Source organism: Xyrauchen texanus, chromosome 48 (genome assembly GCF_025860055.1).
Source record: "Xyrauchen texanus isolate HMW12.3.18 chromosome 48, RBS_HiC_50CHRs, whole genome shotgun sequence".
In the NCBI taxonomy this organism is placed as follows: Eukaryota; Metazoa; Chordata; class Actinopteri; order Cypriniformes; family Catostomidae; genus Xyrauchen; species Xyrauchen texanus.
In genome coordinates, this window is record NC_068323.1 from 11,291,154 (window position 1) to 11,413,049 (window position 121,896).

The 121,896-nt window shown below is 37.8% G+C and overlaps 3 protein-coding genes across 6 annotated transcripts; 2 read left to right on the forward strand and 1 right to left on the reverse strand.

The window, feature by feature from the left end:
• Positions 1-15,467: 15,467 nt before the first annotated feature.
• On the reverse strand, positions 15,468-17,998 carry LOC127639945 (ribonuclease P protein subunit p21-like). 2 transcript variants are annotated; one of them, XM_052122292.1, is made up of 5 exons: positions 17,844-17,998; positions 17,658-17,758; positions 17,440-17,522; positions 16,428-16,562; positions 15,468-16,225 (listed from the first exon to the last, which is right to left on the reverse strand). In XM_052122292.1, exons 1-5 carry the CDS (start codon positions 17,898-17,900, stop codon positions 16,041-16,043), a joined length of 561 nt encoding a protein of 186 aa, XP_051978252.1. In that variant the 5' UTR covers positions 17,901-17,998; the 3' UTR covers positions 15,468-16,040. The 2 variants fall into 2 exon arrangements, with proteins under 2 accessions (XP_051978252.1, XP_051978253.1); XM_052122293.1 differs by lacking the exon at positions 16,428-16,562.
• Positions 17,999-20,841: 2,843 nt separating this feature from the next.
• LOC127639965 (glypican-5-like) lies at positions 20,842-79,238 on the forward strand. Of its 2 annotated transcripts, none has more exons than XM_052122324.1 (9): positions 20,842-21,199; positions 22,744-22,905; positions 29,419-30,128; positions 36,666-36,847; positions 37,084-37,143; positions 38,028-38,150; positions 50,854-50,974; positions 60,007-60,145; positions 75,615-79,238. In XM_052122324.1, the coding sequence occupies exons 1-9, from the start codon at positions 21,028-21,030 to the stop codon at positions 75,794-75,796; spliced, it is 1,851 nt and encodes a 616-aa protein (XP_051978284.1). In that variant the 5' UTR covers positions 20,842-21,027; the 3' UTR covers positions 75,797-79,238. The 2 variants fall into 2 exon arrangements, with proteins under 2 accessions (XP_051978284.1, XP_051978285.1); XM_052122325.1 differs by having other exon boundaries at positions 60,007-60,136.
• A 1,711-nt stretch (positions 79,239-80,949) lies between these two features.
• Positions 80,950-121,163, forward strand: LOC127639966 (glypican-1-like). 2 transcript variants are annotated; one of them, XM_052122326.1, is made up of 9 exons: positions 80,950-81,492; positions 111,052-111,210; positions 113,353-113,750; positions 116,031-116,196; positions 116,779-116,909; positions 117,697-117,834; positions 118,256-118,386; positions 119,277-119,452; positions 120,257-121,163. In XM_052122326.1, the coding sequence occupies exons 1-9, from the start codon at positions 81,336-81,338 to the stop codon at positions 120,463-120,465; spliced, it is 1,665 nt and encodes a 554-aa protein (XP_051978286.1). In that variant the 5' UTR covers positions 80,950-81,335; the 3' UTR covers positions 120,466-121,163. The 2 variants fall into 2 exon arrangements, with proteins under 2 accessions (XP_051978286.1, XP_051978287.1); XM_052122327.1 differs by having other exon boundaries at positions 117,697-117,828.
• Positions 121,164-121,896: the final 733 nt, after the last annotated feature.

Below are 121,896 nucleotides of genomic sequence, written 5' to 3' on the forward strand. Positions count from 1 at the left end.
GTGAAGAATTGTCCCCGGGCATAAGACCTGTTCCTCGTACCTCTCTCCCTCCATCTCTCTCTCTCTCTCTCTCTCTCTCTCTCTCTCTCTCTCTCTCTCTCTCTCTCTCTCTCTCTCTCTCTCTCTCTCTCTCACTCACTCTCTCACTTTACAATTTTTCTCCTTCTTTCCATGTGGTTTAATTTTCACCCAAATCCACAGACATATTCACCAGATGCTTGTAAAAGCATAAACGTTCTACTTTCAAAAAGTGTTTTAAAGGGCTCATGTTGTTTCAAACCTGTATGACTTTCTTTCTATCAAAATAAATTCTGTTATGAATTTAAATTTTTGGGTAAACTGTCCCTTTATGTAAGTCCAAGTCAAGCTATGTCATAAAAGTAAAAAAAAAACAAAATCATTATGTAAACATGTGACCCTAATCCATAACCCCTATATGCATGTGTTTCTGCATTATTTATCATATAACTTGATTTTGTGTGCATGTGTGTGCATGTGTGTGCTGGGAGTTCAAGGTCTCTCGTTGTTCTGCCTGGGCAACTGCAGCTAGAGATTGCAGACTTTATCGCCCTCAGGCAAATTGATTTTCATTTGAAACGGCTCACCCATGGTGGCAGCATACTGTACCTCTCCTCGATAATAACGCGCCAGCACATTCTGGCAGATTTATGGGCAGCGACTGCAAGTTAACATGTTGGTTCCACTCGTAAATTTCCAGTATATTTATGGTGACATTGTTGGTTCATACAAAATATGAACAGGTCCATTTGCTGATGAGTATCAAAAACCAAATGAACACTGAGGGGGATTTCACCAAGAGCAATTGTGCCCTCCAATAGCACTTTCTATTTCTGCGTGTCACTGTTGTTTTAGCACCCGATCAATAAAGGAATTGCAGTTATGAATTAGCTCTTTAAAATGCTGAGGACTGAAATGCTTTAACAGGACTGAAAAAAAAGTTGTCTGAGTCATAATGACTGACAACATAAAGGTTAAATCAAGTTTTATTTTCCATAATTTGATCATTATATGATGAATTACTGAACCCACAATTACTAGAAAATATTAAAAATATATCTCTTTAGATACAATCAAGACAAATTTGTGTTAAAAAGTGGCGGGTTTGCGCTGAAAAATAATGATAATTCATATACCTGTAAATACTCATGGCAATTTCAGGACCTGGTTGGATTGCAGATGGTTAGCGAATAAGGTGTGCCACCCTCAAATTTGCATTAATTGCATAAACAACCACCGCATGTCAGCAAAAATATCAGCTATGATTATTTCTGCGCAATTAAATAAAATGAAATCATGTAGGTGTTTAAAACCGTCACGTCACAGGCAGTTGATTTTTAATGAGCCTCCTTGATTAATAACAGTAAGATTGTTCAGGAAGGCTACCTCTGACCCACAAAATTCCAACCCCCATCTTTTTTGGTGTTTTATGGTGCTCGTATTAAAAAGTCATCAGAAGACGTGCTAAAAAATGCATTCAGTTGCATCAAATTAGCCCAATTAATGCTGGAAGTTCAGGAGCATGCACATGTCCAAGCATGCTTGGCAACGTTCTGCTTTGCTCGAGTTCTCCCTTCCTCCCAACCCTGATCTAATTTGTTGTCATGAGTCGTCCAGTGCAGTCCACACACTAGGATTTGGGAGCATCAACTCCCATCTCTCTCATTGTGCAAAAAAACATATTTCAAACTGCTGCCGAAAACTGCCACGAGCATGACATCAGTGTTCAAGACAGATTTTTTATTAAATCCTGTTTACCCAGCAGAACAGAAAACATTGAAAGGCTTTGATCGATATTGCCTGTCTTTTTCGTCTTCCTCATTTTGATAGACATGGTGTGCTACGATGTTTTGCTCAGTAACGTGTTATTTCAGCTATGATCTGAAAAAAAATTGAGAACTTTTGCAGGCAGCACAGGAAATGTGACTTGTATGCAGATAGGCTGACATATATATATATACAATGATCTGTAATGGGCTGTACAAAGTAAAAGTAGCAGTGCTACCAGCTAAAAGGAATAGTTAACCCCGAAATGAATGTTATCATAATGTACTCTCTTTGATGTCATTTCAAAGCTGTTTGGCTTTTTCTCCTGCAGAACACAAAAGAAAAGTGTTTTATCTCTTATGTTGTATTTTTTCTTTCAATTTATATATATATATATATATATATATATATATATATATATATATATATATATATATATATATATATATATATATATATATATTTTTTTTTTTTTTTTTATTTTATTTTTTTACTTAATCCAATTGGGATAAGAATTCCTTGACTTTGTGCACATATGGTACCTGAAACACACCCACACAAAAAATTGAACCATTTTCTTTCATTTTATTTCACTTTGTTACACTTGTTGTGTTCCCAGTCAAAAATGACCGGCCATTGGAAATGAATGGATTAGACTACAAAATACAGATATACTAAGTGTTCAGGAGCATCCCAATCCTTAGGTGAGCACATATGTGGATGTGACACAAAGTCTTCAGACATGTACACACACACACACACACACACACACACACACACACACTTAATATGTGTTGAGCGACCTTTGTGCATCATCTTTCCATGTACACTCTTTGAGGAATGTTTCAAAATTGACGTATCAATTTATGTTGAATTTGGACTCGTTTGAATCGGGATAGTCTGCTGTAAGTTATGTTATGTCATAGTTATAATTGATGTCACTAGATGGTATATTTTACAGTTGCATGTTCAGGAGGACTAGAGGGAAGCACATTCAGAGTGGCTCTCATGTTCAAGAGAGAACTTGCTTTGTTTAGCTCTAAAAACAATGCATGTTCTCGCATAATAATAAATCATATAATCGGGTGAAATATATTTACCATTGTTCATTCGTGAGGGCTATGATAGAACCATGTTCTCAGTGGCTAGCATATGTGATGAGAAGCTAAAAGGAATGCAGGTTGTCACGCAATTATATAATTGGATGGTATATATTTACCATTGCACTTTCAAGAGGGCTAGAGAGCAGCTTATTCACAGTGGCTCACATATTCACAATGCAAGTTCTCACATAAATAATATCATAAGATGGCATCTTCTGCAAATTCCCATGTAACCATCTCATGACCTGTGCAACATTTACACTTTTTGTTCTGGCTGTAGAGCCCCCGCAGTAGGGCGTTTGGGTGATGTCTCAGCAGCATATTCAGCAACACCCCTCTCCCATTCCTGTTAGGGTTTCCAATCGATTCTCCCTAATCAGTGATGCACCCACTGATAGTAATGTTGAAAGATCCCTTGTTATTGGTGATTCTATTATAAGGAATTTGGAAATAGAGACTCCAGCCACTATTGTTAAATGCATTTCGGGTGCCAGAGTGACTGACATCAAATCAAATTTACAAGTGCTGGCTAATGCTAAATGTAGATTTTCTAAAATTGTTATTCATGTTGGCACTAATGATGTCCGGCTTCACAAGTTTGAAATCACTAAAGATAATGTTAAAGAGGTGTGTGAATTTTCAGAACCAATGTCAGACACTGTAATATGCTCTAGCCCCCTCCCTGCTCGTCGTGGTGACAAGGTTTATAGTAGATAAGTGGCTGGATGTCTGAGTGGTGTCTGGTGATTAAAATAGGATTTATAGACAATTGGAAGAGTTTTTGGGGTAGACCTGACCTGCTAAAGAGAGACGAACTCCATCCCTCCAGGAAAGGTGCCGCTCTCTTCTAATTTGGCTCATAGTCTTAATAATGATAACTGGGGCTCAGGTCAAGAAGTAGACAAACTGGTTAATCCAAACATCTGCTAGATGCCTTGAGACGTCACACAGGTCACATAAACTACAACACATCACCTAGGTGATACAGACTGTATCACCTAGATATCTCATAGAGACATAGTTTTGATAACACAAAACCCTCACTGAATCATTTAGAAAATAAAATATTAAGGTCCAACTTGAACAAAACAAACAATTTAAAGATAAACATCATATAAAGATAGGGCAGCTAAATATTAGATCTCTTTCAACCAAAGCAGTAATTGTAAATTAAATTATTACAGATCATAGTTTGGATGTGCTCTGTTTGACTGAAACCTGGCTTAAACCGGATGAATATATTAGTTTAAATGAATCTACTCCCCCAGGTTATTGTTATAAACATGAGCCTCATCTGAGGGGTCGAGGAGGAAGTTTTGCTTCAATTTAAATTTCTGGTGTTACTCAGATGACAGGATATGAATTTAAGTCTTTTAAAGTAACAATGCTTAATGTGACATCATCAGATATAAAAATAAATTCTCTCATCTTTTACCCTTGCTACAGTTTATAAATCACCCGGGCCTTATTCTGATTTCCTTGGTGAAATTGCAAATGTTTTATCAGATATTTTATTACTGTAGATAGAGCTTTAATTGTTGATAACTTCAACATTCACATAGATAATGAAAATGAAACATTGGGATTAGCATTTATCGATATTCTCAACTCTTGGAGTCAGTCAAAATGTAACAGGACCAACTCATCACCATAATCATATGCTAGATTGAATTCTGTCATATGGAGTTGATGTTGATAATATAGAAATTCTGCAGCAGAGCGATGACATCTCGGATCATTACCTCGTCTCTTGTATGCTGCAATCAGCTAATGTTACTCAATCTACACCACACTATCGTTCAGGTAGAACTGTTCTTTCGACCACTAAAGATAGCTTCACTAATAATCATCCAGATCTATCTCATACACTCAGTAAACCCAAAGCAGAAAATATAACAGAAAATATAAATAGTCATCTCTAGCACTCTTAACAGTGTCGCCCCCTTAGAATAAATACAATTAAAGAAAAAAGCCCTGCATCATGGTACAATGATCACACTAATGCTCTCAAGAGAGAAGCTCGGAAAATGGAGCACAATTGGAAGAATACAAAATTGGAAGTATTTCACGGTGCATGGAAGGATAGTGTCTGTAGTGTTGTGTCAGCCAGGCTGGAATCGGGCAGATTCCTCTTTGTGAAGGACGCATGAATCAAGCTACGTACAAGGTTATCCTGGAAGAAAACTTGCTTTCTTCTGGTCTGTCAATGTTTCCCAACTCTGAGGATTGGTGGGTTTTCCAGCAGGACAATGCTCCATGCCACACAGCCAGGTTAATCAAGGTGTGGATGGAGGACCACCAAATCTATTCTAGTTACAATGTGTCTTACTTATTCATCAACAGTGAATAAAATTCAAACAAAATCATAAATAGTTAAAACACATTTCAAAATGATATGTTTGTAAAACTGTTAATTAAATGTGAAAATATAAATCTAAAACCTACTAAACAAATTACAGGTATGGGGGGTTCTTATTACATTAATCACACATACATAATCATTGATTACATTTGCTCTAGATGAATCTGGCTCATTTACTCCCTAGGGACAGTGAGCGCAGAGCCCCAAACAGATGTTTACAAAAGCACACTATCCAAACTCTTCAACCATTTTTTTTCTTTGTACTTCAACATCAAAGCTTAAAGGGGGCAATCACCCACACATTTGCATATATTTGCATTCCCACAGAAGCACGTTAATTTGAGGCAGCTGTTGGCATAAGTAAGTATAATTAAGAAAAGAGGGAGTTTAGGACCTGCTGCGACAGACTAATGTTTGTCAGTCCCCTATCAAGTAACATGAGACCACTTTGGTCAAAAAGTAGTAGAATTATTGGCCACGATTTAGTCACAGCTCGCAGAAGTACTGTATGGGCACTTTCAATGAATAGGCCACAGCTGACACACTTTGGTGTACTGTTAAGAATACTATGTTTTGTTGTTGTGAGAACTATTAAATATGTTAGAATAACTATTATCTAACATAAAATTAACAATGCCTGAAAAGTAGGTACATTGCATATATATATATATTATTATTAACTTCTCATAATTACCAAAAATCTAATGTTTAGCTGAGTCTCATATTTTGCATGCATGTTACCACACAGTTTTCTATACCGAAATTAACACTCTTTCAGATTTTGACCCAGGAAGTAAAATTATTTAGACTCTATCTACATTATGGCAGGAAGAAAAGTACTGTAAATAATGTCAAAACATCTTAATTTTTGCACAAATTGTTGTGTTGATGATATTTTTAGAAACATGATCAAACAAATATTTTTTTCCTCTAATTTTTGGGAACTGTATGTTTATCAATAACTACTAACAAACTTTTGGTTTCAAACTAGCAAGCCCTTACTGAGTGATAGCTTAATTTAGGCTAAATTTGCAAACCTGTTATTTATTTATTTATTATTTATTTATTTGATTTCTTTGGCATTTTACAAATTTTTATTTAATTTTAATGCTTATTTTTAATGTTTACTGCTAGAAACTAACAAATTCAAGGTTTTAAGCAATATTTAAAATTACCTGAATTTTAGTAACATTTGCAAAATTGCAAATCCACGTAAATTAAAAGATTTGGACCCTTTTTACAGTATGGCATGAAGATGTGAACTGTATGGCAGTAAGTAATGTAATTAAATGTAAAAAATTTTACAAAAACATTTGTGTTGACTGCATTTGTCAAGCTCAACCATTCAACCCTGATAGCAAAGCTATTGTAAGAAAAATGCTCAAACTATTATGTTTCATTGTTTTATGGGAAATGTAAGTTTATCAAACATGCATTGTGGAGGCTCATGCTACTCTCTGCGATCCACGCACAACTTGCCACATGCCTCATTGAGAGCGAGAACCGCTAATCGCAACCACGAGGAGGTTACCCCATGTGACTCTACCCTCCCTAGCAACCGGGCCAATTTGGTTGCTTAGGAAGCCTGGCTGGAGTCACTCAGCACGCCCTGGATTCGAACTCGCAGCTGCAGGGGTGGTAGTCAGTGTCAATACTTGTTGAGTTACCCAGACCCCAACAAATTAAAATATTATATTATGTGGTCATTATTAAACAGACAAAGAAAATATTACTCCATAAACTCACCAGAACAGCTTGCTCTTTCTTTAATTGCATCTCATAAACTAAAAAGGCTTTAAAACATCTGTGTAGTCTCGTAAAAAAAGCCATAATTATGCTTGTGAAAATGGCAGATTTCCTGCAAGCCTTTCCTCATTGTCCAGTGCCCATCTTCAGGCAATAGAATCGATTTTCCTCACTTCTATATTTAAAGGGTTTTAAACATAAAGAGATTAGTGTCTGGTGCTTTCGCATCTGCAGTTTGCCACATTTTCCTATCTTTTTTCTTGGGACTATTACTGCTTGCCAAGAGTACTTATGGATAATCACAGTTGGCAGCCTTGGCCGTGTAGCAGCTAATCTTTTTAGCTCTTCTCTTGTTCTTGTTCAATTTGTAGGAGTGCTGTGTATTCAAACAACAGTCAATAAGCCGGCTGGCAGTGTTAAACATTTGCAGGCTTGTTTTGTTTCTGGTGGACACTTGGGTGAGTCGTTTATCAAGTAAATCATCTGCAACGAGAGAAAGCTCACACACAATGTCCGTTGTTAAAAAACAAATCCTAGGAAGAATTTATTAAGGAAGCAAAAATGTGCCTAAGTGCTCAGTGCAACAACAACATTTTTCAAATTACATCGTCATCATTGTCAATCGAAAATCTGTTTTTGCACTGAGCATTTTTTTGGACCTGTTCATAAATACTTCTTAAGATTTTTTCTATGGACACTTTTTTTTTTTACAAGCCTTTTATCTCATTGCATTTTACTTTTTGAGCCTAGTTACCTAGGCAACTTATACAGTAGACCTTATTCATAGTAGCTCCATCTTTGATTTAACGGAAATGAAAACGAAGCTGTGAGGGATGGACTTACCTTATCTCTTCAATGGCATGCACCATAAAAATTTTTAGAAAAACTTGCACACTTACTTAATGCTCCAAAAAATTTGACTTTAATAAATATCCATATTGTTAATGTTTCGACCCATGAGTCTTCCTCAGAACATTAAGACAAACTTAGTGATGTCAGTTTCAACAGAACATCCCACAGTTCCCAAAGGTGCTCGCAATTTGACATTAATGATTCCACCCATTCAGAAATCTTCGGGTGGATATATATTACATACATATAATTAAATACAAATGGATCTATTTTACATACAGTTACACAATAAACTGCACCCATAAACTCTAAATATATATCCATATACATACATATCCACATACATATATATAGATATACACATAACTGTGCATCTGCACATACATACAGCTTGAACATGTATCAAAAAGCACCAGAGATGCAAACATCAAGAACATTTAAAGACAAAAACACTTGAAGAAATGGTTTGCTATTAAAATCCTCATTCAGACCATTTGGAGATAATGTACTTTCTGGAGAAGTAGATTTTCTATATCACCACACCTCCATGGGATATTGACTCAATACCCCAATATCTAAGGGTAGACATTGATTGGTTCTGATTTCAGAGAGTGCATCACCACCGGACTATTAATGTTACCAATGCGTATATGGCAGCAATGTTCACCTATTCTAATCTTCAAAGGTCTCCTAGTCCTACCAACATATCCCAAACCACATGGACATTTTATAGATAAATTACACCGTTCATATTACAACTAATCACGACCTTGATTGTATTTTTTTTCTGTGCTAGGATGGTCGAAAAATCAACATTTCTATGTAAAATGACATTGGGCACCAGGTACATCAGGTATATTATCTAAGAACGTTCCAATAGTTTGAGGAGGCATGTCAGCTCTAACCAACATATCTCTTAGATTATGTTTTTTAAAAATCAATCTCTGTGGCTCTTTAAAAATGCTTTTAAGATATGGGTCAGTGTCAATAATGTGCCAATGTTCTTTTATAATAGTCTTAAAAACGTCACCTAGTGGGGAATAACTGGTGATGCATAATACTGCAGAAGAGAGTTTTTTAGTCCAAGTTATCTTATCATCATTTTGTATATTTTACTCTCTATGCTTTGCTCATTTAATCCAATCCTCTATATATCCCCTCTCTCTAAACCTTTGAAATAAAGTATCAGCCTTTTGGTCATAACTTTCTTTGTTTTACATATCCTATGGATTCTATGAAACTGACTAACAGGTAAGTTTTTATTTAGAGGTGTAAGATGAAAACTGTCAGCTCTTAAAAGAGAATTTCGATCTGTAGGTTTACGGTATAGATCAGTGATCAATCTCCTTTTATCAGCAGGATATCCAGAAATCAATTAAATTCCAAAGTAAATTTTAAATCATGATTATTGTCATTGAGATCAATGTAAAAATCAATCAATTTTAATATATTGAAAAAAAAAACAACAAAAAAAACTACATATAAATTGGCAAAATTCAGGCCATAGTTGATCCCATGGTTGTCCCAGATATTTGAAGGATATATTCATTTCTGTACATAAAGTAATAATATTTTAAAACTATTTCTGCCAGTGCTCTCAAATAATTAACACTAGGTACATTTTCCTGCCGTTTCATGCATACAAAGCCGCTTCATGTGGTATATTGGTCTACAAACACTCTATATCTAATGTGGCAAGGATACACTCTGCCTCTACCCCTTCCCATTAGTCAAGTAATAGAAGCATATCACTTGTGTAACGTGTGTACACAAAATTTTAGGAAAAAATCCAAAATGTTTGAAATATTTTCATTTAACAAACTAATTGAGGATACAGTAGGTCTTCCCAGAATACACAAAAATGATTTGTGTATCTTCGGTAAAGTATAGATGACCAGCTTAACAGGGTGATCAAACTTCATAAAATCGAACTCTTTCTTAGTAATTTCACCATGATCAAGAATATTTTTTAACATATCATGTATTTACATTAAATTAAACCATAGGGTCTGTAGAAATGTTTTATAACATTTTTCATCATTTAATCGTCTGTATATTTCATATGCATAATCGGTTAGAGCCTGTAAAATCACTGCCCGTCCTTCATCTGCAGGGCGAATCACAACATCTTTATTTTTTTGAAATTCAATAACACCATATTTAACTGCCATATTTTTCCAAATTCTAAAATCTCCATATTTGTGTTTATTCATGGCCAAATTAAAGTCCCATTCCTCCAGTCTGCAATAGCCCAGCAAACACAGAACGTTCCCCTAACGTTCCCGTATGGTTCCCATGTGGTTATTTTTTTGGGAACCAAACAAGAACGTTCTAGGAACGTTCCCTGTAGGTTATTTTTAGGTTTAATTTTATAACCTAAGGAGAATGTTCTGGGATTGTTCCCTGTAGGTTATTTTTAGGTTTAATTTTATAACCTAAGGAGAACGTTCTGGGAATGTTCCCTGTAGGTTATTTCTAGGTTCTATTTGTATAACCTAAAGGGAACGTTCCCAGAACATTTCATGTAGGTTATTTTTAGGTTTAATTTTATAATTAAAATAACGTTCCCGCAACGTTCCCATAAAGTTCCTACAACGTTCTTGCAACATGCTTAGGTTAGGGGAACGTTCTGGAAACTTTATGGGAACGTTTTCGTAACGTTCCCAGAACGTTGCAAGAACGTTGCGGGAACGTTCCGAGTAGGTTCCCGGAACGTTCCCCTAACCTTAAGGGAACGTTCTATTTATGTTAAGAAAACTTTCCTGGATCACCAATAGGGAACGTTCTTGAGAACATTCTGGGAACCAAAAACTAACGTTCCCAGAACGTAAAATTGTTAGCTGGGAGGTCTCTAATGAGGCATTCCTTCTCTTAGCTGAAATAAACAAGGATTTACCTTGGAAAGGAGTATCAATCCTCAAAGATGGTGTTCTCTGGAAAGTGGGAACGGTATATTTTGCAGATTGCAGATTTTCCGTTGTCGATGGGATTAACCCCATATCTCCAGGTTTGGTCACTGTTGCTGACGTAGAAGACCCAAAGAATTCCTTTAGACGGAGATTTCGATTTTTGAAAAAAGATTTCAAAGTCTCGACAATGTGAGGTGGGAACAAATGAAAGGCCTTTTTGTAGAGCTGTGCTTTGTGCCTCAAATCAAATATTTTGGGAGAGGTTGATTATGTTTTCTTGGGACAGGCTGCACGTGGCGGGCCTTTTCTTACCTCTCCGACATTTCTTCTTCTTTCTCTTTGTCATATCTGACCCGATCGCTGCAATGGAGGAAATTTGTTTTCGCTGTGAATTCACTTACTGCTGTTCTCCGATGTATTATCCATATTTCTTTGGAGCAGTAAGTAAGTGTGTGAGTTTTTCATAGTACTTTTTTGACTTAGCATCTAATGAAATTGCTGTGGTGTGCTTGTGCTTTTATGAACGTTATTATGCACTGTAAAAAAAAAGCTGTATAAAGCTCCTAAATCCCATCTGATTTTCCACAACTTTTGTTTTCTGGAGTATTTTGTCTACTGAATGTTTCTGGGAAGATATTCTTTCATTGTTTTGATCGCGGAGCGACTCAAAACACTTAACACTTTCACAGCCCATTGAAGAGACCGTAGGTCCATCCCTCACAGCCTCTTTGTCATTCCCGTCAAAAATCAAAGATGGCGCCAAATCTGTTACAAGCTTTTCAGTGTTTGGCACAGAAGATTGAACTATTTTTTTCAAGTAAATCATTAAATATTTATGGACCATTGAACACAGTGCACAAACACACAAAAAATGTGATTATTAAACTTCTAAACGCTTTAGTGGATCCGGCCCAGAATATGTTTTATTGATGTCATTATGATAGTATTTATTTATTCCAGCTGATACGCAACATGCGATCATTTAAAAAACAGGTGATCCAGCACAGCGCTTTTGGAAAGAGCCATGAAATATTACATCGAGGAAAGTAAATATTTTCTGTAATTACCTATCAGCTTTGAAAAATTGGCTTCTTCATGCATCGGTGAGTTATTCTAATACCTCCCCACATATGCCTGAGTGATCTACAGTAAATCATGTGGGCACATGTCAACGATACATCTTTTCTAATGCGATATGGGCTAAAAAAAAATGTAGGTAGGAATGCATTAAAGGAATATTCGGGGTTCAATAAAAGTTAAGATGAAACGACAGCATTTGTGACAATATTGATTACCACAAACATTTATTTTGATTTGCCCCTCCACTTCTGTAAAAAACAAAATCTGGGTTACAGTGAGGCAACTAACAATGGAAGAGAATGGGGCCAATTTATCACTTATCAACCTTTTCTGTCTGAAGTTATAGCCAATTTTACAACTTCTTTGGCATGACCATGGTTGTATCACTGCAAGGGTTTACTTGGGCTTAAGCCCCGGGGCTGCAGGGGGGCCCCGAACTCCCAGCCACGGCACCCTCCACCATATTCTCCCCCGTCTACATTCTCAGGAAGGTACGTATGTAAACGTTTTCAGCGGAAGATGCTGATGTAAACACAGAGAGGGTACGCAACGGCTAAAACTGTCTGTGTAGCGTATGGTCATCGCGTGATAACGTGTATGTGATAAATGTACGTGATTGTGCATTGGTGACATTTTTGCAAAATGATTTTGGTTAATTGCACATATCGTGGCAGTTCCAAAGTGAAATGTCCGCTGAAGTTTTTAGTGGTGCTAAAAACAAGTTACTGTAAATGTTCTCCCAAACAGATGAGGTTCTTAAAGTTAATGCTTTAGATTTGAAATAATAAAAAAAAACTACTTCCCTACCCTAAACCTTAAAACTAACTGATAGTGTTATCAAATGTAATTGTGAGATGAAAAATACAATTGCTGAAACAGTCACGTAATTTTATGGTGCTTCTATGACACTTTTGCTTCATGTGTCAACTTGCATGCTCTTCAGGACTCGAACCTTGGTCGTTTGTAACAAGTGCAATGCTCTATTCCAGCTAATAAGCTGAAATATGCTTCCTTGCTTTTAGGTAGCAAGCAAGGTAGCTTATTCAAGCATGGTCAAATTGTGTAACTGATAGAGCGTTTCATATGCGTTGCAATTAGACATGCATAGTCCTGAAGTCCAAGTTGACATGAACTCCTCGTGTTTCGTCCATGAGGCCCAATGAGGAAGAACTTGTCACTAAATTTGCCATGTTATCAAGGTTTGTGGCACTGAATCTTTGAAAAATATTCAGGTGTTTTGTTAGCTGCAAGATTAGGCAAGCAAACCAGATGTCCTAACATTTACATTTATGCATTTGCAGACATCCCAAGTCTCCCGGAAGTTCCGGGAGTCTCCCGCGTATTGATAGCGGCTCCCTGATGCCCGCAAATTAGTTAAAATCTCCCGGAATCAAGAGCGAGCGAGCAAGAGCTGCTAGACTGTGCTCCAAACCGTGTAGCGCGCACAGCAGAGAGGGAGAGAGCGAGAGACCTTGCGTGTGTTTGTGTGCGTGCGTGCATCAAGAAGTGAAGACAGAGAGCATCCTGATTGGCCTGTTTCGGTAAGTCAACCAATCAATTGTCAGTGTGGGCGGGCTTTTATCTCTTCTCCCGAACCTAATTAATCAGGACACTGTATCTAGACACAGGAGCGCCATGGCAGAGGGAGAGTGCCCCAAAAAGCGAAAATATAAGACACATTTTACGCCAGACTACACGAAAGTGTACCCCTGTCTAATAAGAGTGAAACATAATGACAGTCTTGCACGCTGTACAGTTTGTAACAGCGACTTCAGCATTGCCCATGGCGGGTTAAATGATTGTAAAAGACATGTTGAGGTGAGTTAAACAAGTTTCATTTCATGTGCATATTATTCAGGCCGGCTAGTTACCTAGGCTACATGAAAACAATACCTCCCTGAAATGACTTTTTGCAGGTTGGGATGCCTGCATTTGGCAGATGCTTTTATCTAAAGCGATTTACAGTGCCCTTATTACAGGGACAATCCCCCCGGAGCAACCTGGAGTTAAGTGCCTTGCTCAAGGACACAATGGTGGTGACTGTTGGGATCGAACCAGCAACCTTCTGCTTACCAGTTCAGTGCTTTAGCCCACTATGCCACTACTTTCTGAGTTATGTTGGTGAAGAAATCCAGACCCCGAATCACACATTTTCCCACTTATGGACTGCACATTTTGATAACTTTGTTGCATGCCAGTATATTATTGTGTTAGCATTGATTTCAAATTTACTCCCCTTTTTATGACATAAAACAGTGAAATGTTGGTTGTTTTTAATAACAACCCCTTTTGGTAAGAAAACACCATGTGATATTTGAAGACTAATATTTTGTGGTTCGATATTCCTTCCTTTCTTCAATATCCCTGCACTGCCAAAAACAGTATCAAGAAAAGAGATATTGGGCATGCTAAATATTTCTGACAATACATAAATGGTTTTGTTCTCTCTCAGATGGAACAGGGGAGACTAAAATATAGTCACAGAAATGGCATAGCACTAAGGAATAGCGAGTACGTTTTAGGTCATTTCATGGAGAGCATTTTTCATAGCATATCAAAAATTTATACCAATTGGCAATATGCACCCTGCAGAGTGTTTCAGTGACTTCCTACTGGTTTTGATGTAAATTCACCAGATATTTGTAGTCAATGTAGTATCTCTAGACACAGAAGACTGAATATCGAAACATTCTGCCATATAAATGCTGTTTAAGGTGTTTGTTAATATTAGCCTAACATTCATTCCAAATTTCCCCTCTGGAATCAATAAATTTACATTTTTTAAATAGATTTTAAAATCGGAATGGATGAGGCATGCAAAGTCAATGTGGAACCAATAAGGATTCTAATGTGCCAAGTTGTTACAAACCAAATAACACAGTTTACACCCTTCGAGTAAATTAAAAAACGAAAACACAGTCATTTCACCCCGAATTATTTTTTTTATAATTTATTTTGAATATTGTTACATATTTGACCAATTTAGTTGTTTATTTAAATATTTTAAAACTAATTTTTTGTCTATTTATAATAATTAAAAATAGTACTGTATGTTTTTTTATATAAAAATAGTAAGAAATATAATCTGAACATGTTCTTGACAGGTGTCTTGAAATTCATAGGTAAATCACTATAATGCACAGCCTATCTGTCTACCAGTAATAACAAGAAAAAGCTATTTCTGCCATTGTTGCTTCTTTCTCCTATAAATCAATAAATGCACTGGGTTCATGTAGTAATTCATCTAGATATTCCTTCAACCTTCCCTTTACCTCTAAATTCTCCTTAATACATAAATTCTTCCAATACACATGGAAATCTCCATTTAGCACTCTTCCTGTGTTTGCCATATTGACAGCGCATAGAAGCATATCCTTGGGACCACAGTGTTGTAATGTGCTTAGACAAGATCCATATCCCATCCAATTAACTACATCAGCACAGGCTGAATTACACACATGCATGTGCAAATGTCTTAATATCACTTATAAATTATTGCCAAGGTACAGAATATTATGAATATGTAATGCACTGAGCATACACGCTTTTACATGTGATATGCACTACACGTTGTATCAGCAGGAGTGGTGAACGCACATTTTAATAATTCATGAACATGCATAGATATGAGGAGAGATGCTTTTAGTTATCACAAACATCAAAGGTAGGAATATTAAAACCTTTACGCCCACCATATAGTGATCTAACACACAACCATAAGTTAAAGAGACAGTATCAGCACTTAACTGAGTGGAACAACCGTAAGCCAAATCCTACACATATTGCTTCTGAAAAAACATCCTAAAGTTAAAGAATAAGCTCAAATGTGTTGCTCATATGCAAGCTACAATTTGCAAATGATAGTTTTGATGAAGATGTAATTTAGCAACAATCAATCAATTTTTCATGCTGGCACTGGTATCCCACCAGGATTCCTTTAACCTGGGGTGATAAAAGATAAAAGCTTTCAAAAAATAAGCCATGCAGAAATCAATGCTAATAAAGCATGCATAAAATAGGAGTCTTTAAAATAATAAAAGTCATCATCGATGTAAAATGACTACTCACTGTATTTGACTTTTATTTTATATTGCAATTCAAAACACTTAATCAGATCATGTACAGAGAAAAACAAAATTGCACTTCATTTCTGGAAAATAAAAATAGCATTTTAATAATAAAAAAGACCATCTACAAAGGCATTCACATTGTGATGTGTTGAATATCTCTTCTCTGAAACAAATAAATTGGCATCAAAGAGGAACCGCAACCAATGGCCTCAGTTTTCACAAGCCTGATTTTTCTGATCTTCTGTGATGTGGGAGCTGGACCACTAGAAAAATCTGATTTCTTCTCTTGGATTGTGTATTTAGATGAATGACCAGCATCTGTAGACAGCAGAATTAAGACACATGAACATGGGCGTAACATCCGTTTTATTATAGGTAAAGTGTACAGCTAGAGTCTCTTTAAATTCACATTCTATGTGGTTTGAAACCAGACTAATGTTACTGGCAATTCCTGCTTGACAAAACAAGATTTACATTAGGGTCAGAGTACAGATAAATGCTTTTTAATGATCATCTTTACCTGGAAGAGTCTGGTTTTCTAGTTGAGCCTCTGGTTGGTTCACCCACAGTTTATGCTTTGGGTTGTTTGGGAAACGTTTGGTCAGACCACAACTTAAACATCGCACAATGGTCCTACGCTGTCGTCTAGGTCCCCCTTAATTATACGGTTTAATATTGATACATTGTAACAGGCAGGCAGACAGTCAGACACATAGATAGGTGGAAGAACAAACGTACAGACAGTCAGTCAGTCAGACAGATAGAAGACATGTGGACAGACAGACAGAACAATAGATGGATGGACAGATGGAAAGTGATAGACAGACAGAGACAAACGGATAGAAGACATGTGGAAAGACAGACAGACAGATGACAGATAGAAAGACAGACAGACAGAAATATAGATAGACAAATGACAGACATGTGGACAGACAGACAGACAGATAGAAAGACAGACAGATAGACAGAACAATGAATGGATGGAAGGACAGAAAGAGTGTTAGAAAGACAGACAAATAGATAGATGACAGACAGACAGAAATATAGATAGATAGACAAATGACAGACAGAAATATAGATAGATAGACAAATGACAGACATGTGGACAGACAGACAGATGGAACAATGGACGGATGGAAGGACAGAAAATACAGAATGAGTGTTAGAAAGACAGACATGTGGACAGACAGACAGATGGAACAATGGAAGGACAGAAAATACAGAGTGTCAGACAGACAGATATATATGACAGACAGAAGATAGACAAATGACAGACATGTGGAAAGACAGACAGATGGAACGATGGATGGATGGAAGGACAGAATATACAGAAAGAGTGTTAGACAGACAAACAGACAGATATATATGACAGACAGACAGACAAATATATGACAGGCAGACAGATGACAGAACAATGGAAGGACAGGAAAGACAGAAAGAGTGTTAGACAGACAGACAGAAAGATAGACAGGCAGATGACAGACATGTGGACAGACAGACAGGAGCAAGCAAGCAAGAAAGAAAAATCTTACTTTTTTGTCGAACAGTTGATGTGACACCTGGTACCAATAAAGTGCAACATTTCTTGCAAATGGTTCTTTTCACTGAAGGATCTCTGTCGAGAGAAATAATCATGTTTTAATGAAGCACAAATGTTTTTGTGTATTCAAGCAATCACAACAATCATTATATATCATCATTAACCTACTGCATTATTCTGAGAATGACTGACAATAGTGAGAGTACTCACTGTCGGAGCACCAGTCGTTTGGAGATGGTCTTTTGAGTGAAGCAGTAAAATCTTGCCAGTTCAATATTTTCTGAATTTTGGGCCAAAACACAACGAGCCGCCTGAGAACCACAAATACAGTATGAGATGTTTTGGAGATATTAAAATAAATGGATCTGACAAGACAACAAAGCTTCACAAACTTACTTGATAGAGGAAGTTTAAGCGTTGAAATGCTTCTTTATCTTTAATATTTCCCGCCATGTGTCTTTATTGACGTCATATCTGGAAAACAATAATATTAACGATAATTAATGCTGTAAAACAGTCTAATGCAACTCAAGCTGCAAACAGCATGTTATTTTCTCTTCTTCTCAGCGACAGTGTCATGTTGAGTCATGTTGATATGTTTGCCGCATATCGCCATCTAGTGGAACAGCGGTGTAATGAGAAGTACTTCAGATTCATCCGGTAGCTGCAGTGCAAACAAACTCAAATAGTATAAAGAATCCCAAATTGCGTGTCAAAGAGACGAGAAGGTCAGTTTAAGTACTTTGCAAATAACAATTCACCCAGACTAATGGCTGTTGTTGACTGGCAATTTTGTATTCTAAAGTAAGGTGCATTTTAAATAAAGCTATTTCTGAAGGGTGATCTCATTTCCATCAGCCCAGAGTTCGATGTATGCTTAAAGATTTAACACAGAGGAGGCGAGATTATGGCATTTAAAGGGATAGTTCACCCAAAAAATGAAAATTCTCTCATCGTTTACTTTTCTTCATGCCATCCCAGATGTGTATGACTTTCTTTCTTCTCTTGAACACTTAGTGGTTCTAAATGTGAACGCACCCAAAATTGTTGCCCGGGTTGGGGTGGTGCCGCAAGATATACACATATCATTATATATATATATATATATATATATATATATATATATATATATATATATATATATATATATATATATATATATACTATATATATACACTCACCTAAAGGATTATTAGGAACACCATACTAATACTGTGTTTGACCCCCTTTAGCCTTCAGAACTGCCTTAATTCTACGTGGCATTGATTCAACAAGGTGCTGAAAGCATTCTTTAGAAATGTTGGCCCATATTGATAGGATAGCATCTTGCAGTTGATGGAGATTTGTGGGATGCACATCCAGGGCACGAAGCTCCGTTCCACTACATCCCAAAGATGCTCTATTGGGTTGAGATCTGGTGACTGTGGGGGCCATTTTAGTACAGTGAACTCATTGTCATGTTCAAGAAACCAATTTGAAATGATTCGAGCTTTGTGACATGGTGCATTATCCTGCTGGAAGTAGCCATCAGAGGATGGGTACATGGTGGCCATAAAGGGATGGACATGGTCAGAAACAATGCTCAGGTAGGCCGTGGCATTTAAACGATGCCCAATTGTTACTAAGGGGCCTAAAGTGTGCCAAGAAAACATCCCACACCATTACACCACCACCACCAGCCTGCACAGTGGTAACAAGGCATGATGGATCCATGTTCTCATTCTGTTTACGCCAAATTCTGACTCTACCATCTGAATGTCTCAACAGAAATCGAGACTCATCAGACCAACTGTCCAACTGTCTTCAACTGTCCAATTTTGGTGAGCTCTTGCAAATTGTAGCCTCTTTTTCCTATTTGTAGTGGAGATGAGTGGTACCCGGTGGGGTCTTCTGCTGTTGTAGCCCATCCGCCTCAAGGTTGTGCATGTTGTGGCTTCACAAATGCTTTGCTGCATACCTCGGTTGTAACGAGTGGTTATTTCAGGCAAAGTTGCTCTTCTATCAGCTTGAATCAGTCGGCCCATTCTCCTCTGACCTCTAGCATCAACAAGGCATTTTTAGCCCACAGGACTGCCGCATACTGGATGTTTTTCCTTTTCACACCATTCTTTGTAAACCCTAGAAATGGTTGTGCGTGAAAATCCCAGTAACTGAGCAGATTGTGAAATACTCAGACCGGCCCGTCTGGCACCATCAACCATGCCACACTCAAAATTGCTTAAATCACCTTTCTTTCCCATTCTGACATTCAGTTTGGAGTTCAGGAGATTGTCTTGACCAGGACCACACCCCTAAATGCATTGAAGCAACTGCCATGTGATTGGTTGATTAGATAATTGCATTAATGAGAAATTGAACAGGTGTTCCTAATAATCCTTTAGGTGAGTGTATATATAGCGTATAAAGCGTTCACTACTTTTGCTAGTTAAAATTATTATAATAAATTACATCTATCTCTATCTGTCAAGGTGTCTGTCTTCTTTCTTTCATCTATCTGTCTGTCTGTCTAATTATCTGTCTGTCTGTCTGTCCTCTTTTCTTTCTTTTATCTATATATCTGTCTGTCTGTCTGTCTGTCCTCTTTTCTTTCTTTTATCTATATATCTGTCTGTCTGTCTGTCTGTTCTCTTTTCTTTCTTTTATCTATATATCTGTCTGTCTGTCTGTCTGTTCTCTTTTCTTTCTTTCTTTCATCTGTATGTCTGTCTGTCTGTTTATCTGTCTGTCTGTCCTCTTTTCTTTCTTTCATCTGTCCGTCTCTCTGTCTATCTATCTGTCTGTCTGTTCTCTTTTCTTTCTTTCATCTGTCTGTCTAATTATCTGTCTGTCTGTCTGTTTATCTGTCTGTCTGTCTGTCTTCTTTTCTTTCTTTCATCTGTCTGTCTGTCTGTTCTCTTTTCTTTCATTCATCTGTCTGTCTGTCTGTCTATTCTCTTTTCTTTCTTTCATCTGTATGTCTGTTTATCTGTCTGTCTGTCCTCTTTCTTTCTTTCATCTGTCTGTCTCTCTGTCTATCTGTCTGTCTGTCTGTTCTCTTTTCTTTCTTTCATCTGTCTGTCTGTCTGTCTGTCTGTTTATCTGTCTGTCTTCTTTCTTTCTATCTATCTATCTATCTATCTGTCTGTCTGTCTGTCTGTCTGTTTATCTGTCTGTCTTCTTTCTTTCATCTATCTATCTATCTATCTATCTGTCTGTCTGTCTGTCTGTCTGTCTAATTATCCTGGAAACATGAGCAGATATAGTTTTGGTCCTGCGTCTCGGGCAAAGGGAAGGGGAGTAACTGGAGTGGGCGTTCAAAACTGAAAGCCAGCGATCTCTCTCTCTCTCTCTCTCTCACACACACACACACACACACACGCACACACACAGTGGACACACTTTCCCACACATGGCCCTTCCTCGCATGTCTCCAAACCAGCCTGTCAAATCACGGCAGCATGTGAAACCCTTTCTCTAGATACTTCAATCACCGGCTTTTAAATGTGTATTTCTTCTGGATAATATTTTGTACTTGTCTTTGATTGTTTTTCTCTTTCCAATACATTGGCTCACAGGGCTTTATTTGGACTGAAATGGTGCAATGCTCCCTAGGACAGTGCCGCGTTTATTTTGGATGTGTTGGATACTGCTTTTCTGTCCGTTAATATGGGGCATTGAATGTGCCAGTGCACAAAGTTGTCATGAAGTTAAAACTGCTTTCCAGCTGCGCCAAGTCGGTTCATTAAAATGGGTTCCAGAGACAGCAGCAACAGGTTTGTTCATATAAAGTATTATTATTATAGTCATAGTAATTTACAAAATATGTGTTCACATTCTGACAAAGACTTTGATTACTTCCAAATGTCTTTTATTCAGCCATTTGACTGGGCAGTCCAGAGACTCGCAGAATAGAATTCAATTCCACTTAATTCTGTATTAACATATAAGAAATGAACACACACACATACAAAAGATTTACACATTTCAATTGTATTTTAAACTTCTATCAAACTGAACTTAGTCATCTTTAAATAGTGTACTTTGTGACATATTTAATTGAAATGAATGAGGAGTTTCAAACAGTACAATTTGGTAAAATGGCAAAGCAACTTCATTTGATTTGTCATTAACTGAACTAATTTTATACTTTGCAAAGTAATGCATATTTAAATAAATGTAGTTAATAAACGATTTGTTTAAATCTTGCTCTTGCCACGATTTGCTTTATTTATTTGCTTATTTATACTTTTTTGTGTATGTGTGTGCATGGAAAAGTTATTTTATTCAAAGTAGCAATAACAATGTGCATATAAAATACACATTTTCAACTACTTGTTATTTAAAGTTTTTTCTTTTGCATTTTTAGAAGTACAGATATTCCATAAAGTCTCGCAATGTGAATGTGATCTCATAAAAACTGAATGTATAATAATTATACAAACCTTGACCTGTCAAGTAACCAATTTTAAGGTGATCCACAATATATTTACATTTTATTTATTAGTATTATTGTGTTTTATTTATGTTAAATGTAGCTGAAAGACTCATCTAACGTTGTGTCATTGTGATGACAAACCATAAATCAGAAATGTCAGGTGTTGACTGACTTTACTGGATTGCCATTCCTGTTGGACAAATGGTGAATGTTTTCCATGATCCACATTTAGTATTAAATCAAAAAGTCATTCATGTGTATAAGCCAGCTCAAAAATGTTGGAACTTGTCATGAAGTTGTGAGCATATCAAACTCTCGCTTGGAAAGGACACATTGGACACCTAGTTAAATATGAGCAAAACAAACTTTCATTATTTTACATAAAATTCTGTCATCATTTACTTTCTTTTATGTTGTTCCAAACCTGTATGACTTTTTATGCAAAAGTAGATATTAGGCAGAATATTATCCACAGTGACCAATTACAGTCATTGTATCTAAAAAAAAAATGTGGGTAAGTTAATGGTGACCGACATTTTATTTTTGGGTGAACTATCCATTCAAGTTTCGAGGCAGCCTGAAAGGGAGGCATCACTTCCTGTGTACCGAGAGCAGGGGGTGAGAGAGTTCAGGAGTATCACTGTGATTGTCAGCTGTTCTAATGCATGGCTTATGAGGTCCCATCGGTGTAAAACTGGTCTTATAGAGCAGGGTGACTAACGCAGCAGATATCATCTGTCTTGATCTATATAAGGTATCTCTCAGACTCACACACACTCTTGCTCATGTGTGCTTCCTTTACATGCACCTTATCTTCTACTTACATTAACTTATGAGGGTGCATCAACTTAAGGTAATAAATAACATGTTATTCCTCCATAGATGCAGATCTTTCTATCTGCAAGCACCAGGGTCCCACTTGCTGCACCCGGAAGATGGAAGTGAGCTACTATGCAGCTGCCCAGAGAGACACACTCCAAAACATTCTCTCCTATAGCTTCGAACTCAAATTTCTCATCCTAGGCCATGTCTCTTCCTTCCAGGGTACGTATGTGGTATGAAGTAAAGCTTAATGGGAAGGCTGTTGTGGGCAATGTACTTTTTGCATTTGCACCACAGCTAGGTCACCGTAAAAAGTACATGCACTCCCCTGTTAAACATAGTATACATAGTATATTTTTACCATTAATTAAACAGGAAAATCAAACTTTTTACATCGAAAATTTTTTCTTTTTAAATATATGAAAACATTTTTTCTCCCTAATTTGGAATGCCCAATTCCAATACACTCTTAAGTCCTCGTGGTGGCGTAGTGACTCGCCTCATTCCATGGTGAGAGTGTGGCGGAGGATGAATCCCAGTTGCCTCTGCGTCTGAGACCGTCCATCCACCGCAGCATCCACACACAACTCACCATGCGCCCCACCTATTGCGAACCACATTATAGCGACCATGAGGAGGTTACCCCATGTGACTCTACCGGGCCAAGTTGGTTGCTTAGGACACCTGGCTGGAGACACTCAGCACGCCCTGTATTCAAACTGACGACTCCAGGGGTGGTAGTCAGCGTCAATACTTGCTGAGGCCCCCAAATAGATGATAACTTTTTACCATATATTTCAAGCTAACTACCTATTAACCATTTACATTTACATTTATGCATTTGGCAGACGCTTTTATCCAAAGCGACTTACAGTGCACTTAATACAGGGACAATCCCCCCGGAACAACCTGGAGTTAAGTGCCTTGCTCAAGGACTAGAAAGGTGTTAGAACCTGTGACCTTCTGATTAACAGCCCTGTGCTTTAGCCACTACGCCACCACTTTAGCATTTTTACAGTCTTTTACCGTTAAAGGTAAGCCTCTAAGCCAAGCATCACTATTAGTTTTGCTACTTCTATTTGCTCACCGTTGCAATTAAAAGTTGTTATACGCAACTGAAGAAGTAATCCAAAGTATTTAGAATACGTTACAGACATTGAGTAATCTAACGGAATATGTTACAAATAACATTTTACAGCATGTATTCTGTAATCTGTAGTGGAATACATTTCAAAAGTAACCCTCCCAACCCTGTTTATATATAAATGAACGATTTTTCCCTTCCATTCTATACGATTCTGAAATCAAGAGTTATGCATTTACAGTCTGCGTGTGTAACCTGTTCTGCTCGAGCTGCTCGGAGCGAGATTCGGACCGGTGTCAGCAGGTATGGGAAACAGTCACACTAACGATGAGGCTCAAGGCTAGAGCCCCTAGCATCAGTTGCTAGTCCGCCGCGTAAACTGATGCAATCAATAAAAACGTGAGATATTATTCTTTTTTCCCTCTCATTAAAACTGATTTGTAAAACTTTTTTTACCAGGCCCTCATCAATTCTTTTTGGAACGTTTTTAGCCTTGTTGCTGACCAAGACTCCTAATATTAAACTACGAAAATCCATTATAAAAATACAAATTATTACACATTTAAAACTGTGATAATCTAAACAATGAGTGAAAAAAATGCAATATTTTTGTGAACATCATCTCTATCAATTGAAAAAAAAAATATGACTGTCCCATAATTCAAGCTGTAATTTTACTAAATTACAGAAAAACTGTGAAAATATCATTTAATTGTGTGTATTTAGGATACATAAAATGTTAACTATGAAGTTAGCCTTAGCAAGACAAAGAAGTGATAGTAAGAGTGCGGAAAATGTTTTTATCAAGACTTTACTTTCTAGAAGTGCTAAAAGTGGCAGAATTTGAAGAAACATCAACATACAAATACCTTTAAGTCATGTATTGAGTTGCTTCGTTACTTTATTTAAGCGATCAGAATTATTTTCATCCTAAGATAGGTGAACAAAAACTCATAGCTTTCGAAGCAGGGACTTAGGGACCCCTAGTCATATCTAGGGAACAGAATATCATAGAGACTTGCTTGTTCGACCAATAAGCATCCACCTATCAACCCCTCAGAACACCCTAACAACAACCAAGCAATGCCTTAGAAACCAATCAGGACACATGTGCACACCAACTGCACAGCAATGCCCAGATGCAACCTGGGCTGCATTTCCCCAAATGCATCGAAAGCCTAAGTAGATTGTAGAAACAATTGGCACCAATGGGCACTAAGATCAACTTAAGCTTGCAATGCTTTTGGGAAATGCAGCCCTGAACACTTTAGCAGTGTGGCATTGACTCTATGGGCAAGCATCACTCTCATATTCTTAAGAACATTTTCAAATCTGCTCTCTCTTTAGCTTGTTCCATTATTAGGGATTATATGTTTAGCCATGTCTCTTATTCATATCAGAAGAATGCCAGCCTAAGAAACTGTGGTGCAACCTAGAAAAAGGAGTCTACAAAAAGCAGTCACACACCATGAATGTCTGAATGTTATTTCGAGATTTTCTTTTTGTCTGCTGTGTCAAGCTCACAAAATGATCCTTTATCTGACTGCGTTCTCCTCTGAAGCAGTACATGTGCCTCTTTGGGGTTGATTGGCGCTTGAGGATAAGAACAAGTCCTTTCAGAATCAGTGTTTGAATAAAACAAAAAGAACCAATCAGATTCTTTTGCACACACACACACACACACACATTTACAAACACACAGGCTCTGTGCATGTTATTATCTCACTCCATTGTGTTTTAAGTTAAACATATGGCTTTATCAACCTTGTTTAAACCATGTCAGCTTCAAATATATGACACTAAAACCCCCTAACCCAACCTAACTAAATATTTAAGTTCTTCCAATTTGTCCGCTCATACTTCACAAAAACCCATTCAGGTTCACAGGAAAAGGGCACGGTCGCAGTCCCCAGTCTTTTCTACCAGCCGAGTGACTATTTAATGAGTTTGAAGCAAACCAAGAGAGAAATGTTGAAATTCCTTTGGTATCCTTGGCGATCCGTCTCAGTGAACTTCAATGTATTCCTATATAATGAGAGCTTCTGAAAAGATCGGTTGTCTTTTTCGGCTACTTTTCACATTGTTGTAGCTGGTGTCCTGTTTAAAAAAGAAAACAGGTTCGTAAAGTGTTTTTCATTCCCATGTGAAAGAGGATTTTTAATGTAGACAGCTTTGGTTTAAATACCCCTGTGTGTTTAAGGGTAAAGTGATTATTCAAATATGAAAAAAAACCTAGTTGACTCTCTCTAGAATCTGTCAAAGGGTTTGTTCACCTAGCATGGAAAATTCCATCATTCTGGTTGCACCACAGGGGAAGGTAAATACCTTGGAGTCAATGCAAATATGTCTAATAGGAGTTGCCGCTTGTTGGTGATTCTGCTATGTGGCCAGACCTAGGGTACTGGAACTCAATCAGTGTTATCATGTTGTTAAATCTGTTTGTAACAATACAGTTACTTCAATTGTATTTGTTAATACCAGTCTGGGATCTCTCTACCCTTCTTAGCAAAGTAATTTGACTTAAAAGCAAACCCAAAACTTGTTACTCACATACTTGCTAACCAACAGAGCTCAACTATCCTCACCAACCTAAAAGGCACTAAAAATACTGTGCGCTACCTCACCTTCTCTTGATCTAATTTCAGTCCTGGACTGAGTACAACATGTGAGCGAAAACTTTCGGACACTGATCTGCTCTAAAGAAGGACCCAGACCAAATCCAACAGGCACTGATCATTATAGAGTTAATAGAGTGATCTGAGGTACAGTCATCCAAGTTTACCCTTCAATCCGCCTGTCCCAATGGTCAGATGTTAGTTGTGGTGATCCCGGGCACCCTCGATGACCCATACAATCTGTGTGACCTCAACCCACATACCTGCATGGCCCAGACCCATGTGAGAAGAGCCCTGTCACAAGATCCAGGCATAATACCCAGCAATGTAACACGATATCAAGGTGTTTGGGTGTAGTTGCCAGGATACACACCAGAAGGGATTTTTAGACATTCAGCAGTTTAAAGGTTTAATTTGGGATGTTTTATAGATTTATATATTAAGAATTTACATATACAGCTAATTTACAATTGCCATCGGACTGAAAAGGCCACCTCTGAATAGCGACTTACATTTTGGGTCTGTTCCTAAAAGCTATGGTACTGTATGGCTTGGAATAATTTGGGGTGGTCCAATGAGTTATGATTCCAATTAGTTAATGTTTGCAGCTGGTACAACTTACCAGTGACTCACTTATATATCTCAAAGTGTCATTCTACATCCAGAACTTTAAAATGTTCTCCACTAGCCAGCACCAACCACCTGTTATGCTTCCTAAACATTCATCTGACACCCCTACCTTAGCTATGTGGTTTTGGGTTTGTGAGTGGGAAGCCAGATGCCCATTCCTGACCTGAGAAGGTCAGTCACATAATGTTGTTAGAATTACGGGATGGTTTGAATGCCATCAGGAGATTAGTGAAAGTAGGAATGCTGACCTCGGTTGCAAGACCAGTGATGCTGCATTTCAGGAACCCACTGATTTTCTTGCAAAACCTTAAAGGCTTGTTACAGATAGCCTCTTTCCTGTTGAAAAACAAATGAAAACAGATTAAAAACCTGCCAGTTGGTTGGTCTTACCTGGTTTACAAGCCTGGTCAGTCTGGTCAGTTTGCTGGTTTTGGGCACTTATCAACTGATCAGGATAAAACCAGCTAAGGACCAGTTTGGATATACAGTGAGACCAGCTTAAACCACTTAAGACCATCTTAAACCAGAAAAACAGCTGAGAACCAGTATGGCTAAGCTGGGAGACCAGCAAAGACCATATTGAAACCAGTTAAAACCTGCTGAGGACCAGCTTGGCTAAGCAGGGAAACCATCTTCAATAAGGTAACACCAGCAAAGAACCAGCTTGGCTAAGATGATAAAACAGCTTTAACCAGCTACAACCATCTTAAACAAGCTAAAACCAGCGGAGTACCAGCTTGGTTATGCTGGGAGACCTTCTTAAGCCAGTTTATACAATCTTAAACCAGCTGAGGACCGACTTTGCTAAGCTAGGAAACCACATTAAACCATCTACAACCATCATCAACTGGATCAAACCAGCTGAGGACCAGCTTGGCTAAAATGGGAAACCAGCTTAAACCAGCCAAAACCATATTAAACCAGGTAAAACCAGCTGAGGACAAGCTTGGCTAAGATTGGAAACCAATTTAAAATAACAATGATCATCTTAAACCAGTTAAAACCATCTGAATACTGGATTGGCTAAGATTGGAAACCAACTTAATCCAGCAAAGGCCATCTTAAACCAGCTCAGAACCATCTTGGATAAGCTGAAAGACCTGCTTAAATCTTCTATTATACCAGGCAAGACCAGCAAACAAAAAGGTTTTCTTTTGTTCTTCCATCAATAAAGAACGAGCATGTTTGGCTCATTCATAGCATGCTAATCATTCATTTAGAAACATGACTGAATTGGAATGCTTTGGTTTTTATGAATAAGATGACACTAAAACAAACTGCACCCCTACCAGCTGTCTACATAAATACCTGTCTGTCACGTTACACAAAAGTTTATATGCCATTGTAAAAAATGTGTATGGTAAGATTTTCAATTTCCATTTGTCACATATAAGCATTGTATGGTATAGTATGACACCCCTGGCTGCTAAAATTGGTTATAAGATAGTTGCACGTGTCACATATCTCCAACAAAACCTTCATCCCAACAGCGCCAACCCAGAAGATCCATGGATTAAACATTGTCAGCTCCCATTAACCTAATGGAAAGAGAGAATAGATGTGTAAAAAAGTGTCATAAACATTGTGAAACCAGGCCGAGGTATACCGAGACTTGCTGGTACATCTGACCCGCTAGTAAATGTCAAACAAAATGACCACAATTTTGTTGCTCCTCTTATGTTACGAATGTTTGTACATCTGTGTTGACTTTACAAAATAGCTGTTCACAGACGCAAACATGTGGTATATTTTTGTGTTTCCTAGCTTTAGGGCCATTAACGTTGCACTTTAAGGAATAGTTTGTACAGTCACAGAAACGTTTATGTACTGTGCTATTATTTGTTTTTGCTTTTGTATATTTGAGGTGACTTAACAGATAGAGCTGACTTATATGGTGATATTTTCACAGATGGACATCTTGGTGGCTGTTCACAACAAACATTTGTTTCACATGTTTTTCAATAATATTCTATGTAAATGTGCTAGACAGATGTCTTTGACTGTTGCAATGTGCCTTGCCATTTTTTTAGCATCTCGTGCAAGAGCTGCACATTTTAAGATGGCGTGTCAAGTTATAAACATTGATCTTTTAAAAACGCATCTTGAGACACTTGTGTTCGGGTTCATTTGTCAAGAACATGTTCGGTCTGCACAATTATCTAAAGTGTTTACATGACATTTTAACTACCACGAAAAAGTATTAAGCCTAATTATTGTTTTAGTCCAACTGAATTCTAACTTTAAAAGCCCATATAAAGGTACTGAGTGTGAAACGTAGAAAATACAGGTTTCCATTTTCCCGGGGTTAAGAATGACCCTGGTTTAACAACTTAAAGTGTGAAAAGTCCATTTGAATTTTTCTAGTGTTCAGTCTTGCATTTCTATTTTTGTTTCTCTTTCCCACAGATTCCTTCCATTCTCTACTCTCCTTTACATTAAATCACACCTACTCCCTATTCGACAGTGCCTACGAGCCAATATCTCAAGACGCAAGGCCGATAGTGTCTACCCTCTTCTTTGAGCTTGGTGCCTACCTCCGTGGCAGCGCGAACATCTCCGTGGAACGCTCTGTCAATAGTTTCTTTGACAAACTCTTCCCGTTGGTCTATCAACACCTAGTCAATCCTGGTTTGGGTTCCCCCGTATCTATCTGGTCTTTCGATGGAAGTGAGTGCTTGCGTGCCACGCGGCACGATGTCAACCCCTTCGGCTCTCATCCACAAGACCTTTTTCAGGAGCTGTTTAGGGCACTAGCTGCTGGACGTGCCCTAAGTCGGGCTCTGGCGGTGGGTGGTGAGTTGCTGAATGCCACAGAGATGGTAGGGTTGGCACGCCAATGTGGACACGCACTTGTGCGGATGCAGTTTTGCCCACATTGCCGTGGCTTGACGTTGATCCGACCATGTAGAGGACTATGTCTCAATGTGATGCGGGGCTGTCTGGCAGATCTTGCCGAGTTGGATGGACCCTGGCGACGCTATGTAGCATTGCTGGAGGGGCTGAGTGGGGCACTGGCAGGAGGTAACGAGCTGGAGCTGGCCCTTCTACGCATCCGGGAGAGGATAAATGATGCCATACTTACAGCCCAACTGAAAGGGCCACATCTCAGTGCTGTGGTGAGTCATGCTACACACTGATTCAAAGAACAAATAAATTTTTTATGGGATATAGGAGATGCAACATGTGCTGAACTAATTAAGGTCAGGCGTGCATGCAATTGCAGCAACATATTTTGTGTATTTCACAGCCAATCAAAGGCTAGTCTGTTGCAAATCTGTGACAATGGTTCAGTCAGGTCTAGAATGGAACCGTTGGGCCAGGAAAGACATGCTAGAGTCGTGTTTGCTGTTAAGGTTAAAGGAAGGGTTAGGGGTAGGGTTAAGGTTAGGGTTAGGGGTAGCTGTAGGGTTTCTGTGGGTCTACACTACAGTGAATTAATGTCACATGCGACTCATGCAAGAGTTTCCCCAGCCAGACGGTTCCCTTTTAGACACAGTGGTGTGGTGTTGTATATTCTAAAGACTGTTTGTGGAATAATTCTCACTTGTACAGAATATTTAAACTTGAAAGTTATTTCTTATTTCATGTAACTAATTGCGATATACAGTACATTTATGATGATTTTAGATTTACTTATGTTTATATTCTTAATTCTCTATCAAAAAAGACAGGTGTCAGAAATTAACATCCAGTAAAATTAATTTAGAATTTTTTTATGTTATATTTATAAGTACTAAAAATGTGTTGCTATATCGATTTGTAGTTAAACAGCAGTTATTTATGCCATCCACAACAATTATTTTGCTACATGCACTTAAATCTTATAGGGATAGGTCACAAAATAAGTTTTTTTAAACCTGCATGACTTTCTATCTTCCGTGGATCACAAAAGAAGATATTTGTCAGAATGTTCACCACTTTAATTGCTTTTTTTTGTGAATGGTGACTGAGGCTGTCAAACTACCTAATATATTTTGTCATAAAGGTTTGGAACAACTGCAGATGGAGTAAATGATGATAGTATAAAAAATGTTGGGGTAATTACAATTCTTTTAATTTAGCTCTTCCCCTAAAAAAAGATCGACCTGCTCTCAATGCCGTTATGAAACTTTGCAATAATTACATCTGCAGAGGGTTTATTATTAGCACAGTGATTAGTAGTTATGTGGTAATATGACACATAGTGTAAAAAATGTGTCGGTCATGCCAGCGTGACTATGGCTGTCTGTAAATTTATACCCAGCCTTCCACCCTGTGGCTATTCATACCATTAATGCCAGGGTCTGTGTGCATGGCTCAGGACGACTGTCTGCCGGTCTCTATCACTCAAACGTTTCACTGGAAACATGGCTGTAAGGTCAACACAGATCAGGGCTTCCGTGACAGCATGTCTTTCACCCATCAGGACATGGTGCTGACAGCTGTATGTGGGTAGGTCAAGTTTAAGAAGCATTCTCATACACCTGCCTGAAAAAGCTTAGAATTGCCAGCCAAAATGCAATTACGCATTGCATTCTCAACTTTGCCATAAAGGGCGCTATAGCCGGCAATCTTCTACAGTAATTTTTTTTGTTCAGGTCAACAACTGTCATGGCAGAGCTGTCTTCATAGAAGCTGAGAGAATATATTTAGTAGAATATGTTTTTAGACATAGGCTTTATCGGTTGATTGGCAACAAAAGGGAATTGGTTTGTTTAACATATGTGCTAATTGTAAAGCCATTCTTAGACACTGCAGAATATGTCAAAGAATGCAGGAGGCAGGACCCAAGCCCAAAGTTAAAAATAAAGAAATGTATTAATACATACAAAGGGCAAAAATCAAACCAAAACTCCCACAAGGGGGAAAACAAACATAAACAACCCCATAGGGGAAAACGAACAATCCATAGCTGGGTCGGAGGGAAACGGAGAACCAGGACCAACCGAACCAGACAGGGATGGGATGAAGAACAGCACCAACAAACAGGCAAGACCGACTAACTAGACCGACTGGAGACACAAGACCGACTGAATAACATAAGACACACAAGACTGGAAATAAGACGAACTAGGACTGGACAGCAAACAAATAAAATGGGTTAACGGGACAGGTGAGGCAAATTAACTAATAATAAGCAAACAAGGAGATGCTGTATGACGTAAGACAGAAAGACACACAGCGATACAGAAACAAAATAAAGCCACATGCTCTCACAAGACAACAAAACATGAATGGCATGAGTGCACATCACCAAGACAATAAGGCAATATACACCCATTCCAACTGACAAACAAGACAAAAGAATGTGTAGCAATGCCAAACAAAGCGATGCCACGTGTTCTCACACTAAACAAAACAGAAGCGTACATCGTGAGGCAAATGCCATGCGATGCAAGCAACAGGTGTCAAAAACAAGACAGGACACTTTTGCAAAGTGTGCGCAACACACATCCACGGTCACGACACCAAACCTGAAACCTAACCATACAGAAGGGTCAGGATACAGACACCATGCTCCAGTCATGAAACAAGACGGACCGAAGAGCAAACGGCATGGAATACAACCGAAACCGCAAGGAGGTCTCAGGGCGGAGGTAGGGTCTAGCGACCTTGGAGGAGGCCTCAGGGCGGAGGCAGGTTCTGGCAGTCTGGGAGAAGGCCTCAGGGCAGAGACGACAGAGTACTGGGTGACGGCCACTGGACAGGGGTCAGAGGACTGGGCGGTGACTGCTAGATAGGAGGCAGTGAACTGAAGGGAGGCTGCTAGCCGTGGACGGCTCTGGCACTGGCCATGACAGGGGAACAGCCTCCATGGCCTTGAACACCGGCAGAGTATGGGGAATGGTCTCCTTGCTCGTGAACACTGGTAGTGACAGGGGAACGACCTCCTTGGTCGTGAGCACTGGCAGGGACAGGGGAACATTCTCAGTGGCTGTGAGCACAGGAAGTGACAGGGAAATGATCTCCGTGGTTGTGGGCACTGGTAGTGGCAGGGGAACAGACTTCATGGCTTTGAGCACAGTCAGTAACTGGAATGGCCTCCGGGGGCACTGGCATTGACATGGGAACATCCTTCGTGGCTGTGAGCACAGGCAGTGACAGGGGAATGACCTCCATGGTCGAGGGAACTGGCAGTGACAGGGAAACAGCCTCCATGGCTGTGAGCACTGGCAGAGACTGGGGAATAACCTCCCCCTTTTCCGGGCAGTGAGGGGCACTGCTGCTGTACCAGCCTCTGCCTCCTGGTGGTCAGCAGCAGTGGGCTTGGCTGAGCTGTCCACTTCCGTGTGGGGGGTGCCCTCGTCCTCGGGTTGGCTGATACATGGACTTGTCCTCCTGCCGTACCCTGCACAGTCTCCTTAAGTGCTCTGCATGCTGGCAGGCAGGAGAAACAGTTTGAAAATGAAAACTCTGCTGGGTCCATTCTAGCCAGTTCATTCTGTCAGAGAATGCAGGAGGCGGGACCCAAGTGCAGAGTTAAAAATAAAGGAATTTATTAATACAAACAATAGGGCAAAAAATAAACCAAACTCCAAAAGGGGGAAAGCAAATATAAACAACCCCGTAGGGGAAAACGCACTCACGCCAATACAGTACATGACATGGAACATGAGTGTCCGGATCCCGACACTAAAACCGAAACCGAACCAGACAGAAGACTTGAGATATTGACATTGTGAAATATCTAATGATATCTTCAGAAGACATATTATGATAATGCCCGCTATAGCGCCCCTTGTGGGAATGCTAAAAATGCAATGAATACTTGTATTGTGTTATGAATAGCATTCATACACATTTGGGAACACACCTATTTTTTGAGCTTGTGTAGTTAAGTATGTTTTGAGCTTTAGAAGAACGCCTTATTGTAGGGCTTAATGATAAATTGGAATAAAATAAAAATTGCAATAGTGCGATTGTCAAACCACATGTGTTTTCTATATTTTGTATTTATTTGTATTTAATCTGGTTCTTTTTAAGATTACATAAATGTGAACACCCTTTCTTGAACAGTATTTCTATTGTCAGAAGAGCATGTTTCCCCATGAATTTTGGTTAAAAGTAAACACTTACTAGTTTTTTTTTTATGTTAATTTCATATCATAGTTCAAATCGCAATCACAATATTTTTCAAAATAATCACAATAAGATTTTTTTTGTCCAAATCGTTCAGACCTACTTTATTGGTTGATGCACTAAAAATGGGAATCAATTATCTGTATTGTGCATGCTAATTGTAACACCATTCATGAATTAGGCTGTGCAGAATATTTTATGATATCTCCTTCATTGTTTATAAGATGTCTATTTGTGGCACCCAACATTGGCATGGACATGGAGGACAATGGGGCCCTCACACTGCATGTGGTCTGGCGCTATCTTGGTGCTTCTTGAGTTGTTTGGGTGTTGTCTACTCCCAATCAGCCTGATGTCCTGCATGCAAATTCACCTCTGGACAAAGAGGGCTCTTGCGAACCGGACAGCCCCTTCCCGAAATGCAATGCAGCTAGCAAGGGGCCAGAGCAGGGGAATGAGAAAGTTCGACTAATCCTTAGATAAACAAGATACTGTTGATGATAAAAACAAATACAAAATGTTTCACACTCTCACATAGACAAATAATTTATTCCTCATTCCATATTATACTTTCCACAAAAAAGTTACAATTTGGATTATTTATTTTCCCTAATAAATAAACTTTATGATAAGGTTCATGAACTAACAATGAACAATACTTTTTTTTTCTACAACAGAATTATTCTTGAGTAATATTAATTTATCAAAATGAATTGTTTGTTCTTCTTAGTTCAAATTGTATTAACTAATGATAACGTTTACAACTTTTACTGCAAAAATGTATTAGTATATGTAGAAATTAACATTAACCAAGCTAAATAAATGTTGTCAAATTATTGATCATTGTTGGTTCATGTGAACCCTTGCATACAACCTTATTGTATAGTGTTACCATTTTTCAGTCCCCTACCAATTTTTTTTTATTTTTAGATGCATTATCAATTTTTAGATATTTATTATTTTTAAATATATTTAATAATAATAATTATTATTAGTATTATTAAGACAGTGACGGTGAATCATTAAATGAAATTTTGATTGGAATATGGATTGACAGTGCATCAAAATTGCAAAAAAAAAATGTGCATACAGTAAAGTTTGTACAAACTTTAAAAATTCAGTATTGTTAAATACAGTAAGAGCTTAATCTTACTGTGCAAAGGGGAAGTGTGTACATTTTTGCATGTTAAATGCAAATTTCTCTAAACCCAGTTTAAGGAGACCTATTATGCCCCTTTTTGCAAGATGTAATATAAGTCTCAGGTGTCCCCAGAATGTGTCTGTGAAGTTTCATCTCAAAATACTGGTTACTCATTAATCATACCATGTTATTAATGCATCTTTTTGGGTGGAATCAAAAACACGCTGATTTTGTGTGTCTCTTTAAATGCAAATGAGCTGCTTCTTCCCGCCCCCTTTTCAGAATAGGGCTGTAGCTCGTGCTTCGGAATTCGGATACTACAGCAACAACAAGTCAGAACCAATATGACTGACAGCGTAAATTCAGCTATATATGTATGAATATATTATGTATATCTGGTCTCCGTGAATACAATCAGAGACAATGGTAACTTTAGCTGCATTAGCCGTGGAATCAGCTAACAAGCACATTCGGAAAGGCGAGTTGCATCTTCAGGATTTAAAGCTGGAACACAAACAGTTGGTATTGATCCATGCTTGAGAATAAAAAAAAAATAAAATCCTGATTTATATTGACACTCATTCACAAAGAAGTCCGGTGTAAAATGATTTGCACAAACATACACACATTTTTGTATGTTTTGCAACACATTTCCTTCAAAAACAAAACTTGTCCACTGTGTCTTCAGTGGCTCTGTTGCCGGGAGTACATGACTCTTATGTTCACTTTTACAGGCAACAACAGAACACTTATGATGCTACCGAAGCTGAGACATTTTTCTTCTCACTGTATCTGCTCCAGCACGGGAAAAATGGCGGACTGTGTGTAGGTCACTCAGGGGAGGAGGGTGGAGTCTGTCACCAGTCGTGGGCGAGGCCTGCTCAAATGTGACATCACTTTAGAGCAGAAACAAAAACCACACTGACACACTGTTTTTGATTAATAGAAATATAAGAAAGAGGAGTGGGTGGACTTTTAACATTGTAGGGTGGTTGTGTACACACACTGCCGACTCAGGTTTATGTACAAACGCCATGTAAATGTAAATTTTGCATAATAGGTCCCTTTAATAAGCCGAGAACATATGCAGGTTATATGGTGTTATCAAAACATTACTCTGTTTATGCTGCCCATAGAGCCCGACACAGCAACATTGACTCAACCAATGGCTTACATTTAGGGGAGGACTATCTGTTTGAATGACCAATGGAAATTACACACTTCATCTTTAAAAAAACATTTTGTAAATATTGCTAGAATTTGTGTGCTGTTTAGCGGTGGCCACTAGATGGAGTCATCTCTTTAAATTGAGTGTTGCTAGTCAGTTCAAATCAGCCTATTACTGTGTGCCATGATTTTCCTTCTGTGTTACTGTGGCCAGTGCATTCTTTTTCCTTTCAACGTGAAACAATAACAATCCAGTTGATATATATTGCTTCTCTTTCTCTCTCAGGTTGGTAAGGTTTGTGGATCCTTGACTGAGCCAGTTTCCTCCACTCCAGTCATTTCCACCTCGAGGAGTCTGGATCTTACAGTGAACTCCACCATAGAACCCCAAACCTCAGTCTCGTCCTCAAGTCCCACAACACTACCTGATACAGGCAACCAACTCAAGCTCATTACACTCAAAAGAAGGTGAGGAAATAACGTGTGTCCATCGTGTATTTAAAGGGATAGTTTCCCTAAAAATGTCCAATTTACCTTGAGAATGTTGGCTTCACTTTATGTAAAATGTAAACATTGCTTCAGATTATATTCAGTATTTACTACTAAATAAGGTCTCACATAATAACTACCCTGCTCCCCTTCTTTCCTTGTTTTTTCAATCTTTGTTGTTTCCTTTCATCTCTGCATCTGTCTGATGACTACAGGTCTCTGCCTCTAAAGCCATCCAGAAATGACAAACCCAGAAACCTGAAAAAGATTTCAAAGTAAGTGTTTATTGGTGGATACCTAAAACTGAAAGGCATAGTTCACCCAAAAATGAAAAAGGTCATAATTTACTCACCCTCTTATTTTTTTATGTATGACTTTCTTTCTTTCATGGAAAACAAAAAGAGAAAAGGCATATATCCAGTTTTAGCATTTAAAATTATCAAGACATTTTGTCAAGAAAACTCTAAAGAAATGTAGTATTCACAGTCACTCATGATTACTTTAATCAATGAGTAAAAGAGTCAAATAATAGAACAGTTACTGAGATTAAGCGAGTAGTATTCGGCTGTTTAATCCCCCATGTGCGGACCCTATCCATGTTGAATAACAGTTTTTATAAGGTTACTGATATGACTGGAGTCTTCATTTTAATGTGAATGGTCATGATTTCCTACATAAATTGCAAAATTATAATACACATCTTTAGGAGGAGAAAAAAAATACTGAGAGCACCTTTAACTTCCAAAAAAAAGTCAATATAAGTGTAGAGTCCCTTAAAAATGTATGATGCCGACAGGTTATGTTGTTTCAGCAATTTCCAAATTATAAATTTTTAGAGTTTTGTTTTATTTTTTTATTATTCTGCTGTAATGTTGACTGTCAGCCTGAGAATGTTTCAACAATTAAATCACACACCAAATTAACTTGTATGAAAAAGAACAAACACTGTCAGCATTAATAATAACCACCACAACAAGTAGAGGAGATCAATCCAGCGTTCACCTCTACCAGTGTTTGGGCATATTTGTTTAGAGTACTGTGATACTCTTCATGAATGATACTTATTCATGGATGTCTGGGCCAGAATAGGTTGTACTGTATAATTAGGCCTGATTTGATGTTTTTTGATAACTTCCTAAATAGCCTGTGCTTCCTACAGGGAATTTACGGGCTATATCCAGCGGTACAAATCGTTCTTCTCCACCCTGCCGGAGATGCTGTGCGAGGGGGAAGTGGTAATGGAAGAACACACCTGCTGGAGTGGAGAGGATGTGGTGGAGAGGTGGGTGTCTCAACTGAGCCAATCAATGTTATCGTAATGCTGAAGTATGTAATTCCTGCGACACTAGCGGCACCAAATGGAATTGCAAAAATATTCTTTTAATTGCTTTCTGAATACACCCCCAGTCTGCAGTTGGTCAAACAAAGAGATAGTCTCCCCCCCAACTCACACCATTGGTTGAGTAACATTATTGGGGTGAGACTAAGCAGGTGAGAAAATGTTCCTATTAATGGCTTACTTATAATCGTCTCTGCATATTACAATTGGATAGAAGAAAGTATTTTAACACAGAAAAACTTTAAGGACTATTAGCTTAATTCAGGCCACGTCCAGCTTGAAGATTTTCATTAGAGAATGATTTTGGTATGTTTACGCTTCTCATCCACACTGGAACGGTGTATTTCTCTATCGAAAAATTAAGACTTTGAAAAAAGCTCTCTAATACCACATACTTTGAAAAACATATGACGTTCGGAAACTGAAAAAGAGTTTCAAACAAAAACGGATTAGTGTGGATGTGGCATAAGACTGTCAACATTTTTTACAAATTGAAAGCGTTCTTTAGAACCCTCTTGCAAATGAACTTAATAGGAGCCAATAAAATCATAAATCTCTCTAAAATATGAGGTCATTAAGTTCATAAGATAGGCCTAAGAGCTTACTGGTTGCCATGGATTTGAAGGAACTTTCCCTGGTCCTCGTCCCAACAGAAGCTTCATTCAGAAAGTGCTGGAACTCTATTGAAATACAAATGAGATACTCAAAACAAACATTTGCATATAGGCGGTTTTACTCTCTGTGAGTATATAGCGAAGATCTTTTGCGACACTGTCCCTCCTGTTGACATTTGTCCACATTCTTGACATGACCACTTTATTTGGATGGATAAAGTTTAAAATCCCTGATATAAACCCCAACCAGGCAGTATTTGTTCCTAATTCCAGCTTTGGCCAGAAGGTTAGAGATGGACAAATCTTCTGGACAAATTGCCCCTTCGTCCCCACAGAATGGCACTTGTGCATGGCTGGCACCATCTAAACTGAGGGCCTCTCAATGGCACAGACACATGGTAGTCTTGGAGACAGCTCACTATTACCATGGAGAAACAGGCTAGCATGCTAATCTTGCTAAATTTGTTTACAATGGAATACTAGCGCACTGGCGACCTGTCCAGGGTGTCCCCCGCCTTTCGCCCTATGTTAGCTGGGATAGGCTCCAGCCCCCCGCGACCCTGTACACAGGATAAGCGGTTGACGATGGATGGATGGATGGATGGAATACTAGCGCAGTGCTAACTGTATACGCTAAAGCTTGAAACAATTAATGTTTTTAACATTATTATATAACAGTTAGTTCTGGTTCTTGAATCTGATTGGATGAGAGGGATTCCAAGACTGCTGATAAAGGAGTCATAAGACTACTAGGATGCTTAACTGTTTGTATCACTCTGTTTGTGTACTTAATACTCTAAACCAGAGTAATGACAGAGGTTGTGATTCATCCCTGTGAAATAACACATTTACACCAAGAGATGGCAACAAATGAACGTGCTTTGTGTTATGAGTGCTACTGGGTGAGAAAGAGAATCACCCATGTTCACCCACGCTCTCGAGTTGATTTACTCTTTTAACTTAAAGGTGGTAGGCCATTCATTTTAATAGGAGTGGCCCATCTCTGCTAAATAGTCTCTGGACAGATCCAGGTAATTACACATGCTCAGTCACTTTCTCTCGCACACACTCTTCCTTGTTACTCCAATAACTTACTAGAAACAGCTCAAGCAGTTTAGTATCACAGGCTAGGGCAAGTAAGATAGTTTCAAACACAAGGGTTTTGTGATGCTTCTTGCTTCTTCCTTAATTATTTATTTACTTGTCTGTTGAACTGTTATGTAAAAGTAATATGACACATGCAATCATGCTGTTTTGTCCACATATCAGCACAGCAGTGATTACCTGTGGCACTCGGCCACCGAATCACTGATGGCTTTAGTTAGCTACCTTGCTTTAGTTAGCTACCTTGCTGTCTAGCCCTTGCAAAAAAATAGGAGTTCTGACAAATATGCTGCAAACTCTTCATTATCGACAAAGGTTTGCATCAGGTTCACCAATACCGGGGAAGAGCTGTAAACTTCTGGTAAACATTTGCGACGATTTACAAGCTCATTTGTATGTAAAAATTATGATTAGGAAATTAGCAGAAGGTTTGCGGCAAGTTTATCAGAGCTCTGTATTTTTTGTAAGGAAGGCTACATGCTAGGCTAGCTTGCAAATATTGTATTATTTTTATCAAAATGAAATGCTAGTGTACGGCTTACTGTATACTATACAGTATACACTAAAGTGCTTCAAATGTCTCAAATGTTTCAATAGTAGCCTATGCTACATTGTGTCAATGATAGCTAGGCTAGCTTGCTAATCTTTTTTTTTTATTTGTTCAACATGGAATACTTGCTAACTGCTTATATTGCACAGAATACAGTAAATACTTGAAACTTATTACAGTAGTGTGCTACATTGTGTCTAGGATACATACTAGGCTAGCTTGCTAATCTGTTTTTGTATTTCTTAATTTTTAGAATGGAATACCAGTGTACTGCTTACTGTTTATCACACAGTGTAAACTAAATACTTGAAACAATAAATGCTGCATTGTGTCTAGGCTATAGGCTAGCTCTACCTTTATATTGCATAGTATACGCTAAATACTTGAAACAAAAAAGGATTCAAACAGTAGTAAGCTATATTGAATACTGACAAACTGCTTACTGTATACTGCACATAATACACTAAATATCTGAAACAGTGTTTCAAACAATAGTATGCCTCATTGCTGTCTAGGGTATATACAAGTTAGCTTGTTAATCTTTTTTTTTTTTTTTCTTCCAGAATGTAATACTAGCATACTACTTACTGTATACTGCATAGTACACAACAAATTCTTGAAACAATAAATGTTTCAAACAGTATTACGCTACATTGCTCTCTAGGCTAAATGCTAGGTTAGCTTGCTAATCTGTCCCCCCGAATGGAATACTACCATACTGCTTACTGTATACTGCACAGTACACACAAAAACAATGGTATACAACATTGCAGTCACATGACCTTTTATCATGTAGCAATTCATCATGGAAACTGGCAGTTTTCATGTTAGCGCAATCTCTTCAAGAGAGTCAACACTGCCCTCTTCTGGCTAAAGTGATTTGCCCCATTTAATTGTTCAATTTTCAATATTAATTAGGTGTGTTTTCTAAGGCAACAAGACAAAGTATTGTGTATTTTTAGCATGCCACAATTAGCATGCACCATGGCAGAAAAAACTGCAAGACCAACATGCATTAGATGTTTAAAAATATTTTGCCACCAGTGGTCATTATGAGCATGAGGTCAAAAAGACACATTGAGCAGAAGGTGTTCACAATATGGCCCGACTTTCACTCCGAGGTTCAGTCTAAAATAAAAAAATTTGGCCTTGAATTTTCAGGTCCATTAAGATAGCTAATGAAACATTTCAAATTGAGCGAACAAGGTCTTTTAAGAAAATGCTTAGCTGAAGCTGTGGTTCACCTCCCATTGCACAGTGAAGTGAATAAATTGATGTTTTGAGGGATGTAAGGAAATGTTAGCATGACTTGTAATGTGGTCTCAGCCGGACTCAGTAAGCGAAGTCAGTCAAAAGCAATTTAATGTGTGAGGTTACAGTAGAAAAAGTTAGCTTATTGACATTTTAGGCGAGTGCCATCCATGGTCACAATCCTACAGTAGGATGTTCGTAGTTTCTCTCTCTTTCTCTCTCACCTCTTGTCCAATGGAAATGCCAAACCCATGGTAAACGGATTGGAAAAGTGTGGCTACTGCTCATTGTGAGCTAACATTAACTGATACAATCTCGTATTCAATGTTGTGTCCATGACTAATTTGCCCTCACCAGCAACACTTCAACACTCGTAGTTTGTTTTTTGTTTTTGTGTTTTCCTTCTGTGGTCTTGGGCTGACCCTGTCCTCCATTACAGCTCTATTAGATTATGTGTTTACAATGAAGACTCGCCTTTATGCTTGCAGAGTCGCAATTAAACTCCTTTGGGTCTTTTAGAGTGTAGCTTAAGACCGAATATGCCATTTTCCTGCTGATCTTAAACCATCCTATTGTGGTTTGCTGGTCTTAGCTGGTTTAGGATGGTTGCCCAGCTCAAAAAAAAAAAAAAGAGCTGGCCTCCCAGCATGATCAGATAGTTTATCTGATCTTGCTCTAAAACCAACCAACAGACCAGTATTTTTTGTATTTATTTTTTGTATGTTTTATTTTATCCCCCTTTTTTTTCTCCCAATTTGGAATACCAAATTCTAACTACTGCCTCCACTTCTGAGACAGTCAATCCGTGCATCTTCTCACGTGGCTCGCTGTTCAGGACACTGCGGTGACTCACAGCATGTGGAGGCTCATGTTTCTCTCTGTGATCCACACACAACTTACCACGCGCCCCATTGAGAGCGAGAACCTCTAATCGCGACCATGAGTAGGTAACCCCATGAGACTCCACCCTCCCTAGCAACCGGGCCAATTTGCTTGCTTAGGAGACCTGGCTGGAGTCACTCATCATGCCCTGGATTCAAACTTGCAAAGCTACCCAGACACCCTGTTTCATTCCATTTTGTTTTGTGTTTTCTATTCTATTCTGTTGTGTTCTGTTCTGTTTTTGCATCGTTAGCTGGTTTCCTAACCTGACTAGCTGGATAGAGCCCAAAACCTATGTAAGCCCATTAAACTAGACCATCCTGACCAGTGGAAACCAGCATAGTGGCCAACTAAGAGTAGAGAACCAGCTTATTTTCTGTTGTGTTGTGTTGTGTTGTGTTGTGTTGTGTTGTGTTGTGTTGTGTTGTGTTCTGTTCTGTTATGTACTGCATGGTTAGCTGGTTTCCTAGACTTACTAGCTGATGAGTGCCCAAAAAACCCTGTAAAACCATTAAATTAGACCACCTTGACCTGTGGAAACCAGCATAGTGGCCAGCTAAGCTAAGCAAACCAGAGACAGGTTTAAGGCTTCTTCTTTTTTCAACATGGTTTGTGTAGCTAATACGTTTTCTTGAGCCACACATCTTAGCTCAGGGTTAAAAAAAAGACTACATTACTTGCATAGTTTATCTGTTTCTAATGAGATTTTTCTCCTATGCATATAAAATGGTATTCTGTGTAGCATATTCAATTTAACTTCAATGTAGGCATTCTTAATAGGTGCAGTAGGCCTATGCGCTGTAATAATGACAATGCTATGACACTGTGGCTGTGCTTCAGAGCATAGTGAGCTGCCTACCTAGACAGCATTTTCAGCCATCATAAGTGGGCCTATGATGGCAGAAAATGTTCTCTAAGAAGGCAGCTCGCTAGATTTTAAGACACAGCCTACAAATGCTACATGATACATGAATAGTTGCTGTATTTATAGTGACTGTTTGACCTGAAATGCTGTAACAGATACAGTAAAAGTGTAACTGAATGCAGGATATCCAGTGCTTGTATTACAACTTATTATTCAAGTCCCCTGTAATTTCAAACAGCTGCTTCAATTCGGGACTGTTAGCTTTGTGCAGTTCAAAGCTGACTATATACATTACAGCTGTCCTACATTAGCATGGGCCCTTCCCTACTTCATAGACCACAGACAATAAATAGGACGGAAAACTAGCAACCAGAAGGTCTCCTTTAACCGGTTATTACACACATGAGATGGCACACGGCTCAACGTAAGATAGAATAGCACAGAAGTGCACCCTGAAACAGATTTTTAATTCGTTTTTTGGTTTATTTCAATCATTTGTGTAGAGTAAAAATGAACACAAATTTTTAAGTAAGCAATAGTGGTAATATGTTTTTATCCAGATGTATATTTTGGCCATTGTTGTGTATTTTATAATCTAAATATATTAAAAAGATTTTAAAACTAAAATATAAAGTGGTTTAATAAAATATTTGTCAGACACTAAAGCAACTTACAGTGTTTTTAAGCTATGAATATTAGCTAAGTATATTTATTCCCTGAATGGAGCCCATGATTTTGTGTTACTAGTTTTCTTGTCCCAGTAGTACATTTTGTAATGCAGTATATTTTAAAATCTGCAGGTTTATGCAAATTATGATTATTTAAACTGTAGGGTTTACAACATCTATTACAATATGTTTCAATATATTTTTGGTCAGACAGCTGGCCAAAACAATTAAATAAATTATAATAATATAAATAGGCCATAGAAAATAACTTGGCCTTCTGGGTTCAACACATAGTTTAGACCAAAGTTGAGTGTTCAGAAGAAAAATACTTATTTAAATATTAAAGCATGACATCTGTGTTTCTTTACCAAAAGCAATAGCTTTTGTTGGAGCCTTTCTGAGGAAATTTTAATGTACAGCTCAAGAACGGATATTGCTTGCTCATTAGGTGCTGAGTTTTATAACCTTCTGAGCAAACAAATGAGCTAATCCAATATAGCACATGAATTTCATTGAAGCTTTGTTCCTTACCAGAGGATGTATCTGAATGTGTGTGCGTGCATGTGTGTGGCTTCCATGGGAAAATCAGCAGCGTTTCGTCAAAGGGGAACTCCAAACTCTTTGGTCTTGAGCTGGATAAATATATTTCTCCAACCTTTTTTCTGGTTTGGATTTATTTGGCCACTAATTATTGTGAGAAATGTGGGTGACTGCAGTGACAAGCCCACCACATTGGCCCCTGTTCTCTCTGCTGCATCTGTTTAAAGAGCCTGAAACATTCTTTATTGCTTATTTGAAACCGTTTGACTACTGCTTTATTTGTTGTGGTGTTTCTTTAATTTTTTGTAGGAACATTCAGTTGGAGCTGACAGCCACGAAAGCTAAAATTTTGTTCAGTGAAGAGTGTTATTTAGTTAGTTGGTTGGTTGGTTTGTTAGTTAGTTGTTTAGTACTTTATTTTGTTAGTTGGTTCGTTAGTTAATTTGTTAATTTATTCATTAGTTAGTTTGTTCATTTTTTTAGTTTGTTGTTTAGTTAGTTCCTCAGTTTTTTGTTTATTTGTTTGTTAGTTAGTTGTTTAGTACTTTATTTTGTTAGTTGGTTCGTTAGTTAATTGATAAATTAGTTTGTTAATTTTTTTAGTTTGTTTAGTTAGTTCCTCAGTTATTTGTTTATGTGTTTGTTTATTAATTTATTAATTTGCAGGTAGTTTATTTGTTAGTTATTTAGTTGCTTAGTTTGTTCGCTTATTCGGTAGTTCATAGGTAGGTCGTTAATTAGTTTGGTAGTTGGTTTGTTTGTTTATTATTAGTTTGTTGTTCATTTAATACTTAATTCATTTGTTTGTTAGTTTGCTTATTCATGTATTAGTTAGTTTATTTATTTCATTTGTTTGTTAACTATTTATTTAGTTCCTTAGTTTGTTCATTACACTTTTTATTCATTAGTTAGTTTGTAGGTTTTTTATTAGTTTTTTATTTCATTTAGTACTGTAGTTAGTATGTTAGTTATTTATTATGTTAGTTTGTTCATATGTTAGTTATTTAGTTAGTTCCTTAGTTTGTTAGTTATTTAGTATATTATAATTTTTTTGTTTGTTTTTGTTTATTACTAAGTCAGTTTGTTTGTTAGGATGCTACATTCTTGTCACATGACCTCACATTGTTGCATGTTTATTTCATAGAATGTTATCTAGTTATTTAAGAAATAAATATGCTTGTTGAATTTTTATTTTGTTGTATTGCAATGTTGTTTAAAAATGCAAAAAGCATTTGGCAGTCTGATCAAATAATGAATCAAGAAAGATTTCAGAATCATGATTGACAGTGGCGGATTTAGCAAATTGGGGGCCCAAGGCGAAGGTATGTATGGGCCCCCCCCGCCAAAAAAAATTACAAACTGAATGGTGGATAGGCAGGTAAAGCTAATCTACGGCCCGTAGCAAGCCTACAGTGCTTTGGTCGGTGGCTGCAGGATTAGCACAACTAGGGCTTGGGCTATTACTACACTGTAAAAAAAAAAAAAAAAAAAAAAAGGAAAAAATAACTTTTAGATTTTCTCTGGCTGATTATAAAACACATTCGTTATGGCATGAAAATCCGAGAGAAAATGTGATCAGGTGTTGTTGGCTATTTATTGATGATGACATAATCATTATGTAGTGGCCTGATTCACTGATCTACAGAGAGGAATGCTTAATACGAATTAATATTTCACGTTTTTGAGTATTAAAGCTCTGTGAACCTACCGCATGCGAGCTAGCAGTGACAAACAGGTAATCTGAAGAACTTTAAAAACACATGGTGTACAATAACGGTTGATACAGTATGATGTAGACCAACACAGACATCAAGAATCAGCATATGAATCTCAACAACGGTGACAATCAACAAAATAATCAGATAAAACTCTGAACATCACAAAACAAGCTACTAAAAAGTTGCAACAATAACAACAGCAAAAATAAAAGCAGATAATAATAATAATAAAAGAAAATACTAAAGGTGATGATACACAGGGCAACTTTTTGAGCAATGTTGCCGTCAACAGGCAACCAGATGAGACACAGGGCCTACGACCGATCTAAAATATCCAGATAGAAATGTATTGCCCATTTTCAATGGGAAAGGGCCCAAGCAACATTGCTCAAAAAGTTGCCCTGTGTATCATCACCTTTAGGCAATTCAGCATAATTTATTCATGCTGCAATGTATGCTGGGAGATATTGATGAGTTTTGATTGATGGCTCCCATCATGCACTGCACTTATATCATCACAGTTGTTGATAATGATTCATTATGCTGAATCTTGATGTCTGTGTGTGTGTCTGAAAGTTCAAACCTTCATTGTGCACAATGTTTTACAAATTATTCAGGTTAACGTTATCACAACATATGATGGATCACATGCTGTAGAATCATAGGGCTACTACAATTACGTTAGTAAAAAAATGTTTTACCGTAAATTTCACAGGTTGACTCACCAGAGCCTCCTCATCGCTGTCAAAATGGCCATCACTGGACATCTCTTCCTCAGTGTCAACCTCGATAACACTATCGGTGACTGTGGGCGGCAACAACGCGATGTCCTCTTCAATTTCTTGGTTGACGTTATCCTCACCTAGCACCATCACAGCTAGCTGCTGCTGTAGCGGCATGTTCAACTTGTTGGACGTTTTTATTCCTGTCTGTATCAGTAACGTTAGCCGTAAAAAAGTGTGTCATCTTTGGCAGCGTTGCCAAATACTTATCAGCGGCTTTTTTCTTTTAATTGAGCCGCTTGGGTAACTTCTTTTCATTTTCGCGTTTAGACTCGTCTTGTTTCGTCTCTGTTTGTGTACATCCCTGTCCTCCTGTCACTGTGTGTTTATCTTTCGCGGCGCGCACCGTTACGGACTAGTCCATTTCATTGTGAAAATAGGGGGTGTATGTGTAGGGTATACGTTTCAACGTATTTCTTAAGAATATTAATAAAATGTGCTATGCTTTTGAAGCGTTCATGATGATAATGGGCCTTTTATTTGATTATTTCTTATTATTTGTTTTAGGTTGGTTGGGGCCCCCCTAATTCGACCGCTGGTAGGGGGCCCCAAGCAGCCGCCTACCTATGCCTCTATGTTAAGGCCGCCTCTGATGATTGATAGAAATTGTACTTCACTCTCGAAATTGCAGTCAAGTGCACAGGCTCTGTTACATGTCTTTACATTGCTGAGTATATGAGATTATTTTTTTGCCAAATAAATTGCATATAGACAATTTGCATACTGTGCACAGCATGCATACTACATACTTCAAAAATAGCATACACTCTTGCTGATTGCATTATCTCGTTCAGGAGAAGAATGTTATTTAAACAATGAGGCTGAATGAGGTTAAAAGAACACCAACATTTAGCATCTTGTGGCACCTGCATTCAGTTCTATTCATGGGCTGCATCTAGTTTTTTTAGCGCAATTACATGTTTGGTCTAAATGACCCATTAGTCTCCATTCATTTTCATTTCCGGTTAAAAGAATAGCGTCAGCATTCTTCAAAATTTCTACTCTTGTTTCTCACAGAAGAAAGTCATACCGGATTGAAACAACTAAAGATTGAGTAAATGACAACAGATTTACACTTTTGTGAGGACTAGATCTTTAAGGTGGCCTAAATTATTATTAAAGCATATCAAGCAGATTGCTCCATCTTTAATTATGTGCATATGAATAAAACCATTGGCTACACATGAGGAGCCAGTAAATTGACAGTATCCACAGATAGCTCATTCTTCATGTAAATATGCCAAATAATACACTCTTCACATATACTGAATACTTGCATATCTCAAATCTACCAAGCCTGCAACCTTTGTTATGTGACCAGCCGAGCTGCCAAAATGCATTTACATAAGGCAGCCAAAAAGCACAAACCAACAAATTAGTCCATTGCATATCTTCTCCTGACAAAGTGCTTCCATTTCTAAGGCAGCTGTGTATTCTGATGCTGTACGAATGCAGAATGCAGAATGAAGGTGTCTGGGGTAATTATCTATTCGCTCAGATTAACTGTGGTGAAAGCAGCGGGCGATTTCTCCCGTAAGCATTCATTTATTGATGCCCAGGCACACAGCTACATTATTCTATCCCCCCTGCCAAGCTTTATATGCCCCCCCCCCCAATGCTCACCCTTTGATCCATCTGTCTGTCCAATGTCTGTCAGTCTCAAGGACGTCTGGAAATATCTTCTGCATGATAGCATAGCAATTTCATTGATAAGCTTTTTTGCATTATTTTATGGCTATTTGACGTTTAATCTTGATGTGGAAATTGTTAACAAAGACTGAAAGGTTATCCCTGTTTGCTGTATGATTTTTAATTTGTAGTCGTGCTAAGATAAGCATCACTGTAGACACTATAGTTAAAATCCCATTCATTTTTCCATAGGGGAATTGATTATTAACAATAACTTCTAAACATTTAAAGACCGACTTACTGTGAGCTCTGAGGTTGTTAATGGATATGCTTCTGTTGAAGCCATTAGTCTGTGTTACTTAAACCTTTTTTTTTTAAATCATGTTTAATAGTAGAATTATTATTGAAGAACTATACTACCCATGATCCTGAAGGGAAACAATCATACAGTCAGAAAATCGCTGCCAACAAAGTGCAGGAAAAGAGCTATGCAGCGATCGCCTACTCCCATGATGCACTGCGAATGATGCAATCTCGCAATGTCTGTTTATAGTAGAATATTTTGCATTGGATTTTAAATATATTGATTCTATACTTATAATCAGCTATTTTTATATTTCTCCATTGTTTTTAATTCGATTATATCATACGCAGTGTTTCATGGGATTGTAGTTAATTCCCTCATTAGGTACATGTCTCGTACTTTTGTCTTTGTGCCTGATTTTGAAATCCTTTTTTTGGTTTAAATCAAACCTGTATCTATAGTAGGGACCAGAATATAAAACTTGGGCCTAGCAACCACCCAAAACACCCTAGCAACTGCCTAGCAATGTGCCAATTTGTTTAAATTACTGTTTATAATTTGTTTAAAAGGTTATTGTGCAATAAACACAATATAATATTCTCCTCTTGATATTTTTAATAATGAAACTGCACTTGGATTAGGACAAACACTTTGTTGTTTAACTGAGTGACACATAATGATGGTCGCCAATATAGGACAATCAAAGTCGTAATCTAACTGACCTGCCTGTGCTTGACACATTGATCTCAAAGGCTACTGATTATGGCACTCTGAATGTCGCCATGGTGACCAATATTAGGACCAGATAATGAGATTAAATAATACTAATATTAAGACTTTAAGACTAGATTTGCTCAAGAAAATGGATAAGTGGTGCTCACTCATGCGAAAGTCAGACATTGGTGGTTGTCAGGGCATTGCTGTGTGGTTGCTGAGGTGTTTGTAATCATTTCAGCGCATTGCCATGTGGTTGCAAGGGTGTTATGGGTATTTGCTAGGTGGTTGCTTACTGACCCAAGTCATAAGAGCCAACCCCATTGTCTATAACATATATGTCTCTATGGATCGACTCCCTCTTTCAATGGAAGTCTACAGGATTTATTGACCGATTTATTTTACCGTCCGAAAAATGTCCACATTTTTATTTCTGCAAAAATGTTAGCATCGAAAATTGTACATCTGATCCCTTAGAACACAGTATAGACATCTCCTGTGCTGTTCTCCTGGGCCATTTTGTGTCCCTCTGCACCATTTTTCAATTGGTTTTTCAGTATAAATATGCACAAGAGGACATCTTTGACAGTTGTGCAGAATCTTGCACAGGAATGCTGACTTTGTCAAATGGCCCCTTATGTGGCTCATACAAAGTGTCCTAAAGAAGCAGGAAATGTGTTAGAATATCTTGTCTGGGTTTTACCAGCTTGGCCTTTGCAGAACGCCCTCCTATCACCTTCTCGACCAACATCTCTTATAAAGGGCGCAGGGTCAATATCTAGATTTTCTGCACAGTTGTGTCTTCAGGCTTCTCTGCGGGTTTCCTAATGAATCATTTATGTGAGTGAAAAGGCTATCTGAATGTCCGATGTATCGCAAGGGCCTGCTTATGATACGAGAGATTTGAGCATTCTTTGCATATTTAGGCATCAGAAAAGATGGAATTAGATCTTTTCAGTCCAAAGTCCAATCGAGCGCTCGATTTCCTGAATGGTAACACAGTTTTTGTTCTGTATCCGCTGCAGTTATACAGGTCATGTGGTGGGGAATGGACTGCAAGCCCAGAGACATAACCCAGAGATAAAATTCAAAAGTCCTGATCCAGTTCTGGTCACTGTGAAGGAAAGATTAGAACACTTTAACCAGGTAAGCTCATCAACATCTCAGACTGGAACGTCAATAATATATAGAACAATTCTGATCTATCTGAAATTAACTGCACATTTGACTAAATCAATATTTGTGTTATGAATGTTAAGTTCTAGTGTGGTATAAATGTGGAAAATTATGTGGTTTCTTCATTTGTTACAATTGAAATGTATCATTTGATTCCATGATAAAAAATATTCGCAACTAATTAGACATTTCATTTTCAAGTCAAAATAATTATGGAGGCCATTAGCGCAGAATGCGTTTTGCTTTAATTTGTTGCTCTGCATCTAGCTTTTAAATGGCAAGAATTTGTTTGGTTTTAACAGCCTATAAAACTGCAATAATTTTTGCGTCAGTCTACGCTGTTTTTCTATTGTTTTTCTATGTGAACATAATGGACGTACTTGATCATCGCAGCACAATGCATTTTTTTTGCACAGGATTGTTGCATTTTTAGACACAATGTCAAATTAAACAGTCCATCAACTTTTAAACTTTGCGTTCGGTTTCCTTCGTTGTGCTGTGTCTAGCTTTTATACCGCAAGAATGCGTTTGGTCTGAAAGGTCCTAAAACTGCAGTCAGTTTTGCTTCAGTCTGCGCTCTTTTTTTAATTGTTTTTCTATGTAAACATGATGGATGTCTTTGAACGTTGCACAACCTGTCTCTGTTTTTCAGTAGTTTGCGCAATAGTGTTGTATTTTTTATGTCAAGTTAAAAAGGCCAACATTTAAAAATGTGTCTCGAGACACATGCTTTTGTTTTCATTCATTACGCTGTGTCTAGCTTTTTCACCGCAAGAATGCCTTTGGTCTGAATGGCCCCTAGCACTGCAGTCGTTTTTTTTTTTTTTCATCAGTCTGTGCTGTTTTTCAATGTTTTTTTCTGTTTAAACATGATTGACGTCTTTGACTGATGCACCGGCCATCAGTTGTTCAGTGGTAGTACTTTTAACTTCCTTAATTTATAATTTTTTATTTTAATTATATTTTTTCATCCTGTTTGCTTCCTAAAGTCAAATATGAGAATTATATTTGAGGATTAAAGGTGGACTCCACCTTTTTCCTCACTAAAAAAGTTTATCACCTAAAGACATGAATATGCAATTTACGTTGCAAATCATGACCACTCACATTAAAATGAAGACTCCAGTCATGGGGGCCTGGGTAGCTCAGCGAGTATTGACGCTGGCAACCACCCCTGGAGTCACATGTTCGGATCCAGGGCATGCTGAGTGACTCCAGCCAGGTCTCCTAAGCAACCAAATTGGCCCGGTTGCTAGGGAGGGTACAATCACATGGGGTAACCTCCTCGTGGTTGCTATAATTATATAAAATATTGACCTCAAGGCTCTTCATAGCCTAGCACCTTCCTATCTTCTCGAACTTCTTCATGTATATTCTCCTACCCGCAATCTTAGATCCTGTTCCCCTCTCTCTCTCTCTCTTGTGATACCTTCGGTTCGTCTAACTTCTATGGGGTCCAGATTCTTTTATAGTGCTGCTCCACGACTCTGGAACTCTTTACCGCCAGATATCCATAATTGTGATTGTCTTTCCACTTTCAGGTCCCTCCTCAAAACCCACCTTTTTAAATTGTCTTTGCAGTAACGCACTCAACAAGCCACGTGATAAGTGAATTGACGGTCTCAGATGCAGAGGCAACTGAGATTCGTCCTCCGCCACACGGATTGAGGCGAGTCACTACGCCACCACGAGGACCTAGAGCATATTGGGAATTGGGCATTCCAAATTGGGGAGAAAAGGGGGAGGGGAAAAAAAGACTCATATCAGTAACCTTATAAAAGCTATTCAACATGAAGAGGGTTTGCACATGGGGGCTGCCACGTTAAAATCACATGACCAGTCAAATACTACTCACTTAATCTCAGTAACCATCCTCATGTTTGAAACTTTCACTTATTGATTAAAGTAATCATGGATGATTGTGAATAATACTACATTTCTACAATGGCATCTGAAACTGAAAACTGTTGATTTTAAATGAAGCTGCATCCACACCACTAGGTGTCACTGTAAGTCCAAGATGGCACAAAGACAAAAGTTACTGAGTGCACCTTTAAAATGGAATAAAAAAGGCCTTCTAAATTCAGATTTTTAATGGTGCCCAACCCTTCTTTTCAGATGTACTCTAACCCTAAGCCCAACAAAATCTGAATGTTTGCTTTGTGAGCCAAGAAGAAGACATTAAAAACCACCAGAAATGCATACTTTCAAGTTTGCCCACTAAACAAAAATAGGCCAGGCCTACCAGAAATGGTCTGCCAAGCAAGCGCAAGTGATGAGAGCGGTGAGACGTGATCATTAGTCCTGGGTTTGCTCTGTGATCAGTCTGCAGCAAGATCAGACCGATCATCCCCAATGGGAGTGTTGAAGACCTCCTTGGCATGACGACAAAGTCTGTCGCTGCTGCAGCTGCTTTTGGGAGGGGATGGAGAGCAGTTCAATTGGCCCTTTGGAAGCCATTTTGTAACGTCTTTCATTGCTCAATTAAAACCAGACGGTCTGGTTCTACATTATGCTCTAAACCCGACCCATCCCTGGCCCAAAGCGCTGCCGAGTTTGTGTGGAGGACTTGCGTCACTGGCAGGCAACAAAGAAGGGAAAGTACAGTTGTGTTAGGGGTTGAGGAAAAGGTCACTTTGATGAAACTCTTGTGAAAGTAATTCCATTATTTCTTTAGGTTGTCAAGTCCATGTTGAGGTTCTCACACTATTTTTCACTGACCAGTCACCTGCTAATTTTTAAGGGCTAACTAGAATAATTCACCAATCCTAAATAAAAACAACTAAACTAAATGATCACCAACAAGCACCGTCTCCTCCCAGACATTTTTGCATCATTTCCAACATGTTTACCTTTTCCTGTGGCACTGTTGAGCGTGTTGCATGAGCAGCCTCTGAGATACGGGTTTTGATCCAGTTGAAAGTAGGAAGAAATTGCATTCATATAATCATTGATGATCGCGATTCGGAATATTTGTTTTCCATATAAAATCAAATTTTTACTCCACCGATGGTTAGGGTTGGGGTTTGCGTTAGGTAATAGAGTTAATCGAATCTTCATTACTGTTGACTATACTACATCATTTACCACTAAAAGCTCACTTTTGGCACCACTCTGAAACCGAAGCTCACATGTGCCCATACGTTCAAAAACACTTCCAGCTTCGACCACTGGGGCAGTGATTCAAATATCAGTAAGCACATACCGATTTCAGCTGAAGAAGTTTCGACAAACTTTCGTTGAATTCACCATGAGATCAGTTCAAGCTAATTTCTACATTGGGAACCTAATTATTATGGTGTACAGATCCATTTCAGAAGTCTTTGTTTCAGAAGTGTTATACAGCCCATATTAAGTGTCCTGAAAATGTAGGACGTGTGTTAGACACTGAACAGTACAGAAAGTGTGACAGAGGATATTATGACATTGTACCTTGTGTCTTAAGTTACACAATTGTCCCCAGAGCTGTATGAGAACTTTAACCTGATGAGCTCTGATGCCTTTTCAAGTAAAAAACTGAACCGTGGGGCTTTATGATAAATCTTACACTGAGAATGAGAGGACATTTAAAATATTTCAGCAAATGAAAGGGTGATAAGCAGGCCAACACAAAATCTGTGCCAGAAGAACTCGGTAGGAACTTTGATTACATTTATTTTCCATTTGACACGAATCAAGAGTAAAACTGCAGATTGTCAGTTCATGAACACTTCATAAAAACCCTGTTCCTCACACAATTCTATCTTGTGACACAGGGCTGTATCTAGAGTGGTGAAAGGTGGGAATGATTCTAGGGGCCCACAGGTCCAGGGTGGCCCGACAACATATTCTAAACAGTATTTTTTAAAAGGAAAGGGGCCCAAAGTAATATACAGTGCATCCAGAAAGTATTCACAGCGCTTCACTTTTTCCACATTTTGTTATGTTACAGTCTTATTCCAAAATTTATTGAATTCATTAATTTCCTCAAAACTCTGCAAACAATACCCCATAATTACAACATGAAAGAATTTTGTTTGAAATCTTTGCAAATTTATTAACAATAAAAAAATGAAAAGATAAAAAAAAAATCACATGTACATTAGTATTCACAGCCTTTGCCATGACACTCAAAATTGAGCTCAGGTGCATCTTGTTTCCACTGATCATCCTTGAGATGTTTCTACAACTTGATTGGAGTACACCTGTGGTAAATTCAGTTGATTGGACATGATTTGGAAAGGCGCACACACACCTGTCTATATAAGGTCCCACAATTAAAAGTGCATGTCAGAGCACAAACCAAGCCATGAAGTCCAAGGAATGGTCTGTAGACCTCCGAGACAGGATTGTATCGAGGCACAGATCTGGGGAAGGGTACAGAAAACATTCTGCTGCATTGAAGGTCCCAATGAGCACAGTGGCCTCCATCATCCGTAAATGAAAGAAGTTTGGAACCACCAGGACTCTTCCTAGAGCTGGCCGCCTGGCCAAACTGAGCGATCGGGGGAGAAGGGCCTTAATCAGGGAGGTGACCAAGAACCCGATGGTCTCTCGGACAGTGCTCCAGAGTTTCTCTGTAGAGAGAGGGGAACCTTCCAGAAGAACAACCATCTCTGCAGCACTCCACCAATCAGGCCTGTATGGTAGAGTGTCCAGACGGAAGCCACTCCTCAGTAAAAGGCACATGACACTGGACCTCAGACTGGGGCGAAGGTTCATCTTCCAACAGGACAACGAGCCTAAGCACACAGCCAAGATAACAAAGGATTGGCTACGGGACAACTCTGTGAATGTCCTTGAGTGGCCCAGACAGAGTCCAGACTTGAACCCAAGTGAACATCTCTGGAGAGATCTGAAAATGGCTGTGCACTGACGCTCCCATCCAACCTGATGGAGCTTGAGAGGTCCTGCTAAGAAGAATGGGAGAAACTGCCAAAAAATAGGTGTGCCAAGCTTGTAGCATCATACACAAAAAGACTTGAGGCTGTAATTGGTGCCAAAGGTGCTTCAACAAAATATTGAGCAAAGGATGTGAATACTTATGTACATGTGATTTTGCTTCTAGCGCCACAGAGTGGACATTTGCTACTGCCATGTGTAATACAATTTTGTTAAAACGTCAACAGGAAAGTCTGCAGATTCTGTCAGGGCCTGGTGATTAGCAAGAGACACTCAAGCTTGATTCAATGTGCATTAATAGTTATTGAGAAATTAATATTACAGCACTGTGTCCCAAGAGTGAGTCATCTAAACCTTATGGGAAAGATTAATGGCTTTCCAGGATAAGTTTGCATCAAAGAGAGAAACATGAGATCTTTTTTTTTTCTTTAAATCTTCCATGCATCCTTTAGCTTTGAGCGGACAGTGTGACGTCATACTCTTTTGCATAAAGCTAAGTTATTTATGAGCCCTCTAAGCGAAAACAGCGAATGAAGAAATCCGTGGCTCGACTTACACAGCTTTATGATCCAGGATGTGTCAAGGAGGGCTGCTAATGTGTATGAATGCTTTCATAACCTGCTACCTAATGTATACATACATCACGCAAACTCATATGCATACGTATGACACATGCAAGTGGATGTATTTCAATGCAAACTAAAGACAGCGAAGTCCAGGTTAAAGGGATAGTTACCCAAAAATGAAAATTCAGTCATCAGTGATTCAGTGTATGACCTCAGAAGACTTGTATGTGCTACTTTTATGGACTAATTTTACTTGTATGGACTACTTTCATGTTTTGCTTGTCCTTTTGGAGCTGAACAAAGATATACTGCATATGCATGTGTTTGAAACGACATTAGGGTTTGTGAATATTGACAGAATTTTAATTCCTTGGGTGAATTATTCCTTTGAATGGCAGCAAATGCTCTGTTTCATTGCAAAACAGTTTGGCAGTGTGCAAAATACAGATGTATCATCTGTCCCCTGCCAGACTTTGCATCGCTTTCCTTTGACCATTAGAGATGAGTCTCAGTCCAGTTGATGAGGTTACGGCACTGGATGAGGCTTGTTGTCAAGGAGACGTGGTTTGGCAACAAAGACCTCCCTCAACCAAAGCATCTTATCGATCTGTATACATGAATAGTGTCTAAAAACACTTGCGATCGTACATCTGAGCCCTGCAAGAGGTAGAAGGGAATTTGTTTTCCAGTTGACTTGCTTTTCTATTTGTAGAATGTTTTTCTAGCTGAAAAGCAATCATAGGCCAAACTTTTTGAGATATATGGAAGGTAGATGGATGAGTCTTGGGCATAAGCTGTATCAGACACTACTGTATGTTTGATCTACCACATAGACATTTTAGTATGTGGCATATTTTGCAAAGTAGTTGATTGTATAAGTAGTGTATGTTCTTTTCACTGCAAAATTTAGCCAAATTTAATAATACAATAAAATAATATATTCTTGTTTTATAAAACAAGGCCTTGCAGGCTATTGGTTAATGTCAACCTGCCCTTTTGTTAAGTCCCACCCTACATTTTTTATTTTTTAAATTTCCTGTTTTTCACTTCGAATTGTCACATTATAGAAGTAAAAAGGGTTGTTAATGCCACTTAATGACTTTTTTTTATCTAGCTAGGTTTAAAAAGCATCAAGAAAGAAACATATGACTTAACACACTCATGACTTTAATACTGACAATATTGGCTAGATATGTTTATGAGCACAATGACTCAGGAAAGAGGGCGAGAGATCCTTGTATTAATTGTTTCTTCTCTTATCACAAACAGTACAATTAAAATGTAATGTGTTGTTAAATTGAACAATGAAGCAGGCAGGGAGTAAAGAAAGCGCTAATAAGTATGTCCCTGCTATTTTATCTAAATTGATCGGAGGGGTAGCCGCTTTGGCTGAGAGGACAGCCTGTTCCAGCTGTGTTGCCATGGCTTTCGCCTGATGCATGGCATAATTCATTATACAGGAGTTAATTAACAGTTCCCTGGGGGACGTTCTCCACAAAGTCAGTATGGAATTTAATTGTCTGGAGTTCCTTGTGAAATGCTGTCAAGAAGGAACGAAATGCGACAGAATGGAATTCACACTGATGCTTGAATGTAGCGCAGTACAACAAAAGATTTTAACACTGTGTCCTTATAAGGCGCAGCACAATAAAAAATGTTGAGCAGTACAAGCTTTATTTTCCAAGTGAAAGATTTTTTTGTTCAAACCAACTGAAATCGCACCAAACGATGGTTGCATGGTTTCTATTTTTAATTTATTTTGCCATGACAAAAATCACTGTAGTAGCGGACAGTTTAGTGTAATGTACTCCGTAACGCCCCTTGTGGCAACATTGGGAATGCTCTCAATTATTATTTTTTGTTCTAACCAGCTGCGATCACAAGAAACATTGGTTGCATGATTTCTGTTTTTGTCATGCTCCATAGTCCTGTTCACATAGCTGTATAATAAACATCAAATATGTTGTAATTGGCTGTGATTTTGTGGCGTAGTGCAGCATTTTGGATTTTATGTGTAGACCGACAAATTTGACATCAAAATGATGTTAAAAAAACATTTCCGACGTAACTCACGTTTTTAATCCTAACTGACTGCGACAAAAAACAGTACATTTTGTATGTTGCTTTTATTGATTTTTGTAACAACAAACTTGCATGGTTACGACAGGGTTTTACGACACTGTAATACCTGGTTATGGGATAATTTCCACCTGGTCACAACATGTTATATTATCCCAACGCGACAAGCTAGAACGTTGCTATTATTATAAACAACGTTATTGTCTGAAACATACTCACTGTAAACTCTTCCAACTATGCAAGCTCGTTTTCATGCGTTACATATCCAAATGTATCTGAAACCAATTTATAACCCATACTTGTAATGGAAGTACTCATTGCATTCTAAGCGTTGCCACAAGAGGCGCTATAGGGGACATTAAAGATTCTTTATTTACGTTTCTTTTGCATAGTCACGCCCAGTCAAGTGCTCAGCCTTTCGAAGTTTAATCTTTTGACTGCGAACATATACAGATGCATTCAACACATAAACAATAAATAGTGTCTTTAGTACAGTCAATGGCAGGCACATGCGCTAATGACGCACACAGACGAGGACTACGCTGATGATAAAATATGTGTCACGAACACTGTACATGAGGCGTTTCGGTTGCAGAACAATACTTTGAAAAGAATCTTGCTAAGCAAGTTAGTAAAATGTGTTAAATAGTCAACAAATTTATAGCAAGACACCTAAATACCAACACACGCTGCTGAACAGCCCAGAAATTGAAGGTAACTCTATCGCCCCCTTGTGTTATGAGTTTACACATTACGTCTGTGTTTGGATACTTGCGCAGATTGTTACTGGCCTTAATCATGCAGCAGACATGTAAACAGCTTTGTTGATTAGAACAATGTTGCTTTTGTGCTTTTCTGGTTAAAAATAAATTTGAAAGCTATACTGAATCTGAAAATAGAAACAATGGGATGCCAGAAAAATAACCCAGTTAAGATGTTTTGAATTATGCACTTGTACAATCCCTGAGCTTTTTCACAGTTCTGAAATCCCCCACAACTGCACATGTTTAATAATCTTGCGCTATAGAAATTGAATTTGCACTTGAGCGAGTTCATGTTTAGTGGGCTGGAATGCTTCTCTTATGAGCCCTGACGTCTTGCCTGGAAGCCTTTGTTGGAAAACTTGATAAGTGATTTTGACTCACTCACTTGCTTCAGAGGGACTCATTTCTATAAAATTCCCCCAATTACAGCTTGTGAATTTGAGAGCAGAGCTGCAGTAGTTGTTGTGGTGCACCAACTGCAGTGTATTTCAGACTATGAACAAAGATTAATGGGTTTGTTATAATTTAGAAAGTATGAAAGTAAGGAATAATATAGTAGTAAAATTGTACTTTGTAACATTTTTCATTAAAGCTAAAGTATGTCATTTTTTGAGTGACAATTAAACTTTAGGATCTCCTGATAATGTGTGTCTGATGTCAAAGTGCACTTCTGCTTCAGCAGACAGGTGCTGAGATTTCTGTTGTGTTACAGGAGCTGTGGGGTGAGGCGGGTTTGGCAACAGATGGCCACGAAGAAGCTGACACGGGCAGCGGCGATGCGGCAGAAGGCAGCGGTGATTGTGACGATGAAGATGGCTGTCAAGGATCGGGACACAGCAAAGGTGAGACAGGTGAGTTTGCTCCTATTCGTCCTGTGCGTCAGCCAACCTCTCTTTGCATTTACTTGATATAGAGCTCCCATGAGGGGACATTGTTCACATGTTACTTGGAAACCATGGCCATTTACTGTCTTGTGTTTGTTTTAGGATGTCATACTCTTCCCACTTTGTACAGTGTTGACAACAACATGGCATTTTGGACTGATTTTGTTCCTTTCTGCTTAACATCTTCTTTTTCAGGCAGGCAAAGGAAGTAAGTACAAGAAAGAAAATATGGTAGAATGGAAAGGAAAAAATAAGTAATAGGAAAGAAAGAAAGAACGGACAAGGAAGGAAGGTAGAATGGAAAGGAAAGAACATACATAATAAGGAAAGAAAGAAAGAAAGAACAAAAGAAAAGAAGGAAGGGAGGGAGAGAGGAAGGAAGGAAAGAAGAAGGGAAGATAGATAAAGAAGGAAGGAAAGAGAAGGAAGGAAGGAAGGAAAGAGAAGAAAGGAAGGGAGAGGAAGGAAAGAAGGGAAGAAGGAAGGAAAAGAAAGAAAGTAAAAAGATAGAGATAGGAAGAAAGAAAGAAAGAAAGAAAAAAAAGAAAGAGATAGGAAGGGAGGAAGAAAGAAAGAAAGTAAGAAAGAAAGAAAAAAGATAGAGATAGGAAGGGAAGAAAGAAAGAGATAGATAGGGAGGAAGAAAGAAAGAAAGGGAGGGAGGAAGGAATGAAGAAGGGAAGATAGAGAAAGAAGGAAGGAAAGAGAAGGAAGGAAGGGGAAGGAAGGACAAGAAAGAAAGAAAGTAAAAAGATAGAGATGGGAAGGAAGGGAGGGAGGAAGAGAAGAAAGAAAGAAAGAGATAGATAGATAGGGAGGAAGAAAGAAAGAAAGAATGAAAGGGAGGGAGGGAGGGAGGAAGGAATGAAGAAGGGAAGATAGAGAAAGAAGGAAGGAAAGACAAGGAAGGAAGGGGGAGGAAGGACAAGAAAGAAACAAAGAAAGAAAGAAAGTAAAAGATAGATATAGGAAGGGAAGAAAGAAAGAAAGAAAGAAAGAAAGTAAAAGATAGATATAGGAAGGGAAGAAAGAAAGAGATAGGAAGGGAGGGAGGGAGGAAAGAGAAAGAAGGAAGGGGGAGGAAGGAAGGATAGAAGGGAAGATAGAGAAAGAAAGAAAGAAAGAAAGAAAGAAAGAAAGAAAGAAAGAAAGAATGAATGAAGAAAGATAGAGATAGGAAGGAGGAAAGAACGAAAAAAGGGAGAGATAGGAAGGAAGGAAGGAAGGAAGGAAAGGAAAGAGAGTCCAGGCTCAGTGCTGCTTTTATGAGGTCATGCATTTTTGTCCATTGGTTTCAGATACAAAACATTTCCATGTAGAAATTTTGCTTCAACCATTGACCTCTTTGCTAATGTTTGGTTCACAGAATGTGGCCATTTATTTGTATTTATTTATTTTTTGCTTGTGAAACTATGGCATTTTTTAATTATAAACAGTAGACCTACTCTAAACACATGTAATAAAATACAAAATATAAATGTTTATAAGTTGTAACAAAAATGTATTTTATTCCCTCACTCCCCTAATGTAGCCTCTGATGAATATAATAGAGCTGAAGTAGTGATATGATAATATTTAGGTTGAGGTTGTGCCTCCACTTAACTGATACTTGAGATGTGTTGCTAGACTTCAAAATCAGATGAACCGCAGTACAAATGTGGTATACCAATGATACCAGCCCGAATAATTGAGAACCAACTGATATACTCCAACTCTAGATAAACATTTTAATGCAAATATTATGTTATCATATTATGGATGATAAACGCCCTCCATTTGTAACCTTACTAATTTGCTCTCAGCGCCCCCTGGCATCCTTTGAATGCCCCCGTTTTGAACCCCTGCTTTATAGCAATACAGTGGCCACACACTTTTCAGCCATCTTGTTTTTCCCATTCATTTTTCTCAGTAAAATAGCACACTTCGTGGCAGTTCAATTATGTACAGTACAAAATTGTGCACATACTCCCACAGATGCAAACACTCCCACCTGTGCCCACTTGCACTTTGCGCTAGCACGAAAATTACACTTAGAATTAGCACTCTCATGAAAATTGAAGAAGACGTAGCATGAGGTTGTTGTGCATAGAGCTGCTCTTAGCCGCTCATGAAAATAGAGCCCTTAAAGCACAGCTTTTTAAAATGGACTAAGCCACCAAAAAAAGGTGTAAAACCATTGATCTTTAATATTTTCAACTTCAAGCAAAAACAAAGAAGCTGTTCATCTATCTCTTGACAACCTCGCCCACAATTTTTCAACAAGTGCTGTCATGGTGCTGTCATGTTGACAGAAGTTACAGTTCCACTTTTATCCTTGACAAATTGCCTTACTTTTTCCATAGCAATATTTTATCTATTTTTATTTTCCTAATACCAAATACTCACCTCAAATTAATTCCTGTAAAAATGAATTGTTGAATGACAGCCAGTTTCATCTGGGGTCACAGTGGTCCAGTGATTGATTATCACAAGCTCAGCGACCACAGAGCTGGTGATAATCAATAAATTATTAATTTAGCTGGAAGCGGTTCATTACCGGAGACCAGAGCATCATGATACCCACTCTCTCTCTCTCTCTCTCTCTCTCTCTCTCTCTCTCTCTCTCTCTCTCTCTCTCTCTCTCTCTTTCTCATCTAGCTTTCCATTCTCTGTGTCTCTCATCAATGATGCTGAGATAAGCACTGAGATAAGACGTGTAATTTGCATTGTTTGTTTTCATCTAGTCTACCTTGTTATTATTGGCCATGACCGATCATCTCTTTACAATAAATATATATATAAACAGTATTTATTCTAGCCCACAGTGTCAAAAGAAATATATATATATATATATATATATATATATATATATATATATATATATATATATATATATATATATATATATATATTATTATTATTATTATATAATGTGTCATTGAGTGACGTGCTGATAAACTTAACCCTGAAAATGAAAAGGAAAAAATGTTAATTCAACCCAAATATACGGCTAAAATGAAAACGAATGCAAACTAGTTCTACAATTAAATGTAAGCGACATTTGTTGAATTATCAAGTAATTTAATGATTCATTTATTGGTTTTATAGTTTTTGTAATTATTTCATTATGAGAGATTTTGTTTTTTAATATTTCAATATTTATTGTAATTATTTAATTTGGAGTAATTTGGCCCTCCATATTATATTATATTCAGGGTTGGGGAGTAACGAAATACAAGTAACAGGATTACGTATTTAAAATACAAAATATTAGTAACTGTATTCCACTACAGTTACAATTTAAATCATTGGTAATTAAAATACAGTTATATTTATAAAGTATTTTGATTACTGAAGAGATTACTTTGCATTTTATTGTCATTTGATTTATTTAATATTTAGTCCTTTCAGATGGAAAACATTTCTACATATAAATGATGCGATCCAAAGTGCATTTGAACAGCACTGAAACACTTTCTTATGATGTGTTACAGTCATACGAGCAGACAGAGAAGTGAGTTTGAAGGAAGTTTGGAGCAGAAGACATGGAAATAAACTGCTATTTCTAGCCATTTTACACCCACATGTTACCAGACACGATCATATTTTTATATCAAGAAAATTCATGTTGGATCATAATTTCTTTTTTCTAGTAAAACCTTTGATATTAGGGCAAAAATCTGATTTTTTTTCTTCTTTTTCATCCCAATTTGGAATGCCCAATTCCCAATGCACTCTAAGTCCTCGTTGTAGCATAGTGACTCAATCCGGGTGGCGGAGGATGAATCTCAGTTGCCTCTGCTTCTGAGACCGTCAATCTGTGCATCTTATCACGTGGCTTGTTGAGCGCATTACCGCAGAGATGGCTTTGTTGTTTTAGAAACAACGCTGCATAAGAGTTTTTATAGTCAAAACAAGTGAATAAATCTCCCAGTGCTGAAGAAGTAATCCAAAGTATTTAGATTACGTTACTGACCTTGAGTAATGAAATGGAAAATGTTACAAATTACATTTTACAGCATGTATTCTGTAATCTGTAGTGGAATGCATTTAAAAGTAACCCTTCCTGATTATATTCTATTAAATTATACTATGTTATATTATATTAAGTACTGTATAAAATAATGTATTTTAATAATAACTGTAATAATTAATAATTAATTTGTAATATTGGCTGGAAATTTTACAACTATAATATAACATCATGGATGCTATGAATTCTATAATGTAATACAATGCAAAGACTCTCACGAATCATTCTCGCAATTTGGTCAGCCAGCTGGATAGCTTACCTTTGTGACATTTAAATCAGCAGAATTTGCAACAATAATGTTCAATACATATAAAAAAATTACTAATTTGTAATTGTCCGAGGCAAAAAGTATGATCAATGAATGTAAAATGTAGCATGTAACAGTTTAATAACAGTATAGGGCAAGTCATGTTTTCGTTAACTAGCCTGAAAGCCTCTCACACTGGCCCCGGGGCCTGGGCCATTGTTATTGTTGAGCCAGATGAATGGAGATCCAAGCCATGGTCTGTTTGAGGGTGTGGCCCGATCTTCCAATGTGTTGATTTAAAAAACAAATTTTGCATGCGCTGCCTCCGAGAGCCACATAAAATTGCACATTGATCTTTTCCTGCAGAACCCCAGAGGATCAGATCTGAAACGGGTACGTTCACTGTCTGTGTCAATAATGCTAATACAATTCGGTGAGGATGGAAACTGAAGCTCTCTTGTTGCCAAGCTCAAAATCGAGACCTGTTTTCTTGACTGATTTTTAAGTTTACCTTTTTTCTTATTTATTCATTCCTTTCTTTTTGTCCCCGCTTTGTCCTTTCCTGTCCGTTATTGGACCTCTGAATTTGCAGAGCACGTGGGGGATGTGGTATTTAAAATGTAACTCTATCTTGTTGTTTATGGAGTCTGATAAGCACTTGCTGAGGCTATAACCTCCAGACAAATGAAATGATACCTTACCAGTGTGTATGTTCTGTTTGTGTTTTTGTTTGTGTGCCTAACTCTGCAGTATGTGAGTTCATAGTTTGGACAACTTGGTATGGAAAGCACTGACCGTAAAAGACAACTCACGTGGTGTAGCCTATTAGAGCTTGGTATCAGCACTGTTTCCTAATTTGGTTACATTCCAAATGAAATGCTCTGAAAATGCTTACATTTGATTCGATTTGATTTCTTTTTAGATTGGATTCAATTAAATTTAATTAGCCAAGTATGCCTTGGAAATCAACACTGTTTCCTGATTCAACTCCATTCAGATTCACAATCTTTCAATTTGATTCCATTCAGTTTGTTTCATATTCTGATATGAGTCCATTTAGATTCAGATTTAATTCAGATTGATTAGACTTGTAGGGCTTGGAAATCAGCAATGATTTCTGGATCCAATTCCATTCAGATTCACAGGAATCCCTGATTGATTTGGATTCAGATTCAAACCAATTTTATTAGCCTAGTAGTGCTTGGAAGTCAGCACTGGTTTCCTTATTTGATTCCACTCAGATTAACAAGCTCTTAATTTGCTTCCATTTAATTGGTTTTGGATTCATATTCAATTCGATCTGATTTGATTCCATATATTGATCGGATATAGATTCATTTTGAAAAACCGGGGTATTGTTTTCCTGATTTAATTCCATTCATATTCACAAGCTCTCAAATTGACGCCATTTGATTCCTTTCGGATTCTGAGTCAATTGGATTTGAATTCCGATTCAATTTGATCGGGTTCCTATTTCAGTTACAATTTCAAAATGCCTGTTTTAATTATTATGTAATCGACTGGTTTAACATATAAACAGTTGGTCACGAAATTTAGAGAAACAATCCTGTAAAAATTAGGCTGATAACGAAAAGTGGCACCACTGAAATGTTCCCGCAGTGTCCTTGCGTATGGTACTTAACCCTGAGTTACAAGTTACTTAACAACTCCGCCAACCCTGTTCGTTTGGCAATTAAGACTTGATTCTATTGTATCAAAGCCAAAAAAAAAGGTCTCCAATTGTCTTGGTGACTGGACTGTCCTCCATTCTCTCAGCCGGCTTTTCTTTGATTAATTAAATGACATCCATACCTGTGATATTGAATCGCTGTTGTTGAGAGTGAAAGAAGGCTCATTACTCAATCTGCCAACTCGAGATCTCAGCAAAGGAGAGCACTCCTGCTTAATATATAAATTAATGCTGTTAATGTGCAAGGATAAATGACAAAAGAATCTGTGTGTGTGCTTTTTGCTGTAGCCTGGATTAGTGTTTCGAATAGGTGGGTGTATGTTTGTTTGTGATGTGTGGGTCTGCTGGTGTACTTGTCTCAGGGGATTCATGGCTTGGGTAATGAAGCACTTATTAGCGATTCAAGGATTGCCAGAGATACCTTTACACCCCCAACCTCTAGCCTCTAATGAAGGTCAAACAATGCTAGTGTGCATATCTGGATATGAGTATGTGCATGTGACCCGAATTTGTGTTCATGCAAATTATCTTAGCTTTTTTAAAAGAAACATGAAATGGACAAAATATCTATATAGGGCAAGATTAGACATAAATATTTTTGGCATATAGATAGCTTCATAGTGTTAATAAAGTAATATTTTACTTTCCTGGTGTCTTTAAATCTGACAGACCAAAATTGTTTGCATCAAACATAATGTATGAAATGACAAAGAAAATACTACTCCATGTTTTGCAAAAATTGCATAATTAAAAACACCTACCCATCATACAATATGTACAGTACAACAGTCTCTGAATAAATTGCAAAGACAAATAAGTATTATTTATGTCAGAACCACTGACTGTTGTTTGTATGGCACATACCTGTGGTTGCACTCATGTTACCACATTGTCATTCATGTGTGTCTGGCTTTATAATTACCAGATTATTTCCCAGCATCAGACATTGGTGCAGGCATGCCCTGACAGCTTGGAAAACTCTGATTAAAGTGACCTCATCTACAATGCCTGTCCCATCTTTTGTTTGTCAGTGCCTGCTTCTTTCTACTTTTTCAGTATGTCTATTTTTCTTAGCTGTCTAGGTCAGGCGTCACATGCCCACATATACGTTCACATGCATAGTTTAAAAAGTTAACTACTGGTTTTTGCTTAGCGAGCTAAAGTCTTCACCTGTCTGTCCAAGTATACACGACACAATACACAATAAAGTATATGAAGGAAGGACGTCAAATATGGATTAAATATACTGTATGTTGCGAGTTACCTCAACGTGTAATTGCCATGGCCAATTGGGTCCGATTAATGTGTATGCATGCTGGATGAAGCCAAGCTACAGTTGTATTATCAAGGTCTGTTAGTCCAACTTCGCAAAAATAGGACTATTTCAGTCTGACTAAAGCATTTACATTACTTTTTAAAGAGACAAAGTATTGTTTTAGTTTGACTGAAATCAAGCTATTATGGCGCATGTAAACTTTAATAAATAGTGTCCATTACTACTGCTCATACTTAAGCAAACGGATTTGAAGTATTAATCTTCAGCACCTAACTCCTGCATTTTTGGTGCAACTATGATACATCAAACAATGTGGCTAGTTGAGGAGACCCTTACTAAAATCGAGATTTCATGGCAAATTTGCTGCAAATTCACCACTGATCATTTTCACATGCAAATTAGCTTTGCAGCAAACTTGCGGCAAATTGTCCATTGTGCCAAAGGTTTGCCGGAGGATCACCACTACAACAAAAAAGCATAGCAAACATTTGAGGCAAATCTCAAGCTCATTTGCAAGTGAAAATAATGAGCGGCAAACTTGTTGCAAATTTGTTGAAGGTTTAGGTTTTTTGTAAGGAGGTTAGGATCAAATTTCGTTTTTTTTTTTTTACCCTAAATCTGCATTTTAACTTTTGCTTTAAAGTGAAAAGGACTTAAATATTGTTCTTTTTCTCACCCATACCTATTATATTGCTTCTGAAGGTATGTATTTAAACACAAAAGTAAAAAAAATACTTTTATATTTCCTTTATGTTATTTTGGGAGATATTTTTTTTATATATTTGTTTGTGTTCTGCTGAAGAAAGAAAGTCATACACACCTTGGATGGTGTGACAGTGAGTAAAAGATCAAATAATTTTCATTTTTGGGTGATCTATCCCTTTAATGCTAACATAATTTCAGGCTTACACTAGATCCACTGGCTCTCTCACCCTTCCCCCAGTTTCACAGCTGGCAAAGAGAGACGGATGATTAGATGGAGTCCCAGGGGTAAAACCAGGGAACCGGCTAGTTGCTAGTTTCAACCTCTAGCTGTAAATTTATTGCAGACCTTGTGTTTTATACTGTAAGTTCCCTTTTCTTTGCCCTGTCCTCCTAATGTATGTCCACGTGTGTTGTTATATCCAGTCAGAGCTTAAGGTCAGACTATGTTTTTTTGTATATTTAGTGATGCATGCAAATGCTAGAAATACATAAGTTACTATTGCTCATAATAGGGTTAGGTATTTTAACAAACCCCTAAACCTAAGTATTAAATATTGGTGCTTAGCTCCTCCCATACCGTCCTATGATGAATGATACAGCTTGTTGTAGATATGCAAATTTGGGCAAATTTGCAATGAACTGTCGATTTTTGTAAGGATTTATGTTGAAGAACGTACCAGAATTCTGGCAAACTAGCCACAAATTTGCAGCAAATTTCCCACTCATAATTTCACATGCAAATGAGCTTATAATTCACCACAAATGTTTGCCAGAAGTTTGCAGCTCTTCACCGGTAGTGACAAACCTTTGGCAACAATAGACAATTTGCCTCAATTTTGCCGCAAAGCTCGTTTGCATGTGAAAATTATCAGTGTCAAATTTGCAATGAACTCCCAATTTTAGCATGGAAAGCCTTAAACCACTTAACAACCACCCAGAACACCCTAGCAACCGAATGACATGTGCTAAAAAGAACTTGGAACACCTTAGCAATTGCATAGCAATATGCTAAAAACATTTAGCATTATGGCGGCAAGTTATGAACAAGCAAGCACCATTCACATTTTGTTCGAAAATGTAAAAATAAAATTTTTGAGAGTGTTTTAGTGGCTCATTGAGAACACCCTAGCAACCAGCATTTCTCTAAAAAGCATTATGACCTGAAGTTTTGCACATGCAAGCACCACTCACATTTTCTTTCAAAAAGTAAACATCCTGGTTTAATTAGTATTTTAGTGTCTCTTTGAGAATTTGTATATGTTTTTGTATTTGTAAATATAGTAAATATAAAACGAATTTATGGCACAATTGTGGTACCATGGTACTGTGAATGGTAGTGTCATAATAATAGATACATATTTTTTTATAGTGCCGTTATAAAAGTTAGGACCTTTATAATTTGTCTGCTGTTTTGAATCAATCTAGCACCGCTGCCATAGTGGTTTCCATAAAACTATCAGTGATTACAGGTTTCAACAAAAACAAGCCACATATTAACATAAATTATTGAAGAAGCAAGTTGGGGGATTTTATAATCATTTCCAGAGTCCTGAACACTTTTTGGTATGTGAATCTTTTCTTTTTTCTTTTTTCTTTTTTGTCATTCTGCCCTAATTATAAAGGAAGTAGATGTAATTGGAATTTCTTGAGACTTGTTGCCTAAACTCGCAGTATGCGTCTCATTTGTAAGGTTGGCATTACTGGTAGGAGATTGCATTTCAACACCTGCTTTTCTCACCTCTGGTACAAAAAAAACAAAACTAAATGAATGAATGGAGATGTTTTGTCTTCAGTCTTATAAACCTCAAGATTATTAGTGACTGCCAACTACCACACATAATTACACCCACATTGTGTGTGGACAAACTAACAATAGCACCCTGTCTGCTCTTAGACGTTATGTCTATCATGGACATTTTTAATAAAATTATGACAGGATTTAAAATTTTTGGTGAACTAAATAATTATGCTAATTATGCTAACTATGTCAGCAATGTCGCAAAATGTGGAAAATAACATAAGCGATACACAAGACATAAACCCAATGGTCGGCTTCTTAAATGCAAATCAGGTCAAGTACATTTAAATATAAATCATGTAGACTCTTCATTGTTTCTTGTGAAATAGGCTGTATCTAAGATGTTGAAACTAGGCCAAAGAGAGCCCAATGCACACTTCACTGTCAGAGTAAAATATTCAGTCAGCTGGCTGTGTTCTGTGAGGTGCTGCATGTACCATCTATTCTGCCAGTATAGTTTTAGATCTCATGAGTTTGCCATGTGATAGGTGGCAGTTTGTCCCTGCAACAACTAGAGATTCATGGGAAGATGTAAAAAGCAATCATTCTTGCTGTCATTTGCGGTTATGCTTCACCTGCGTGATTGATAGACAGTGTAAACATGGTTTTATGGAGGCGTAATTATGCTGTTTGCCTTTGTCTTACGAATGAGTGGCCACATGTCAAAGCAGTTTTGGCTTTCAGTGTGTGGGGTGTTGTTGCATGTTGGCATTAAACAACTAAGCTGTGTGCATATTTAATCTCTTTCCAATCAAAATATTAAACCTGAGATTTCCATTTGTCCAAAATGTTGTAGGCCATCTGGTAAAATGCAGTCAGTTTGTTTATATGGTCTTTGCAGCCATTCACATCCATCTACTTTATACAGTGTTGTGAAAAATTATTTTCCTCTTTCTGATTTCTTCTATTTTTGTGTATTTTTCATACTAAATTGTTTTAGATCTTCAAAGGAGATATAACATAAAACAAAGGCAACCCGAGTAAACACAAAATACAGTTTTCATTTATATATATATATATATATATTTTATTGAAGTAAAAAAGTTATCCAATACCTCTATCACCCATGTTAATAACTAACTGCCCCCTTAAACTTAATAGTTTAATTGCAACAACTGCAACAAAACACTTCCAATAGCTGGAGATCAGTCTTTCACAATGCTGTGGTCAAATTCTGGCCCACTCTTCTTAGCAGAACTTCTTGAGTTCAGCCACATTGGAGGGTTTTCAAGCATGAACTGCCCGTTTAAGGTCCTGTCACAGCATCTTAATCAGGTTCAAGTCAGGACTTTGACTAGGACACTTCAAAACTTTAATATTGCTTCTTTTGAGCCATTCAGAGGTAGACTTACTCCTATGCTTTGTATCATCGTCTTGCTGCATAATCCAGCTGTGCTTGATCTTCAACTCATGGACTGATGACCGGATGTTCTCCTTTAGGATTTTCTGGTAGAGAGTAGAATTCATGTTTCCTTCAATTATTGCAAGTCACCCTGGCCCTGAAGCAGCAAAGCATCCCTACACCATTACACTACCACCACCATGCCTGACTGTAGATATGGTGCTCTTTTTGTGGAAATCTGTGTTTGATTTACACCTGATGTAATTACAGGGGGTCTTCAAAACAGTTCCACTTTCGACTCATCAGTCCACAGAACATTCTCCCAAATTTCTGCTTTGAGGATCATCAAGATGTGTTTTGGCAAAATTCAGATGAGCCTTAATGTTCTTCTGGGTTAGCAGTGGTTTTCGCCTCGCCACTCTTCCAAGGATGGCATTTTAGGCCAGTGTCTTTCCGATAGTGGAGTCATGAACAGTGACCTTTATTGATTCACCACTTTATTGATTGGTTCTTATATGTTGTGCTTGGCTTTTTTGTGACTTCCTGGATGAGTCCTCCCTGTGCTCTTGGAGGAATTCTGGATGGTCAGCCTTTTATGGGAAGGTTCACTACTGTGCCAAGTTTTCTCCTTTTGGAGATAATGGCTGTCCCTGTGGTCTTTGTAATAGCTTTGTAAACCTTCTCAGACTGATGTATTTCAATCATCTTTTTCCTCATCATTTCTGGAATTTCTTTCAACCTTGATATTGGGTGAGACCTTTTAGTCAACTTCATGCTGCTGAAAAAGTTATATTTAGGTGTTGATTTGATTGAACAGGGCTGGCCGTATTCAGGCCTGGGTGTGTCCAGCTGAACCCCATTATGAATGCTGTTTCGTAGATTTGGGTATTTAGTAACTTTTTCACACAGGCCCAGTTGGTATTGGATAACTTTTTTTCTTCAATAAATAACATTATCATTTAAAAACTGTATTTTGTGTTTACTAAGATTGCCTTTGTTTTATATTGGATTTTGTTTGAATATTTGGAAACAATTTAGTATGAGATATACACAAACAATCTCAGAAAGCACTTTTTCACTGCACTTATTTACTGTAAATATGCACTTAACTGGCATCTTTGTCCATTGCACCGGATCTCACTGTTTTTGCAGCACTGTCTGAATGTTAAGAAAAACTAGGCTGCATGTGGACAGTCCATGTGAAAAATTAGAATCACGTGCAATGGGTGCGAATCATACCGACATGTGAAAAAACGAAGTATACTTTGGTCTTTAGTCTTGCTTCATTTTTACTATCCGTGTAAAGTCTGTTTCACTTTTAAGCTTATTGTCTGGAAGAACAGGCAGGAAGAGACTGTCTGACAAACATGGAAAGGGACCAGCCACATTTAGTGGTTAAAAATGGTTTGTTGTTTGCCAATCAGGTAAGAAAAGTCTACAATTTGTTACATTTCTCTGAAAACAAGCATAACGGCAATGTAAATGCATCAATACTAACATTATGTGAAGAACTATTGGCAGATACTATTTGCACCCTGGTGCAATTAATGGTATATGTTATTTACACCCCAGTGCAAATAGTGTCAGATACTATTTGCACCCATATTTAAATATTAACCTACAGTATATGGGTATCACAGCAGTGTGTGTGTTTATTTAGAGTCCCACAGACACACTACATTAACCTCATCCCCTAAACCTAACCCTAACCTTACATTAGAAAAATTAACCTTGGCTACAGTAACCATGGGCTCACCATGGTAGTTTTGTAAATTTACCGTAAGCACAAAATTATCCATGGTTACTATATTACCATCATATTCCTGTACTAACACCATGGTTAATTGCATTACAACTTTGGTTTCTGCCAAAAAAAAAAAAAAACATGGTTTCTACAGTATTAGTAATACAGTGATGCAATACACACAAGCCACAGTCGAGTCACGAGTGCGATCGACAGACCCCACCTCCGGATCAAACACTTCTCTGCACTCTTCGAAATTCACAGTGGCCATATCACTGTGGTAAGAAATCAACATTTATATTCATTTTTATATATTATTATGTGTAGTATTAAAATAAATTTTAAGAATGCAATCAGGAAATTGGATAGGAAAAAGAGTGGGACAAAAGAACTGCTGTCGCTAGGACAGCAATACACACTCACACGCCGTCTTTACACCCCACGCCAATGCAGCAACATCTGTTGACTCGTTTGTTGTATACTCCTGTGGTTTCACCAGATTATTGGGGTGCAAATAGCTGCTCTGTGTGGCAGATGCTATTTACAACGGGCTGAAAATAGACACTTAGGCATTCTAAAATGGTCCATTCAAAGTCAATTATTATACCTATAGATTTCCATTGCAAAAAACACCATAGCAGCCTGACAATACTGTTTGCAGAGGTAACAAAAAGCATAATGGGAAATAAATTTGAGCCATGCATCAAAATCCTTCCCAACACTCTCACATTCAGCACAAGCTAATTTCACATGATTATTGCATATTTAGTATGATATAATATGCCATATGTGATTGTGATGTTCCCACAGAAGCCATTTCGCACACATACAGTATATACTATCTTCATTTCTACACACCTTTCATGTCAGAACTAACCAGCACTATGGGCATTCACTCTCTAGTCTAATACGAATTGGTTACATTTTCCATTTTAATTGGCATCAACAGATCACCTTCTGGTTATTGCAGATAAATGAACCCTTTGTGTATTGTGCACATCACACAATGGCTATTGTGTGCGAATCGCAGGTTGAGTTTCATTGTAAAGAGGCGTGCCGCTTGTTTTGTCTCACTACAGTGCTTCGTTGTGTCTGGATCAAATGTGTTGCAAAACAAGGCAAACGGCCTCCAAAACATCAAGCTGCCCAGGAAAATGTTACTGCCTAGAAGTTGCTCTTTCATAGCTCAGGACACTTGATGCCATTTCTTTTAAGTATTCATTTTCTTTTAAGTATCACTTTGAGTCTCATTTTGTTCTCCATTTAATATCATCACTGGCTTGTAGAAAGAATTGAGATATTAAAGAGATTTCCTTTGTGATTTTAAATTCCTATGGACGTGAATGCATTTTTTGTGCCTGTATGCATACATGTCTCGCCACATTAAGTCATTCATTTATGTCCACATGGTCACTATGTATCATTCCATTATGACACGTTTATGTGCTGAGTTCCGTCTGTTGGTTTCTGTTTGTGAGTGCACGCCGACGCTCGGCTCTTAGCCGGGTGTTGATGTATGGCCCACTTCATCTGCTGTGCAATGCACATATGTTCAAGCAGGAGATAAAACCACCATTATTGTGTGTGCGTGTTTGGGATTATGTGTGATGCACATTTATCTCTGTAACCACATCTCGCTCCCAAAGTAGTCTTTCTCCTGTAGAAGGATTGTTTTGCACATCTCTAAATGACTTTTTCCCTTGTGTGATTGCACACAGCAACTGCAACTCTCTGTAATGACATCTTGCGTCACACATTGAGCCAGATGTACATATAAAATCACATTCCACGAAGAACATATTTGATATTTAATGCAGAGCTTTCAGACCAATAAAATGTCACTGTGGGCGGGGCTGCCTAAAGCAATTAGTGCACAGGTTTACATGCAAAATCTAAAATATGTACAAATCTAACATTTCGTCATCAATACAGTCTGCATGTACTGTATGGCCCAAATTTTCAGTCCTCTTATGTGCACATTGCATAGCATATCGCAAAGCAACCGTAGTGCGCATGCATCGAACGCGTTCGTATTCGCTCACGGTCAACAAAGTGTACTTTGAAAGGCAATGCGGTCGACCGGGAGCGATCTGATTAAGAACACACAAAGTATGTATGGGAATCTTATGAAATCTAATGATTCAAGCTGTGTATTTGAAAAGTCTTTTTGGGAATACAAAATATTTGTAAAATTTTTGTTAAGTTTTAAAATAAGAAGAGAATTGTGATTAAGAAGAATTTCATTCTTAAGAATGTTTCGTAAAACCGGCCCATGTCCACTTTGGTAGTATAATGCAGATGTTAGGGATGGGAGGTACCACAAATTTTCTATCTGATCTGATACCAAGTACTATCAATGGCAATTTTGCCAATACCAATACGATACCTATATTAATACCTCTTGAATTCTGAGGATAAAATGGTCATTATAAATATTATGCACATTATAATGTAACCATTTTCAACTGGTTCTGAATAAAACCAGTTCTTAATTCTTAACACTATTTAAGAATTACATTACACCAATTGTGAATAGTTTGCCTGTAATTAAAGGTGATATTTGCAAGTAATTCTCACATGTCTTTTGTTTGTTTCCTCTTTCTCTCTCCCTCCGTCCTGCAGTGAACATTGAGAAGAAAATCAGATTACATATTCCACCATGGGGCACCAATACCCCAATCAAACCCAGACCCAAACCAGGGGTGAACGTCAAAGGAGCCGCCCACACACCGACAATCTCACCCATCCTAGTCCTTCTTCTCTTATCCTTGATACACCACCTCCTGTTGTCTGACACCATCTGAAGCTCACAGTGCAGTGCAAAGATCAGAACAAACAGGAAAAGAAAAGACTCAAGATTCAAGCATGTATTTGCACTAGTTCCATTAGAAGCCTGCACACTTGTCTCATGGTGTGCATCGCACACAGCTGATCTCCTCAAATGCTCAGTATGTTCGTAAGTCGGCCCTGAAGGATGTGACCATTCATGTTGCCTGTTCGAAAACCACTGGTTATTCACACTGGCTTGTTTGCTCAGTTAAATGTTTTTATGTAGCTCCTAAAGGCCTTGCACACCAAAGGCGATGCAAATACGAGAGGCGAATCACCAACAAATGGCCCTTGCACATAGTAGCGTCGCGAATGACATTGTTAGCACATTCACGCCTTTACAAATGGTGGCGCTAATCAATAAGCAATTTTATCCTGGTATAGTAGGTGGCTCAATGCAACTTTGAGGTAGTCTGCCTTCTGCCTATGATGGATGAGAAGAAGTACTTGACAAGCAGATAAAAAACAGAAAATACATTTCTCTACATGCTGCAGCAGTGATGAAGAGTTTATTGTTGATTTGATCAACGAGAAAGAAACATACTATTTCAGTTCACCTGTTGGTCCAGTTGACAGACAGTATTATCATGTGTGCACAGTCTGAAAGAATTGAGAGGGGGGAAAAATAATGGTTAAAATGTTATCATGCAGATTACGTGCCAATGCCAGGCATTCGCTATATATATTGTGTTAATTACATTTCTTTAAATTCACAGCGTAATGCACACATATAAAACGACTGTTGTCACAGATGTTGCAGATTGTCTCTTATTGCATGTGGTACATTTGCTCAAAACATGTCACTAATTAAACTTTACGGCATTTAAACACTCAAAGAGTCTATATGATGCAAGAAATACAACACAGATTTCACCCAACAAAAACATCTTCAGTCTGACCCATTATTAGATACTAAAACTTGCCAAAGACAGCTGTTAATTACTATTAACAATTGCACAGAAATAAGGATTTTGTTGAGACACCACCACATTTTTGGTATACAAAGGCATTTTGATACAAATACATATAGTGCACTGCATGTCACAGCATTAACGCAATTGATATTTGGCGAAGAAAAAAATATGTTTATTAAAGAAGTGATACAATGAAAATATGCTGCGATAAATGTTATATTAATGAAACAAGAGAACTCAAGTATGATTAAATGCAAAGGCAAACATTTCAGCAATATGGAATGCATAATGAAGACAATCCACGTAAAATCAGAGAGGTTTTTTAAAGGGATGCAAGGCAGTGATGCAGCAATATCATTTACATGTTAAAATATATACATTTTTTTCAGTTTTTAAGGCATTTTATGCAAATGAATGTCACATCCTCAGCACATTGTACAAAGGTGCCTCTGTTTGTTCCTGGCAGGCAGCAGATACCCTAATCCCAGCCCCATCTTAATCCTAACCATATGGCGTCTGTAAGGCTGAGACACCTTTATCCCATGGCGCACGTCCTCACTGCTGGTTCAGGATTTCATCCTCAAGTTCCTTCAGTGTTTAATTTCGGTGGTCAAAGCAGCTTTTTGCACTTTAGCGTTACCTGTTGCGCTGGTTTTGGAAACTGCAGCAGCTCCAGACACTTGATCTAAAGCTAATATTTGATTGGTTGGGGCATTTTATTGCTCACTCACAGTAAAAAAAAAAGCTTTGCTGTGCCGATGCGCGATGTGGTGCGATTGTTTGCTCCAGGTGAGAATGGCTCTTTAGGAATGCATTGTTTAGATTCAAAATGTTAATCGAGCCAAGAAATCACGACAAAGGTTCGTGTTTGGTGTGCTAAGGCCTTTAATTGCAAACATGTCATTCGCAATGATTTATTGGAGTGGGTGGACACTTTTGAGGGTTTTTGCTGCTATCTTTTTTCATGGCAACAGTGACTTCTCTGATTGGTTGATTTCTCTTTAGGATTGTGGGTAATGTAGTACTTCACAGAGAATTCATTAAAAAGGAAATCTCACTGAGAAATCACACTGAATTTTTACAGTGGCTCACATCTCATGGTAGCTCTGTGTTTATATTAGGGATGTGCACGAATAGTCGACATTCGGTTAAATTTCGAGGAGCCACTATTCAAATACCAAAATCACTATTTTGTTATTTTACACATGAATAACCGACATCTTCAACTGTACATGAACTCGAAGACACACTAGCAGGTTTTTCGTCCCGGTTTGGGTCTGTTTTTCCAGTATGAGCTAGGAGCTGTTCAAAAATGCTTTTTTCTGCATCTGCACCGTTTTTCTATATACTGTTAGCATGCGCTGGACGGACCTCTTTGACTGTTGTGCTGAATCAAAGTAAAGAATCCAAGTTAAAAAGAACTTAAATTTTTGTACCTGCATTTCATTCATTGTGCTGCGTTCTGAAGAAGTTCAGGTTGCAAAAAGGGACTTTGTGTGACTGTTACGTCTCAAAGGAAATGTGAACCTGCCTGGGTGGAGCGCATATACAGACTGTGAGTTTGATTATTTTTGTTTGACTTCAATGTGAGATTTCATAATTTGAAAATATATACATTTTAGGCTCATAGCTTACCGTACTTTTTATTTGCTGCTATTTTGAGTAGTGTTTGATAAAATTCTATTGCAATAAAGACTCTTTATTCTCATGTCCTGACGAAAAAACTGTTCACGAAACCTCACGGTTAACCGAATGTTAATGACGCCGAATGTGCACATGCCTAGTTAATTACATTATTTTTTTTATTAATAAATGTTTTACTTTCAAAACCCTGCTTTAGTGCTCTATTATGCTTGTCTGGTTCAGTACGTTTTGCAATAACACATTACATCCTGAAAATGTGTCACTATCCTTTAACGGTATTGGGAAGTCTACCCATTTCTTTTTATTTGTGTACTATTGTGTGTGTAAATTGTATTCAAGAAAGAGCGAGAAGAAAATGTTGTCTTTCTTTTATCAATCCACCTGTTTGTGCAATTCTAGGACTTTTTTAAAAGTCAAATTGTACATTAACATACAGTATTTATACTGAAATGTATGTATACAAAGTGTGTATATGGGATAGTCGGGTTGTGCATATAACCATTTAAAAGTATGCAAATAGCTTTTTATTAACTCAAAGTGTATTCAGACTTTATTTTAACTATATGTACAGTACGAAGTTTCAGACCATTGGCTTCTAACACTTCTCCAAGATGTTTTGACTGTTTGCCATAACATCACAGTCTTAAGATTTGGTTTATCCATGTAGCTCTGACAGCACAATATGTCATTTGTTAACGTAAGTGCTTGTACACAAATCGATCAATAAAATGATATCAGATTTTCAGAGTAGTAATGTCTTTTTCATCTCTTTATCTCGTTGTTTCTCACTAAGGCACTCTTTGAAATGTACATTTTTGTTCTTATTTCAGCACCTTTTCTGTATCAACAATAACCTCTAACAGGGCTGGTACTAGGATGTGAAGTGGGGGGTCAGTTTGACATTTAGGGTGAGCAATATGTTCTCTCTTCATCTGACCAGTGGGGATCCCCTTGGTCTTTTTGCTGTTCGACCACTTAGACCCAACAATGCACGGTTTTTAATCTGATTTTTATTTTCCTGTGGCAATGCTTTGCTCCTCGAATCCCATGTCAAAAAAAAAGGCCTGATCTGAACCGATTTAGTGTCTATAACATAAATCATATCCGACATCATACTATGTAGACCATAGATGAGCAATGTTGGCAAGTTTATAGACCAGTCACTCCCAGAACACATCTTGAATAATCATGTCATTCAGAAGATGTTTAATTTATGCTGCTTTTTTTTTCTTCTTTTTTTAATTAGCTGTGTCTTGTTATTTAGATGCGAATTAAGCTGTCAGCATGAACATGAACATTTCCTGGTTCCCAGCCACAGCGAAACCCATCATTTTGCCATTGCTTCGTTTCTGTGCCAACAAAGTGCATGGCAACTGCCTTAGACATGCAGGAAAATTGCTTTGAAAAGTGCCGTGAGCTTAAAGGTGAACGCTTTATTCTCTCAGTATGGTCAATGATGACTCACATTCATTTTTCACTGACACCGATATTATCAAAGAGGGACTTTCTGGTGTAAAGTTGTTAGATTGTACAATGTGTGCTTGTGGACTTATTCTTAGTGTGAAAATAATTATTCTTTTGGAAGCTGTGAAATCCCCAAATAATTGCAATAAACCCATTCAACACAAACCCAAAAGAATTTAAGTGCTCTTAATTAGACGTGTCTTGACTGAAAAATAACTGTTCTTCTTGGTTTCCTCCCTTGAACTGATTCACTCTGTTATATGATCACATCCATTTAATATCCCACCTCAAAAGTAATTGCCATATAGTATGCATTCTGTTACAGTAATTGAAGAAGGCGGCAGGGGGCGTCTAGTACCACCTGCAGCTTCTATTCCACCACAGGGCTGCACATGTTCAGAAACGTTGGGATATCAGATTCATTTTAGAGAGTCGGTTCGTTAGAGCGATGATTCGATTCACTTGATTCCATATTTCAATTTTTTTTTACAAATATTTCACATATTGATGCTACAATGTTTTTGCTATTTTAATTTATTATATTATATTTGATGCAGGCACCATAATTGTGTAAAAAAAATCGACTAATCTGCCAACTTGGCTGCAATTTAGGGGTCCGTTGGCACCATTTTTACATTTATCTGCTTTTATTTTCAATTATTTTGGGTCACGTGCTAGACGGGCATCTTAGACGTTGCTGTTTTTCACCATATCGAGTAGGACTGCCTCTTTTGTTCAAGACACCTTGTCAAGTTTAAAAGTATTTTAAAACATGTTTCGAGACACTTACCATTCGTTGCCCTGCGTCTAGCTTTTATAACGCAAAAAGACTGAAATGTGGGTGAAGCCATATTCAGTCCAACTTTTGACACTCGGCTGTCTCAAAACCTAATGAGCTACTAACTAGACATCATTTTTGGGGGGACATAATAGGTGCATTCAAACTATGAATATGGCTATGATGCCCAAAATTGCAGATTTACAAACGCGAATCGATTCTTCTGAATCATTCAAAGGAACCGGTTCAAACGAATCATTCTTCCGCGAATCGAACACCACTATTGTTAAGTGAGAACGGGACAGTAGAGAGACAGACAGCGCGAGAGCGCACGGCAGTCGCACTGAGTGCATGTCATTTCTAATGGGACTGTGTTTACTGTCCATATTACAATAATATTAAGGATATTATTAGTTATGCGTTATTAATCGTGCGTGTAAAGACATGAGCACCAGAAACAGATCCCCACCGGACTGATCAATAACAAACATCATTCATCAGGACCACTAGCTGTACACCTGGACGGGTGCGAAGGCAAGCACAAGAAGGTGCATTAATAGTCCAAACAAGTGGAGATATTACTCTATATTCTGCTGTAATTGAAATATTGTGTGTTTACATTCGCTATCCTGGACCTGATTTGAATAGCACAGTTGAGCATCAGAGGACTTTATTGAGTTGCCCGTCATCAGTCAATAGCTGGATCCGGACACAATGGATCTTACACCGGTCGCGCTTCTCGTGTCCCTCATCTCCGTGTCTCTGTCTGCGGATAACGCGGGCGGTAAAGCGCGGAGCTGCGCGGACGTGCGGCACTTCTACAGCGGGAAAGGGTTCACGTTAAACGGAGTCCCGCAGTCCGAGATATCAGGTATGAATTACCGGTGACAGAGGTCATTGTCTCCCGGGCTGCTGTCTGAATAATATTGAACACAGTTATTTCTATTCAACAAAGTTTTTTCTATTCTATTTCTATTAAAGACATTCTATTTCTCAATCAACACGGTTTTTATTGTAGCTTATCTATCTATCTATCTATCTATCTATCTATCTATCTATCTATCTATCTATCTATCTTCTATCCTCTCTTACTTTCTTTCATCTATCTGTCTGTTTCTATCCTCTTTTCTTTCTTTTTTCTTTCTTTCCATCTATCTATCATCTTTTCTTTCTATCTTTTTCTATCTATCTATCTGTCTGTCCTCTTTTCTTTCTTTCTATCTTTCGTTCATCTATCTATCTATCTATCTATCTATCTATCTATCTATCTATCTATCTATCATCTTTTCTATCTATCTATCTATCTATCTATCTAGCCTCTTTTCTTTCTTTCTATATTTCATTCATCTGTCTATCTGTCCTCTTTTCTTTCTTTCTTTCTATCTTCTTTCTATCTGTACTCTTTTCTTTCTGTCTTCTATCCATCCATCCCCTTTTCTTTCTTTATTTCTTCTATTTATCTAGCTATCATCTTTTCTTTCTATCTATCTATCTATCTATCTATCTATCTGTCTGTCCTCTTTTCTTTCTTTCTTTCTTTCTTTCTTTCTTTCTATCTTTCGTTCATCTATCTGTCTGTCTGTCTGTCCTCTTTTCTTGCTTTATTTCTTCTATCTATCTATCCTCTTTTCTTTCTTTCTATATTTCATTCATCTGTCTGTCTGTCTGTCTGTCTGTCTATCTATCTATCCTCTTTTCTTTCTTTCTATCTTCTTTCTATCTGTACTCTTTTGTTTCTGTCTGTCTTCTATCCATCCATCCCCTTTTCTTTCTTTCTTTCTATCTTTCGTTCATCTATCTATCTATCTATCTATCTATCTATCTATCTATCTATCTATCTATCTATCTATCTATCTATCTATCTATCCTCTTTTCTTTCTTTCTATATTTCATCTGTCTGTCTGTCTATCTATCCTCTTTTCTTTCTTTCTATATTTCATCTGTCTGTCTGTCTATCTATCCTCTTTTCTTTCTTTCTTTCTATCTTCTTTCTATCTGTACTCTTTTCTTTCTGTCTTCTATCCATCCATCCCCTTTTCTTTCTTTATTTCTTCTATCTATCTATCTATCTATCTATCTATCTATCTATCTATCTATCTATCTATCTATCTATCTAACCTCTTTTCTTTCTTTTCTATATTTCATTCATCTGTCTGTCTATCTATCTATCTATCTATCATCTTTTCTTTCTTTCTATCTATCTATCTATCTATCATCTTTTCTTGCTTTATTTCTTCTATCTATCTATCCTCTTTTCTTTCTTTCTATATTTCATTCATCTGTCTGTCTGTCTGTCTATCTGTCCTCTTTTCTTTCTTTCTTTCTATCTTCTTTCTATCTGTACTCTTTTCTTTCTGTCTTCTATCCATCCATCCCCTTTTCTTTCTTTATTTCTTCTATCTATCTATCTATCTATCTATCTATCTATCTATCTATCTATCATCTTTTCTTTCTTTCTATCTATCTATCTATCTATCATCTTTTCTTTCTTTCTATCTATCTATCTATCTATCATCTTTTCTTTCTTTCTATCTTTTGTTCATCTATCATCTATCTATCTATCTATCTATCTATCTATCTATCTATCTATCTATCTATCTATCTATCTATCCTCTTTTCTTTCTTTATTGAATCTATCTGTCTATCTATTTGTCTTGCTATCTATCCTCTTTCTTTCTATCATTTTCTTTCTTTCATCTATCTGTCTTATCTATCCTCTTTTCTTTCTTTCTTTCTATCATTTTCTTTCTTTCATCTATCTGTCTTATCTATCCTCTTTTCTTTCTTTCTTTCTATCATTTTCTTTCTTTCATCTATCTGTCTTATCTATCCTCTTTTCTTTCTTTCTTTCTATCATTTTCTTTCTTTCATCTATCTGTCTTATCTATCCTCTTTTCTTTCTGTCTGTCTTCTATCCATCCATCCCCTTTTCTTTCTTTCTTTTGTCTGTCTATCTATCTTTCTCTCTCTCTCTCTCTCTCTCTCTCTCTCTCTCTGCTTGGTCTTATTGTCAAGTTCAGGAAGCACATGAACAGATGGGGGTCCCAGACAAAAGCTTGACTTGCCGCACCAATGAGAACAATAGACAAAACTGTAACTGATTAACAGGGCCACAACTGACTTTACCTTTATTATGACTGACTTGCCCATCAGAAATGACCTTTTGGCTCATTCATCATCTTTACAAAGACTCCCACCTGATGTCTGGATGGCCTTGTGGTTTGAAAAATCGTGTATGGTGGGCTGATTCCCACTGTATATGTGCTCTTTGTAGGTCATGTTACAAGACGAACACATTTGAGTCCCTATAGACTTCCCCCAGGGTTGCAATTTAGTTGTAAAAGCAAAGATGTGCTTACTGTAAATGTACTATTTATGGTTATTATGCAATTTGCAGGTATTAGATATGTAAGACAATGTAAAGTCAGTAAATCATGTAACATGATGAGGCAGGTCCCATGATTTTCTTTGTCATTTGGATGCAACATGCAGTGACTGGTGAAATCCACAAGTCAGCAAGTGACTCGCAGCTGCGATGTGATTTTTTGTGTGTGTGTGTGTGTGCGTTGTTTGGCCAATTAGATGCCAAAAAAATGTTGGCAGGTTGTGAACCTGTCTTGCACATGCTGTGAACTCCCATATAAAATCTGCCATCAATCAGCTTTAGACACAGATATCTTAAACTAATCTTGATAATAGATCACACACTATAAACCGGAAAAATATCATGAATCAATCTGCATAAACATTATAATTCGAATAATATTTTTTTTCCCTCTCCAATAATAACCCTGGAATGCATATGTCTAATTATAATGTGTGCCCAAGAAGCTAAACGAGATAAATGATTGCACATGTGCCACACTCACACACATAAACACTTGTAAGTAAAGCCGAAGCCATTACAATCGTGGAAAGAAAATCCTCCACACAACACGATTTGTGCAACATGGTCATTATTTACTTTTTCTGTAGGATAATGAGGATATATCCATGCAATTTATGCTGTATCCCAATTGTATTCCATACACATAATATCTACAGCCTTAATGGTAGCCATCACATTTCCTCTTCAGTAATTAGTGTATTTGAGGCATTATACATTGGCCTCCTCAGCAGATCCAAGAGGCTGAGAGAAACGGAGAGTTCTTATTGGCCGGGAGGTAATTCTCAAGGTCACTGCCTGCTGTTTCAATGACAGAATGCACAAAAGGGGAGCTGAGGAAAATGTAACATGTGTCAGTCGCCCACCACACACTCATTTAAGGCCTCGGCATCTTTTTATTCATTTGTCAAAGCCGTTCGGAAAAGAAACCGAGACACGTTTTTTGTTTAAATGCTTTTAAGTGGTTAACAGCCAGATTGTGTCGGTTTGCTTGAAGTTCAATGACATATTCAAGATTCCTTGTGAATCACTTTATAAGTTAGTGGTCAAGTTTTTGGGATGAATTAAAAGAATATTCCAGATTTAAATCAAGTTAAGCTCAATCAATAGCATTTGTGGCTCAATGTTGATCACCACAGAATAATAATAATTTTGACATGGCCCTCCTTTTCTTAAAAACAAAGCAGCAAAAAATGGAGGTTACATTGAGGCACTTACAATGGAAGTGAATGGGGCCAATTTTTGGAGGGTTTAAAAGCAGAAATGTGAAGCTTAATAATTTATAAAAACACTTCCATAAATTCTTCTACTAAAACGTGTGTATTGTTTGAGCTGTAAAGTTGTTTAAATTGTCGTTTTTGGATCATGGCAACAAAGTTAAGGCTAGATATAACTTTACTCAGAAAAGTTTATTAAGTGATTTAGTAAGTGATTAAAATGATGTTAATGCACATATTGTTTACGTCTTGTTGCTATACATTAGAAAAAGTGACTATTTTAACTTTTTCAAATTGGCCCCCATTCACCTCCATTGTTAGTGCCTCACTGTAACCCCGATTTTTGCATTTTATGAAGAAAAGGAGGGACGAGTCAAAATTTGTTTTTGTGGTAATCAATATTATGCCACAAATGCTGTCAATTGAGCTTAACTTGTATTTAATCTGGAATATTCCTTTAAATGATTACAATTTTTCATAATTTTTACAATATTTTCCCGTTTAGGAGGATAAAGTATGTTTTGTTTGAGTCATCATCTCGTCAAATGATTGCAATAAGACATTATTTTGATGCCACTTCACTGGGTGGATTTGTGAGGTTTGAGATTTCCATTACCTATTGATTTCCATTACTTATTGAAACAGCCGATTGAGCATAAAGCGTTACCTAAAGGTCAGATTGGAACCAAAGCTGAATGCTACTGTCTAGAATTACCAACGCAACATGTGTGTCTGCCATTTTTTAAATCACAGAGGCCTCATATTGTTCGGCGCGGGACTACGTGACACTTTGCGCCCTGCGGTGACTCTAAACAATGACAATCTCACAATTCAGTCAAGTAGGGCACGAAGATGGGAGTCGGGTCACTGTGTGCACACATGCATTTGCTTGTGATCAGAACTTGGCTGTTTTAAAGAAATAGTTCACCACAAAATGTTTATTCTATCATACTTAACGTGTCCGTGTTGTTCCAAACCACATGGAACATCAAAGGATATGTTATTGCAGAATGTTAGCCCAGTCACCATTCACTTTCATTGCATATTTTTACATAAAATGAAAGTGAAAGGTGACTGAGGCTAACATACTGCCTGATATCTCCCTTTGTGTTCCATGAAAGAAAGTCATAAGAATTTGAAACTACATGAAGTTGAGTAAATGACACATTTTTAATTTTGGGGGGAACTGTCCCCTTAAGATATTTATTTCCAGCTGGGTGATGAAAGATAGATCCAAGGGGCTTTGTGCATCTATAATATTTGTTTTTATTTGTAATTTTTAATTGTATTTTTTGTTAATTCATTTTAATTTTATTCATTTTATTATCTTATTTTTTGTTGATTAATTGTAATTTTATTATTTTTTATTTATTTTTATTTTATTTTATTTTTAGTGGCCACAAATCCTGGCTAAATTGGTGCCATATGTAACCGGTCCTGCTCGACCAACTCGGTGTGAGATTCGAACCGGCGTCAGCCGGCATGGGAGGCGGGCGCACTAACGAGAAGGCTAAAGTCTACAGACCTTAGCGCCAGTCGCTAGTGCGCCTCTTGAAGTAAGTGGAGTGAGGTTTACACACACTCCACAGCTATCGTGTACCAGCTGTCTCCCGTTACTCATACGCAGGGGAAAAAGTGTTTTATTTAATGTGCAAAAGTGACAAGCTCAAATTTAACATAATGTTCAATTGCATCTGAATTTTCCAGGTAGCGATTACCATATAAGAGCATTTTAACATTGACATTTTAATACTAACTCAATACAATCATACATACAAGTATAGAGTGACGTGAGGGTTGGTACATTATTACATATTTTTATGTGCTATAATCATGCAACTTAATTATCAAAGATAATGTTTTGTGAAGTTGCATTCAAAATTCAACTCTGAGGGGGTATTTCTGGCAAGATTCAAGTATCTGATGTGCTCAGACATGACAGTATTGATATTTGTGATGCTCGTACCTTTGTAACCTGGTTTTAGGCCACAGATTTGTCTCATATTTGCTGTTCTTCTATACTGTGCAGCACACACCCATGAGTCCTGTGTGAAATGAAATATGAGGATACCCATTTTCTCAACAACAGACACAATTCAATCTGTATTGTTTTGTTTTTTTGGCATATATTATAATAAACCTGCTTGCACATGCACACTCAAAAACAGTAGTTTGCCAGAGACAGATGATCAAATTTGCTCATCAGAAGCTGATTATTCATTTTACGCATCTCATTTTTATTTCCAATCCAATTTGTAATTGTAAAGTTCTACATAAATAAGTAATTTATTAAATATGAATTGACTGATAAATTATGACGGGTGAATCGATAGGAAATTTTCCTTTCAAATAAACACTGTATAATATGTAAATGTAACTGCATGCTCAAGCATGTTTTACAGTAAACTACTTTGGATAACAACAGTTTTAGTAGTTTCAGGTTGTGCAAATGCACACAATACAAAGTCACTTGATGGATTGTCGACTCGTGATTATTTGAGCATAATTACACCTTCTCCCACACAACCCCTCTCCCTCTGGTCCGCTGATTGTTCTTTTGATGCGTGGGGGTGTTCTCCTGCACGGCTCAGCGGGGATCTGCGATCTGCTGTGTGCCGTGATGCTTGTTAGAGCTAAGATCATGCCGATCTGATCAGGGCAACGTTAGCTCATACTAAGACGTGGCACCACAGTTTCACTCTTCAATTTTCTCGCCCCACCACTGATCTCGAATAAAAGCACACCTGCATTCGTAGGTACACGCATCAGCACCTGGAACGAAAGAAAAGTGTTCTTGTGTTCAGAGGCATGGGAACAAAAAGTTGGGGCGGACAGATTAATGCATGGGTCTTTGAAAAGATTATCTCTCGATAACCTGGGAGGACAAACGTAGACATTTCTACCCAAAAATGTATGTATAATGGACGTCATTGAAGACACACAAGCATTGTATGGTGCCTTTATTGTATCACGGGATAAAAATTAATTTAAAAAAAAGTACTTATGACTATATTTCTCACAATTTCGACTTTATATCTCGCAGCTGTATGAATTTGTATCTTTCGATTTTGACTTTATTTACCACAATTTCGATTTTATATATCGTAGGTGCGACTTTACATCTCACAATTGTGATCAGAATCAGAATTTTATATCTCGGAACTATGAGATATTAAGTCAAAATTGCAAGAAATAAATCACAATTGCAAAATTATTTCTATTGGGAAGACACGCAGGCTTGAGTGAAGTTTGAGATGCCATTTATTTGCTAGATGTAAAATGGGGGGTGATGTCTCTCTCTTTGGCGTAGGCCCCGTCCGGCAGTCCGAGGGAGTTGTACCCGGAACCGTCATGTCCTGCCGGAGATAGGAGGCAGGGGCGAGGAGCCTACCCCCCTGCGGGACGGGGCTCAACTGGTGGTGGTGGGGTGGTGGAGGTTGCCGTGTTAGCACACTGAAACAGCAATGTGATAGATTGTGAGCAGACTTATAAAGCAATGGCTTACATGCAATTGGCTAGGAGTTACCCAGCTAATGATGTGATGATGTACAGCTGCTGGTCTTCCCGCTAGAACTACGCTGCACTTCCATTTCTCGCAATTGTGACTTTATTTCTCACAATTGTGCCTTTATATGTCTTGTGACTTTATTATTACAATTATGATTTTATTTCTTGTAATATTGACTATTTCTCACAATTGCAACTTTATTTACCGCAATTGCGCCTTTATATCTCTTGTGACTTTATATCACAATTATTTTATTTCTCTTAATTTTGACTATTTCTCACAATTGCGACTTTATTTCTCGTAATTTTAACTTTATTTCTTGCAATTTCATCTTTATTTCTCACAATTGCGACTTTATTTCTCACAATTGTGACTTTATTTCTCGTAATTTTAACTTTATTTCTTGCAATTTCGTCTTTATTTCTCACAATTTCGTCTTTATTTCTCACAATTGCGACTTTATTTCTCACAATTTTTACATTATACAGTATCTCACAGTTGCAACTTTATATCTGAAAATTTCAACTTTGTAACAATTGCGACTTTGTATCTTGGAAGTACGACTATTTCTTACAATTATGATTTTACTTCTCGCAATTTATTTTTATATCTTACAATTGCTATTTTATATCTCGCAATTTCTACTTTATTTCTCACTGTTGCAACTTTATTTCTTGCAATTTTGACTTTGTCTCACAATTACAACTTTATTTTTATTTCTCACAATAAAAGTTGTTTTCACATTCACATATTCGGAATTCCATTTTTAAAAGCTTTCCAGTGGTAGATGTGATTACCATTTAAATGTCGATTACAATTTAAAAAGGGATCTGGTTCCATACAAGCAGGATGCATTTCTGTGTATTTCGTTCACGAAACTGTTCTTTGGTGTATTATAACAAACATGTACCACACACAGTACCAAAACTTAAAAATGAACAAAAATGTCCTTAAAACATTTTAATAGCAACTGCATGATAATCATACCAATCGGCAAAATTAATAACGTGACATAAGCTGAAAATTGTCAAATTTGGCTTCCCAAATTTCTTTAGAATTTCTATAGTTTTGGCACCCAATAATTCACCAAACAACTTGTGGTCAGAACAAAACATGTTTATTTTCACTGCAAGTGAACCGGTATTTAATCTAGTCAGATCTAGTCTTACTTTGCATAGTTTTGTTCAGCGTTTTCAAGAACAACGGCATGTCACATAACCTTTCCTAACGCAATGTGAAATCCTTCTACCAAGCGAATCAAGGAGTTTTATTGGACGCACAGTCAACAACAACAGATATGCAAAGCGTTTTCTCCCTTTTAAAAGCTGATAAGATTATTTATCCTATCTACATACGATTATATGGTTAGTTGCATTTTATTAGCATTGTTTTTTCCTGCTGACAGCGAACAGACTTGCGACCCACCAATTACTGTAAATAATCTGCATGTAGCAATTACTGTGATTGTTATACTGCTTGTGATATACGTCCCTATAAATGTAAATGTAAGCTATGATGATTGCCTGTTTTGATATCTGGTTATAATATACTCATATACACATATATCCATGTGTAATTCTGCCTCTCCACACATAGGATACAAAACAAAGAAGCCCTTGACACCTATTCACCATATTCACACGTTTAAAACCAATTCAGCTACAGTTTGTTGTTTTAAGCTTTTGTATGATGTCAGCATCTCTAGCCAAATTAATAAACAAATGGGTTCTTTTGTGATTAGTCTTCCACAGCCATCGACAAGTGTTCATCGCCTCGTGCTGAATACTTGCTAACAGCCGTGTTGTGAATAATTCACAGTAGCGCCGGGCGTTTCTCCAGCCACTTTGCTCTGTCAATATTAATTGTGCATTTTTTGCATTAGCCAATTTTCTGTCAGGTTATCTTACTGCCAACACGCTGGTGAAAGAGAAGGGAGGTGAATTATGAAGACGGAGAGGTGATTATTATCGCTGACAGTGAAACGACTGCTTCTTTGTTCTTTCAGGGTTCAAGGAACATTATACCGCACAAGTGTCAGACTCACTGAGCACTGAGAAATGACTGTTGTCATAGCGTTTGAACAAGGTTTCAGTGAGTGAATTTGAGAATATCATATAACAACATGCTTGTTAGTCAGCATCTTACTGGTTTTTAGCATATGTTTTTGTCTTAGTTTAGATATATCGCTAGCTTTTCATTTGAATTTCATTATCTTGTTGTAACATGTAATAAGGTAATTTTCTTATACTGTGTACAACAAGGAAACCTAAAGTACCTGGAGAAAGCTATCTGTTCGCATTACCGTTCATCTCTATGGGAGTTGCTCAGCTAGCGTAAGCAGTCCCAGAACCAACAACCAACAATCAAATCACAACATGCTTTTTTTCAGCTGTATAGTTGCACAATACTTAAGTGTGGTCATAAAGTCTAACAATGAAAACCATCAATCACAATACAGCATAGAAACTAAGGGGCCGTTCACACCGAAAACGTATTTGCGTCCTTTTGAACAGCCCCAACACAGGGTTCTGCTTGATTAGACGTCTTTACCTTAAAGAGAGTGCATTGTTCTTTCCACGTATAGCTGTGTCTGTAGACTTTGTCCTAACAACAGGGTCACATCAGGTGATGTCAGGGTTCAGAGAAGGTTTGGACATTGGACATCATGCCTCGTTGACTATCTTAGCTAAGTAATCTCTTTAGGGTCTTGTCATTGAGTGAATTATCAGTTCTTTACCACTTATTCATTAAGAGCCTCCTTGTAATTGGATCTAATGGAAAATAACACCTGTCAGAATCTATTCAAAGTGAATGTCTGGGGGGCCTGCATAGCTCATCAAGTAAAGACGCTGACTACCACACCTGGAGTCGCAAGTTCGAATCCAGGGCGTGCTGAGTGACTCAGTCAGGCTTCCTAAGCAACCAATTGGCCCGGTTGCTAGGGTGGGTAGAGTCATGTTGGGTTAACCTCCTCGTGGTCACTATAATGTGTTTCTCGCTCTCAGTGGGGCACGTGGTGAGTTGTGCGTGGATGCCGCGGAGAAGAGCGTGAGTTGTGCATGGATGCCGCGAGAGATAACAAGCCACACGATAAGATGCGTGGATTGACTGTCTCAGACTCGGAGGCAACTGAGATTTGTCTTCTGCCACCCAGATTGTCTCGAGTCACTATGCCACTATGAGGACCTAGAGCGCATTAGGAATTGGGCATTCCAAATTGGGGAGGAAATCGAGTTGACCTGGGATCCTGGATTTGGTTGTAGATCTCTATAAAGATTCAGACACTACCCAAATCTCCAATTCCCTTTGACATGAAATGCTGGCATAAACACCTCACGATGTTCATACATATTCTACCAACAGTTGTAGTCAACTGGAAAGTTGCATCCCAAAAATTTGCCGCAAATCTGTTCTGATAAGTCGCAGACAAGAAAACGATGGTAAATCGAGGAAAACATGCAGCTAACTAAATTGTGCATTGTTAGGATAGCAAATTGAATAGGCTTTTGGGGCCATTCACACCAAACACATTTGTTTGCTTCCGAAAAAAACAAAACAATTTAATCTCTCGTTTGATGTGGTCTATGCTGGTTTTTAGCATCTCGCGCAGGAGCTCAGTGTTTTTTAGGGGCGGTGTCAAGGTAATAAGAAGTTCAATGTTGAACAATGTGCCTTGAGACACTTGCACTCTATTCGTTGGCGCTTTGTCTATTTATTTCGTTTTTAGCTTTTGTGTAAGGACGTGTGTGAACAGCCCCTTAGAATGGAAAAATTTAGTTGTTTGTTGTTGCTTTCAAAAGCATAAAAAAATCAGTCATTAAGCACCACCTCAGTACTACATAAAGTTTACCAACACTAAAAACGTGATGAAAAAGAATTTGGTCATTTTTACTTTGGTTAATTCACCTCATGAGTGGTTACTAGGCAGCTGCGCGCAGGTACAGTACATGCTTTAGCATGCAAGGTATAGTGCTACAATGCAATCATGACCAAGAGTTAAGAAAACACATACGTACGGTACATGAAAGTTAATGAAATCACCTGTATTTTCATATTAACCATTAGAGACCCAAGCATTGATATTGATTGATTTAACTTCCTGTTCCTGTTGCCACTAACACATAGCCTGAGTGTGTGTTTGGAGCCTGCTAAGCATTCTATATTTTAACTTTCTATTAAAACACTTTACTTTTTACTGTGTACATCCATTATTTAGCACTGTGATTCTTAATATACACTGATCATGCATCAATCGCAAAAACACCTGCTGTCAAAAACTAACTTGAAAAAATGCTATATTTCTTCCAAAAGTGTTAGCAATTGTGTCAACCAGCTTTTTGTGTGACTTAAGCAAGCTCTGATAGTTAATGTGCATTTTTATTCCACCAAAACTGCTTTTTAAGATTCAGTTCAGAGTGTCACATCCCTTACTTATTTATTTAAACCACTCATTATTTTCACATGAATGAACTTGTGATTCACCGTAAATGTTTGCCAGAAGTTTGCAGCTCTTCAACGGTAGTGGAGAACCAGCAACATACCTTTGGCAACAATGTACAATTTGCCTCAAAGCCAGGGCTGGGCTGGGAAGAGAAATTGGCCCGGGATTTTGCATCGCAACTGGCCCAAAATTATGCTGCTGAACCAAAAGTTGGTGAGAGGTGGGGGGGTGTGTGTGCGCTGTTTTTGTCGTTTCGCGGCCGACCCACCAGCCCGCTCCCCTCTTCCGATGGCAAATCCTTCCCTGATCGGCCCCAAAGTGCATCGGCACACTGGGAAAATGCCCGGTATGCCAGATTACCAGTCCAGCCCTGCTCAAAGCTCATTTGCATGTGAAAATTATCATTGGCAGATTTGCAGCAATTACATTTACGGTAAATTTGCTTTCTATTTTTGTTAGAGCTATTGTTATGTGTAGTGTTTACCCATACTTAATGAATATTATATAATATTCAGTTACTTCAAGGAAACAATGCAATTCTGTTATCTGAGGGTTAAAAATGGCAAAAGCCATTTATCACTAAATATAGGGGCTTAAGGATGATGAATTGTATGATATATGTTTTTTAAAATTGTAAAAACATTTGTATATAACTACAATTACATATGTATACATATGTTATATACATTTTTAATATGAAAGTATAACCATTTATATAATATGTTATATTTATTTACACAAGTATCTGATCATCGCAGGCAATACTCCTAATCTGGACTCAATTGTCCGGACAAAGACATTTTGTCCAATTAACTTTATAGTGAACAGAGATCCCATACTCAGCATGCAGGGAGCAGTGAACACTACGTAGGGACCATGTACATCAGAAAACGACTATATTTTTGGCAAAGACACCCTTCTGATTCGTGACAGCTCAGGGATTAGGATTTCTTAAAGACACAAATACTCTGCCCATAATCCAGGAACCCATAATCCAGATTTTAGCAGCACCAAGCATGGCAATTAGAGTCATTCTCAATGACCTTGTTTGAACGAAGAAGAAAAAAGTTAAAGAATAAGACTTTAAAGGCACTCAAATCAAATATATCTGTTTTGGCCATGTTTAAGCCAACACAACAGATTATTAGACTGAAGAGATTTATTTATTGTGACATTTTTTATTGTTGAGTGAAGCAATTATGAAGAACATTTTATTTTGCATAATGACTCACCGAATCAATGACAGCACATTTGCCTTGCTCACTAGAAGAACCTCACTCAACAAATGAGCTATTCTGGTCGCTAAAAGTCAGTGACAGATTAAAAAATGAATGCATCATATGGAGGGTAACGGGACATTATAATTTCCTGTTTTTATATACGCAAAACGGATGTTAAAGAGATCTCATTTGCGATCTTCCTCTCCTATGGGCTCTCCCAGGCTGGCTACTTGCTTGAAGCTCAAACACTGTGATTTATCCACTTTTTCTGCCAAGTTTTCTCTTCCTGTTATTATCTGTTGGCTTAACCCCCTACACCCCCACCCTCTCAGTAACATCTGTATGTATAACCAAAGTTGAAAATGTAAAGGGGTCATGAATTGGAAAACATACTGTACATTCCAGAACCAAAAACGTCTTTGTTAGTCCAAAAAAAGGCTTTATCGAAACCAAGGTGATAAAATGGCTTGTTCTCTACTTCCTCCTCCCTATTACGTCATAGTAAGGTATTACATCAGCACAGGCCAGCCTCTCCATAAACAGATCAACGCCTACTTTATTGTCTATACTGCTTAGGCCCGCCCACCAGTCTTGCTGTTAGAGTAGAGCCGTGAGGTTATTTTTGGAGCAACAGGAGGTCTCACGATGAAAACGAAGATGTCAAGACGTTGTGCAGTGTTAGGTTGTGGGAAACTAGATCTCTTGCATTTGCTTTGCAAGGATCCCAACATTAAGAAAGATTGGCTGACCTTTATTTTTATTGAAGCCCTGGATCGCGTCAGCAAGAACGGTTTTGTTTGCTCACTTCATTTTGCCGATGATTCTTTCACAAACAAGACACAGTTCGAAGCAGGTTTTGCAGAGACTTAAATTAAAAGTTGATTAAGTGCCAACTATATTGGACCCCACAGTGATGTGGCAACAAACAAGTGTGAGTATCCATGTTAATTGTTTTGCTTCGTATGTTACAGACTGTTAGATGTGTACTGAGTATTTTATTTTATCCTAGTGATTTTAGATGCTCGTGTATTAGTTTTAATGCACATGGATCTCTAAGCAGCATATATTTACTTGTTGTGTTGGCATGATGGCACAATTGCCACAGATGCACCTAAAGAGTATTGATATCAATATATTTAGACAGTCTCTTTCTTTTTTAATGAAAATATGACATATTGTAATGAACAACGTATGCGTTTGTCACTACACTGAATAAATTATGAAAGATGATTATATGACAAACGACATTGCGACAAACACAGTTGAATGTAACCTGTATACGGTTACATGTTGCATCATGTATTTACACTTTATTTGGTACTGTCAAGCGTTACTCAGCATTTGTAAAACAGGGAAATGTTTCACGGTTGGAAAATGCCCCAACAATGTAAAGATACACACCGTTGTGTTGCGTCTTGGTTTAAACAAGAATCAAATTATTACCTATTACACAAATAGTCAAGTAAATTACAGTGATTACTTATCATGCCGCCACAGACTGCAGTATCCGTGGTGTTTGTGGAGGGGGTTAATTCAGGATCAGACTCAGTTTTCAAAATAACCCCACACGTGTGTAATGGCGGGGGCGTTTACTCTTATCCACATGCCAAGATGTTACCCAATCGCAGCAGTGAGGGTTTACACTGAAGTCTTCAAGAACACACGCCCCAAATACTGAGCATTTGAATCAGAGGCACAAAAACTGGATAGAAAATGACCAATTATTCCTAACATTTTAAGTGTACTTCAAGGAACATTATTAAATAAAATAAAAATCCAATTCATGACACCTTTAAAAAGGAAATGGCACCAAAATCCAGGGAAAAAATCCCTACGAAGCATTGAAGCAAGAAGACAGGAGGTCATGTGGTCTGTCTCTTAAAGGGATACTTCACCTCAACAAAACAATTCTGGTAATTTTTTCCATGCAATCCACTCCATTGTTTGTCACATTTATAACAGAAGTAAGAATGTCCAAATTGTGAACTAATTGTTTCACAATCTGAATCAGTTTGATCTGGTTCACCAAACCAGTCTGAATGATTCGTTCATGAATCGGACTGATCTGGATCTCAATTTCAAGACACTAGATGGGTTTCAATCCACATATAGTATTTTTATGCATATTTTGGGATATAACATGAAAACATTTGATAGAAACCCCAATAAAAAAATGCTAATAAAATCACATATAAAAATATGCGTTCGCTTGAGGTGGATACATTTTTTATTCCATAAGAATACATGCACATAAACTACGATGGAAATGTAAGCGCAGCGTAGTTCTAGCGGGAAGACTAGCAGCTGTACATCATCACATCATTAGCTGGGTAACTCCTAGCCAATCGCATGTAAGCCGTTGCTTTATAAGTCTGCTCACAATCTATCACATTGCTGTTTCAGTGTGCTAACACGGTAACCTCCACCACCCCACCACCCCCAGTTGAGCCCCGTCCCGAACGGGGCTCATACATAATTACTGAATATATTCCTGCAGAATTTATATAGGAATATAGATGCCAATTTTTGCGGCAGTTGCCTTGGCGATTTTGTTCTCTTGAACACATGAGATGGAAATGCAGCTTTATTCGCAAATTGTTATTGCTATATTCCAAAACATGACTGCTGGCTCTTGATCCATTCGCAGTGGTTAACAGCTTTTTGTAGGGGAAGATTTTCAGTAAATAACTAATTTCAGTCTGTTCCTCGGACAAAGCTTCAGAAGGATAAATGTCAGTCTTACGGACTACATTTCTGATACTTTTATGGCGCTTTTGTGTCATTTGTTAAGCTTAAAAGCTCCAGTCCCCATTCCTTGTAAATGCATTGAAAAATTTATCTTTTTGTGTTCCACTGAAAAAAGAAATTCAAATGGGTTTGGAATGACATGAGGCTGTGTACATGATTTTTGGGTGAACTATCCCTTTAATGTTCACTACATCTTAGCCTCTCAACCTGTTTTCCTTGTCCACACTCGCACACATGGCCACACATCATACTTGATTAGAGATCAGGTCGTCCGTTTTAACAAGGTTTGGCAAACATTGTAATGTGCATGATTACAAGCACTGTTTGCACACATGCACGTTCTCAGTTGCACACGTGTGTTTCTGGCAGAAGGGGCAGAGTCTGAGCCGCAGTGTATTTTTAGATTTATGGAAACCTGGAAGTGTCCCATTCAGAGAGCTGAGTCGTCCGCTTTGCCATCTTTTACCATTAGCGATGCAAGATGTACGTTTCAGAGTGTATCCATAATACATATTACGTGTCGTCTCCAATCTCAACAAACGCTCAAGAAGTCGAGGAGTCATTTAGAAAGAAAAGTATCTGTACTGCCTCAGTGTTGATCAGACACTTTTAAATTATATGATAATCTAATAGAAGTGTAGCATGTTAATAGGTTTTAATAAAATATTACAAATATAGTTTTTATACTGTTATGAATCAAGCACAACGAGACCAGGAATATGTATTAAGAAAGTAAATAGGGTCAATTTTGTATTAAAATAAAAAAAGTTTGGTCTTACTTGGTTACTTTATTGTAAATGTTTTACCCCACACACATATAATGGTGTTTCAAATGCTGGTGTTGCTCTATCATTAAAAGTTGAATATCTCAGCTATGCTATCTTCACATCTCTGAGCTGTAATTTTTGTTTTACTAGTTTCCAAAAGGGCCTCTGTAAATCAGGTTCTAAATATAAAGTCAACAGGGTTGTATTTTTCCCTTTGAACCCTCTCGTATACGGTGTGTTGTAGGATCACAGCATCTCATTAGACCGACCTGTTATGGCCTTTATATTTCACACTCCCTCCTGTTTCCTCTGTTCCCCTGGGTCATAAAACTGTAAACACACATATGAGACCAGACCATGGGCAAACTAAATCACAATCAAACCTCTGCTATTTTCATAATACATTTCAGCCAAACCCCAGACGTACACACACACTCATTTAGTTCCAGGCACGGAGTTTGCCAATCAAACAAGAGTTGCGATGCTACTGACTTAAAGCTGAAATGTGGAATATTTTCAATGTTCAAATATGTGGAATATTTGTTACGGTCCAGCGCCGAGCGGGATTCGAACCAGTGTCAGCCGCATTGGACACGGGTGCGTTAACGAGGAGGCTATAGCCTTTAGCAGCAGTCGCTAATGCGCCTCTTGAGGCCTCTTGACATTTACACATACCGCACAGCTTTTTCAATAAATAGTGGCATAGAGCAACAATATGCCACATTGCTGTTTTATATTATATTGTGTTGCAGCTGTAGAACCGAGCAAACTAAGGTAATATTCAAACACGCCCTCCTAAAATATCCCCTCTCTCTCATTTTAAGCATTGCGAAGTTCTCATCATTTTTTTAACGGACTATTTGAGTCCTGGCTAAAAAAAAATATTTTTGCATTTCTATATATAAAAAAAAATATTTTACAAAATACACCAAAATATTGCGCTATAGCTCTCAAGTCAAATATGTGGCAGGTTTGACATCATGATATTTGGTTACGAGACCAGTGATATTTGGTGTTATTGGTATTTTAGAGCTACAGTGAAGATAAAAAATATCGGAAAATAACGACTTAAATATAGTAAATTTTGTAAAAATTGGTTAAAGCTTTCATTTGGTTTCTGAGGGCTTGGAAAGTAGCGCACATGTTATTTGTACTACTTTTAATAGTATCTTGTAGTGTAGCTAACTACTATTTCAAAGTGTACCTTGACTAGTTCAACTACTTTCAGTGAGTAACTTGAAAAACTAGTTTCAAAATAGCTTCAATATCACTCGATCATTCCCATTTACCAAGCAAGGGCTGGCATCTTTCAACTTCCTAAGAAATCAATTAAAGGGTGTGTTCCAGTGTTTTATAGGGCATACCAGGCCTGTTCTGAAGCCGTCTCTTTTAGCACATAAAGCGAGTGGCCGTCAATCGCCTTTATTGAGGCTTCGTGCAAGGCCTGGTTCAGGGGTCAGAAGCTCTAAGCGTAAGACGGCCCGGCGCCTGGGATGTTCGGGCTGCTTTGAGCCGCCCCACGACTCAGCAGGGTAGCGGATAAGAAAGACCAGAGGCAGATGGTTAAGAGAGTGCTAGAAACACAGTGGGAGGGGGATAATTAGTGCTAAAAGGCACAGGAAGAGGTTGAAAGAAAGGTTACCGGGAATGTGGCGGAAGCGCAATAAGAATGATGTGGCTATTGCCATGAAAATGAAAATTAAAGGAATATTTAAGCCAAAAAAAATTATTTGGTCAATATTTACTCCCCCTCTTGTCATTCCAAACCTTTATGAATGTCGTGCATTATTAAATTATTTCCACCGATGATGAAAGTTATAACATCCATGCAACACCACAAATTTATCTGCCCTGCTGTAGCTAAAAAAACCTCATAATACCGATGTCATAAGCTAAATCAACGTGAATGTTTTTAAGTATTTTTTTTTTCTCCGTCAAATCATCCCACTAGCCACATCGGAGTCCTTTGCACGTTTGGCACCCCTGTTGCAAACTGTTGTTGTGTGGAAATGATCTATGTGATGATCCTTAAAAAATTCTCAAAAGTTTGTTCCACTGAAAAAAAATCATAGAAAATGATTATAGCTTACAGGTTTAAACCAACATAAGAGGGAGTAAATAATGAGAGAATTACAATTTGGGGTGAACTATCCCTTTAAAACAGTTGACCATAGGTGATGAGGTGCAAGTGTCGTTTCAACTGGATTAGCAACAGATCCCGGAAACTCTGGATTATTTTTGTACCATCATTTTAAAAAGTACCTAATCCCTCATCAGTTTTGTTTTTTCACAAACATATACCTTTGTTTATAAAGTCAATCCCACGTTGCTGACGCAAATGTAGGGGTGTTAGACACACTTTTGAACTAACATGTCTCTCTTTCTGGCTTCCTAACCTCATTTCAAATAATTTTGTGTATGTATTTCCCCCATGTCCTCAGAGTACAGGGGTCTGCTGGGAATTATAGAAGATAATGCATTGTGTTCATTTATGGCAGCTTATACTCTTAATTGAGACCAATGTTTGGGCAAAGTGTCATGATACCCTTCTGACCCCATATTTAAAATCAAGGTCAGATTTAGAGATTAGTTGTGAATGGCAGCCAGCTTTGGATGGACAATATGGCCAGATTTACATTGTCAACCCAAGAGTTTTCATAGATATCCAGACTAGCATATAGATCCGATCTTTTGTAAGCATGTAAACAGCTAAATTATACAAAATCAGATTTGGTCCACTGTCAAATGTGATACTAAATCTGATGCATCCTCTTAATGCAGAATTATGTTTACTATGAGGTCAGTGTTTGGCTTGTTAAAATAAGCTAATTAGCCACTGCTGGTAGATGCCATATCTACACCATTGTGGGGACAAAAAGCATTTTGCAAGCAACATATACAGTAAATCACAAATATTTCATTATATTGCAGTAGATATTTTGCAAGTCACAGATTTTCGGAGGCCTCGTAAAGACTGAAAAAGTAAAAGTGATATGAAATGTTAAAAATGTTAGCTTTAGAAAATGTGATAAGGTGCTCTTAGTGGTTGTTAGCACATTGCTGTGTGTTGCCAGGGTGTTCTGAGTGGTCTTTGGCATATTGCTATATGTTTTGAAGTGTTCTGGGTTGTTGCCAGGGTGTTCCTATGCAGTTGCTAAGATGTTCCAAGTGGTTGTTAGCACATTGCAATATGTTTTCTGGGTGGTTGCCAGGGCATTCTTATGTTGTTGCTAATGTGTTTTGAGTGTTTGTTAGCACATTGCTATGTGTTGCTAGGATGTTCTGGTGGTTGCCAGGGCATTCCTGTTTAGCTACTAAGGAGAAAGCATTTCATAGCTTAAAAACAGGAAAATAGTTGTCCCGAACTGGACTAATAGCCAGGCAAAAGGGGGGCTAAGAGGGGCATTGAGAAACACGATCATGGGGGACCAACCCCCATGTTTTCTCAGCAAGCACCAACAATAAGAGTGATTCATTTGTATCTATGTTAGTATGTCAGCTTAAGCACTTAGGATCCAATTTTACCACTTTTGTTCCACTTTTAATAAATCTCTTAGTGTGTTTCCATAAACTGCTTGCTTAGCTGGTTCCTGAACCTTATGCTCAGTGGTACTTAAGCGGTCACATCGGGGTGTGGTGTTTATGAGAGTTCCAAAAGGGTTTGGTTGGGAGCCAAGCTTACCAAACAGATTCTCTTTCCTTGGAGACAGCCTGTTAATCAGGCACAGAGGACATAAGCATGTTTTTGGGCCAGCGCAGGGAATTCAAACTGCAACCAGGCTCACCTGTAGATACTCGCGCACCTGCTGCTGGTAAAGCAGCGCCTGAGGCAGCCTGTGCCCTCATCTCAAAGTAGTCCACTCTAATCCTCTCCCGGTAAAAGAAGGAAAGGGAGATGGGAAAATAGGCTTTGAAGGTAAACTTGAAGAGGGGTCCTCAAAAGAACTTCCTCTCACTGTTTGGATGTTCACTCTTAAAACGAGGTCCCGCCTTCTTGCGTCTGAAGTCTGTCCAAGTCAGAAGCCAATCCAAAAGGCATGAGGGTGTTTTAGTCCGTCGTGTCAATATCAGTGTTTTTTTAAGAATTAGGCTAACTTTGTTTTTGGAATGCAGTCAGAGAGGCCTCGGAAAATCAGTAAACATACTATATGTGCATCACTTTGTTTTAGCTCTTGAGAATCCCATTCCAATTGTTTCATTTTTCATTGTATTTCTTGGATTCGATGAAAATTTATATTTGTTATTTTTATTTTTTTATTTATTTTTTAGCAATGTGCATACTTCACAACACTCAAGCTACTCATAATGATACATCTAATTCAAATAAATTTGTCAACATATAACAATTCCACCATAGTCTCATGACAACTTGTAATGATTCGTATAATTAGGCGAAAACGTCAACTTGGCTTGTACGAAAACTAATGACTTTTAGACCAACCAATCAACAAACAAAAGTTACAGGCATCATATTTTTTCTAGCTTACACTTTATTTTAAGAAAGGGAATGTCAGTGAACAAATTTGGTTATTTCGTTTTTAATTTGGTTTCTTCCGTATTGCACAAGTTATTTTCCTAATAAAACCATGGTTAGTAGGGCTGACGTCGACGTAAAAAATACGTCGACGCAAAATATGCGCGTCGATTCGTCAGACCAAAACAAAGATGGCGGCGCCGGAGAGTAGAAGCAAAACGAGTGGCTCCTCAGACTACCAGAAGTGCAAGGCGGCACGCACTCGTTCATCTAAAGTGTGGGAATTCTTTAATTTAAAAGGAAAAAATTATGTGATATGTCGTCTTTGCAAAATGGAGATGGCCTTCCGTTCTAGCACCACGGCAATGCACCAGCACTAGGGCTGGGATGACGTCGACGCAAAATATGCGCGTCGAATTGTCAGAAGCCGGCGCCAACACGAGTGGCTCCTCAGACTATCAGAAGTGCAAGGCGGCATGCACTCGTTCCTCTAAAGTATGAGAATTATTTAATTTAAAAGGAAAAAATTCCGTGATATGTCATCTTTGCAAAATGGAGATGGCCTTCCATTCTAGCGTCACCCGGGAGCAGCCGCAGATGACAGAGCACCATAAGTTTTTTTTCAACTCCCCACTTTGCACTCGATGTTGGATTAAGCTATAATACGTTGTCGACACCTAAAGTTTTCGCTTATAGCTATTAATAATGCGCTTGTAGCTATGAATGTCGTGAAAAATACATAGAGGACACTGACATCGCGCTGACAGACAGGACCAAGCAGGTAACATTTAATAAAGTCTCAACTTTCAAATTTGGTCATTCAAAGAAAATTAAACCATAAATAGGCCTACTATTTTGTGGCTCTTTAATGTGTCGTGACAGATTGCCTCAGTTAAAGCTGCTCATGAACCGATCATCTTTTCCTTGGTTAATTTATAGCATCAAATAGGCTAAACATGAATGTAGCCTACATCAGAAGCACTGTTGTTTTAACCGTGGAAAGATGTCAGTACAGTAGCCTACAATCCATTATTCAAATTCAAATCCACCGACGTTAATCTTCTCTCTCCTGACTACTTTGTCGGACAAAAATGGCGTATTATGATTGATTGATCAGATCGCCAGTCAATCAAACTCCCGGCAAATGTTTTTTTTTTTTTTTTTTTACATTTTATACACCCCCACCCCCGATGAAACCGGTATTACCGGTGTTGTCACAAGTCGATTAATCGGACTGAAAAAATGAATCGTTAGATTAATCGATGCATCAAAAAAATAATCGCTAGATTAATCGTTTAAAAAATAATAGTTTATCCCAGCCCTAATGGTTAGGTGTAGGTTTGGGTTAGTGGAAAAACATCTTTCATTTGTTAGTTTTTTCTCCCTATAGAAGTAAAAGTTGTAAGTTTTTATATGAGCCAACTTGTGAATTTCTAACAATTTCAACATCTCATACTATTATAATTTTTCGTGAGACTTGTACAATTCACATTTTATCAGCCCTTAAAAATTCCACAAAAAAGGTTTTGTTCTTTATTGTTTTCTACATTGTACTATGTGCAAAATTGTATGTTTATGTTTTAGCATTGGCCCATGCAGAAGTCACTGTCATGATCCTAGGATTTCAAGTCAAGTGGTTTTTATTGTCGTTTCAACCATATACAGTTAGTACAGTACACAGCGAAATGATAGTATTGTAACATTCCTCCAGGACCATGTTGTGGATGGTTGCCAGGATTTTGTTAAGTGGTTACGATTATACAATTCTGGCCCATAATTCTGGCTCGGGTCCCTCTTTTAGTGTAAATCTATGGTATTTTTTTCAGCTGTTTTATCGTCTGCCAAACGAAAATCGTAAGTCTAAAGCTGCATTCCATTAAACTCGGTAAGTCGGATTTTTCAACTACCTACTGGGAAAAGTGCAATGGAACACCACTTGAAGTCATAATTCCAACTTGGAAAGTCGTGCAGAAATATTAAACTCAGAGTCTGCTGAGATGCAGGTGCATGAAGTCATGTCGGGCACCCAGGAAGATATAAAAAATAAGTGATAAACATTCACTTGTATTAAATAATATCGATAAATAAGTCAAAGTTCCTACATTACATGATATTAAAGCAAATTTAACAAACATTAGCAGAGTAGCAGGTGTTCAAACATGGTAAATTATACTCTCTTTTGATAATCGTACACCTGTAGCACAAATGCTAGCATTGCAGATTGATTATGAATTGGGTTGCTAGGATACATCTCAAGTGACAGTCAAACACCTGCTATGCTAACGGGAGCCTTGCAGTTTTGTTTCCTTAAATGTCACCTTCCGATTTGGCAATGGAATGCATTTATGGTTGGAGATTGGAGATATCAAGTATGAAATACCCCACATCTCATTTGAACGGAATGCAGCATAATGGCTTAGAAAGTAAAAGTGCACCTCTCCTTAACAAGCTGCATAAATTGAGGTATCATTCATGTCCGTACCACAAACGGTGTGGAAAGAGTTACACCAAAGATGAATACTTAGGTTTTTGGCAATAATAGTCATGCAAGCAGCACTTAAATGCTTATAAGCAAGCCACTGTCTATTTTTCCAGCGCTTTGTTCAAAAGTGCTTACTTATTTGTAATGATCTGTTCAGAAGTTGACACCCTGAAGCATTTTGAAGCATGTAAGCGAAAATCAAAGAGCCCTTCAAGGGAGAGGAATGGAAAAAGAGTGCTCAGCACAACACTGCATGGAGCATTTGTTTGATTAATATAGTCACTGGCCCTGAAGGGATCAAGCCAGTAGGGTTGAAAACAAGTAAGTATTGCCATGTCCTCTTATTATAAGTGACTTTGTACTTGTTTTTTCATAAAGTCACTTAAAATGTGGGCAATTTCAAGTTGTAATGTTTTGGGATTACTTTTAGGATACAGTTGCATACTTAGGCTTGCTAGGGCTTTGCCCCCAAAGCACAATGAAGCAACCACTAATAGCAATAGTCAACTTGATGGAAAAAAATAATTTGCTGCCATTGGTGTACAAATGGGTGTATGCGTCACAGTGTAAAGCACTTTGAATACGTTAAGGATAAAAGACGCTATATTGTAGACCATTTACCATAATAAGAACGCAAGTCCGTTTTCCGCGTTCTCTGAATTAAGATTCACCCCCTGTCAAAGTCTTTCTAGCAAGTCCACTGTCGGCCATCTTTGGAACACTCTTAGGAGGCTATTTCCAGTCATGCTGGTCCAGCTCCTATATCTACTTGAATGGGGAAAGACCGAAATCTCCAAAACGGAGTAAAATCTGACAACACTGGTATCCTAAATTGTTTTCTTTACCTCAAATTATACTAAAAAAAATCCAGTTGTCCTGGCAATGTCTGTATCAAAAAGGTAATTGGCTCTTTTACCTGTAAGACAGGACTACTTTTCTACATCCATTGACCATTAGGCGCTTAAAGCTCCTTGGTTGGGCATTCTAATTTTTCCCATTTATTTTAATAGAAGTGGCCGTCTCTGCTAAATAGTCTCTGACCCTGTCTACACTGCAATGTAGCGTCATGTTGCAACACCTTGAGGCGGAGTTACATTTTGAGCAAATCTTATTTTCATTTTCTTTTTTATTGGTTCTTTTTCATAAATTGGTCATTGGGTGTCTGAATCAAATTATATTTAATCATTCTTATCCAGTAATCACAAACAATTAGTAAAGTCATGGAAATTCAGGCTGTGAAACCTGATTCCACAATAAATCAGAACTCGGGTCGCTTATTTATATGTATATTTGTGAGGCGATTGACTTATTATATACACCAAATTGCTTTCTTTTCTAGCAAGATCTAGCAACACTGGTTGAATGCTACCTGCTAACAGTTTAACATGAAGGGCTTTGCTTCCTTATCTGACACAACACAAGGTTTCTCCACTATATAAGCCTGTTTGTCATCCTGCTTGGCTATCTGTCTAGCCGTCCATCACTTACAATTACTCTGTCTGAAGAAACTGTTGATTTTCCAGCTCAAAGATAGAGGCGGTTGACAGGTGATTCTCAGTCGATTTCCATCTATTACACACACCGCAGCAGCACAAGAAGGCTTGAACAATGTTTACATGCAACAGAGAAGAGATAATTCCTTTGGATTTATTTATAGCCTATGCAGAATATTACCTTGGAGAGCATTCTGCATTCATAAACGCATGTATCATCTCTGGATCTAACTGAAATTATCGGATATACATGCACAATATTTGTCTGTCTCTCTCTCTCTGGTTATGTTTGGAATGGAATACTTGCTTACTGCATATTTAGTAGTATACACTATGTACTAGTCTTTATATGTGGTGAAAATACTCTATTGCGGATCTACTACATATTGTCGAGTAAACAACCGCTAAGTAATTAAAAGAATATTCTGGGTTTAATACAAGCTAAGCTCAATCAAATTGATTTAATTTTTTTACAGAAGAAGGAATGAAAGTGCTTTTATACAATTATAAGCTTCACATTTCTGCCTTTAAACCTTCTGAAAATTGGCCCCATTCAATTCCATTGTATAAAAATGTCTCTAACTCATGGAAGTTTCTGCCTATTTTGACAAATGTAGTTGGTCTACCAGGTGTTCCATGCATGTATAAAATGTACACTGCGTAGTGTGCATATACACACTGCATGCTGCCGAAATAGTATGAGTAGTATGGAAGCATGCTTTTCAGAACTCAGCATTTGTTTCTCTCTTGTCTCTTTCCTTTTCTCTCCATCTCACTTTTCCCCTTTGTCTCTTTTCTGTCTATGTGACATTCCCATGCAGTTTATGTGCAAAGCATCATTCCAGTTCCAACAATAATGTCTTACGAATTGCGCATACATGGTTGAGTTGGAATGGCATACTACCATACTACTCGTACCATTTCTGCCATAGACACATATGGCAAAAGTAGTAAGAGAAGTATGGGTAGTATGCCATTCCGAACTCAGCATATGTTTGTGCATTCATGGGTATGTGGGCAAATGCCGCTGCAGATTCTTCTGCAGAAAAGCCTCATCTGTCTTGTATCTCACAGTCCCTCGTCGGTGAGCATTGATATGCAGGCCACACTTCCGTGCCGCTCACTGACTCAAATGAAGGACTTGTGATGCTATGCGTAATGAGATTGAAGTCTTTTTAACACCACCAGACATCAGGCATGGACCGACACGCAAAATATGATCTTGGTATCCCGGTGCATTTATGTACAGCCGCGCATGTTTCAAATGAGATCGTTACATGCGGGCATGTGATTTAATGCAGCGGAGCGTGTTTGAACCTTGTCTTGGAAGCTTACAACCCCACAATGACAGAGAGAGAGAGAGAGAGAGAGAGAGAGAGTGAGAGAGAGATAAGCTGTAAGATAAAAGATATATATTACAGATCCTTTCCAAAAATGTTCCATGATAACCACAGTTTTCCAACAAAATCCATCATTTTCCATCAACATGCCATAGTTGCACAGTTATTGTTACTACTGTAAAATCATAATAAATTAATATGGAATCTCTGTCAAACAGTGTAAGGGGCCGTTCACACCAAACATGCATAGTGTATACTAGATGCAGCATTACATGTAGAACAGAGTGCAGGTGTTAGGGTTAGGGTTACCCTAATTTCTTTTTAACTTGACTCAGAGTCCAATAAATGTGGCACTCCTGTGCGAGACGCTAACAAATTTAAAACAGTGAGATGCAGCTTAACAGTTAAAAACGTCTGTCTAGCATATGTCTACATAGCAAATATGCGTTCGGTGTGAACAGCCCCTAAGACGTTTTTAAGTACCATGGCAACACAGTGGCGGTTGCACTTTATTTTACATTATGTGTACTTTTTAAGTATACTTAAAGTGTTCCTAGTATGTTCTTAATATGGGTTAAGGTTAGAGTTGGGGTTAGGTTTAGGGTTAGTACCTAGTAATTACTATAGTTGTAATTATACTGTATAGTATGTAAATGTAGAACAGTACAGTAAAATAAAGTGATAACCTTATGGCAATACCATGTTTTTGGCACATGTACCATTTTAGTACCATTTAATTCTTTAAAATACATTGGCGTACCATGTAAATGCCATTGTATATATCCAGTATTTTCAACCAGGGTCCCCTGGGGTTCAATGAAGGTACTGGAGGGGGTCCGTAATAATTTCGATATTGAAAAGATTTGAGAGTTTCTGTATATCCTTCACCATACTTTATTTCTGGATAAATCAAATATTGTATAAAAGACTGTATACTGATGCACTTAAGGGTGTGCAGTCTAGGCAAAAATGCATTAGCACAAAAAACATTTCCAAGTACTAAACTGCAGATACACATGAGATCTCATCGAATGGCACTCAGGTTGACCATAACATGGTGAAAGTGAGTTTTCAACCCCCTCTGCTACAGTCTTACCTCGGTGAATACATAAAATTGTGCTTCTCTGTGATTTTCCGCTCTCGCTGCAGTCAGCCAGCATAAAAAATGCATGGCAGCTATAGAATCTTGCGCTCCAGTTCCCAAAGCCATGACCCCAAGACAGGTTCAGCTGGGAAAGTTGTTTGCTAAATGTCAAGACTGACCCAGTGTTTTATATGGTAACACACACAGGCCATAACTGCTTTGTAAAGATTGTACACAATCATCCAGGAGCAACAAAATGCAAATTGCTTTTATGCAAATTCATGTGTATCCACATGTATCCTTAATTGACACAATTGAGCCGAATTCCACTTGCCTGGAAGCCCTCGATCAAGTTTGTATGACGTATTGTTTCGTGATCTTTTCACTCAGACATTAGTGTTGCCCAGTGTTGGGAATTAATTAACTAAATGTGCTACTAACTACATACTTAAGGAGGGTGACCATAGTTGAACTATTTTCAAAATGGAGCAACTTTTGCTGTAACAAACCTTTATTTCCCAACCTGTAGTGATTTGTTTGGACCATTAAATTTGCCTGCACAATATGATCACAATATGAAATTAGCATGCTGCTTCTGAATATTCATGTCCCCTGAAAATGACTCCATTCTGACAAGTACCGTCCCCTGTCGGACATTTTTGCATCAATTTAATCATGTTCACCTTTCCCTGTGGCACTACTGATCTCCGAGACATTGGTTCTGGTCCCATGAAAACCAGGAAGTACGTTGTAAATGCGTTCACATAAACAAGTTGAGCGCAATTCGGAGGTTGAGTTTTTGCTCTAAATTTAAAGTTTTACTCCTTTGACAGTTAGCTTTAGGGTTGGGTTTGGGTTATGCTGTAGAGTCAATAAAATATGCATTCCTGTTGACTATTACATCATTTCTGACAAAATAAAAAATACAACTCGCTTTTGGTGCCACCTTGTGGCCATTTCACCTCAACAAAACTTCCAGCTTCGGCTACTGGGGGCAATATACATTTATTGTTATATAAAACGTATTTATTACATTAAATATACAAAATTATGTAATATTTAGTTAAATGCAGCTGTTTATCATTGCGTTTTCAACTTATGCCTCCTACACACTACAGGACTTTGAAAGACGTTGGATCGTGGTACCGTTCATATTACACAACTGTCTGTCTTGTCACGGAAGTCGTAGCGTTTTCAAATTACACAACGAATCGGCGACAGGGGTGAACACATTACAAAACATTTCACTATTGATGAATCCCCGACGACTCTGCCTGGACTCCAAATTATGTTTCACAACAGATTACACGTGAGAAGTGATACGAGATACGAAACAAATGCATGATCATATGTTATGCGTTTCAGAATATGATGTGTATGTTTTTAATCATATTTTACTGGTTACAATATCTACCTATTTGCTTACCTGACTGTCCAAGAGAATTGGCCATTTCTCTCCAACTCTTCTCTTTCTCCACCCGGTTGTGGTACAGTTAAGAGGAAACGTCAAATAGTCGCTGGTGCTCCTGCCAATGTTCCACTAATCTTTCCTTCATTTCTTCGGTCCAATGAGACTTTCTTGATTCCGCAGACATGCTAGTTGATGCTCTGTTGCAGGTACATCAGGACTCCTCCCACTGAAACTTCCCGTGCCCCATTTCTTGCTCTTCACATTGCGCGATTTGGAATCGCAGACGGGTCCAGATATTTAACATGCTAGATATCTCGCTGACATCGGCGATGCTTTGGCACGTCTCTCAAATCGCGTCTTTGATAATTCATACATTGCGATCTTTGTTCACGGGAGTGAGCTCCGATTTATCAGGCTTTTTTCGACGATCTCCACAAAACTGCTGGCGAGCGAAAATCGGGCTTAAAATCATGTAGTGTAAACTCAGCATAGTTACATCAATTGTATCGTTTTCTTGTTTTATTGGTGGTATTAAGTGTAAAATGGATCCGTTCAAATGCTTTTACCCTAATTGAGATCCTCATTGTGTATATATATATAAAGAGAGAGAGAGAGAGAGAGAGAGAGAGAGAGAGAGAGAGAGAGAGAGAAAGAGAGCAGTATATACTGTATATATGAGATCCATCTATCTTTGTTAAAGCTTTTTTGAAAAATGGTCAACCTTTTCATCAACGTTCAGTTTAAGATAAGTTTCAAACCTTATAGAACTTGACGCATGATATCTTTTGAGTAATAGCTGTCTTGGTGTCATAACTAGGTTAAAAAGCTTAAATCATGTTATCTTTTGATTCCATTTGCAGGGGAACATCTTCGAATCTGTCCGCAGGGCTACACCTGCTGCACCAGTGCCATGGAGGAGACGTTGTCAAACCTGAGCCGCCGGGAGTTTGAGGGTCTGGTCAGGGAAGCAGGACGCTCCATACAGGCCTCGCTCAATGCCCAGTACAGAACATTCGACAGTGAGTTCTCACCTCAGACGCACACATCCGTAGTCTTGCAATTGGTCAGATTTCATAAGTCTTCCAGGGCATATTGTCTTGCCACTTCTTACATGTCTGTTTAGTTTTCCCAAACTGGAAAAATGAAGAAACTTTTGCCAGTGTGGTACCTCAAAATGGTACCTCAATTATCTTTTCACATTCAAAGTGAACTGCCAGGAATGTTAGCTGTATGCTTAATAAGCAAGATGATTTTCAAATGAACCTTAGACTGTTTCTTAAGTAGTCATTTCTCCACCAAGCGTGTAAAATTGAGGAAGAACAGAACGCTGACTGCAGGAAATGAGGTTTCGAGGTTTTACAGTGTACTAGTACTGTGATGGACCGCTGTCCTATCCAGAGCGATAGTTTACAAAACTTCATCTGCTTTTAGTTAACATTTTTCCTTTACTCTTCTACGACTTTAACTGCATCAGGGTTAATGAATGTAAAGGGTGAGGGATTTGCAGCACTTTGAAGCCCAAACTCTCTTCTGGTTTGTGTCATCGTAAGTGTAGATTAAAGAAAAATTCTGAAGCTCATGTGCTTTCACACCGAGTGGGCCTCATGGGGCAATTACAGCAGGGTTTTTTTTATGGCATTTTACTGCAGTGCAGCATTTAACCATGATAAACGATAGTGACGGCCAATAATGATTAGAGATTTTGATGGAGGCACTCAATTTCCTGACCCTGGATCAGATACTTACTGCAATAAAGGTATAGGGTGGTGGTGCAGTGTAATGCATAAATAATATGAAAATTGTTTTTATTTATATTTCAATTTATTTTTGTTTTTTTCAGTTTCTTAATTACTTTTGTAATATATTGTTCATGACTTTCCTTTCAAACTACTGGTGTTTTCATGTTGTGTGGAAATCTGTATCTACACTGGTGAACAGCACACTGCAAAAATATCTATTTAATAATTTAAATATCTAAACATATTTAAAAGTTGCATTTATGCAAAACATGCTTTTCCATGAGCACTTAACCAGTCACAAAATGTTTTTTGATATATACTCTTTTTACATTTGAATCTGTTTTGAATACTATTCTGATGCCAATAAAATGTTGTAATATGGCACTTTTCATACCACTGTATCCTTAAATTTACCTGAAGCAAAATTACATAAGATATTAAGTCTTGTTTTCAGTTAATTCACAAAATGTGGTGAAGTTTATGCCTAACAGTTATTAATTTTCTCATTAAAAGGTTTTACTCCTAAAAAAATGAATTGTAATTTTGAAACATTTGTATAAAATCATAAGCACTCACATGAGATGAGTAACCTAATAACTGCTGTTTTACTCTCCTCAAGGTGATAGCCACGGTCTCATGACGTTAATGTTGAATACCAAAGAAAATATTTTTGATTGACGGCTCATTTCTTAAAAAAAAAAAAGAAGCAAAAAAGGCAATTTTTTGGTTTTATAGCAGAAATGTGAAGCTTCTAAATTTATAAAAACACATATTAATACTTCTCTTAAACTCATGTATAATTTGAGCTGAAAAAAAAATCTCTTTTGCAAGATTAAATGGTTTACAGTGTTATGTGGTCATAGCAACCAAGTTGTAAAATTGGATATAACTTGTTAAACAATTTATCACACTAAAATCATGTTAAACACAAATTGTTTACGTCTTGCGGCTATACTTTTGAAACAGTGAGTATTTTAATGTTAACAGATTGGCCCCATTCACTTCCTAGGTTTTTGCTTTTTTTTTTTTCTTTTTAGGAAAAGGAGGGACAAGTCAAAATAAATTGTTTTTGCTCAACTTGTATTGAACCCAGAATATTCCTTTAATCTCAGAAATCGCCCTGTTATTGAATACTTACACTGAGGGATTTATCACTTACGGCATCAATAACTGAAAACTGTTGTGTCTGAATGATGCTTCATCCATGCCCCTAGCCATCAGTGTATGACATACATAAAAAATTACTGAATGCACCTTTAAAACAAGAAAAAATTATTTGCCAAAGAGGTAAGGAAATCTCACTACATTTTGATAGATTTCTCTTATATCTGGTCATTTTGCTTCTCAAGTAAATTCATAATTCATTTCAATGGAGTCAGTTTTACGACATCCTTGAAAAATGCAAATTTGTTATCCTTGCAGCCTACTTCCTGGAACTTCTAAATGGCTCTGAACGGTGGCTGGAGGAGGCTTTCGTGGCAGCTCTGGGGGATCTGTACCGGCCTAACGCGGGAGTGTTTCGCGATCTCTATGCTGACCTGCGGCGGTATTACAGCGGCACTGCTCTAAACCTCGAGGAGGTTTTGGACGAGTTCTGGATGAGGCTCCTGGAACGTCTTTTGAAGGTGTCCGACCCCGAGACCGCCTCCCTGCTCTCTGATGACTTCCTGGAGTGTGCCTCCAAGCAAACAGAGACCTTGCGTCCTTTTGGTGATGCTCCGCGAGAACTGAAGTCCAAGCTGGTGCAGGCTTTCATTGCCGCTCGGGCGTTTGTCCAAGGCCTTAATGTGGCGGGAGAGATTGTACGGAAGGTGTCTCAGGTACTGTAGTATTGTTCTTTAATGCAGAACATTTTTATTTGTCCTCTCTACATGATGATACTTGAATACTAAACCTACTAGATAAATAATCCAGTCATCCTCAGTGCTCTTGCAGATCACTGCAAATTGTGCTCCAGAATCAGTAGTTTGATCCAGATTTCCTTCTTCCTTAATGAGTTTTCCAGTGTGAGTTGCCGAGTTAAGTTTGCACCAAATACCATGGATTCTTCTCCAAATCAGTGAGTCTCTCACATGCCTTTTGGGCAAATACAAGCAAAGAAGTGATAACAAAAGCTTCCTTCTTCCACCCTCCCATACAAGCAAGATTCATGAAGTGTGCTTTGCTATTGTCTCATGCACAGTTTATTCCATCTCTCTTGTGGAGAACTGGCAAATTCCTTAGGGTCGCCAAACTTCTTGTCCAAACTGTCTGTTTTGGAGGAAGTTCAGTTCTGGGAAGATTTGCAGTTCTATAATTTCTCACATATTTAATGATAGACCTCACAGTGCTTCAAGGTATAATGAATATTCAAAGTTGTCCTAGATCTGCCAATAATGATCCTTGGTCTTTGTGGTATAGTGTTGCCTTGGAAATGGAAGTGTTGTTTTTCTCAAATAACAGGTGTATATGACCTAATAGAGTTCTATGGGTCTTACATCAATGCATCTTTGTTCCATTCTCAACCAAATGTAACTGAGAAAGTCTGTGGATGGTGAATGTTTTTTCTTTTTTTAGACATGACTAAATCTATAAAAACTGAGCATGAGGAAACTGGCTAAATCAAGAGGCATTTGTTGAACGCAGACATACTTGTTTGAATTAACTTGCTTGTAACTCTATAGGTAGTCTGTTTGCTTTAACTCTCCTGGGCTGTTCTGTCAAATGGTTTCCTCATCAGAGTGGTACAGGATTTTGGACTTTTCCTAGACTTGCAATCTGTAAAAAAAAAATAATAATAATATTTATTTGATTCGAAAATGTGACACCTTTGTTGTTTGCGGTCAAAATTGACCGACCATAGGAAATTAATGGGAGAGACCCTAAAGAGACTTTGTTTTTGATTTGTCAAATAAAATCAATAAATCACCCACAGTGCCATTCATAAACATACAGAAATGAAGAGGTGGGACTATAAAACATCCTGAGTGCAACACACACATAAATGAATTGGTGAGACTATAACAAAGAGCAATTTTGTACAGGTAAATAAGATCTAAATAACATAAAATCCCAAAAGAAGCACATCATTTTATTGTTATTATTTCAGGGAAGAAGAAATGTTAACATTTCCTTAAAAAAAAAAAAAAGAAACCCTATTCCTGTACAGTTTCCATTCAAAAATGACTGCAAACAACCAAGGTGTCGACCTTTATTGAACAGCCTAGGAGGGATAAAAGAGGGGAAATACATTAAAGTGCCTTTCTTGCAGAGATCGTTGGTCAAAATCCAAACGTATAGATTTTTAACCTGCTGTGAAACTATTGTTAAGGATCTACAATATCAAGACAAGTGACTAAACTGCAGCATTCCTAATGATTTTCGCCCCACAGTCCCACATGGAAAATCAGTTCAAGTCCTTAGTGGATATCCTACGCTTTCCTACAACTCCCAGCTGCTTTGACAGATGAAAGTAGGGCACAATGGTACATCTCTGTTCTTTAAGGGATTTCTAACAGCATTGGAGTCTCCTGGTGAAGAACCCTTTGGAGATTCCTGCTGAGAAGACCTAAATTCTTGCTGATGTTGAGAATATATCAGTTCGGAATTTTGCGTATCTTGTAGAAATTGCTATGAGTAAAACGTCTCGTGTTGACATATGTAAAAGTTTAAACTCGCTTTCTAGAATCACGACCTTGCTGCATAGCACATGTGGAGAGATTAGCATGCCTTGAACATGAATGCATTCATTCTATGATGTTTGCGAGTTCACACGGTCTAATCAAACCATGAAAATGGATTAGTTCACACAATAAGGCGATTATATTGGAGTTGCCTTGGGCTAATATACAGCATGATTAGTTTGCCTTCTATACTTGGCTTTCCCAAAAGACTTCAAAGTTCCCTAAAAGTTTTCATTACTGTTTGCATCAAGCAAATGACCTGAATTGAAATGCATGTAATATGCAAAGCTGGAAGCAATTAGGAAAGCATGCGAACTTCCTTACAGCTAGTTCTTACAAGTTTACAGGTGTTTGTGTGTATTGTACTAACAGCAATTTTTTAATTTACTAACCCCACAGGAGTGAATGAAACCCTACTGATGAGCCCCTTTCCTACAGGTTCCTCTGAGTCCGGAGTGTAATCGTGCCATTATGAAGCTGGTGTACTGCCCGCATTGTCGAAGCCTTGGTTCAGTCAAACCTTGCGTCAACTACTGCAAGAACGTCATGAAGGGCTGCCTGGCCAATCAAGCTGACCTAGACACTGAGTGGCAGAGCCTTTTAGGTAAGGCTGATTCAAATACAGCATCTTGTTTTGTCCAAACAATCCATAACCACTACAAGCAACGTTTGACAAGACATTTGGTCGGTTGCTTGACTTTAATTTTTTTTGTGTTGTGCTGGGTAAATATGTTCTAACTGATTGTGATTTTTTGGTTTATGTATTTTTGTATCAGTAAGTACATTTAGAAACTACAGTGGGTTTTTGCATTGTCGAGCAACAGTCGAGCCTCATCTGTCAGTATACATGACACAATGCATTATCGAATATTTGAAGGAAGGACGACAAACACGCTTGGTTAAATACAAGTTGCACGTCACCTGTCTTTCAGAGGACGCATGTGCAAACCCCAACTGTGGATGAACCTGAGCGACAATCGTATTATCTCTTTGCAAAATTGGACTACGATTTCAGACATTTACATGACATTTTAAAAAACGAATGATTGTTTAGTCTTACCGAAATCTAACTTTTAAAGTGCATGTAAACAACGTCTGAGAACAGATCAATTACGCTGGAAACTTGTATGATGCACCTGGTCTAACTTTCTCTATCTCAAACACACTTTTTGTATTTCTCGACCAGAAACCATGCTACAGGTGGCCTCCAGTTTTGGTGCCGAGCCCAGTATGGACACGGTGATCTATTCCATTCCTGTGAGAATCTCAGAGGCTGTTCTCACCATGCAGGAGAATATGGAGATCTATAAAAGCAAGGTAAAAACAGTTGAATGAATTATCTTTTTTAACTTATGTGCTTGGGTCAGGTTATTATATAAAACCTATACATTTCTTAAAAATCATATAATGACAAAAATAACCAGTTGATGGTTGCAGAGATCCGCTAAGACATTCCTTGTTGTAACAAGATGAATTTGTGTGTGTGTGTGTGTGTGTGTGTGTGTGTGTGTGTGTGTGTGTGTGTGTGTGTGTGTGTGTGTTCTGCATTGTGGATGTGTAATGGTCACACCCATCATTTGAGTTTGTGTGTTCTACTATATGTTGTGGCAGAATTATTGATTTTATTTGACAAATTCCAAAGAATTGCTCTGTGTTATAGTCTTGCCCATTCATTTCCTATAGTCGGTCAAATTTGATGGCGAACAACACAAGTGTCACTTTTTTCACGCAGCCTAAACTCATTTAATCCAGTCCAAAAAATGTTTGTGCGTTCAGGTGGCAAATTTAGAAACAGTTACCATGCCTTGAGCCACTCAGCTTAAGTATACCATTTTTATGAAATAAATCAAAAGAACATCTTTTGTTTAATGGATGGTCAATGTTACAAATGTGCTTGTAGTTCATTAGTGGCAAAAAATAGTGCAGAATCTTCCATATTTTTTCTGCATTTTACATCATAACTTTTTTTTTTTTTTCTTCAAATATTTCCAAATACTAAAACTTTATTTCCTGGAGTCAATGGAATTTTAATATGTTTGTATTGTGCACATTGAGTTTCTTGTTTGAAGTGTTATTTGTCTTGGACTATACTTGTGTGTTTCAGGTTTTTAAGGTTTGTGGGGACCGTGGTGAGGAAGGCACACCGAGCTCAGTATCTGATGAGCCAAAAAAGAAAGCAAACACAGTAACAGCCCTTGAATATAAACCCATCCCCAAAGCTGCAGCCAGACTTGAGGTACAGGTATGTGTGTATGCGTGCCAGCTACCAAGAGGGGACACTTGCCAAGTTTCAACTTATGCAATATTGTTTTAGTGTATGTGTGTGTGTGTGTGTGTGTGAGCATGTATTTATCACTTTGTATGGACCAAATGTCCCCATAAGGATAGTAAAACCCAACATTTTTGACCTTGTGGGGACATTTTATCGGTCCCCATGAGGAAAACAGCTTATAAATCATACTAAATTATGTTTTCTGAAAATGTAAAAATGCAGAAAGTTTTCTGTGAGGGTTAGGTTTAGGGGTAGGGTTAGGGGATAGAATACATAGTTTGTACAGTATAAAAACCATTATGTCTATGGAAAGTCCCCATAAAATATGGAAACACAACGTGTTTGTGTGTGTTTGTGTGTGTGTGTGTGTGTGTGTGTGTGTAATTTCCAGGTCACAGATGTGTCCAGTAAACTGAAGGAAATGCAGTTGTATTGGATCCAGCTCCCCTCCGCTCTCTGCAGTGGAAAAACAGCATCTACGGCCAGCAGTGACAAATGTTGGAATGGCATGACCAAAGCTAGGTATTACCAAATTATCTTTAATCCCAGTACCTTTAAAGTGGCCATTCACAACGAACGCATTTTTTCCCTCCTTTGCGCTATTTTTAAATTTGTTTATTTAAATATGCACTAGATGGACGAATTTGAACATTGCAAATTTTTTCAGTGTCTCTTTTTTACCAATAAGGTGGGAGTTCCAGTGTTGTGATGCCTCAATCAAAAACCAGTTGTCTCTTTTAACTGTACGGCAGGAATACAGTTGCCATATTTAGCGTTACAATGCCTCCCATTCATATGTGTATGAGTGACCAGTCTCATTCCCTAATAATGCCTTTGCGGCTTTTCATTTAGCTGGTCAGTACGTGTAATTTGCTGTTAATTTTGAGATAATTAATAAATGTACACAGCTCCTCAAGGCTAAATAGATCTGCGGGATTTTGATAGATGACGTTTTGGATGAATGCTCATTATGAATTTCTAAATCATTACACACAGTCGGTGCTTGCGGATTTCTGAAAACTGCGCTCCTCCCTCTTTTTGCAGCCAAAATTGTTACTCCCATTGTCGAAAACTGATGAAAAGTCATTAATCATTGGATGGGCTTTAGGTGTGTTTGTTTGTATGTATGAGGAAGAAAGTGCGTCCAAACAAACTTTTTTTGCTGCATGTATAAAACTAGTCCTAAAAATATCAGAACACTTTAGCAACTATGTGTTTTGTATAGGCATGCACAGTTACTATTTGTATTTATTTTTTGAAAATGTTATCATCTAGTATGAATAATTACTGTTGCACAAGACTGTTGTTTTTATCGGAGCAAGATTATAGTGTAAATTGCCAAAATATGATAAAATAACCATTACTAAAACATGAGTGATTGAAATGGTTATGGAAAATGGATTTATCTGCAGTTACCTCCCAGACGTCATGGGCGATGGACTAGCCAATCAGATTAATAACCCAGAGGTGGACATTGACATCACCAAACCAGACAGGATTATACGTCAACAGATTATGCTGCTGAAGATCATGTCTAATCGCCTGAAAAACGCCCTCAATGGCAACGATGTGGATTTTCAAGACACAAGTAAGGATCTAAAAGTGCAAATCTGTGAAATAATGTAAAGGACATTTCAGGGGGAAAAAAAATACTTTTTGACTTAAAGTAATTACAGTAACTAATTACTTTGTAACCAGATAACACCCAACAGTGCTCACGAAACACTGATAGAACGATTTTTTTAGTCGTTTGTACAACCATTCTTACGTTAATTGTTCCACTGAATTATTTTTATGGTAAATTCATAGTAGCAATATTTTAAAGATCCCATGAAATCACTTGAATGGTTGTTTAATTTCATGTGTTGACATATTTCCAATTGAAACAGGACGTTTGGGCGGGAAGTATCGAAGTCTTCATCCCTTTTTTTCTAAATAGCCAATAGCATTTAGTTACGTTGCGCCATTTTATGCCATGCACCACGAGTTACTTGCTAGTCAGTTGCAGGTGGTATTAGTGGGAGGGACATTCTCATTTTAGAGGGTATTTGATTGGACAAAACTCTTCTTTAGTGTAGGATGAGTCATCAATATTTTTGGTACATTTTCCCAGAAGAGATAGACTGTGAGTTTGAAATGCATATTTCTACTTATGGTTAATTTTGTCAACTTTTAGGAGGACACTAGCATATAAATGTCATCAAAGCTAATAGATAAAGCTACAAAACACCTATTTTGATTTCATGGGGTCTTCAGCATCTTCGCAATAGCAGATCATATAATTTGCGTCCTGACGTAAGCTGTAATTTCACGTAACTATGGCATTTTGTTACTGTTTGTAACCTATTTTGCACCCAAGTGTTTACCATCTTTTTCCATGATGTGCCTCTAGGTGATGATTTCAGTGGCTCAGGAAGTGGTACGTGTGCGGACCACCTTTGCGTCCACGGTAGGCCACCAGTCTTTGGGCCGAAAACTGACAGGCCCAAACTCTACGCCTATGGCCCTGAAAACAAAAAAGTCAAAAGCAATGGCAACCAGATTCAGCCTTCTATCATCTTACTGGTTGTGTTACTTGCAAGTCTGCTGCTGAGACGGTAATGGAGACACAGTACCACTAAATCAAACTTTGGAATCCGGATCAGGAAATTTGGATAGGGTGGAGACAGAACATGGAATGTTATAAATAAAAGGATTAGAAAAAATGAGAAATGGTGAGCTATTAAAATTGCCAAAAGAAAAAACAAAACCATGCGAGTGAATGGACATTTTATTTCCTGACATGAAAATAGCTGGAAATGGAATTTTGTTTTTTGTTTTTGTTATGTTTTGTAATACACGTCAGAATTTAAGCACTGACTTGTTGCATCAATTGACATCTTGCTTTTTTTTTTTTAACCTTTGAATGTAAAAAGATGAACTGGATAGGAAGAATTCTGTTTTAAATTAAAGGGGTCATGACATGAGAAACCAAATTTGCCTTGATCTTTTGGTATATAAGAGGTCTTTGTATCATTAAAACGTCCTGCAAGTTTAATATTTTAAGACGTCCTCCCCATTCTAAACGAATCATTTATTTAATCAAGCTCAAAATACAGCTCGTTCTGGATTCATGGTTAGAAGTGGCGTGTCGGTTAGAAGTGACGTACCAGCGTTTGCATATGACCGCCTCCAGCACAAGATAACTACGCTTTAAGCGCAAGACTACGCTCATTTCAGTATCGCCGTGCGCCTCACAAGTGTTCAGTCGATGGACAGCGAGCTCTGACAGAGACTACTTGTGCACAGGAAAATTACGATGCCACACAGATGTGCTGTTCCTGGCTGTGGTCAAACAAAACCTCTGAATAAGCTGCCGAAAGATCCAGGCGTCAGGGAAAAATGGATGCAGTTTATTTTTTGCGGACGACCCAGTCACGGCAGTGTTAACTTAAGCGTTTGTTCTGTACATTTTAAGGATGACTGTTTTGAGAACAAATCTCAATATGATGCTGGCTTTGCCAGAAAACTGTTGCTCAAAGATAAGTCCGTGCCGACTATTCTGGGAACAACGACGACGCAAACTGTAAGTAATCTATTTTAAACTTTAAACTACTTTTTAAAGCGCAATTTCATTCATTATGAATAATCACAGTGTTTTTACTTAGTTTACTTGCATATTGTTCTGGCTGGGAGCGTCAATAATTGATACATAGGCACTGACGTTAGCCAATCATAACAGTGGGCGTTAACACTGAAGTCTTAAATGGAAAACGACCCCAAAACAGACTGTTTGAATCAGAGGATGAGAAACAGGGTGGGAAAAGGTCATAAATCACTAGATTTTAAAAGTTTTTCTTAAAAGAAAATATATTAATACTATAATTGCACCTAAGGGAACATAATAATACAATAAAAAAAACCATGTCATGACCCCTTTAACAATATGAGGATTTCAGCCACCTACGCGACTTTGATTTATCTGCTTATAAAGTCACTCAGACACCAACTATACCAAGTCATCTTGTGGTTTATGTCACCATACTTGAGTTA

Coding starts and splice junctions, on each gene's coding strand:
- LOC127639945 (XM_052122292.1), bottom strand. CDS start 17,900: ATGGCGGGAAATATTAAAGATAAAGAAGCATTTCAACGCTTAAACTTC. Junction 17,523..17,657: donor AAACGACTGGTGCTCCGACA/GTGAGTACTCTC, acceptor TTCTCTCGACAG/AGATCCTTCAGTGAAAAGAA. Junction 16,563..17,439: donor ATCAACTGTTCGACAAAAAA/GTAAGATTTTTC, acceptor CGTATAATTAAG/GGGGACCTAGACGACAGCGT.
- LOC127639965 (XM_052122324.1), top strand. CDS start 21,028: ATGCTCCCTAGGACAGTGCCGCGTTTATTTTGGATGTGTTGGATACTG. Junction 22,906..29,418: donor CCATGTCTCTTCCTTCCAGG/GTACGTATGTGG, acceptor TCTTTCCCACAG/ATTCCTTCCATTCTCTACTC. Junction 38,151..50,853: donor GGAGAGGATGTGGTGGAGAG/GTGGGTGTCTCA, acceptor TATCCGCTGCAG/TTATACAGGTCATGTGGTGG.
- LOC127639966 (XM_052122326.1), top strand. CDS start 81,336: ATGGATCTTACACCGGTCGCGCTTCTCGTGTCCCTCATCTCCGTGTCT. Junction 111,211..113,352: donor CCAGTACAGAACATTCGACA/GTGAGTTCTCAC, acceptor TTATCCTTGCAG/CCTACTTCCTGGAACTTCTA. Junction 113,751..116,030: donor TTGTACGGAAGGTGTCTCAG/GTACTGTAGTAT, acceptor CCTTTCCTACAG/GTTCCTCTGAGTCCGGAGTG.